The following is a 144,179-nucleotide window of genomic DNA, read 5'->3' as shown; positions in this document are numbered from 1 at the left end:
CCAAATCAAACTCAAAATGCCGGGAATGGATCCAACTTCAGTCGTCAAAATTCAACGAAAACGGATCCAAACGAACAATGTATCAATACTGATGTCAATTTCCGTCGCGCAAGTATAATTACGTCAGACAGTGCGACACCAATAATTATAAATTCTAACGATGGACTTCCGGAAACACAGATAATAGAACCACAAAGTCGAAAACGGACTAGGTCATTATTTCATTCTTTAGGTGATTACCAACCGACTGTTGCTGATGACAAGCATAATCGAAGGTATTCAACGGGAGAGAGCTTCGATAAAAGGAACGCAGCATCTGTTCCTCTCTCTGAAAATCCATATAACAGAAGAAATATGGAACCGCCATTCACGGATAGGAATGGATATTACCCTATTCATGAAGATGAGGAATTCCATCCTCCACAGAGAAATACATATCGTCCTGCATTCTTAGATGACAATTATAATACGAACAGTAATGATGAAAACCGAAACAATCAAATAGTAGATTTACCAAGTCAAATCAGCAAAAGGACATATCCAGTTGCTTTAGATATTATCTAAGCGTCACTATTACTGAATAATGCCTCAATGGCATCTAAGACGCGATTCTGGAACAAATATTACAAAACTAAATCTAATATCAGACATAATGAACATTGTATATTTAGATTTATATTGAGATAAACATGACTCGAATTGTATCTCTGCCTGTCGTCTCGCTAGATACAAAATTGAGAGGATGGAACAGGAATGTACATGGGCTAAGCTTGTCTAGTTTCTTTTTGTCTCATTCACATTTTATAAATATCATTTATCAGGAATTTCTATAATAAAATATACGAAAAAGCTTGTAATCTGGTACGAATTTATTTTTTAAATGAATTTATTGCCATTTTGTTGCAATCCATTGAAAATAATAGAAAGATTGATTGATTGATTGGTGTTTAGCGCCACTTTCAGCACTATTGTGCTATTTTGTGCGGTCAGTTTTATTTGGTGGAGGAAGGCGGAGTGCCCGGAGAGAACCATCGACCTTAAAAAGCATAATTATGATTTGTTTTGTGTGTGCAAACATAATCTTAAGCTTATCACTTGCATTGCACGGATTGGGTTGATTGGCTCTCACTTATTGTTGTGGGGAAATAAACAGATTTTTACGAAAACTGGATCTTAGAAATGTGGGAAATATCAAGCTTGAAGTTATAATTGCAAAATGTCAACTTTGGCGGGTGTCACATGTGGAGCAGGATCTGTTAACCCTTCCAGGTCACCTGATATCACCCTCGTTTTTGTGGTTGGTCTATCTTTATATTAGTTTTCTAGAGTGTTCTTGTCTTTTGGTCGTTTTTTCGGGTGTGTGTGTGTTTTTTTTATTTTTTGCCATATGGCGTTGCCACTTTGTATTCGACTAATGAGTTTGAATATCCCTTTGATATCTTCCGCCTCTCTTTTGGACCTGAGAAATATCAATTTGGAACTGAGAAATGTCAACTTTGAACTGAGAATTGTCAATTCGGAAATAAGAAATTACAATTTTCAAGTGATAAATTTTAAGAATAGAATGTCTTCCATAGTATTTCTTATCAAACGGTTTTTATCGAGGTTGTAAGATAAAAGGAAATGGCCATCACCTTTTTAAAAATACTTTTTAAATGATTACAAATATCCAAAGTGTAGTTGTTTTTCGGTTTATAATTATTATTATTGAAGTTAATTGCTGCAGAAAGGTCTAACTGGAAAGAGTTTTTGCCAACCGAGAGTAGTTCATTTTTACAAATTTCATTGAAGTTAATTAAGAAATTTTATATTTTTATTCATTTAAATAAATATCAGTCTGAGATTTTTGTAATTATAATATAAATGCAAGACAACGGTTGTTTTGTTGAAACATAGTTAAAGAACATTCATACATGTAGCAAATTACACTGAAAATAATATGTAGACTAAAATTCGGAAACAATCCGTCGCCCATAAGTTACTTTGTATAAACTAATAAATGCAATTGCCACAACAAAGTATAGTAAATATTAAGTGAAAAACATTTTTTTCTTTTTTTTAGATTTATAGCTGATTTACATTAGGTCGATAGTAGTAGGTTCATCCTTAATGTAAAGAATTAGGAGACATCAGTTTTGGGATAAATGGTTTTAAAAAAAACGTCTGTGTCATGTTGTAAGTCAAAATATCTGCATCATCCAAAAAACAATTCGGTCCTAATTTTCTCGTTTTTAAACTTATCATCGGATTCTTACTTGCAATGATCAACACCACTGGTCAGTCTTAGTGTTTAAATGATCAACACCACTGGTCAGTCTTAGTGTTTAAATGATCAACACCACTGGTCAGTCTTAGTGTTTAAATGTATCCATGTTGATGCATTGTTCTGCATATTTTGTATGGTCTGTTGTTTACAGATGTGTGGGCCTAGTAAATGCTTTTAAATAGAATATGTATAAAATAAAACGTAAACAAAGGAGGAGGGGAGATACAAAGAGGAGTCATCAGAAGAAGTTGAAGCATGACTGTATATTTCAATTTTGGATGTGACACGTCTTCTGATTGACTGAAAATTTTTGTCTATCAGCTCATATACATAATTTTGTCATGTGACCGTGACGTCATCAACGTTTTTCATGATTTACTCCTTAAAAATGGAATTTAGAATTAAATTATAAGGAATGACTGTAATATTTTTTTTCTGTCTAATAGTATGAAGAAATAACATAAAAAAATGTGGTACACACTGAATAACCCTTGTAGCCATATATATCAAATATACCATAGCCGAAAACGAGCAGGTAGTTTCTTGGTATTCCTAATAGCTACTACCCTTTCTGAAACCATTTCTTTTCTAGAAGATTGTTGAAGTGTGGAGTCTGGTTGATATTATTTATTATCTTTATACGTTTTTGCGCAGATCAGTGTGTGTCTATCTTAAACAATAACCACACGTTACAAGTATGTATGATCTATTAAACACTTTTTAATGTACGAACAAATAATTACAAAGTTGCTTGCCAATCGCACAAAAAAGGAGATTAAAAGGATAGTCGACGAAATGCTATATCATAACCAAATACGAACAAGTTGGGTTTTTTATATATCTACATGTATGATAAAAACGCGTAATTTCACTTTATTCTATTCTTTCTGAATTCAGCCATTATTTTAAATCAATAGCCACAGATCTTATCTACATATATGGGTCAGAAGAAGAATTTCCATAAAAGAACTTTAAGTGTCAAAGAAACATAAATCTTATTTCCTATTTTCCCCTCACTTCTGTTACATGTAATGGCCATTTAATTACATAACATTATATGATACTCGTTTAATTGTGGAGTCTGGTTTGTATTATAATAGATAATATCATGTACGTTTTTGCGCAGTGAAATTTGGAATTTTAATTTATCTTCAAACAATAACAAAGTGAATCATTTATTAATTTAATTATTTAAATATTTGTTAATATGATATGTACAAGAAAGGGGTCAAAGCAAATTGTCGACGAAATACTTTACCATAGCCAAGGATTAAACAGAGAGGTTTTTTTATATACCCAGAAATATAAGCTACTTTAACTTTTCACACCCTCTTTTGCGACGGCAAAGTGTATTATCTGGACTGGACTGGATTGGACTGGGCTAGACTGAACTGGAATGTGGACTTGACTGGGCTGGACTCTTTAGTTTTAACTGATTGATCTTCATTAATATTTAAAATGAATCAATATAACTGAGTATTTAGGTTGAGTGTGGGCACATGTTTATCATTTTGATATAAATTTAATAAATAAAATCTTTGATAACACAGCTAAAATATTTGAAGTTTAGTTAGTGCTGTTTTAAAAGCAATTAAATGTCCAGTCCAGTCCAGATAATACAGTTTGCCTTTATTTTAGAAAGTTACATATTTCAAATGTCAAAGAAACATGCATTCGGTTTCTCTTTCCGCACTCTTATCGGTTACATTTCATTACATTATATTGTTGCGCAGTAAACATTGTATTAGATTAAAACCTTTAAATAATGACCACATAAAACATATATTTATCGGATTATTTTCGAAATCAGGGGAATAGATTTTATTTTAAGGTGGTACAGGAGTATAAACAAATGATAGAATTTGTTCATACTTTGTAAAAATGTAGTATTTATTGTGATATGTTCAAAAATATATAAAAAATGATAGGTCACCGATCTTGTTTTCAAGCTACTGTAACAGATGGTGAACAAATGACACATTTTGTATAGATTATACAGAGAAAAGGCATCATAATGTGAATACAAGGATAACTAAATGATAGAATTCTGAAAAAGAAATATAAATAAAGTTAGTTCTAATAAAATGCTTTCGGAATATTAAAAGAAAACAGGGGTCACCGTACGTTTTCCTGCTGTAACATAAAAATGGATGTTTCTTGTAGATACTTTATAAATTGTACTATTTCTGAGTTACTTCCCCTTAATACGCAAAATTATAACAAAAAATCGAATTGAAGCAAACCTGGGACTATTATACTAACGTATAACGTCCCAGTGCAAACGTATTCTACTTTTGTAATATATGATTAGTTATAACTTAAAATCACATAAATTTGTCCATTCAATTAAAAATTATTATTACTAAAAAAGTTATAACAAAAATACAGAACTCCAAGGTATATACAATCAAAGTACTGAAGTACTGAACATCGGATGACCGCAAGTTTGTGGATGGTCAAAAGCACTTGTCACAGAAAAAATCACATCTCAATACCTGAAACTGAGGTTAATGTACAGAGTTATTTTTTTTCTGAGACAAGTTCGTGCGTGGATGATGAATAAATGACAAGAAATTCAACCTCACCGTAATAACTATTATATTGTATACGTAGTATACACTGGTTTGTTGTTATATATTATATTAATATAACAGTTACATGTATATATAATTTTCATCCATTTATGTATCATTCTATTCTACTATTGTAATAAAAGTGCTGTGCAAGTGCATGGTGACACTCTTCTGTAAAACTTCGATTTTAGTAAAAGATTGGATATGAGTAGGCATTCATATTTTCCCGCAAAAACAATCTTCCATGCAGAGTTACCGGTCCTTGCCGGGATTGTCGCAAAACGTTATTGTCGATATTCTTCCGCATGCTTTAACACAATATTTCGGTACGTGTGCATAGATATTATCAATGATTTTTTACTTATATATATATATCTAACGACAAAACATTTTCATATTATCAATTAATGTTCTAAACAAAAATATTTTTATCAGTATTCATTGAAGAGATGTATTTATAACAAACGATAAGGAATGATATTTTGCACTCGTTAATATCAGCGTATTTATCATGTTTATAGATCGGTTACAAACCCAAAACGAAAGTTACGTAACGGAAATCTAGGCGATAGCAATACATCGGAATGCCTTCACGGTCATCGCGATGTAAAAAGGGGAGACCCATATACACTGACAAAATCAAACATTATAAATCAACGGAACGCGAAAACCAACCGTCATATTCCTGACAGGGTATAGGCATTTTCCGAAAAAATGGTGGGTTAAACCAGGTTTCATTGATAGTCAAACCTCCCACTTGTGTGACATTTGTTTATGGTTCCGTTCTTTTGACAAAATTTAGAAAGCAACCTAAAAAGACATAATAGGTTAATGTGATAATAATTGGGATCCAGCAGCTAAAGTTATGTAAACATGAATCACAACCGACTAGAAAATTCAAACAAACATACACATACATCTAACAAAGAGGCCAACAAAAGGTGTTGTAGTAGATAGAAAATTTGATTAACAAAAAAGGTTTTGTAGTTAATAGTATATTGACGAAGACGGTACACTTTCTCGATATAATAAGTACAAATTAAGTAAAATATAAATACAAGGGTAAACAAATATGAAAAAAAAAACACTGTATACTAATAACAAAAAACTCTTGTGTCCGAATCGCTCCTCAGGACCCACCTGCACCAGGAATGTCGAATGTCAAAAACCCGATAGCGGGATGTATGAATACCATGTCACGTCAAAAGCCATAAGACCAAAAGAAACATATTAACTTGAAGACGACAAATACAGAGAAAACTGTAAAGTAATAAAAAGATACACAACTGTAGCTCCTAGAATCTATAATTCAATATCATTTTGTATTATTAGGGGCCTCAGTGGCCGAGTGGTCTAAGTAGTTACTACTGTAATCAATAGCCAGTCAACACTGAGGTTGTGAGTTCGAACCCCGCTCGTGTGGGTGCACTCGACTCCAATCTTAATTGACTAGGATTGTCAGTTTTCCTATCGAAGGTCGGTGGTTTTCTCCGGGCGCTCCGGCTTCCTCCACCAATAAAAACTGGCCGCCACGAAATAGCCCAAAAGCGGTGCTTAAAAGTGGCGTTAAAACACAAAAAAATCAAATCAAATCAAATCATTTTGTATTATTTGTGTAGTAGACACTAAATTTCAGTCCTGCATCGAAATTTGCTGACTGAATTAAAAAATCAAGACCAATTGAGTTCTGTTATTTTTCAATCCAAGATGGCGGAAGACATTCATACCACCTTAAAAAGTTTGCTTTCTTCAATTTTCGATTTAAAAGGTGAAGTTTATATAACTTACACCAGAAATTAAGTACCACTTCACATAAAATATACATGTCCAACCTGTATATGTTACATTTTATTTTGTAAAATTCCTTAGATATTTAGAGATTTTGTAAAATCCCTAACAGTTTCAGTTATTTTATAAAATTACTGAAAATATTGCTAGGGATTTTACAAAATACCTTAATACAACTTTAGACCTAATATCAGACTTAATATACCCCTAACGGGAGGGATTGTGCTTGATTTTCATATGTTGAAGACATAATCTTTCAATCAGTTTAATTTAGGTCTGGAGCTGGCATGTCAGTAACTGCTAGAAGTCCTTTGTTAATTTATGTATCATTGTCATTTTCCTTAGTTTCTTTTGTTACCTATTCTGACATCGGAGTCGGACTTCTTTTAAACTGAGTTTTACTGTGCGTATTGCTGTGTGTTTGTTTATTCTACATTGGCTAGAGGTATAGGGGTAAGGTTGAGATCTCACAAAACATGTTTAACCCCGGCTCATTGGTGCACCTGTCCCAAGTCAGGAACCTCTAACCTTTGTTAGTCTTGTATGTTTTTAAATTTTAGTTCATTTATATGTTTTGGAGTTTAGTGTGACGTCCATTTTCATTGAACTAGTACACATTTTTGTTTGGGGTCCAGCTGAAGCCCGCCTCAGGGTGCGGGATTTTCTCGCTGTGTTGAAGACCCATTGGTGGCCTTCGGCTGTTTTCTGCTCATTGGTCGGGTTGTTGTCTCTTTGACACATTCCCCATTTCCATTCTCAATTTTATTGTATTTTTCTTAATAAAGATAGACCATTAATTGTTTTAATATATTTATTGAATAGACTTTACTGATTTGGACTATTTTAAAGTGACTATGAATAAGAGACATACATGTACATGTATGTGCAGATAGATACAAGGACTGCAATTTAATTATTTTTTTCATAAGTTTGGGTATATAATTTCTCTGCTATTCAATAGGCACACCTTTTTTCACATCTCCACATCACAGAACTTCATACCTACCTTATTAATAACTTATTAAACACGAAGTAATTTGATTCTGATCTCAAGATCGGAGAAAATATAAAAAAAAATATGTATTCCTATGTGATTACATAGTTTCAAAGATATAACCAATGCAAGTGAAACATGAAAAAGTGGTTAAGGTTACCAATCAAATGAATTGATTGGTTGATTGTTCGTTGCTTAACTTTCAGTTGCAAATATTCCATGCAACTTTTTCAGGACGAGAATAAATTAACAATAAATACAATAGTTAAGTCCTGTAATAGAGGACGTCTGGGATAAAGGTCGGGGAGATTTGGGCTGCCACTGGAAAATGAGAGTATATTGGATAGGGAGAGAAATTTTGCATTGAACAGGCCACCTACGGGGCCCTCAGAGTTGTTGCAAGTGCTCTTTACGTGAGGAGAGCGTGGCAGACTCTCTACATGAGGCATCAGATTTAGCGTCCCCATTCGGACCGGACGTGGCTGCGTACTTGTATATCCCTCACAACCAAACGCACGCCCCCTTTGACAAGGTTTTTACTGTCGGTCGGAAGAAGATCAGAGTAACTATATTTCTATTCCTCAGTCACCCTTTAGGAATAGCTCTCCTTACAGTTCATGTAGAACTGATCCCAACTATAGGAACACTTATAGTCCATTATTGAACTGATGATAAACCCGAAACGCTTATAGTCCTTTATTGAACTGATGATAAACCCGAAACACTTATAGTCCATTATTGAACTGATGATAAACCCGAAACACTTATAGTTCATTATTGAACTGAAGATTAACCCGAAACACTTATAGTCCATTATTGAACTAATGATAAACCCGAAGCACTTTTCATAATAGTCGAACGGTGAAAAGATGATCGTTGAGCTCGGAGCATTAATTATCCTGGACAAGTGATATCATCGGAGCACTAATATTACGGAACGTATGATAACCTAATGGCACCTATAATACTAAACGGATGATACGGTCGGAGTACTAATTGTACTGAAAAGAAGATTAATTTACCTCGGAGAATTAATAGTCCATCAGCACTGATATCGACCAAATTGTAGTATATCAAAGTAAGAGGTGATGCTAACAAATTAAGACATAAGCTATCTCGTGTTGTTAATATAGATGCTTTGAAACAACCCTAAGTTTTGAATAACTGACCTTTCGTATTTATGTGTTGTATTGTACCTGTGTTTTGTTGCGTGCAAAGCCGATGTTTTAAAGTTATCAAATTTTATTTAGCTGATTTCGACACTACGTTCATCTGTCTACTTTTTCCCTACAGATCATCATAAACAGCAGGAGTATTTGGTACTAAAAATACATAATGATATCTCGTCAGTTGATGTTTTTGTTATATATCAGTGTTTCGGCCTTTCAAAGTGTTTTATGTATATAGATGATAAATCTTTGGTTGTCTGTTAAATCTTTTCAGCACTTGTTTAGAATCGGGTCGATATATAATTTGACATACGTTTGAGACACGTGTCTATGGTTGAATATCTATGCTGGCATTTAGAATAACAACATGTATTTAGTAATTGAAATGTGACAAATTACACTCCATTTCATGCGCCAATACAGATCTCCCTCCGTATATTTTTATTTTCGTATTACTGAATTCAGAATGATATTTTCAGAATTTTCATTGTTCTGTATTAACGGCTATTTATATATATATAATTGCATGATCTTCCATGGCTTCATTCGTCGGGTTTCATAAGAATTACTGAGACGGGTTTAATTTTTATTACAGTTAATCAGATGTTTATTAGAATCAATCAAAAATAGAAAAAACATTATATATCTCGAATGATACAATGCATCGTTCTACATGATTGTACATCAGTAAAGAAACCTTTTGTATGTCTTAAATTCATGAGTCCAAAGAGCACATCAAAAAATGCTAATACCAGTGATCGCAAAAAAAGATCGCGATGACGCTATAAGGTCTTCTTCTTTTAATTGTTTTAGGGGTTAAGAGGGGGTTGAAGTAACAATATTTTGATATTTTCGTTGTATCGTTTGTTATTGCAAAAAAGATAGTGATGACGCTGTAAGGTTTTTTTCTTTTAATTGTTTTTAGGGGGTTAAGAGGGGGTTGAAGTAACAATATTTTGATATTTTCGTTGTATCGTTTGTTATTGCTAGTAGCTTAATCTGAGTTTTTCAAACTTACACGGCCTAATTTGATTGATATTAACATAGTTTGTTTGAAAGAAGAAATAAGTATCTTCCCTTCTAAAGTTCATCATCAGAAATACTCGGAACAAATATCGTTTTCCTGAATGCAATGTGTTTGTGCTTATTATCATTTTTGAAGTACGTTTAAAAAATCCTGAAAAGAATTTACAGACTGAATCGACAATAATACATGCCCTTATTTAAAAATATTCTTAATTCAAATATCAATACATGTTTTGTCAATTAAAACATTATACTTAATTATTATATATTCGAAATAGAGTAATCTATAATTTAAAACTGTAATAATACTTTATATATATATATATGTTTTGTATAGATCACTAGACTAAGGAATTCATAGTCAAGGGTTATGTTTTAAAAATTTAAATCTAAACCTTTAATCTTGAGTTATTAACCTACAATATATGTTTACTTAGTTATAATCTACAAGTACAATATGGTTAGGCTAAATCTAGACAAGTATGATAGCTGTGACTATAAAATTTGAATGTATGACCAATTTCCACTGTATTTGTTTCATTTACAGAGATCATATTCGGAGAGGTGAATATTTAAAAGCCTAAATACAAATGTAACATGATATAATTTTTTACACATAAACATAAAAGCTAAATTTTGTAAACAGCTTTATATTGCTTTAAAGAAAAAAACAGGTGCATAATTTTGACGTGTTATTTTTTTAATTGTCTGTGATTCGTGTTGTGTGGACTGTTGTTTGTCTGTTCATCTTTTTATTCGACTATCGAGTTATCTATCTTGGACGTATGGTTTTTTACATCGCGATGACCGTGAGGGCATTCCGATGTATTGCTATCGCCTAGATTTCCATTACGTAACTTTCGTTTTGGGTTTGTAACCGATCTATAAACATGATAAATACGCGGATATTAACGAGTGCAAAATAACATTCCTTATCGTTTGTTATAAATACATCTCTGCAATGGATACTGATAACAATATTTTTGTTTAGAACATAAATTAATAATATGAAAATGTTTTATCGTTATATATATATACATTAGTAAAAAATCATTGATATGGTAAATCATGCGGAAGAATATACCAAGAACATTTTGCGACAATCGCGGTAAGGACCGGCAACTCTGCATTGATTGTTTTTGCGGGAAAATATAAATGCCTACTCATATCCAATCTTTTAGAAAAATCGAATTTTTACAGAAGAGTGTCCACCATGCACTTGCACTGCACTCTTATTAGAATAGAATGATATACAAATGGATGAAAATTATATATACATGTAACTGTTATATTAATATAATATACATGTACAACAACAAACCAGTGTATACTGATTTGTATCACTACAATATAATAGTTATTAAGGTGAGGTTGAATTTCCTGTCATTTATTCATCATCCACGCACGAACTTGTCTCAGAAAAAAATATATCTGTACATTAACCTCAGTTTCAGGTATACAGATGTGATTTTTTTCTGTAACAAGTGCTTTTGACAATCCACAAGAACTTGCGGTCATCCGATGTTCAGTACTTCAGTACTTTGATTATTACCGCCTTAGTGTCCTCTTCCTATTTCTGCCATACATTATGCCATCTTTTGAAAACGATGATTGACTTTATCTTAGTCAGAATAAAAAAAAAACTTCACATTAACATACATGCAATTAGAATTATACCTGTTTTTACAAGATTTTTTTGTAAAGTATTATAGTACATTATTTGTACTGAGTTTAATATTACAAACCTCAGGATAAAATGCATTTGCTGTTGATGATGATACATAGTAGACACCAAATTTTGGAAATTTCTTTGGGAGACGGATTAATTTAGATGAAATAAATGTAATAAAGATTAAAAAGTTCCCATCAGTCCACGTATACAGTTTTTATTTACATCAATATGTATGTTCGCAAAATCATACGTTTATTTAGCATCCTTTAGATATAATTTTGATTTGTATCTTTTGAGTGTATATTTCTTGAAGACAATATAAAGGTATTGTTATCAATAAAACACGATGAAACTGAAATATGTGTTTCATCGGATAATTTTAGGCTTGAATCATGTTTGTCCTTATTTTCAATATTGTTTGACGTATCTGAAATAGTAGAACCATGCCCAGTAAGATAATGTTTCTGGGCTGCGAAATCATCGCTTTCTGAACATATCTTATTGGAAAAAGTATTAGAGCGAACACGATATTCTAAATCGGACCGAGATCCAGTTAGCAAAAAGGGAACACTGTTTGACTTGTATGAAGTAACAAGATTAATGTTCTGGTTTATCCAGTTCTCTGTGTAGATTTCACTGCTCCGTTTAGAGTTTTTGTTAATTCGAGATTTTTTTATCTGTTTCATTTTATGATGATGTACACAACACATAATTATGATTGACAGACACGAAAAAAGTACTATGAAACTTGCAACGCCTATCAGGCATTTTACAAAAACTGGTAACACAAATTTATCGCTGGTAGTTGTATCTGTTTTGAGTTGCCTGTCTTCTGTTTCTACAAAACAAAGTGTTACATAAAAATGACTAAGATATTTCTACACGTACTATAAGTAAATTGACTTTTTGGCAATGTCAACGTTATTTTGTATTTAAACTAATTCTTGACAAGCTTATCTACTTTATGCATTGCTATATTAATATAATAAATACATTTTGAAAGTTAACTTAATCTATATCAGTCACCATTTTATATTACAAATATTTCATGCAGAAAAAAATCTTGGACACACGTGTTCTTCTTGCACTGTTTACATTATGACGTTTCTGTATAAAATATATTTTAATAACAGATTAGCTGTTGGTATTTGGTTATTGGAAGGCTTGAAGGCATTGACAATATATTAAACTTGAATTTTGTTATTCCTTGATTCATATTTTATAAAGGTCTAGTATTGTAATTTATTATATTTTACTGGCCATCTGGCCAGAGGATGTTTGTCGTACATAGGGGAGTTTGTCTAATGACTAAGTCTAATTCAACAACATTGCTTCTAACTTGCATTTTGGTGGGTTCTTAATGTTCTTGGGATCGGGCATTGATTTTGACTCTTCGGTTGCCTGTTACAGCTTGTCCACGATGCCTAGAAATGGAAAGAACGTGTCATTTAGACGAGCGTTTTTCAAGTGTTGAAGTCAGTATAGTGTCTTCTGGATGTCTACTTTAATGACCTTGAATCGTTTAACTTTGGTTTTTGGTTCATGGATGTTATCATGCTATTTATACTGATGAAATAAAATGACTTTATTATAACTTTATTTCCTTATGCTAATTGTTTGTCTTCTTTCTCTATACTTATGTAGTTTGTATAAACAGTCAATAAATAACTTGTTTGAAGTATAGGAAATGGACATGTAACATGACAAGTATCCACCAAAGAGTAAACACCAAAAAACAATGAGCAAAACCCATACCATATAGTTATATTAACGGTACCAGTTTTACTGACCGGATGCACATTTCGATAATTAATTTCTCTCAAGTGATGCTCGAGGCCAAAATATTTTAAAATGAAAACCTTTTACAAACGTTGAAAAACCAAAAAGCACATTTGCATAAGGGAGATAAAGTCCTTAATTTAAAAAGATTTCCAAAATTTTATAATAGCATATTCATCAAACAATATCTGTGCCTTCTAACCATTACTGGCTACTAGGCTGGCGACACCCTCGAAGACTAACAGCTTATATATGTGAAAAAATTTAAAAGAGAAAACCAACGACCGACAAGTATTTCATAAAGATAAGTAAGAATAAAACCTATTGGTACATTTGCGAATATCGGAGAGAACTTCATGTGTGGTATTTTATCCAAATATGTAAGATAAAAAAAAACACTAAGCCTGACATGATCGTGAAAGATAGAGGTAATAGTACCCAACAAAGAGTTTTCTACGAATGTTACAGTCATCGATTGTTCATTATTATAGATAAAGAATCTATTTATAAGCGCTTTAACTTTTTCATACAATCTCTTTTTTTCTTCTCTGTTGACTAACGCTTTAAACAAAAACTTTTACTTCTACTTAAACATTCAATTTGAATTAAAACAATGCAAACTGATATGAAACTGCCTTGACCCAATTGAATTTCTCTGGAAAAACCTGAATTTTCTTCCTTTTATTACTTTTCATTTCCGTCTCTTTATATGGCAATGATCTAAATTGTGTAGATTAGAGAAGAATCACACCCTCCAGGAAATATCAATCAGTAAAATCTTCTATAAACCAGATAGTTATCTATACCTACTTAGCATCTAGCGCGGTATTGTTATTTAATTAACATACACAATATGCCCGATAATATATGTAAGTTATGTAAATGGAAAGTGACAAGTCACCAAGGTGGTTTAAAAGTCCATGAAATTAGCCAAGCCTATATAATAAAAAAAAATAATCACATTATGCTGGGAACCAAAGATCACCAAATCGAACTCAACGATAATCAGGTGTTGATCTAGATGGTAATAAAGTTTGACTCACAACAGACAACAGTATTTGTTTGTTTACTATAACAAAAAAATTTTCTCTCCGATATCTCGAGAGAACCTGTTTCACCACAGTGTGCTTATATCTACCTGTTATATCAAAAGAATCTGTTTTTATATATCTAACATCTCTGGAGAATCATTTTCTACCAAACTGTACTTATATTTACCTTTTATCTCGAGAGAATCTGTTTCCACGAAAATGTGATATCTACTTGATATCTCGTGAGAATCTGTTTACACCACACAGTGCCTATATCTACCTGATATCTCTGGAGAATCTGTTTTCACCACATTGTGCTTATTTACTTGGTATCTCGAGTGAATCTGTTTTAATATCACTATGATATCTACTTTATATCTCGGAAAAATGTGTTTTCTCCCCACTGTGATTATAACTACCCAATATCTCGAGTTGATCTGTTTCATTAATTTGTGCTTAATCTATCTTGCATTATGCTGTGTTTTATATTGACCTATACTATCTTGAGGTTATTTGTTTTCATTCATCAGGAAGGTTTATACCTGATCTTTTCAGTATATATACTGTGCTTATATTATCTACCTGATATCTCGAGTTAATATGTTTCATCTTACTTAATTTATATCTTGCTGAAATATCTAAATAACCTGTCTCAGATTATGTATACCTGATATCTAAGATTATCTTTTTTTTTCTTTCTTAATTTAATGGTCTTATATCTACCTGATATCTATAAATATTAAAATCTGTTTCATTACTTTGCTTAAACGTATATTTATCTGATATCTTAGTTTTCATTTTACTGGGCGTACATGTAAATCTACATAACATCTACCTGATATCTCTTGATAATCGGTTTCATTATATAGTAAAGGAGGAAAGACCACAGGTAAACAAACTCTGTCGCTGCCTTTACTTTTTCTTACACATTCTGAAACTTCGACTGTATAGTCAGGAAAATCTCTATAACATTCGGAACATCTCCCACAATTCAATGTTGCCGCCAGTCGAAAATATCCTGAAAAAAAGCATATAGCATTTCAAATTTTTACGTGACTCTTTTCTGCATTTAAAATGATGCTTTTGTAAAAAGCAGTACATAGCCTCTACACAACCAAGACTCCATTGGTGCGTTAGTGGTGAAAACCACTGGGTAGTGTTATGCGTCTAGTACATTTATGCCGCTGAATAGCATTATATGTAAAAAGAGAGCCGAGTGTGTCAGTCTCTCCTGTCAGTACATAGTCTTTACACTACCAAGACTCCATTGGTGCCTCATCGCGGTAACGCACGGATACTGGTCTCACTCGATGCCAAGCCAAACTGATGGGAGATCGGGGAGCAACTAGGGCACATAGATACAGTGTGTAGGCCCACCGGTGTGTGTATATGCCCTAGCACTCATCAACCTTGTCCCAGCTATAGGAAAATAGTCGATCAGATGGGTTGGATAGCCCAGTAAGGCAATCCATTTAGGATAGACAACTCAGATCCAATCCGGGTAGGTCTTGGCTCGTAAGCCTTGGCTGGCAACCGATCTAGGGGAATGGAACCTCAACTACAAATCCGCTGGTCCTCCAGGTTAGGGGTTGAGTACAAGACTAACTATCTCGTCTCGTAAAAAACTCTACAGTTACGGAAACCAGAACAGTAATAATAAACAATTGCAACAGCATACCAGTGGATGTAAGTTGTCAAGGCAACAGCATGAATGTTAGTGAAAGCTTTCTAGAAGCTAACAAAGGACAACCAACCGTCTGGGGCCGAAAGAACACCTAAAGATAGGAGCATGAAACGTACGAACCATGTATGAATGTGGGAAGACTGCCCATGTAGTAAAGGAGATGCAATCGTACAACAATTAATATTGATATTCTTGGAGTAAGGGAATGCAGGTGGACTGACTGCGAATCTGTTACTACATCTACTGGTGAAACGATTATATATTCAGGTAGAAAGGATAATAAATATCAGCAAGGGGTTGCTATCATCGTGAACAAAAAGGCTTAAGGTGCGCTCATTCAATGGTTACCAGTAGATGAGAGAAGAATTGTTGAAAGAATCCATTCCAAATATGCCAAGATGACAATGATACAATGCTATGCACCAACAAATGATGCGGATGATGAAACAAAAAAAGCTTTTATGAGAAACTTCAAAGCATTACTGGCAAAACACCACGGCAAGACATCCTTATTGTCTTAGGTGACATGAATGTTAAAGTTGTTGATTTTTGTGGAGCTAACGACCTTGTTATTCGAGTTACACTTTTTCCACACAAAAACATCCATAAAATCACTTGGAACTACCCAATTGGTCGTGATAAAAACCAAATAGATTATTTTATGATAAACGGACGATGGAAAAACTCACTGTGTGACGTAAGAGCTATGAGGGGAGCAGACTGTGATAGTGATATCACTTGATCATTTGCAAAATTAGGCTTAAACTAAGAAAGGCAGTAAAGAATAGAATCAACAAGAGGGAAATATTTGACAGTCAAACTAAAACAACCTGAAATTCTGATGAAATTTAAGATCGATCTCAGGAACAGATTTCAAGTGTTAGAAGGCCTACAATACAAGAATGAGCCAAGCACAGTAGGAAGCTTAGAACAGGGATGGAATTAAATCGAAACTGCGTTTAAAGAAAAATCAAGAAACACCCTAGGACTCAGAAATCGTGAAAGAAAAACATGGATAATTGATGACACCTTGAGTAGTATTCAGCAGACATATAAACAAAAATAAGCAGTACAAAATCAAAACGAATCCAAACTTCTCTAAGAAATGAATATTTACTCAAAGACAAAGAAGTAAAACGCAAAGCCAAAGCAGATAAGACAATATACTTCGAGTCACTTGCCAAAGAAGCAGACACAGTAGCTTCTAAGGGAGAACTTATCACTGATTATAAATTCACAAAAGAACTAAGTGGTAAACACACAAACTCCAGTGTACCATGTAAGTCCAAGGATGGTCAAGTCTTTGCCTCAGAAAGTCAACAACTGGAAAGGTGAACTGAACACTTTAAAGAAACATTGAATATTGAACACCAGGGAGATGTTCCAATTATAGAACAGTTCGGAGTGGAACTAAATATATTTATTGGGGAGGTATCAAGGGATTAGATCAGGAAGACAATACTCAGACTGAAGAATGGAAAATTATCTGGCTTGTATGCAATAACAGCTAAAATGCTTAAAACAGATATGGAAACCAGCACAATCGTGTTTCGTGAACTGTTTATACATATCTGGAGATATGACACTATCCAAAATGACTGGGCAAAGGGTCTCATGATAAAACTACCCAAGAAAGGAGATCGAAGTGATTGCAACAACTGGCGTGGTATAACTTTGCTATCAGTACAAAGCAAGATACTACTGAGAGTACTTTTCAACAGAATAAGTGATGCTATAGATGATATTCTGAGAAAAGAGCAGGCAGGGTTTAGATCAGATAGAGGTTGCACCGACCATAATTTCACCATCAGAAATATAATAGAGCAAAGTATAGTGTTGCAAACAAATTAGTTCTAAATTTCATCGACTTTCGTAAAGCCTTTGACGGCATTAAAAGAAGTTGCTTATGGGCCATCCTTAGAGTATATGGTGTACCATTAAAATTAATCACCTTAACACAAGCTTTCTACAACAACTATGGATGCTGTGTATTACATAACGGTAAGCAGTCAAAATGGTTCATAGTAACATCTGGAGTACGACAAGGGTCTATAATATCTCTTATCTTATTCATGACAGCAATAGAATGGTGTATGATTACAACATTAGGAAATGAAGTCACAGGCATCAGATGTACCATGAATTCCTTTCTAGAGGATTTAGACTTTGATGATGATATCTGTCTTCTTTCCATTAACAGGAACAACTTGCAGAACAAAACCATCAGACTTATAAAAAAGTACAAAGTATATGCCTGACTATAAATGAGAAGAAGACCAAGGTCATGAATATCCCCAGTAACACAATACAACCAGTGTACTTGAGAAATAACATCTTATAAGAGGTTGAGTATTTGGAAGCATGCTAAGTAACACCAATGGAACAGCAAAGCCAGATATGCATTCTGCCAATTACGGCCCATATGAAACAGAAGGTCAATCAGCCTAAAAACAAAGATCAGAATATACACCAGCAATGTGAAGTCAATCCTTCTATATGGGACAGAATGCTGGAGAATTATCCAATCCGACATTAATAGGTTTTCCTCATTTCATAACACCAGCTTGAGGAAAATCTATTAGGTCTTCTGGCCCAATAAAATAACCAACAAAAACCTGTACCATAAAACCAATCAGTGCTGTAAAGAGACGGGGATTAAAAGGAAGAGATGGCGTTGGATTGGTCATGTATTTAGGAAAGGAAATGAGGATATCACCAAGATTGCTTTCCGATGGACATCTGATAGTAGACGAAAAAAGAAGGAGACCAAAAGAAACCTGGCGTAGAATAGTAGAAACTGATATGAAAGACCTTGGGAAGACCTTGAAGGCAATTGAGAAGAAGTCACAAGACAGGCAACTGTGGCGGGGACTGTTTGAGGCATCATGTGCTGACAGGCACGAAGAGGATGAGTGAGAGTGAATTTCAAATTTTTACGTGACCCTTTTGTGCATTTAAAATGATGGGTTTGTAAAAAGCTAGTTATCAAAAAAAACTATATCTGACCAAAATAAAATGAAACTATATTTAAAGCCAACTTGTTTGTTATCCTACCATGCCTATAGACATTAATATGAATATTTTAATCAAACGACTGAAAGCAAGTATTTAAAAGTAAGTACATGTTTAATTAAGTCGAAAATAGTTTGTCTTTTGTAGTTCATAGTGCGTTTAGGCAAATATTTTGGAACTCAACTTGATTGTGATATAAATGGGCGATTTACACAAAAGTGTACACTGTTCTATATTTTTAAACAAGATTAAGCCTTGTTACTCGATCAGGAGTCTGCCAAAAAATACAATAAATGTCTTGAAATAGTTTATTGAAATGATCCAAAGGTTGTATATATAGATATAAGAAGATGTGGTATGAGTTCCAATGAGACAACTATCCATCCAAGTCACAATTTATAAAAGTAAACCATTATAGGTCAAAGTACGGTCTTCAACACGGACCCTTGGCTCACATCGCACAGCAAGCTATAAAGGGCACCAAAAATTACTAGTGTAAAACCATTCAAACGGGAAAACCAACGGTCTAATCTATATAAAAAACGAGAAACACTTATGAACCACATCGACAAACGACAACTACTGAACCTCAGATTCCTGACTCAGGACAGGTGCAAACAATTGCAGCGGGTTTAAACGTTTTAATGGTACCAAACCTTCACCCTTGTCTGAAACAATAGTGTAACATCACAACCTAGAAAGATACACTATAAAATATCAATTGAAATGGCTTAACTCAATCAAAAGACATATTAACACAAGTCAACATACACTGAACGAATAAATTTGATCTATGATACAATGCAAATACAAAATCAATAAAATAAGGGATGAATAATTAAAGTAACAGTATTATACCGCTGTGAAATGTTAGACAATTTCAGAAAAACAAAAATCCGTCATTTACAATATTATTATACACAGGTAAATGAAAATATTTTTGTTGTTAGGTATACAATTTAAATGGAGAAAGGAAATGTTTTTACAAAATAAATAATTTATATATTATATATAGTTCTTTTTTTTTCTAAAAAAGGGTCCAATGTGTTTCAACAAATGGTTGTGTTTTCAGTTATATATAAAATGTCAATTTGTATACGGTTTCGAGACTGACAATTATACTTTGACACAGAAATAATGCAGAAAAAACTATAAAAAATTAATATGCACCCTTGATTTATTATAATTACATTTAGACCTCAGATTTTCTCAACCGAATATTTGATTTCCTTAGTCAAAAAATCTATTTCCTCAAGATATAAGTATTATATATTAATCAGAAATATTCAATCAAAAAGAATTAAACAATACAAATTGTAATAAAGAACCGTAATCTTGTACATTTCCGTCTTCTGCATGTGTGAAAAAACCAATTGTCGTAACAAGAATCACGTCTTCTTTTCCCAAATCTGTAATATTAGACTTATCACCGAATTTGTACTAACGTGAACAACACGATGGATGTTATATGTTGAACAGGAATGTCTGGATCTCATTACCCTTCCAGAACAACTGTTTTGTAGACTGGTTTTCCTCTTTTGGTCGTTTTGTTTTAGACGTATGAGTATAAATATCTGTTTGGTATCTGTAGACTGGTTTTCCTCTTTTGGTCGTTTTGTCTTAGACGTATGAGTATAAATATCTCTTTGGTATCTGTAGACTGGTTTTCCTCTTTTGGTCGTTTTGTTTTAGACGTATGAGTATAAATATCTCTTTGGTATCTGTAGACTGGTTTTCCTCTTTTGGTCGTTTTGTCTTAGACGTATGAGTATAAATATCTCTTTGGTATCTGTAGACTGGTTTTCCTCTTTTGGTCGTTTTGTTTTAGACGTATGAGTATAAATATCTCTTTGGTATCTGTAGACTGGTTTTCCTCTTTTGGTCGTTTTGTTTTAGACGTATGAGTATAAATATCTCTTTGGTATCTTCCGATTCTCTTTTAAACAACAATACAGGTAAATTGAACTAAGCATACCCAAGTGCGTGACATGTAAAGAAATGGCTTTATGTGTGATAGTTAGAGTTCCAGAACTCTGGAAACGCATAAGTTTTTTCTTTAAATAGAAGTATAACTTACTACTTTATTCTTAACATTGTGTGACGTTTCAAGAAAATTTATCAGAGCATACTGCAGATAGTGAACGACCTATGAAATATTGACTTCAATGTGACGGTTTGAGTTTCAAAACTGGAAAAACAAACCAGGAAATTTCCAAAATCAAAAGCGTGCTTACTTTACCAATCAGAACAATACACTAAGGTTTCAAATACCGATCCATTCAAGATCGAATTAGTGAGCGATGTGAGAAAATTGCATTAAATTCGACAGGTAAAGTACTTTAACTCTGGATCGACATATCAAACATTTGTTTTTCAAAATCAAAATAGGAATTTCTTATATCGTTTCATGTTTGATTAAAGAATTTTGTTCCTTTTGTACGAAAGATGGACTGAGGGACAGACGGACAAGACAGACATGACAAACGGACAAGACAGACATGACAGACGGACAAGACAGACGAACAGTGGTAAACCACACTTGACCTGTCTACGATGTGCAATGTAATAAATTAGTGAATAACTTTATATCAGTGGACACATAGTTTGTATTGTCAAAGAAATATCTTATTCACATCGGCATAAAACCTCGTTAAACATCTTTGGAGTTAATATGTCATTGTGTCTATTTTAATAAAAGTCTTCGATTGGCGACATAATTAATAAAAGTCGTTGGAAATTAAGAATGACCTTAGAGAAAAATGAGAAGCGCTAGTATTTTTTCACATTTTATCAGCTTTTAACTCACCTTGTTTACAGTTTCCACAGATATTATCGTTTTTATGCGAACATGGTTTTATAATATCCTCGTAATACTGACAAGCCTTACAAGGCATACATCTCATGTTCATTCCATAACTGTCAGTAAATGTTCCATAAGGACAACGTTTACATTGAGTATTTAAAGTTTTCGAACATTTCGCCTTGACGTAATATCCCGGTTTACATCCATGACACTTCATACATTTCATTTTATATTTCGAGTAATATTTACCTTCCTTGCATTGTTTGCATTTGGTATTTCTGATAGCGGTACAATGCTTTACCACGTGGTAATCACGTGGACAACTTTTACATTTTTTACAGTATTTAGATCCTTTCCGTGAATAATATCCATTATCACATGGTTCGCAAACTGTGTCATTAGAAACGTTACATTTATATTTCACTCCAAATGCTTTCAGACGTACTGAGTATTGCTTGCTTCCAATTGTCATTTTATTATGTCTGTATCCAACAATACTGTTTTCGTCAGACTGAAATAAAATCAAACTGAATTATTTTACAAACAAACATTTTGTTTGACACCGTCTAATAGTTCAGCACCTTTGATTGAGTGTATTGATACAAAAGGGGGAAGAAGATGCCAATGGAGCAATCAATACCATTCGTCGAAAACAGACGGACAACACCATGGTTATGACAGGAAGATAAGGTATACCTGAGCCGACCAGTCTTTGCTCTTAGTGTTTAATTTGCGCCCTAAACGGCCGAAATGCAGCAAATGACATTTTTTAAATCTTGTTTTCAAGACCCGGACGAAATGAATCCTCCACTTTCCCCTCTTGGACAATCACGCTTCCACGGGATCACTTAAGCAATTCCAGCTGAAATACCATTGACTATTATATATTAAAACAAAATCTTTATTTGTTAAAAGTATCCAGATTATCAGAAAAATGGCCAAGTAAAATATCTTGGCTTAGGTTGTCGCTCTTATATTGAAGCAGAAGCTAAATTAAACATCTTTCAATCTTGAGAACAAAACAAGATTATATTAAATAATCTTCAACAAAGACTTGTTGGTGCAGAACAAGCACATTCATTGTTTAAAACTAAATTTTAGACTATTCTATCCAAGTGTAGTGAATGACCTTGAATTATTAGAATGTCATGGTTCGTGTACAGCTCATAGATCACATTCTGACGAAGAGAACAGATACTAGTATTATGGGAATGATTATGAAAACAATTATTTCATCGCTGACGAAAACATTCATTGATCATTATGTAAGAATAGGAACAAATGCAAATAACGTCAAGGTACTTTAGAATACGTTTAAAGTTCCTTTTCTATTGTCCCGTTGTGATATCGGATACGAAAATGAGAAATCGTGTATTTCGACTTGTATGTATACAGGCTACTTCTGAGAAAAAAATCTTTTTCAAATGATGAATGTTTGACAAAATGGCGGTAAAGTTTCATTGTTTAAACTAAGCCCAGGTGTTTTGTTTAATTGCAAAAAGGAGCAGATACCTAGGAGATAGTCCGAACACCACAATCGCAGAAAAAAAAAAACATCACGACAAAACGAAAATACACTAAAAATGAAAATATGAAAAACAAATCCGGAAATGAACTCAATGCTCAGGAAGCGGTTCCTGCTACACTAGTGGCGCCCGTCGCGTGGCTACGTCATATGTAATGTCAAAGCAATAAAAAGATGTCGGCATTCCGAAAAAATGTCATATTTTTTTGGTCATCTGTGACACAGATATAACATAACGGTTAACCAAGTAAGATGTGGCAAAGAAACGTCATTGATTTGACCGTGGTGGATGCATATATAGAAAATTAAATTAAGTAGTGGAAAAATATGTTTATCCTAAAAATAAGGCGACATATTCAACATATCCAGTAATAGTTATCCCATGAGGACGCGGTGTGTCAGTGTAAGATCACCCCGATGGCCGAAGGCCAGAGGGTGATCTTACAATGACACACCAAGTCCGAATGGGATAACTATTTTACATCCCAGCTGTTTTAGATTAGACGAAAAACCATTTACTATTCATAAAATCTAGTTTAGAACGCCACACAACCATTATAATATACTTTATATATTACTATATAATATATACCCTTTTTGACCCCCGAACACGATGTTTAAATATGAAACCATGTCAACTCGCCCCACTGACCAATCGGTCCACACTAAATCGCCACTTTCTAAAAAATCGCCCCACTCTTGTTAACCAACTCGCCCCACTTATGAAAAAGGGAAAATCCTATTGAACAATCAGTCTGACAACTCGCCTTATTTATAAAAAGGGTTAAAATCCCACTGAATAAAGGTCTGCCAACTCGACCCACTTATGAAAATATCTTGCTTCCTTTAAATATGTTAAATTACTGAGAGAATCCCAGCATAGACAATGGATTTTTTCTACATAAAGTTTGAAAGTGTGTCTTTTCTCAATAAATAATGCAAAGTTAGGATCAGGCATTCCCGCCAAAATGTTTCAAAACAAAGGAAAGCATGCAAAACAAAGAAACTCAAGCTGGGTGATCTGGTAGGGATGATCCGGCTCAGATCACCCCTGGTAGAACAAAGAAGCTGGGATGTAACAATGGTTCCTGTATATGCATGGAATATTTGCCACTGGGCAGTATTGCCATTAAGGAAACAACAATCAACAGTTGTTCTATACAAATATTATTTGTACCACGTAGGCCGTTTCGACACTTTCCTAACAAAATTTTTACCGCAACTAAATATAGAAAGATTCTCGTCGATTATTGTTGTTGAACAAACACATTGTGTCCGTTAAGTTGTCAACAGCCTTAAGCAAAAATCTTTAAAAGCAATTTTTCGTAATTTTACACTTTATGTCGATAGATTTTCGTTCGGCCCGGGAATCCAGAAAGCCTACAAGTACATACAAATATAAAGTTGTTTATGGGAAACTGTCAGTATAATGTCCTTGTTGATTTACTTTATTTTTTCTTGTTTATTTGTTACATTTGGAAAGTGCTATCACTTTCAACTTCGGAAAATTGACGTCAAGTTTCTTATGAATCCTATATATTTTAATTGGCTTAGGCAGTAGATGCAATGATAAATAAGTAAATGTTAGGATATTTTGATATGTTTACAGTGTTCTTGTTCGAGTTGAATACACTATGAAACATATATAGCTAATAGATATAGGAAGATGTGGTATGAGTGCCAATGAGACAACTCTCCATCCAAGTTACAATTTATAAAAGTAAACCATTATAGGTCAAGGTACGGCCTTCAACACGGAGCATTGGCTCACACCGAACAGCAAGCTATAAAGGGTCCCAAAAAATTACTAGTGTAAAACCATTCAAACGGACAAACCAACGGTCTAATCTATATAAAAACGAGAAACGAGAAACATTATCAATAAAGTTCATTATCAATAAAGGTGACTAAATGCCTATGATTAAGACAAACAGCAGACCACAATATACAAAAAAAGAACACAGAAAAAAGTTGAACGACACCATTATAAACTACAATTGAACCGTAGATGATTAAGGTACACCGGAAGGGTAAGCGACAGCGCAGAACGCACCGTCGACTGCTACATGCTAGTTTTTTTAATATAAATGAGAAAAGAAAGGACTATGATGAAGAAAATACTACCATACATTTGACAGAGATAAGCCCTACAGGTCTAACAAGTTCAAAACAATATCTTAGTAATACGCTTGTTATTATTATTTACTTTAAGATGAAATTATTCTCCTAAACTGTCTCATTGATGACCTTCTGTATAACATTAAGGTGTATGTGCCAAGTTTTGGCGAAGTGAATAGATTACTATACAAATATAAAACAGACAATAAACTGATATTCTAAATAAAAGAATGCCAAAACAATCTGTTTACAAAATAGACAGCATGGTCAATTTGACACGAAAAAGCAACAAAATTTTATAAAACTTTCTAATACTAACACCAGCCTATAGTTTTTTCAAGTTAAATCTATTCAGATTGGTTTACTTCATCTTTAGTGAAAGTATGAAAAAAAGTGTAAGTGTGAAACTGTTTTTTTCATGATAATAGCCCAAAAATGGGTAAAAATTGATGAAAAATGGGAAAATCATTAAAAATGGGTACTTTCAAATGGCTGTAGCAAAAAAAGAAGTGCACCACCATATGATTTTTTTCTTCATCAGTTACTTTCTTACAGTCATATAAACCCAAAAATTCGGTTAATTCTAGAATTTTTTGACTCCTCAGAGGTGTACATCCTTAAGATTCCTCAGTTGGATTAGCAAGCATGAGATTAACTATTCAGATATGCCTTTAGTTCTCTAGCTACAAATAGTGTTATTTTTTGCCGCCTCAAACAGAAATTGTTTGCCACCTCAAACAGAAATAAATGTATGTTATGATAACCCAGATTACTAATTTTGGAAAGTTTGTAAATATGAAACTTAAAATAACTTAACAAATGAGGAAGTTTATGTGATTAGTTTACAATATTGGTATCCTGCCAGTTTATTTTCGGAGGATTATTATGCACATTTATTTTTCTATATATATATAGGCCTACCGATTTTGATTTTCATATTTAGTTATTTTTCGATTCATCATTGTCATTTGGATTTGTTTTATTGCACAGAAATGCTTTTCATCCTACCTTAATAAATACGTGTATATGAATCCATCATTAGAAATATATGCATTTATTTCCGAAAATAAAGATAAGTTATGTATATATTCAACGGTAGAATGTAACTTAAGTCTTACTGCATCATAGTTCTATTTTTAAGCTCTATGTAAGAATATAAAATAGTAATATTATAAGCTAATGCATACCTATGCAAAAACATGAAGGTTGTTACATTGTATGATTTCAAGCTGATTGTGTTTAACTACATGCTTTAATTACTTTAACTTTCTTTGGTTGCAAGAAAGCGTTACTCAGTAAAATGTTATCTTTGCAAAGAATTTACATGCAATAATAACACTATATTCGTTTTATCAACCGGTAACCAAGGCTGTATACAAAACTGAAAGTAAAAGAGGTAGTGTGGGTGCGCAATTTTCCACAAGAGAAACAAAATGTTATACTTACTGTTTTAGATAATTTGCGTTTCCCTAAAACCAGACAGTTAAGGCCCATTATTGCAAATAATCCATAGTGGGTAAGATCCATGTTAAATGCGCGGCCATATATCTAGGAAGTTATTTAAATTGAAACTAAATTTTCCAGTATTACTTTATTCTATAAATAGGTTAGCTTACCTGAAATCATTTACATTGTATATATGTGTATAGACAACAGACAAAGCTTATATATAATGGATTGATTTGCCAGTCTTTTTTAGCATTTTTTGGGAATCCCTAATTTAGTTATCCTTTAATAAGTGTCAATGATACTTTATTTTGTACAGTCCACCAGCAACAGCAGTGGTATCGACCAAGTGCGTAAAAATAAAAAAATAAAAAATTATTTATTTATTTTACTGCGTCCAAAGCGCTTTTCTGGATTTACCTTCATCAGAAAGGCTCAAACCCAAGCATTTGGAAGCAAAGGATGTATGAATAGTCAGGATTCTACTTCGTCAAAAGTATCTCCCCATTACGCCACCTGAATTTTACGATCGTAAAAATGGAAGCCATTGTAGGGATGAAGCGCTGTTAGTTGAATTTTAAAAGACAAATGTATCTACTAGCTATTGAGCATCATGTATGTACTTTTATGCCATTAGTCAACTTTAAACTATTGTCTGGTCGGTTGTCACGGAGAATTTTCGAAAGTTCAAAAACATTTAATAAAATTCTAATTAAATATTTCGTGGAAGGGCAGACTAAAAATTTTCAGAGGTTACAGACTAATAACACTAGATAACACGCACAAAAAAAATGAAGTTTTTTTTTGTATTTGTAAGATCCACTTGTAAAGTCTGTCGTCGAGTACTTTCAGTAAAAATTTGTTATTCAAACACACCTATTCTGTTCTTATGACTCATTAGAAAGGTATTTTATTTGACCCATAAATTTCATTGTTTTAGTACTGTGAAATTTAATGTTATATCAACCTGTAGGCTAAATACATAAAATTAATAGTATCTGAAGCGAGATGATGTATCAAGCATTTTTGCTTTATACGTTTTCAGGTCAAAATAGTCTACTCAAACACGCCTGAACATAAAAAGGTGTACTCGACTTTCTCTATTCGATGAAATTATTGCCCATTTTTAGGATTTTTTCCCAAAAAAACTGTCGCCGGTGGCAGAGATGCATATTTATGCTTTAAAAAGAACTTTTTATCTCTCTGTTGAATTTTTTTCGGCGGAATTTATGCTTATTTAGCACAAAAAAGTCCACATGTATTTGCATCTACCACAATCGACTGTTTTGTGAAAATTTGTCTTTAATTTAAAAGTTTACAAATATCTCGAGGCTCCATACAATAAATTAAGTAAAAACGGGTATATATAAGATGCGTAAAATCCTAAATTATGCACCTCCATTACACTTTTAAAGCCCATAGAAACAGATGTAAACAATTCAAATAAACCAATTTGGCCTTTTTTACCTTCTCTAATAAAGAGTTCCATTTTTTTGGTTCAATTTCAACTGGGTATCCGCATATGAAGGCTCAACACATAACTAGTTATACGAACAAAAAGGGAACTAAAACATGGCCAAATTTATCTAAGGTCAACTTTGCCTTTTGGTTGAAATCTTAAGATTCTCAAAAATTTCTTAACTTATTAGCAAAGAATTTAAGAAAAATGTTTGTAACAATTCATGTCAGTACTGAACCACAGACAAATCATTTGAAAGAAACTGATATATAAGACATAAACACATAAAGAGCTGTACTAAATAGCAAAATTCATCTATGGTCTTCCTTTACTTAGGATTGGAACTTAAGTTTATAAATGATTTCTTAATTCATCAACCAATTTGCTAAAAATCATGTCAGTACCAAAGGACTGACTACTGAGTTAATGTCAACTTCGAGGACTAATAATCCATCTGCAGTGGTATCGACCCAATGCAAGTAAATGAGAATAACAATTTATTGATTTCGTGCGTTCGAAGAGCTTTTATGGATTTACCGTCATCAAGAATGCCCTAACCCAAACATTTGAAAGCCAAGTATTTATAAGACATAAACACATGAACAGCTATATGACCAAAAGGGGGCTACAAAATACCCATATTCATATGAGGTCAAATTTGCATGAGGGAGTTGTATAAAACTGAGTTTCTTAATAATTTCATAATTCATCACTGGATAATTTAAGCACTGACTACTGGTATGGTGATAAATTCGTTCGAAAAGCTTTTTCTAGGTTTACAGATATCAAGAACTGTCAAACCCAATTATTTGAAAGCCAATGCTGTATTAGACATGTGAAGAGCTATACGACCAAAAGGGACAAACATATAGCCCAAATTCATCTTAGGTTAACTTAATCTGAGGGTGTTGAAACCTAAATTTCTTCATAATTTTTCACTTAATCAACAGAGAATTTAAGAAATGTTTTTTTGAAAATCATGTCAGTACCAAAGCACTAATTACTGTTACCCTCGTGGACTAACAGTTCTCCACCATCAGTTGTATCGACCCAGTGCTAGTAAATGAAAATACTAGTATTGACGTCGTCCGTCCGAAGCGCTTTTCTGGTTTTACCTTTATCAGGAACGCTGAATCCCAATCAATTTAAAGTCAAGGATGTATATGACATAAACACGCGAAAAGATTAAGGACCTAACGAAACCTAAAAAATAGCTAAGATCTACTAAGTATTCTAAATTCTCAAATTTCTTGATAATTCCTCATTTGATCATAACAAATTTTTAAAATCATATCTGTACCGAAGCACTGACTTCTGAGTTGATGATAGCCTTGGGAACTCACTGTCAATAATCAATAAACTATGGATCACTCACATGTTTGCAAACCTTTGAATTGTTCGCACTATAAAGGATTGTCTATCCCTGGGCCCTCGGTCATAAAACTTTACTCGGTACTCGGAGTACAAAATTTGTGCTCGAAACACCAAATCCAGTATTTTAATTGGTTGATTTCTGAGTCTGAGTAGGATAATCGTGCTCGAAAGTTTTATGACCGCAAGGCCAGGAATATATTACATTAGTTCTGTTAGATAAACCTTTTGTAATGTTGGGTTCTCAATGCTGTTCAATTTATCTGGCCTTTGATTTTTATTTTATTCAAGCGTCGATCACTGATGAGTCTTTTTGTACATTGTAGATTAAGGATGTTCGCTCCTCTTGTTTTTGAATTTTTGCCAGATATTCGGAATCCTCTGATTTTATCCATGTAGTGTCATTAAAAAAATTTGCCCGCTAACCCCTACTTTTCTTTTCATTTTTTTTATTACATATAGTTTTAAAAGCCATATTTGAAAATCCTATAAAATCCTTGTTATTTTTTCACATTTTTTAAAAGAAAAGGGTGCCAATGTTAAATGTATGAAAAGTCTAAAGAGAATTATTTCCCGCCATATTTTCAATGGCTTGTATCTCAAAAACAAGCACACGGACCCCTAATTTTTTTTTTCTGCTTTTTTAGTTCCTTTATTTATATACTATCAATATATAACAGTATTTTAAAAAGCTTGTTATTTTGAAACCTCTGTATTGTAGTTAACTTTTGGTTCTACCATTTTGTTAAACACACAACATGCTACTTTAACATTACATCCCAACACCTTTGTTCTAACTTGACTTTCTTTGTTCTGCATGCTTTCTTTTGTTCTGTAACATTTTGGTGGGAATGTTGAACACACAATAAAACTTAGAAATAGTTATTATTCGGAATAAAGACTAACTTTTCAAAATTCATGTAGAAAAAATCCACTAAATTTCCAGTATCTATGCGGGGAATCGAACTCAAGACCTTTAGCATGTGAAGCCACGATTCCTACCCCTACACTAGGACGACTGGATCCAAACACACTGTTAATTTAACATATTTAAACATTGTATCCGGGGGTCATAAAGGCTATATACTATATAGTAATATATAAAGTGTATTATAATTATTGTATGGCATTCTGAACTAGATGTTATGAAGCGTAAATGTTTTTTTCGTATATTCTAGAAGAGCTGGGATGTAAAATAGTTATCCAACTCGTACTTGGTGTGTCAATGTAAGATCACCCTCTGGACTCCGGCCATCGGGAAGATTTTACACTGACACACCGCGTCCTCATGGGATAACTATTACAGAGCCAGTATAGGACTAAAAATAAACATTGCTGTTGTGGCCTTTTCTACAGGTTAATCAGACCTATGATTAAGATTACCATTACATTTAGAATACATAAAAATGGATTAGAGTATTCGTTAACTCTTATCAAAATATACGAAAACATACATTGGATGTTCGATCCTATATTTAGAAATATTTATCAGTGCTTTTTTTTTTGGTAATTAACATAAGATTATTCTAATTTTGTAAAATCATAGTTTTATACCGAATAAGACTTAACACAGGATTTGTACTTACATGAGCAACACGATGGATGCCATATGTGAAGCAGAATCTGCTTATCCTTCCGGAGTACATGAGACCACCCCACCACCGGCTTTTTGTGGGGTTCGTGTTGCTCAGTCTTTAATTTTCTACGTTGTGATTTATGTAATTTAGTTTGTATTTTGGTCGTTTATCGTTTTTGCCGCGCGTGGCATTGTCAGTTTGTTTTCGAAAAACGGGTTGGAATATCCCTTTGGTATATTTTGCCTCTCTTGAATTTTGTTGACATTTAATTTAAGTTACCATTTATCACAATAGTCTTCCCAATTATTTAAGCTATTTTGTAATCCTGATAGTATAAGTGTTAAAGTCATCTGCTACATAAAGGCAATTAACCTCAGAAGAAACTAATTTGAAAGGATAGTTATCAATTTTTGAGATTTTGCTATCAATACCATTTATAAAAGTAAACAAAGAGGCTCAAGGATCTCTCTGTTTCACCCTTCTTGATATTCAAAATAATTCTGAGCACTGATTTTGCAGTTTGATGGCCTATTGAGTTTTAATATATTGTTGTTTAATTAGGTTTTAAAAAATACCAGTGCCTACATGTAGGTTGTATAGTTTATATAGGAGAGCTTTTCTATAGCAATATACACTTTTATAATATAACATATGCTCATTTATATTAAAATTTAAAAAATATATTATTATCATATCCTGTTATTCAAAAGGTAAGATGACTTGTGTCAATCCATTATAGATTGACGTGTTAATAATGGAGTCTTTCTAAAAGTAGAAACTTTTGACCTGGTATTACATTATAAAATTATAAATAGTTAGTAATTAATTGAAGGTTGATTAGAAAATTCAGCCAATCAGAAAACGCAAATTTACTGTTTTTATCTTCATCTTTCTGGATCTGTTTATATACCATTTTAAATATATTACAAATGTAGCACCAACGAGTGCCTGGGGAGGTAGCCTTATATTCAACATCACAGCTGGAAAAACAATAGAAATGAACAAAAACAAAGTATACGTTGATCATTATTAAGCGGTTAGTCACAGCTATTGAATATTATGATACTAGTATTAGAATAAAACTAATTGTAGCCTGTTCATACACGTATAAGTGAATTCATGTTTTATCGGTCTTAAGTATACTAATCTCGGACTGCGACTTCAAGTCAATATACTCTTAACAGGGTGATAAAAACACGTACTTGCCTCATTAGTTTGGTCACAGTAACTTTAAAAATTTGGTCCATGACATTGGTGAAGGTTAAATTAAACCCATCATGACAAAAGATTCCAGATTTCAAGTCTGCATGCAACAAGAAGGGAACTATGAGATTTACAGGAATAGCTGGTTATGACCGAAAATTGTATCAAAACTTTTCTCACATTCCTGAATTACTTGTTAAAAATGTGAAATTTACATGGACTGATCAATGTAACGTGCATTGTAGAAAATCAAATTTATTTTAACGGCTGCACTTGTTCTAGTTGCACCTGTCTTTAATAAACCATTAAAACATTGGATGTTGGATGTGTACGGATTGATAATTTAGTCTTAGATGCATGATTTTTTTTATTAGTTGTTAGTGGCTTTGAACTAGCTGTCAGTAACTGCGAGTACTCTCAGATCTGTACTTAGTGTCTTTTTTGTTGTTTGGATCTACAAGTACCCGACCAAGTCCACTTGTATTTGTATTTGTAGTATTTTTTTTTATCCATCTGATGAGTTAAGCCTCTTTCAACTGATTTTTATAGTTCGTTCTTATGTTGTACTGTTACACCAGTGTCCCAGGTTAGGGGGAGGGTTTGGATCCCGCTAAGATGTTTAACCCCGCCACATTCTGTATGTATGTGCCTGTCCCAAGTCAGGAGCCTGTAATTTAGTGGTTGTCGTTTGTTTATGTGTTACACATTTGTTATTCGTTCATTTTTTGTACATAAATTAGGCCGTTAGTTTTCTCGTTTGAATTGTTTTACATTGTCATTTCGGGGCCTTTTATAGCTGACTGTGCGGTATGGGCTTTGCTCATTTTTGAAGGCCGTACGGTGACCTACAGTTGTTAATTTCTGTGTCATTTGGTCTCTTGTTGAGAGTTGTCTCATTGGCAATCATACCACATCTTCTTTTTTATATGAACTTGATGCAAGTGAATTGGCTGTTGAATCAATACTTTTAAAGAATGATCACGATGGTGTTTTACATTCTCTTTAAGTATTTTTCTAGCAAGTTTGATAAGCATAAGAGAAATATCTGCCCTGTTAAGAAAGAATTTTTAGCATTATCACTGTCGTTGAAATAGATGGATGTTTATTTCAGTGTAACACATTTTCCTTTCGTTGTAATTACATATCACAAACGTATTACTATCATCATAAAATGAAGAACAAAACAATAGAGTTTTGTTGGAGCTTGATTTTACAAGAACTTAGTGTAGGAGTAAGAAATATTCCAAGCAAGGATGATGTCATTTCTGATTCTCTTTCAAAAGTATATTAAAAAGCTCATCAAAGATGTTTAATTTAGAATTTTGTAGGCCAGAAGCGCGTTTCGTCTATAAAACGCTCGAATAAAAACAATCAACAGGCCAAATCAATTTAAAGAGCACTGAAGACTCAAATTCCGAAAGGTTTTAACAAATAAAGTTTAGCAGATATATTCTTTAGGTAGACAGTTCTTAGTATTTCCAACAATTCAATTAACTGAATACTGTAGTTTAAAAATAAACTGATTTTATTTGGTTCAAATTGTTTTGAGGAAGGGTGTGTTATTTGCCCACTTATATATAAATGACATTTAAATGCTATAACATTACTGATATTGATATTGACGAGTAATTTAATTGTGTCGCAAACCTTTTGTAATTTTTTGAAATAAATAAAAGATGAATGTGCACCAATTTTGAATTCTACGACCAGGGAAAATAAAAGTTTAAACATTTCCCAAAAAGAAAAAGTCACGATTTAGTCTGCAGGTAGGGTGGTCCATTCAAGTTTAAAATATGTTGTGTTTGTCACTCCACTACAACTTTATTCTGTTGAAATGTTGGGTTTGCTCTTTTATTTGACGCCTAATTGAGTTAAAACAATGTTAACTTTGTAGTTTCTTAATAACCAACAGTTTCATTAATAGTGGAATTGACAACATATTTGTAATTTGTTTTCTGTTATTTTTTTTTTGTCCTCTTTTAATCCATACATCCACGGAGCATTATAACAAGCAATACATGGCTTTTGTTCTGTATGGTATACCAAAAAGGCATCTTTTCAAGTGACACATATCAACTTTTGCATTCCAGACGTGGCTGTCCATTATTTCTATTGGGAGGAGCTAGCCTACCTTTTGCAATTTTTACTGTTTTCGTTTTAAAGCATCTTCAACTGAATGACGACCTCTACCTGCATGAACTGTTCCAACGGTGATTTCTTGACAATTCCGATTTTGAACTATACACGTTTGGTTTTATAAAATAATTAATCATTGCAATGACAACAGCCAATGCGACGTATCCTCTCCATAAAGACGTACCTCTTCCACTTATCACAAATACGGTACGACGAGGTAATGAAGCCGCCATAGATATAACATTGAACATTTCACTGTTAAATATGTTATAATAGCTGAATGAAAATCAACATTATTCTTGCCATTAGCAAGGAATTTATTTCTTTGTAAATTTAATTCAGTTGTTTGAATTTTTTCGACATTTTGTCGGAATTTGTATCAAAACAGCTTTTACTTTGGAACATTTTTCTAATTCCATCCAATTGTAACGGCTTTGCCTTCAGTGAGATTAGACCATTCAGACAAATGTTTTGTTGAGAATACGAATGTATTTAGCTTTTTCTCATTCGATGTATTGTCATTCTTGCGAACGGTCCCACTTTCTTTGATAGTATTTAAATTATTTAAAAAACGCAAAGATGTTTGCGATGAATTATTTTGCGATGGCGTTGTATTAAAGCCAGTGTTGGTATCCACAATGTACTCATACAGATACAGAATAACATCATTCTTCTACAAAAGCATTGTTGTGATTATAAGATCATTTTGTAAAAACGTTGATGACTTTTTAGATCATGTTTACACGTCGTTGATAAATGCATATTTTCATATTTATAAATTTACTACGGGGTATTTTGTTAACGTGTTTCTTGTTTCTTTTCGTCACAAAATTAATATCAGCACGCATGTAACAATATAATCAAAGAAGCAAATGCAAAATCCATAGATAAACAGAACATGTAGGTAATGTATGTTATAGTTCTAAACACAATGCTGACTGAAAAAAAAACATAAGATATTGTAAGCCAACCATTGACTGAAATAATGGCTATTGACGTACCTTCAAATTCGAATTAGACTTATCCCAGGCTTTGTACTTACATGAGCAATAGGACGAGTGCCAAATGTGCCACCTTCCGGACCATCTAAGATCGACCCCGGTTTTTGGTGGAGTTCGTATTACTCAGTCTTTAGTTTTTTAAGTTTTGTTTTGTGTACTGTTGTTTGTCTTTTCGTCGTTTTTCGGTTTTTTGCATTGACATTGTCAGTTTTTTATCGAGTTTGAATATTCCCTTTGGTATCTTTTGCCACTCTTTATCTTTTCAACCATCCATACCTTCAATCAAAGTGAAGATGCCAAAATCACATATCAAGATCTTAATTCTATAAGCAACTTATCATAAAACTCGTTCAATGATCATATGAATTAAAATCAGAAACGTAACAAGGGTATATGTGGTGAATACAACCCATGTATTTTATCTAATTTATTTGTTTTACCAATTACGTCATACAGACGGTTATTGTAACAGAAATAAAAGGTTGCTTTTTTTTTTAAACAATTGCAAAAATCCAAAATGATTAATTTGAACAAGTTCTAGTTTCTGTTGGGTTTTTATGAATCTCAATACCCTATTAAGTATGATTCCTATTATAAATATAATAAGTTACAATGTTCCTGTTAGGTATTGGAGAACTTCATCTTTGAACCATAAAAAAAACAGTCTACTGACAAAACGTAACTTTGTGACTTTGTACAATTGCTGGTGTGTTGTTATTATATGTTTTTTTTAAAGTATTCATCCAAATAATGAATAAGTTGGTAGCACAGCAATTCTATTAGCTATGATGTCCTATAACTGTTTTTGGGCAGCTATATATAAAATGTGGTGTGGTATGTTTGCCAATAATACTACCATCCAACAGTCCAAAATGAAGCGGTTTTAAGCAAGTATGGTTCACCGTACGGCCTTCAACAATGAGAAAAACCCATACTGTATAGTCAGCTTTAAAAGGCACCGAAATGACATATTGTTGAAAACGAAAAACACAACGGCCTGATTTAGGACAAAACAATAGACGACAAACAATTAAAGACCTCAACCAACGACAACCACTGAATAGCAGGCTTATTACTTGGGACAGTCACATATAGAATGTGGTGGATTTGACATGTTTGTAAGAGCTCAATCTAGTTAACATGCAACATTTCTGGGCTTTGAACAGCTTGATATACAGACATTAAAACTTTTGTATTATAATTTTCTATAGGAATTGTCGCAGTTGATTGCGCTGTTTCGGTTGACGTCTCATTGACGTATATCTACATGTACTTTCATTAATTTAGATTCAAATATTTCTTTACTAATAGAAGACAATAAATACAAGCTGCTATTTTCCTGAAATGGAAGGTGAACGAATTATACATGATATGATTAACTCAGACAGTGACAAAAGTCAAATCAAAATAATCTTTATTAATACATGTAATTACTCAATTTAAAATCATGATAACATGTCAGAGAGATATTACAATGTATATACAGACTATAACACTGCACACTGTTAAGCATTTGAGATTTTTTCTGCGTATAGCTATGACAAAATCAAAATTCTGCACTGGGAACAGCACAAATTCGACAAAAGCACCAATTAGGATGCAATTAAAGTATTAGTCAAACATTTGTGATGCCTACTGTAGTTTTCAGTTCAAAAAGGTATACTTAACGTACAGTTTTTTATTAGAAAATTGCCACGAACATCACCAATTCTTGATCTTTGTTAAATCTTAATATAATTTTTGTCATTTAAGGAAATAAGTGTTCATGTAAATCTTAATAGTTTCTGTTATACTTTTCAAACCACTTAACTGTCATATGAGTCATATATGTCATTCTAGGACAATTCCCTCGAATTTTTGTTTATTTTGTTCCCAACGTATATATATATATATCTTTGACACTTGAAAAATTTGATACTAAAATTCCTGTTGAAAGTTGATCAAGAAACGATTTTAAGAACTTGCCGATTATTTAGACAGTCTGTTTTTGAAAAAAAAACACCTTTGCGTCTTTGTCCTTGTGTGCGACCTAAAAAGAGGTAAAAATTAAGAATAAACCGTGGGTATGTGTTTTTTGAGTTTCCCCACATTGTTTTATTATTTTACCAAATTTATCAAATGTTTAGTAATCGTCGCAAAAACGAATCAGAAGGTAAATCTTACCCTACAGAAAAACATTTGTTGAAAGCAAGGCAAGTATGTCTTGTCTTTCAGATACAAATCAATTGATGTTGGTCAAAGATGTACTTCAATGTAAACTTGTGTATACTTGACAGTTGAAATATCGGATCTAGTTTAAATCTTAATAAAATCCTATCTGTATATGTCGGGTTTGTTATTTATAAAATTCAAAGATAAACAACATTTTAATGTTAAGAGTATTTCAAATACATCTACTAGATAAGTATTTTTAAAATTGATAGGTTGTGAACATAGCCTTATCATGAATTTTCTCGCAGCATTCAGCGTTTGTGAGATATTGACAAAAATATGATTTTGATTATCCCTTTCAATTATTTACACCATGTTTACTTATACAAAGTACTGCTGATCATTGTCATTGCTTAAAGTCATAGATACAAAGGCCATTTATCTCTAAACAAATCTGCACGTGTTTTTTATATCTTTTTGAAAAAGAGAGAAGGAAGATAACAAAAGAATATTTAAACTTATACGTCAATAAAAATTGACAAAAGCCATGGCAAAACACGAAAAACTGCCAAAAGACAAACATCAGTCTAAAACACACAACATAAAAAAGTTAAACCTAGTCAACATAAATCCCACCAAAATCAAAGGATGACTAGGTGCTCCGGAAGGATTAGCAGATCCAACACCACATGTGACACCCGTCGTGTTACTCCAATAACATACGGTATACGAAACGTACTCAAATGCGAAAAATGTGTTATAGGTTCAAAACGTTTTAGCTTTCGAAATTACTCTGTACAGTTCGATTGACAGAGTCAGTTAAATCAGATAGACAAACATATTTATTTGTTCTTTGAGGTTATTACCAGCCCAGTTATCAGCATTTCATGATATATCATTGATACAATATAATTGCTACAATTATTTTCTCTAAATTCACTGTATTATACAGTATATTTTCGATTCATTAAAAAAATAGAAGATGTGGTATGAATTCCAATGTGACAACTATCCAATAGAGACACAATGATGGAAATTTAAACAACAAAGAGAAAAATAACACTTTCGCCTTAATACAAAAACTGTCACACACAGAACATTTTAAATTGCACTGTTACAACAAGAAGTTGTAAAATTTACATATCAATACTTGCCTTTCGTTTTAACACAAACAATGTCTAGGGGGTTTTTTACAACATTAAAGGTAATATTCAAAACAATATATATTTACTATAACAAATAACCATTAACTGTGAACACTTCTAGTTCTTCTAATCAAAAGTATTTACAACTTGTACAATACTGCATCAATGCCGACCTAAATGAAGTAACCATGTTTGGAGTCAACAAACAAAAAATGTAAATGATAAGAGTTTACAAATGTCATATAAACAATCCTTTGATGTTCTGAAACACTGTGCTCACAGTATTCACAAGGCTTACAGCATCAATGAGGACTACCACCAATCCGGTAGTTGTCAAACAAGCCACTCCAACGTATCCAATTGCTTTTGCCGAGAATCTATTGTCGGGGGCACTTGTTATCTTTCGCCTATATTTCGAGACGCTCTTTTTGTCTATAAGGTTCTCTCTTCGTATTTTGTCCTTCATTTCTTGAATGTCTTCCTCTGTCAAATCAGGCAACTTGCATGGACATTTACAATCTTAACGAAAGCACTTTTAAAATGTAAAATCTGTTTTACGTAAATCTTGTTTATAAAATTACAAATCAATCAATCCCTTAAGATACAACAAAATGCCCCAGAATCATAGCAAAAAAGGGAGAAGCTTGAATATTTAAAAAAAAATAGTTGTAATTATTCATATTTCATTATTGTGATAATTATCTTTGCATATATATCTAAATGTGTTTTACCGCTTGGGTGTTTTATAGTCCTCTTGGACTATATCTATACATTTTATCTAGACTCGAGGTGATTTAAAATGCTTCAAATATAGTACACACTTGCTTCCAATTACAATCAGTGGTGTACGCTAGTTGTGTAGTTATTCATGCTTGATAATATTGTTGGTTTAGTTAGTATAGCTATGATACAGTTGAGGTAGGTAAAGATTGCATTTTCAGTGTCGCATATCTTAACAAGAATTTCGTATACTCTTTAAAAATATAGAAATATGTAATACGTTTTTCGCTGGATACATCATATAGTAAGTATAAATGTGGTACTTTCTGGGACCCATAATAAAATTTGGATACTTGGCTTTATATTTCTTGGACAATTCTTAAGTTTCTTTCCTTAAACGATGTTATTTTTACCTGAACAAGTGAAAGAAGGCTCTGACCACTGACCGTTTCGTAAACATGTGATTGTGCTATTTCCGGTCATGGCATATCCGGTCATACATTCATACCGATAGGCGTCTCCATGGCGATATTCGGCATCTTGATCAGAGGTAGTATAATGGGTATTTAGTTTCCTTGGTGGTTGAGGGCAAACTGAAATTTAATAATTACTGATTAAGATAAATTTGCCTATATTAAAACATTGTGTATTTTCAAATGTTTTGCTTGTTCTAACAAGGTTGTGTTTCATTTGAAATAGTTTTTGCCTTCTTTTCTTTAAGGAACAGTTGAAGTAACACGTTCACTCTGCACAGACATCGTCCTTATCTTAAGTATATTGAAGAACACGAATTATTTTTATTTTTTACTTTTGTAATGTAATGTTTTCTATATTTTTCCTCAAAGCGACAGAATCTTGTATGTGTTATCATGCAGAAAACAAATTGTGTTTGAGTTTTCCAACCTCGTGATTTTAACGGACCATTTAATGACTTTTGTTTCATTTTACTTCGTCACTATTAACGTATCATCTGTATTCGACAGTGCTATCATTAAAGAATGTCCATACACGGTTTAAGGAGATACAACTGGTAGCCTTCGACGTTCGGTCATAAACAGATATACTACTTTCTTCTTGACATACGTTTCACACTTTTTAAGAGTTTACTCACTGCATTCAAACAGAGGACCACTCCATTCGCCATTATCCTGACAGACAATCGTACCATTGCCTTTCATGGCAGAGCCCGTAACACAGTCATAATTATACGTTGACCATGTTGAATACTTCCTATTATTATGATGCATCGATCCCGTATTCAGCAACTGTGGTGGTTCTTTGCAGTCTACAAATGGTAATCAAACATTATAGTTTTATATCGTGCTCAAAGGGCAAATCATTTTAAATAACGATTTTAATATCAAAAGTTCTAGATTGAAACAAGTGAAGAAATGCAAGTTATTTATATATTATATACACAATACAAGTGTGGCTTATATTGGTTTCAATAGTTATATGTTTTTTGGTCTTTTGGAAAATGTTGTTTGTGCTGTATTTATACCCCTCTACCAAGAAATTTGCTTTACATGCACACGTATAAAAATTGTGGTTTTTATCCAACGCTATCATAGGTTTGAACGTTGTTTTCAATTTAGACTTGTTTATATATATATATATATATTTGACGGCACATACTATCATCAGAAAAAAGGAACAGCTATGGGTACTAAAATGGCGCCTTCATACGCCACTTTAGTACTTGGATATTTGGAACAATTATTATACGAAAAAATGGACCATAAATACGGAAATGACTTTGCCATTTACCTACGACAAAACTGGAAACGATTTCTTGACGATTGTTTTATAATTTGGAATTCGGATATATCTGTCTCAGATTTTCATTCTGATTTAAATTTTTAAACCCACATATTCGTTTCACAATTAACAGAAATGTAAAAAAAAATCCCGTTTTGGATATTTTAGTACTTATAACGGAAGACAATGAAATTGTCACAGATATCTTTTCTAAAGACACCGATACTCATATGTATTTAAATTTTTACTCAAATCATCCAAAACATGTAAAATTAAATATACCTTTTAATCTAGCGTCAAGAATAGTTACCATTACAAGTACAGAACTATTACGCAATAAAGGATTGGAAGAATTAAAAGTGTATTTAAAAAAGCAGCAATATCCGGAACAAGTGATAGATTACGGAATTCAAAAGGCACTGATAAAAGGACCAATCATTACAGAATCACGGCGATTCAAAACAACCGAAGAATCATCAAACAGTTTAGACAAAATTATCCCGTTTGTCACAACATATAACCCACGAGATTATGATATATTTAGTTTCATGCGACAAATTGAAAATAATTTACACAAAAGTGAAAAAATGGACAAAGTATTACAAAAAAAGAAGACTATCAACAGTAAAAGACAGTCAAAAAGTCTAAAACGATATTTAACATCTTCAAAATTCGACTTTAATGAAACTTTGCCTATTGTTAGAAAATGTACCGATAAACGATGTATGACATGTCCAGATTTAATAGAAGAAAGTTCAATTTATTTCAAAAATGGAAAGCATTTCACAGTCAAACAAAATATGTCTTGTAAAGTTCAAACGTCATTTATTCTCTCATATGTTCAAATTGTGAGGAATTTTATATTGGAGAGACAAAAACAGAACTGCGGACTAGAATGACTGTACATAGACAGCAAACCAACCATGAAGATTTAACAATCATCAGGGCTAACGACCATTTCCATCGTTGTTCTAATGGACGATTTAAAATATTTCCGTTGTATATGGTCAATCGTCAAAATGATTTTCTCCGGAAGAAGAAAGAAGAATTATTCATAAACATTCTCAACCCGGGATTAAATGATAAATAATATTTTAATATTTACGAAACATTTTAAAGACTTTACTCCAATTTTAAAATGACATTAGTAGTCTCCCTTGTATTTGTTAACGTCATACTATTGTTAACGTCAATCAATTGTTTTATAACATTTATGTATACAAGTCACATTACCTGAAGATCTGTGAAAGCAGTGAAAGCGCTAGTAAAAGTGATGAATTGAAACCGTCATTATCTTATATTAATTTTCTTATATGTTACCAGCATACGGATTATATTTGACTTTTTTCTATATATATATATATATATAAACGCCTTAAAAGTGTACACAACAACACCAATAACAAAAAAAGGAACTATAAATGTAATTATTTATAAATATTTCGGATAACAAATATCCTTCATCAGTAAATATGATTGTGATGTTGAATGAATCAGTCTACTTAGATTAAACTATACAAATCTTGAAATTTATACAATAAAAATGTCAAACCGAACATCAGGTAAGACGCTTGCACAATTCTAAATATGTGTTAAACACGACATAGGTTATATGACTAATTACAACAGAGAGTTCAAATATATGCTTTAAATAAAAATAATAATGTGCGATATGAACTAGCACAATTCTAAAGCTTTAAAGGTGACGACAGTTATGATGTTACAAGAACGATTACGTCAATAAGAATTCCAAATAAACAGCACTGAACGATCTAAATTTGTAAATATTTCAAATTTGACAACGGTAGAGTAGTTGCAACAGAGTCTGTGTATTTAAACATCGCAAACAAACGGCCGTTAAAATATAATAATAAATTTTGACTAAGGTTAACTAGTTGAACGTGGCTTGGTACTTTTACATCCCTCAAAAAATTAAGCAATTTAAATTGTATATTCAACAGATTTATTTTAGAGATGAGTAAGGTAAAGAAATAGAAACAGAGACTGTAATAAAAAGTAATACAACCCAAATGTGAAGCACTGCAGGGCAGACGTTTTATATATATATATATATAAACAAAACGCATTTGACTAGCAGGTCGAACAACGGATGTTCTTAAACCCTGCTGACTGCCATTGGCGATTGCCTAATAAACGGATCACCAGATGAAACAAAATGGATCTTAACTATTAATGTAATACCAAACAGAAAACAATAAACTTGCGGAAAAGATGGAATACCGCAAACAAAACGTGCAAAAATTAGTACACCATATCCGGATTTCGACAATTAATGTCTCTTCAGTGATGTTAGGAATCGAAACGGTATTTGGAAGGCCATATGATTTACCTCAATTTAGGATAGACTCTTGAATTTTGAAGAGTCGAAATAGGATGAACGGATCATATAAACCCGAAGGCAAATATAATACAAGCCCAAACGAAAAATTATAAACAAGTCTAAATTGAAAACAACGTTCAAACTTATGGTTGCGTTTGATAAAAACCGCAATTTTTATACGTGTGCATGCAAAACAAATTTCTTGGTAGAGGGGTCTAAATACAGCACAAACAACATTTTCTAAAAGATCAAAAAAGTGAAAAAGTATATTTTAACAAAACGCATTTGACTAGCAGGTCGAACAACAAATGTTCTTAAACCCTGCTGACTGCCATTTGCGATTGTCAAATAAACGGATCACCCGATGAAACAAAATGAATCTCAACTATTAATGTAATACCAAACAGAAAACAATAAACTTGCGGAAAAGATGGTATAGCGCAAACAAAACGTGCAAAAATTAGTACACCATATCCGAATTGCGACAATTTGTGTCTCTTCAGTGATGTTAGGAATCGAAACGGTATTTGGAAGGCCATATGATTTACCTCAATTTAGGATAGACTTTTGAATTTTGAAGAGTCGAAATAGGATGAACGGATCATATAAACCCGAAGGCAAATATAATACAAGCCCAAACGAAAAATTATAAACAAGTCTAAATTGAAAACAACGTTCAAACCTACGATTGCGTTTGATAAAAACCGCAATTTTTATACGTGTGCATGCAAAACAAATTTCTTGGTAGAGATGTCTAAATACAGCACAAGCAACATTTCCAAAAGACCAAAAAAGTGAAAAAGAATATTTTAACAAAACGCATTTGACTAGCAGGTCGAACAACGGATGTTCTTAAACCCTGCTGACTGCCATTTGCATTGCCAAATAAATCGATTTCTAGTTTTAACGAAATGGACCTGAACATTAATTTAATACCAAACAGAAAACAATAAACTTGCAGAAAAGATTGTATACCACAAACATGAGGTCTAAAAATTTGTACACCATATCCGGATTTGTATATGTGTGAGTGATAATGTTAAAGACGATATGTGTATATGAAATTACATATCATTTTAAGTAACTGAACATTTTGAACACTAAATATTCAAATGACTTTGTTTTGACTATCTCAATTATTGAAATACATATTATCTTTGGCATATTCAATCTGTTTAATGTTTATCTATTGTAACCATTGCAGGGTGGCTAGTGATGATATTTTTATCTGACAAAAATATTATGAAAATACATAATAATCAATAGATATACTTGGTAAACACTGGAATTCTTTCGACCACTTTCCTGTCGGCAGACATCGAGTGACAAAACTTCCGGAATGTGTAAAGTTTTCAGAACATACTACAGTATGTACTCTTCCATACTTGTTATCGGTTATCAATCGATATGGAATGTGTACATATGCATTATCAAAATCAGGAACTCCACAATCTGCAACAATAGAAAAAAGCGTTTCAACTTAATAAAAAATTCTGATTTATAAATAACGCTTATATAAAAACAATTGGCATGCTCTTTCTTTGATGTGTGATCTAAACGATTTTCCAAAATTTTATATATATGATGGTTTTATCGTAAACATCAACCCTATATGTATAGCGGATTAAAAAATTCTCCTGTGCAGTTCATCCGCTTTTATTTCTAATATTTTGATATTTGGTGATTACACTGTCATTACTAACCAGTTCACTAAATTACTAATGGGGACTTTCAAACAAATGTTAAAGCGGTCTTCTTTCGGTGTATACGTATGTATAATCTAGTGTTCTGTGGTGGAGTAATCTCTTGAACAACTTAGATTCGTGCCTTCTCTTTAGCTCACATGGCCTGAAAAGCCAAGAGTGCTTTTGTTATCACTTCGCGTCGTCCAATTTTACGTGCCGGTCGTAAGGATTTTTCAAAGATCATCCAGTTGATGATACAGAACCAATTTCAACCACATTAGGCCTAAATTATTGTTACGGAATCTAGTATAAAGTTAGAGTTTTTCATACCGGTTTGTCAACAAACTTGGCCGCAATGTCTCTAAATCAGAGATAACGTAAAATGCATTAACTTTCTTATAATCAGAATGTCAAGATCTACCTACCTTTTTTTTCACCAAAATGTATAGATGACATTGCGGCCATGTTTGTTGACAAACCGGTATGAAAAACTCTAACTGGATGATCTTTGAAAAATCTTTACGACCGGCACGAAAGGTTCTGCCAATTTAGGACATCTGCATTTATCGAGTTCATTTTTCATATTTAGCTACATGTAGTTGATTGATTGATTGATTGATTGGTTATTCTTATTTCCCCAAATGTATAACATTACGGTTAACCACACATTATGACAAGTAAATTGATTTTTGATTTCGCATCACTATTTTTTTTATTCAAAACAGGAACAGTTACTGATCTTTTAGAGCAAGGATTATTCACCATTTTGAGAAGAATCTGATAGTTAACTTAGTTCAATCTAGCTTTTTTCGATTTCGTGTTGTCTGCATGGTAGTGTTTAATGTATTTTGTTTGTCTTCGCTACTCTGTTCTTTGTGCCATGATTTTGTTTCTCGTTCTTTGACTTATTACTTTTGATTGGTAGCTATTTTGTATGTTCTTAATTTGTTCCAATTGAATCTCTTATAATTATTCACCATATATTCTCATGGAACAATCTTCATCATAATCACCATCTAGATCAAAATCCATGACGTATTTGTTTCTCTCTCCAACATAGGAAGGGATCTCTATAAGGAAATTGTAAAAGAATGAAAAAGACGGTTTCGGAGACGCACGCAATGTGTGCATTGCACACAAGTTGTTTGTAACTGTAATAAAATTTATGCTACTAACGAAACGGCTCATTGTTATTTGTTTGTCATCTTTTTTATAATATACTATTTTATTCCTTTATTTGAAAATGTAGATCCTGTCGATTGTATTATAATATAATATTAAAAATAAAAAACTCCTTAGAATGAAATGATGCTGATCAAATAATATAATGAAAGATTTTCAAACTTCGCCGTGAATCAATATTTTCCAGTAATGCGTTTTTTGCATCATGACTAATGTTTCAGGTCATCACATACATGTATATGAAACAAATTAAGTTTAATTGAAATAAATTACACGAGTACATCATCAGATGATTGCCAATGAGACAATTAATTATCAACCAGAGACTAATAAAAAGAACCCAACGTGAAAAAATGTTACAACATCTAAAGAACATAATGTTACAATCTTACGACAAAACAAACGCCCTAATTTTTATGCTAAAAAAAACAGTTAAACAAAAACAAATATGACAGTAAGTAATTGCAACCAACAAAAACCACAGGAATACATACTCATTACTTGGCAGCTGTACATAATGAATGTGGCGGGGTTGTTCTAGACCACTCAACCCTCCCTAACCTTGGGACAGTAATTTAACAGCACATCACATTAAGAACAACATTTAAAACTCGATTGGAAAGGGCTTGAATTTTCATATTGACACAAACAAACAAAATCAGAAATACAAAAGTCATAAAGTACCGATCTATGAGTACCCGCAGTTACGGAAAGCTAGTTAAACTAATAGATGAATTATGCTTCCTCAGATTGGAAAATCAATCAGTACACATTCAACAGAGTTAGCGTAAAAACTTTATAAATAGTCTGAGAATAATAGCATGACCTAACTATAAGTAACGACAGAATACATATATATATATATAGCACAAGTGTGCTTATTGCTAGCATTACATCCAGTTAAGTTTTAATTTCTTAGAAACGAGATTAATATATCAAATACCGATGAAGACAATATTCAACGATCTTATTACAGTGTTGAACTGATTACCTCAAAGAAGACTTTTATTCAAAGGATCAGTACATTTACGTGAATCTTGTATAAATGTACGGGCTCTACAAACAACATCACCGTTAAATTAGGGTGCAATATCCTGTTTGTAAAACGGTCTCTACATGTACAATCAATTCCGATCATATTTTTGTATCTTGAAATATTTTAATACAAGTTTTAATTAAGAGTGATAACAAAATGCCTGTCTTAAAATTCCACTAGTTATTCATAGATAACGGTTATTGAACTCAAACATCACCACACCGTATGAGTTATATCCAAAACAATGGTTGCTGTTCATATTAGATTAAGTTGAAGGTAGTTTCTCTTGGTAAAATTAGATATGCGTTGTTTATCCAAAGCAAACATAGCATCAAGGTAACGGTAACTGTTATCAATTCAACAAACCTCAAAACTAAAAAGACATCTGGAGGTCAATTTAGCTTCTTCAACAATAGTCACGTATCAATACAATTTGACAAAAACATTCTTACCTTTTCTGTTAATAATCCACAATCGACTGTCATGTGTAAGGGAAGCTACATATATATCTTGAATCATTTTTGAATAGCCCATGGGAATATCTATAAACTGACTGACACCTACATTGAGACCGGTTCCAAATGTTAATATATTCTGCATCCAGCTTATCCAAAATGATCCATATGAATTATTCATAAAACAATTCGAGACATCAAGTGTCTTGTTCATCAAAATATATTTATTTTCGTTTTCCCATTTGCTCACTTTAACTTGGAAATCAATCAGTTGAATTTCATACAAGACTGTTCCTGCTAGCCGTGTTGGTATATCAGGCGTGCTTGTAGATAGATATAGTCTAACATCACGACATGATCTAACACTGAATGAAATGGACTTTTCGTGGTCCATATTGAAGCCATACATTTCTAACGGCAATGATCTTTTAAGAATGTCTTTAGTGGTATTTAGAAATTTTTCATTAACAACAGGTGCTTCTATTTTTATCTGGTTTATTTCATCTGCAAACAAGTGCACACAAATTACATTTCATAGTCAAGATTAGTGCGAAAACAGTTTTTTAACAAATCTTGTATTGATTTAAATGAAGTATTTTTTATATTATTAATATTGAATAAGGTTTCATTTTTAAAACAGTTTATTTGTTTAAGCATTCCAACTGTTGGGTTTTTTTTTCGAGTGTCACTAATAAGTCTTAGGTTGAACAGTGGCAGTTCCAAAAAATATCATGCTTCTGATTAAAATCGTCCAAAACAGTTTCTACTGTACGAGTGTTCATCACATGATCATAATCTCGTCGAAAAATAGTTGGTACCTCAGGGGAACCACAAACTTACTTTTCTCCTCATAGCCAGTAAATAAGTATTTCATTGTACAAAAAGTACAGGAAAATGTTTGATTCCAGTAAATAGTTCCTACCTAGTAAATAGTGTTTGGAATTATCAATCGGTAAATAGTCTTTTTCAGACAATTGCGTGAAATTGTCTTTAATTTTAAATGGAAAATACATACACAGTTAATATTCTATGAAAGTGTCACAAAATTCAAAGTATTTTAATTATTAAGGTCTTTTTACAATGTTTTAAGACTTTTTTCATTGCAAGGTATCAGTGTGTAAAGCATGTATATACTATAACAGAACTGAGAATGGAAAGGGGAATGTATCAAAGAGACAACAACCTGACCAAAGAGCAGAAAACAGGCCAGGGCCACCAATGGGTCTTTAAGGCAGAGAGAAAATTCCGCACCCTGAGGCGGGATTCAGCTGGACTCTAAACAATAATTGCGTTACGCACGGTATTGGGTCTGATTTTCATTTGATCCTTCCTTGATGCATAATTAAGGTAGAAACAAATCAATTCTACGTATAATTAAATAGATAACTGTCTTGATTCATCGTTTGAATCGAAATAAAATAAAAACTGATTTTAATAAATTTAGTGTTATGTTTTAATATGATTCCATGTTTATAATGCCGTTTTTGACGTGTAAGACGTAACAACAAAAACCAACCATCCAAATCAAAACGATGAAAAAAGTACAAACTGCTGAATGGATTTCGATAAAATTTGTACAAGTGGGAAATAATAAGATCATGTCCATGATGTTTAACGGTAACGATAAATATCATATGTCAGTTCGAAGTCTAGTGGCCATTTTCAAAATTCAGTAGAGCTTTTTGATTTTAAAATTCGAGTACACAAAAATGACAGCAATCAGTTCGATATTGTAATATTTTCACATAAATCATAGAAAAGGTCTGTCGCCTCAACGTTAAAATGTGATTTTATTTGATTTTACAGTAAAATATTTATATTGAACACATATCATTTCAATATTTTTCAACATTTTCCGTGTCTCCCTTAAATGTTACTAAAGATCCATTGTTCAAGTTTTTCCAGATTGTCGGATAAATTCTAATAGTATCATGCAAAAGGTTACTTAATATATTTTATGCAAAAAAATTTGTTTTGGGGCGCGAAGTCTGGTTGAAAAATTGCCAAGGCACGATTCTCTTAATATAATCATGCGATTTTCATGTGCTAATTTACGTAAAATTATTTTGTAAATTACCGGGAATTTTCGGATAATTGTATGTATAAAAAAAAAGATGTGGTATGATTACCAATGAGACAACTCTCCACAAGAGACCAAATTACACAGAAATTAACAGCTATAGGTCACCGTACGGCCCTCCATTATGAGCAAAGCCCATACTGCATAGTCAGCTATAAAAGGCCCCGAAATCACAAATGTAAAACATCAGTATTCATTGAAGAGACGTATTCAGTTTATGACAAACAATAAGGAATGTTATTTTGCACTCGTTAATGTTCGCGTATTTATCATGTATATAGATCGGTTACAAAACCAAAACGAAAGTTACATAATGGAAATCTAGGCGATAGCAATACATCGGAATGCCCTCACGGTCATCGCGATGTAAAAATCATACATCTAAGACTAAATTATCAATCAGTACACATCCAACATTCAATGGATTTAGTGTAAAGACGTCATAAACAGTCAGAGAAAAACATGACCTTGTGCAATGCCAAGATACAGGAGTCGACAGATTGTAGATCCATGAATAAAAGTGCATATGTATATAACAATAATATTTAGTTTGCAGCATATTCCTTAATAACACCGAAGCTTTTGTTTTCGGAACCTAGTTATACAGATAAACACTTGTCATTGCTAGTATGAGCCGTGTGTGTTTTATACACATACAGTCATTTCCACGCTTCCGACATACAAACGCATGTGAAGGACTGTAAATCATTTTATAGTTTAAAATAAACAACTCCAATTTAAATTTTTCATTCCAAAATCTAAAGAAGAAATTGAAATTAAAGATCTAGTTGCTGTTGTTGATCGGAACGAGGATTATTTTTCATTAAAAGCTTCTCGAAAGACACATATTTTAGATGTCGTAGAACAGAAAAACGGTCGCTCATTTTCTAAAAGTCACTGAAATTATTCGCGAACTAAAGTATGAAAAATTAACAATCGAAGGCGGTATAAATTTTAAACTCTTGAGCACAAAACAGCTTTGGTACCGGCTGTTTCCACGCGACATTTATGCTTACTTAGATACTTGTGATGACGGAATCATGACCATGCTAGAGGATACGCATTTTGTAATAATTGACAGTCTTGGGCAGTGACAAATATGTGACATCTACGCTTTAAATAAGATAAGATTATGAAGTTTTATAGGCGAAAAATATTTAAAAAGAAAATGTTTTCTGTGTAAAAAGTGAAAATTTCTGACGATTGGTACAGCAGTCGGTCAAAATTAAAGAAAAACGATGTTGCGTAACGTTACCATTACTAAACTAAATACCGTGCATAACGTCATCAAGGGCATACGATACAGTTACAGGGGAGGTAATGACGTTGCTACGTAAATTGTTATTTTCGCGACGTCAAACTGTGACTTATCGGGAAAAGATGCAGTTTTCGACTGATTTTTATCATTCAAACTGATTTAACTTGAAAACGAGTTCATGGACTCCTCTTTTTTAAAATGACATTTGTTTTGATTACGTATGAAGATTATGTTTACCAATTTTCATGAAAAAGTCAATAGTGCAATTTTTTTAAATTTGATAAATATACAGCAAAAAATGACGTTTTTTTTCTACAATCATAATCATTTGATTAATATGAGTTATTTGTAAAAATGAAATGTACAAATTTATAGAACATTTATATAAAACAGAAATTACAAATGATTTAACAAAAAACAGCTTGCATTTATCTTTTAAAACAAAATAAAATATGTATTTCTATCGAAAAGAAAAAAAAACGTCCACAAATCCGAAATTTGAGGAAACATCTGAAATTTCAACCTCAATTTACTCATAAAGTAGCACATGATGGTATATTTTTTATTTCATATTTGATTTAATCAGGTAAAAATTAGCCTACATGCAAATTTTCATCAAAATTTCATTATGGGATCAAAACTGTATCGTATGCCCTTAAATATACATAGTAGTACACTGAAATTGTCGCCAGACTAAACTCCGAAACATATAAATGAACCAAAATTCAAACACACACATGTCAAGACTTACAAAGGCTAGATGTTTTTGACTTGGAACAGACGAATAAATGCGGCGGGGTTAAACATGTTTTGTGAGATCTCAACCCTCTATACAGTACTATTAATATAGTAATAAATCAAATATATAACTAACCATGTTGTTGCAGTAATCATTAATTCATTAATTTTTTGCAATTTATATCATTTAGAAGGCTTCATGGTGACCTATAATTGCTTATATCTTCGTCATTTGAACTCGGGTAGATAGTTGTCTCAATGGCAATCATACCGCATCTCTTTTTATATTGATATTTTAAAGTAAAACATTGTCATACAGTGATATTATATGAACAAGACCTTTTATTTTTTCATATCAGATATATCATCAGCCATCTAAACTTTGACTTTAGAGTTGATATCATGACCTAGGTCTTATAATACATGTACATCTAATATGAATACTGTCATGGTATAACCCTTTTTGGTATCTTCCGCCACTCTTTTAGAATCTTATATCATTACCTGTTAAATGAATTATCCATTCAACATCAAGATCGCTCAATGATTTTATTCCCACGTTATAAATTCTAAACGGCATCTCGGAGTCCAAATGTTTTTGCCATTCCACCAGTTCCATTTCACCAACATGTTCTCCTTCGCCGATTCTTATTTCACCGTAATCATTCCACTGAATCCAGAAACTCGTAAACTCATTACAATTCATTGTTGAAATTTCTTTACTTTTCTGACTTCCTGGACCGCCCGACGACCATTTTCTCCATGTGATCCTTGTTCCATTTTCATCACCAAACATAATTTCATACATAAACCAGGTATTTATGTCATAATCATTAAAGTCAAATCCATTACTTGATGACAGGTAAACAAATGCACTGTGGCATGTCCTTACGTGAAATTTGAACGAATCAGTAAAACGTGCATCGTATTCAAGTTCACCTAAAGGTTGTATTGAAAAATAAACATCGCTAGGGTTTAACCAATCTATCTCAGTGCTATTGGATGTATATATACGTAGTGTCCTTCTTTGTCCTGCCAAACAAATTAAAACAAAATGAGAAGACAAATGTTCAGTTCATTAAACGGACAATACAAGTATTTGAGGTGTTTAATATTGGATTTAAACGATAGTTTTTCTTACGCATTTAAATTTATCATAACATTAAACAACTATAACACAACATAGCATAGCACATAATACTAACATTCCAGCAGCATGAACCCTTTCAAAAACCAGGGTTCAACTCATGTGCTCCGGAAGAGTAAGTATATTCTACTCTAAATATTGATTAACAACCATGTACATATACTACATGTCGTTATCATTTGAATTATCTAAAATGAACTTTTTGACGATGAAAAAGCTTTCACTTGACATTATAAATTCATTTCAAATTCAAACAAACTGTGATACATTTTAAATTTAGAGGTCACTACAAATAAAAGTAAGTATTACATGTAAAAATAAAGGATTTACCGAAACCAGATTTAATTGTAGGTTCTTCAGTTAGAAAAATTATCAAAAAATTGGACCAAGAAATTTAAAATACATCTACAATAATTAAAAGTAGGATAAAAACTAATAGAGCTCACGAATTAATACCATAGTACCCCTTATTTGTTTAGACATGGTAAAGGTGATATTTTGTAATAAAAAAAGAACGAATTGAAAAAAGAAAAAACAGAAGATTCTGCTCCATTACTCATTTAATTGAAGATACATTCTCAGTTTGACATTGCATGTTACAATGTAGTCAATCAATCATAAAAATCTTAGCCTTAGAAATACTCTAGACTTCGGACTTTCTTTTTTTCTGATTTACTATTGGATTTAAACTAGATATATGTTTTTGGGATGATTTTAAAACATTTTGATAGTTTGATGATGGCCAACAGAATTAAATTAGATCAATGTCTTGACGTTGCATCTACAATTAAATTGATTTTAGTCGTTTAAACTACTGAATTGCGATATTAATCATATTAGTGAAATCTCATTACCATCATTATAAGAATATAGTGCACACAGCTCTTCCTTGTCCAACCCGTCACAGTCCCTATCAGGTTCTAAACCATACAAACATATCTAATGAAAAAAAAGAATGCACATTCTATGACAAATCATTAGCATAACAAATGGATAATTCCCCTTGTTTAATCATTTTTCTGTAGTTTCAAAAACCCTGTCCGACCATTATAACCCCTATATTAGATCACACTGTTGATCAATGTAACAAAAATACGATGATTAGTCGACTTTGGCAGTGTTATAAAAATTCAAAGAAGAGAAGACGGGATTGGGATTACTCCAAATGGAACGTATCTGTGGTCATCTCGGACTTAAATATTCAATAACTAGCAACCACATTACGATTGCGTTAGTGAAAAGCTCGTATGAATGATTTCAATTTTACCATTTGGAAATTATGATGCCGGGGAACAGCAAGCCCTAGAATGTCGTCTCATCTGGAAAATATGTACAGGAGCTGTTGGAATGATGCTACAGAGGGAAGGAAATTTCACAATGGGAAATTAAATCATCTTTTTTGTTTTTAAATTTAGGACACATCCGACTTTCATTGTCAATTTCTAGATGAAAGTCATGAAATGAAGAAAATTTCATTGTATTTGTTGTATATCTTATTTCAACTTCAGTAAGATATATTAAGTCTACGTATTCACTAAACTTTGAATTATTTCGAGAAGGGACATACATTTCAGAATTGAATAACAATTGCTTAACTGAAAGTCAAGCAGAAATTTATATAGAAAAATATAAAAGCAGATAACACTGATAACACTACCATAACTTAAGTCACGTCATAAGGGGCATGTTTAACTTTAGAGTGTTTTTTAGAACACGATTGTATCATTTTTCTCAATTCATCTTTTTGTTACTGCTTGTTCACTATTTGAAATGAACAAAATAGTGCATAATGGTGACTTATTAAAAAGTCAATATTTAACAGGAAACTAACAAAAACAATAGAAAAACACAAAAACCAAGTTTATGTTGTATAATCGTTTAATTGTTCTATTCGTTCCGAATGAAAATCGTAAGTCGAAGAAGGCCAAACAAGGAAACCAATAACGTACAAAACAAATCTAATGAAAACATCCAAGACTTGAAAATACCACTTTATGACTCTCGTTCGTCCGATACGCTCTTCTTTTTAGCTTCATCAGAAACGCCCTAACCTAAACATTTGAAAGCCATGGATGTAAAAATACATAGCAACGTTAGAAGATGATGATGATGATGATGATGATGATGATGATGATGATGATGGATGGCTGCTAAACGTCCAGCGGCAAATTAATATGCATATTCAGGACGAGAACATGATAATGCAATATTAAATTTAGCCCTGCTTTGTACTAGACCGACACGCTGAGCCGGATTTTTAACGTGCTCATTCACAATTCACAAGGTAACAGTCCGCAGGAAGACATGTCACCTTACCCGGACACATTATTCTGACTCCGATCTGACCAGTCTTTGCTCTTACTCCTTAATGCCGCGTGCTTAGCGGAGAAGCACCAAATACCAATTTTACAGTCTTTGGTTTGACCCGGCCGGGGTTCGAACCCACAACCTCCCGCACTCGAGGCGAACACGCTACCACGAGACCACCGAGACGGTATGCAACGTTAGAAGGTATTAAAAATTAAAAGGAGCCTTAAAAGAAAAGCCAAATTCATCTAAGTTTAACTTTACCTGAGAAGTTGAACCTAACTAATGAGCAAATTATACCTTCGTGGACTTACAGTCCACCAGCAGTGGTATCGACACCGTGCGAGTGCATAAAAATGACACTGTGTATGTTCAAACAGGAACGCTAAAATTCACACAACTGAAAGTCGGGGATATTTTAATACATAGCAACGTTAGAAGCGCTTTCCTCGATTCACGTTCATAAGGCTGCCTCTGAACTATGGCAAAAATATTACAACAACTTATTAAATTTCACAGTATGCAATCACAGAAACACAATCAGAATCTCTCAGTTACTGCGAGCGAGGGTATCTGTGATCACTAAATTACCTCTCTAGTTCTAATAGTAGCAGTAATCGAAATTATATTTTACATCCTCTGTTATCTATAAACGTTTCCCCGAAATAGTTAACAGTACTCTTTCAAAGCAACAATGAACATACAGATTCTTTAGTTTAGATAATGTTAATATGTATAGAGCTTGAAACTTGACATAGTTTTATTTATTAGTGATGTGTTTTATTTTGTTAATATAATTTTGCTGAATTTGTATTTGTAAAATATGTATCCTTCATGTACTCCGCTACTACTTACCTTGTTTGGTTCCAAGTAAAGACCAGCTGTACTGCCAAACAGTCCGTTTGTATGCATTATATATCCTGCCTCGTTTTCATCTAACGAAACAATGTATGATGAGTCTTCATTTATATATAGCGTACTTTCCGCTTCACCAGTTATCATATTTGTAAAATTAAACTTTGTGTTTTCGTTTCCACTGACAAACACTTCATTAGTTGTGTAAAGAGCAACTGAATTAAAACTATTAAACGACGAAATAAAATATGTATTTTTTGTTTGTTGTTTTGGCGTTACCACAATTAAACTTCTGTCCTTTTCACTGGCAAATTCTAGTAAAACTAAAACCTCCTTCGATGTAGCAATTTGCAAATTTTCTGTCAGTTGTCGTCCTGTGACATTTCCTGGATAGTTAAGAAATTCTGTAAATGATGTATTGTTTGTGGATAAAATGGAAACTGCTGTCCAATGCTGTACGGCAATAACCTTAACGGATGATATAACAAAGCCGTTAGTACCATAATCGTCTAATGAAAGGTAGTCGGTCCTAATGTTAAAATCAAAACCGAACGTGTTAACTGGAGGGAACTGTCCAATAGTAGAAAAGGTTCCCTCAATATTGTTAGTTATAGAGTGGTAGCCACAGAATACCGCCACTGCTTTATCAGTTTTGATCATGGTGCCAGTTAAGTCATCAGTGGAGGTAAATACCAATGAAGTATATCTAAGCAAAATTTTACTTATTTTCATATTGTTAGTGTACACAAATTTTTCGTTGCCAACAACACTAACCGTTAATGGTTGTTCAAGGTCAGGTAACATGACGTCAACCGTTGTATCACTATGTATGGCGGAAACTGAACATGTTGACAAACTGCTGTTATGCCAAAATAACCCAACAACATACTCATTACCAAGCACATTAACTGGGTAATTCAACATTACTGCAGCATTGTTTCTTCCACTCAATACCTTTGTACGTAGACTAATATCAATTAGTGATGTGACAAGTAAGACTTGGTTATATGGTTCATTGATGGTAAGTATCTTCTCTACCGCATATGGGTTATTTATATTGTTATTGACTTCCATTTCCATTGTTGACTCGACCATTCCATTTTTGATCACTTGGATTTCAATGTTTTTTATGGAGATTTCTGATCCATCGTCTGCCATGGCAACAAGGTGTACTTTAGTTTCAATTATATTGTTATGGTCAAATGGATGCACTGCTACGAGGAATTCTTTTCCGCCATTATCCATATCGGCAAGTATTTTTCCTAAAAGAATTTTATCAGTAAGAATATAAATCAAGAGATGTGGAATGATTTCTAATAAGACAACTATTATATCTCCACCAGATACTAAATGGCATATGTTAGCAAATATAGGTTACCGCAAGACCTTCAACAATAAGCAAATATCATACCGCATTACAAGCTTTAAAAGGCTCCGACAAAACAAAATATAAAACACTTTAAACGAGAAAACCAACGGTCTGATTTACGTACAAAACAATAGACGAAACTAATGTACGACAACAAAGATAACCACTGAATTGCAGGCTCCTGACTAAGGGCATAGAAAAGACAAAACAATGGCGGTTTTAATCATGTTTGTGGGTGCCAAGCCCTCCCTCTAAACTGAAGTAGTGGTGAAAACGCCTACCTCATCTAATTTACATTTCGTGGACATTCTTTATTTTTTTGTATATTTTCGCAAACCTTATTCTTTAATTTCTCATTTTATTTTAATGGATATATGTCTAAATTGATTATGTTGCTGATATGCGCCTTGACTTCACTCTATTCTATCCATATAACTGTTTTCATTAAATGCATGCGTTTTTGTTGTCAAACAACTGTAAGGTTGTTAAAAAAACTAATTTAAATGATTAAAGCTGAAGGTATTTATCAGCTAATGAGATATTAGTTTCATAGATAATCTAACAATTTTCAAAGTCATGGCCCATGAAATACAATTTGATTGATGTTTCAACAATTATTTAATTATGCCTTCACATGTTTAGACAACTTTTCCATGAGAAGATACAGGATTTCTAAAAAGGGACTCAAAAACTTATCAACCTCAAGTCACTCTTATCGATAGTAATCTTTTCTCTTATACTATATTAACACTGTCTGATGAGTCAGACCAAATGTGCGTTTGACATACACCATCATAAGCCTGGTTTCTTTGAATAGACCTTACTATTAGAGTTTCCCAAAGGAATCTTTCTATGAAAACATATGCCAATCGGGATGACTTTTACCTTTCTTTTGTTAATTTCTAGGTGGTTATGTATAATTGGTTCCTTCTTTATACATCGTAAAGATTTCAGTGAGGTCGATTGGTGATTGTTTTCCATGAAGTTGCGGTTTTCAATGCATGTTATATATTTTCATGACTGAAAAACTGGCATGAATATGTCATTCTTTTTTTCACAATTTTTAATAAAATATTATTTCAATTGCAGGAATTTAGACGTTAAAAAAGAAGCATTTCACGCCCAGCTGTTTGAGGTTATAACTTTCATAAAGCTAACCACTTATAGCAATTGTCATTTATTGTTTGTCTTTTTTTTTGTTTTTTTTTGTTTGTTTTGTTTTTTACTAAATGGACTAATTGAAAACGTTTTTAATTAAACCATGTTGTTCATTCAATGTCTCTGATATATTTGTGGATGTATTTTTGTGGATTTACATCTATTCGCTAAAGAATAGTTTTAAATATTCTTTTATCTATGCATCAAAATTCATAAAATTTTATGTTGGGCATTGTAAAAGACATGTAAATCATACGTCTTTTTAATGGAATCTTTTCCTTTTCGGAAGAACTTCCATTGTAATTAAGATTAAAAATTCATGATTCCATATCAGTAGGTTAAGCATTTTGAGCTCGCACTCAATAAGTGCATTAATAAACCTTGCTCTTTCTTAAAGGAACATATCTCCTCCCGTGAACATACTGAATGTTGTTGATGCTGGTGCGAGACTCTTCGACAATAATAGAGCATCTAGATGAGCGTTCCTTCATTTCTGTATTCTGTAATTTTTTTAGGCTATTTTTCTTTATTCTTTATACTTTTTGCCCATTATTCTCTATTTTTTATATGTTAGCACCTCATTATTCTCTATTCTTTATTATTTTGGTCCATTGTTCTCTATTCTTTATTATTTTGGTCCATTATTCTCTATTCTTTATATTTTAGCACCTCATTATTCTCTATTCTTTATTATTTTGGTCCATTTTTCTCTATTCTTTATTATTTTGGTCCATTTTTCTCTATTCTTTATTATTTTGGTCCATTATTCTCTATTCTTTATATTTTAGCACCTCATTATTCTCTATTCTTTATTATTTTGGTCCATTATTCTCTATTCTTTATAATTTAGCACCTCATAATTCTCTATTCTATATTATTTTGGTCCCTTATTTTGTATTTATATTTTGGTTCATTTTTTTTCTATGCTTTATATTTTTGCTCATTATTCTCTATTCTTTATATTTTAGCACCTCATTATTCTCTATTCTTTATATTTTTGCCCATTATTCTGTATTCCCTATTATTTTGGTCCATTTTTCTCTATTCTTTATATTTTGGTCCATTTTTCTCTATTCTTTATTTTTTTGCCCATTATTCTCTATTCTTTATCATTTTGGTCCATTTTTCTCTATTCTTTATATTTTGGTCTATTTTTCTTTATTCTTTATATTTTTGCTCATTATTTTCTATTCTTTATTATTTTGGTCCATTTTTCTCTATTCTTTATATTTTTGCTCATTATTCTCTATTCTTTATCATTTTGGTCTATTATTCAGTTTTCTATATATTTTCGTCTATTTTTCTTTATTCTTTATATTTTTGCTCATTATTCTCTATTCTTTATTATTTTGGTCCATTTTTCTGTTTTCTTTATATTTTGGTCTATTTTTCTTTATTCTTTATATTTTTGCTCATTATTCTCTATTCTTGATTATTTTGGTCCATTATTCTGTTTTCTTTATATTTTGGTCCATTTTTCTCTATTCTTTATATTTTTGCTCATTATTCTCTATTCTTTTTATTTTGGTCCATTTTTCTCTATTCTTTATATTTTTGCCCATTATTCTCTATTCTGTAAACCACCATCCACATCCTCATAATATCCTGTTCTTCAAGTTATGATAGTTTTTTTTTTTAACCAGAAAAAGAAGTAGACAAATTAACGGGGTATTACAATTCATTACAAACCGGGTAAGAAAGATATCAAACGACGTATTCTAAAATCAAAGGACATTAAAATCCACCTTACACTTGATATGATATTCAAATGCATTAGAAAATTTAACAGTTGTCAATGATATGAGCATGCAAAAGTGTTCCCGATATCATTTAATTTCTCAGTATCAAAGCACAGCAAATTATGTGGACTAACATTGAAACGTTATGAATATCTGACCTGATATTTTTCGTGTTTATTTATACATCCATCATACCCGGATGACTCACTCATATGTTTATATCATTAAAACGGACATATTTACAGCAATATATTATATAAATATATATTTGACATATCTTTAAACAAACCTCTGTGGACGAATTCTCGAGAATTACCGTAGAGTGAAATATATATATATATTTCTCTAATTCTTCGTCAATTTGTCCCTTTCTGCACCCATTGTATAAAAAAATTTAATCAACGAGTGATTCGTTTGATCTCAGTTCTTCATTGGTTAAAATCCGATTATGACGTAGAATTTTCTTGCTTTCCTCTGAATTTCCTACTGTGACGGCATGAAAAAAGGCGACCATGCCTGATGACGTCATAAAGAAAGAACACATCTTTTTGCAGATCATTCAAAAAGAAGGAATAAGTTTGCCTGCATATTGTTTGAAAATCATTAGAGAAACAGATTCCACCACCAAATCTCGTGTAATACGATATTTATCCACACTCGACAGTTAAATTTTAAATATTTAAAACGCTCGGCGAGCCTCGCGTTTTAAATTTGAAAATTTAACTGTCTCGAGTGGATAAATATCGTATCACACTCGATGCAGTGGTAGAATCTATATATATATAAATATATGTTGTTACCGCTTTTTGGTACATTCTATCTATTAATAGGCCTTTTTCACAAATGTTTAATTGAATGTATCTACAGAAGTATAAATGCTACATACATCATTTTTCCAAAATCAGATGCATTTCAAAAAGTTCTAAAAGCATCAAAAATTTCATCAAAATCCGAAATACCGCCCAATTACGAATACTTTGCCTGAAATAATTAAAGTTAAATAAAATTCTAACATATCTTACCGTAAAGATTCTCGCCAGGCATATAATCCTCAAATATAGAGGGATTTCCATAAGCTGCGGTAGTGTCCTTCAACAAAAAGCAAGAAAAAACCTTTCAATATTGGTGATTTATATCTGTTAGGATGTCAAAAATGTCATAATGTTTCCGAAAATTTATAGAATATAGCCTTTCAATATTTTTAAAAACATATATACAAGCGTCACGTTCGATTGATCATTATGATTAAATATTAATGTCTAAATCTTAAAATACTCGAATTGGATACTAGGGAAAGATGATTAAAGACTTAAACATTGTTATATTTTCTAAACGTTTATTTCATCATATGTTAAAATGTTACTTTCAACAGATGTCGAACCTACCTCAAAGTCAACATAACGTGTGCTATCTAGATTATATAAAACAATTTCTTTATCTATGAGTTGTTCTTGAATGCTGAAACATTGCTCCTCGATGTTGTTGTCAGTCGTAGTAAACATAACAGTATCTGTACCAGGTATCCTGGTCGTGGCTATTTTTTGATAGGATAGGCGATCAGAATTGGTCTGCATTAAGTCATCCACTACTTTGTAGATATAAATGGCAAACTGTAAACATGGTGGATATAAAGTTTTCCTAAATGGGGGCACGATAGAATAGATAGGTTCTGCATTTCTGTTCCACGAAAACTGAGTGACTACTATCTTTTTATCTGCTATGATATGTAGCTGGTGTCCTCGACTGAGTTTTTTTCTCATAATGTCACGAGCTTCTTCAAATTTGATGTCTTTCCCTAGTATCCTGACCGTAGTATCTGACTCTGTCGTCATGATCTTGACGAAGTCCCAGAACAAGGAAAAGTTACTACCTATTACAACATATTCCTTACCAAGTTTCGCCAGAGGAGCATTAACACCCATGAACGTTTGTCGTTTTCCTTCTCCCACTATTGTATTCAGACCTCCACTAATAACAGTCAGTTCTTTAGTACTGTAAATGACAGTACCGCTCATGTCGCAATCTGTCTGTAGCTGGAGTGCAGTGAATCTTGATAATGTGACTTGAAACACGTCATCTGTTGTGTAAACTCTGTTGTTAAAATGCAGTGAACATCCGACGAAGGTCATATTAAGATCAATGGTTATTTCAGTCTCATACAAGCCTGCTGAAGATACTGCTATCTGACACAATCCTAGAACATCACACACAGTTGTAACATAATATGAATACTCAGTGTTTCCCTCTCTTGATGTTTCAGAACTACAGGCAGTAATGGGGATTCCAATGTTATTAAATGATACCTTGATGGCAACGTTTATATCTGTATCAATTTTTGATGAATATATGATGTATAATGATTTCTTTGCTGTTTCTGATCCATTCAAAATCCACGTCTGGTTTATCGGTAGATGTATTGTATGGATGCCACTAGAGCCAAAAGATATATTTTCAAAATACAAGTTTTTGACTTCGTTGCAAACCAGAATGCTTATAATGGTGTATTCGTCAGACGTCCCATAGTTCTCTGTGTGCTTTAAATCGATGGTTACATAAAGGGAGTCATTACCAGGATCAAATATTGGTACCGAGTATACTACAATAAATATATTTTTTGACATAAATGAAATTTATTTTTACTGAAGTGATTGTAGTATTAAACTAAAAAAGCTATGCAAGGTGTAAAAATACGACTTGACAGTAGAAACAAAATACAAGTAGCAAAATAATTAATTACTTTTATTATTATGTACAAAATTAATATAGTAAGAGTTCTATAAAAATACACAAATGAATTATTTTTTTTTATTTCATATTACACCTTGGACTTTTTGCACAACGAAATACAAGATTCCGAATGAAAATTGGAATTTTTTATTCGCGTGATAATAAAAGTAAAATAACAAAATTACCAAACTCCAAGGAAAATTCAAAACGGAAAGTCCCTTATCAAATGGCAAAATTAAAAGCTCAAAAACATCAAACGAATGGAAAACAACTGTCATATTCCTGACTTGGTACAGGCATTTTCTTTTGTAGAAAATGGCGGACTAAACCCGGTTTATAGCTAGCCAAACCTCTCACTTGTATGACAGTCGCATAAAATTCCATTGTATTGTAAACAATGTGTGGACAAAACAAACAGACACAATAGGTAAAAATGTTGATAAATAGGGGTATAGCAGTCAACATTGTGTCATAATCTTAATCACTATTTAAAACAAAAAAGTATGTAAGTGGTACATTACTTTTTGAACTATGAGTGTTCGTTGGTAAGGTACAATGGTCACTTCCCTGTGCGCTTACGCATCTCCAAAGTATAATCACCAACACGCTGATCATGGCTACTGACTCACACATTCTGAAAACATTTGAACATAAATATATATATTATCACAAGCATCTTCACCATGCTTCCCAGCGAAACCAAAACAATTGAGATGGACTTTTCCTGTAGGAGTTGGAACGTAAGTTTAAGGTCCAGGAACAGTAAATGGACTTTGTCACAGATTTTGGGGAAATTTTGCATACAACTTTGGCTCGTTGAACTGCATCTGAAAATCGAAAAAAATAATGTATTTATCTTTTTTTTTCTCTAAAATATTATTGATTGGATTTTTTTCAAAAAAGGAGAACATTTGTATAAAATGTACATGAAATCGGCAAAATACGTTCTTAAATTTGTCTCAAAATCATCAAATCTCCAATTTCAAATCCGTAGATTTTTATTAAAAACAAAACTATATGTTGCTGATGCATACATTTCTCTTTAAATGATAAAATATTATCAAATTATCATATGGTCACCGACTTCGTTTTTCGTGTATCAACCAACCTGTTGCCTAGTTGGTTGCAAAAAACGTAAAGAAAATCAACGTTTTACGATTTACAACGCAATGCCATAACATTACGCTTATTACTACGTTTTGTGATATGTTTTCACTTAGAACCCCCTTTAAATAAACTATACCGTTGAAACGAAGTCAGTGACCCTTTTATTATTTTACATCATTCAAACGGAAATGTATGTATCAGCACTTGTCATTATTAAAGAAATAGTTAATGGTTTGACGCTTGATTACAAAGGGCATTCCTATCCTCTTACATGTATATCAGCTTTGAATCACAATATAAAGCTTCCCTGTCAAACGACTTCATCGAACGAGTTCTAAAGAATCTTATTTTATGTAGTGGCCGCAAATTTCATATCTACCTGACCAATATCTAGCACCTATTCCAACTTCTTTTTAAAGGGCTTTATATTTCTATTAAAAAAAGCACCATTTGCTTCTTATCCGTATACGTCTTACCTTTTCAGTGCTTTATATTTTTCTTACATCCGTCATCTTTTAATTCGAATTGTAATATAACAATGCCAAAAGTATCAAACTATTAAAATATTCATTTAACAAGTTGAAATAAATTTTCAAATCGATATAAAATTTGTAGAGATCAGTTTATCATATGAATTTGGTGATTTAATATTAAAAAAACGCACAGTAAAAAAATCATATTGTCAAAATATTTTAATAAGTTATAACTTCTGGCTTGAATTTCAAACTGATATTGATTTAAAAAAAAAATAAAGTTAATGTTACATTTTCGAAAGATCTTTTTTAAAACAAACGAAGCCATATCAAATAAACAATATTCCATTGTGTTTTCATTACCAACAATTTAGTATACTACATACAGCTATAAACTGAAGAAATTAGTCTGCAAAAATATGTCATATGGTAGAGGTTGAGCAGGGGCATAATTTGGCCTTAATATTAGTGAAAATTGTAAAGTTACCATACATGATCTTAAATTTGTCCTAACTACACAGGGGTACACTGTGTTCAGAAAAACAATATCACATTTAACGATTCACCGTGGCAACAAACCATGACGAAATTGGTATATTTTGTAAAAAAATTTGATTTTCTTTTTTTTCTTTACACGATCCACTTTTTAGTATATATTAGATTTGAAAAGTATGTGCGCATCGAAGAAATAACTTTATTTTTGGTGAGATTATGTCAATAGTTATAACAAAGCTTTTCTAAAATTATTTTGTTGTTTCTTAGCTGCGCACAATGTTTCCACAATGGAAATAACAATGGAAAACTCCATAAATTCTGCATTTGTCTTTGTTTTCATGAAAATAGTGCATATAATGACGCATTTATTACGTCATAACATAAATAATCTTAAATGTTCATCAATTATATTTCTTAATTAACGCATTTCCAAACATTATGTGCGGATTTGAAATAGTTCACAAAAACATTTCTTGAGCCAACACTTGGCCTTAATGCCCTTACTCCATTATGTATATGAAATAAAATCTCTTTATTCCTAAAATCGTGCTGTCTGGTTTACAAGATAACTACTCAAAATTTTGAATTTTCAAATCATGATATTAGATATAAAGGTTTACAGAAATTTTAAAAAAATACTGTATAGTACAACAGACCACATCAACCACCGTTATTTTATTTGGCGGCATTTTGTCAAAGGTTATGGTTGTCTTTCTGATATTGTTTTACATCTACCCCCCCCCCCCCCCCCCCCTTTTATTAAATTTGTATTTACATGGTGTCATAGATCAAATTTATTCGTTCAGTGTATGTTTTTGTTAATATGTCTTTTGATTGAGTTAAGCCATTTCAATTGATATTTTATAGTGTGTCTTGCTATGTTGTGATGTTACACTATTGTTTCAGGTTAGGGTGAAGGTTGGTGCCTATTAAAAAGTTTAAACCCGCTGCATCTGTTTGCACCTGTCCTAAGTCAGGAACCTGATGTTCAGTGGTTGTCGTTTGTTGATGTGGTTCATAAGTGTTTCTCGTTTCTCGTTTTTTATATAGATTAGACCGTTGGTTTTCTTGTTTGATTGGTTTTACACTAGTCATTTTTGAGGCCCTTCATAGCTTGCTGTTCGGAGTGAGCCAAGGCTCCGTATTGAAGGCCGTACTTTGACCTATAATGGTTTACTTTTACAAATTGTAACTTGGGTGGAGAGTTGTCTCATTGGCTCTCAAACCACATCTTCTTATATCTAATCAATGCAAGATTATATCAATGGCTGTGTTGTTCTGATATTTGGCTAATGGTACATGTTTATCGCACAAACTCGCCAGCAAGAATACCAAAGATTTTCAAGAGTGTTTCGATTTGTGTCATATAAACTTCATAAATGTATTGAATGCCTAACTGCAAGTGGATAAAATGAGTATTCATTCAAGTAAAAGTGGTATCTACTATAAGCTCGACAATTTTTTTCGATGTGCAATTCGCAATTACAGAAATTGTAAGATTATCAGGTGCAATACAAAAATAAGATGTGGTATGATTGAAATAAAACAACTATCCACCAGAGACCAAATGACGTAGATGTTAGCTACTATTTGTCACCCAACAGCCTTAAACAATGAGCAAACCGCATAGCAAGCTATAAAAGGCCCTGACATAACAAAATGTAAAACAATTAAAACGAGAAACCAACGGCCTAATTTACGTAGAAAACAATAAAACACGTCTGATATACAGCATCGACAGCCACTAATTAACTGGCCCATGGGTTAAACATGTTTGCGGACATCCAACCCTACCCCTAACATTGGACAGCGGGGCAACAGAACATTACAAGAACAAACGGTTATAAACAGTTGAAAAAAAGCTTTGACTTATCAGATTGATACAAAGCACAAAAAACAACTAACATCAGACTAAAGACATACAGTTCCAATCTGAGAGTACTTGCAGTAACAATGAGTTACTGAAAGCTAGTTCAACACCAATAACAACCAATAAAAAATCATGTACTCAAGACAAAATATCAATCAGTACACATCCAATGGATTTAGTTTAAAGATGTTAAAATAGGTTGAGAAAAACATCCCATTGTGCAATGCCAAAATATGAGTATCGCCAGGATGTAAGCGGTAATAACTGTAAAACTATACATACTGTGGATTCATTTTTATTCGTGGTATACCAATTTTCGTGGGTTTCGTGGGTCACAGCGAACCACGAATTTAAGTTTTCAAAGAATACGGGCAATATTGTTTATGACAGGAACATTTATTTTCACAACTTTTACTTATATGACTGTTTGTTATATCGTGATTAGGGAAATGAGCTTTCAATCATAGAGTTTTGAATACCTTATAAAATTCCAACAAGAATTTATAAATTGTAAATCAAACAAATAATTAGTTGTCTCTGTCCATTATTGTAATATAAGTTTTCAATGAACACTTTAACATAGAATGACCAAGCGAGGATTTTGACCATTCAAAACTTTTTCAATGAAATCCTTCTTTTTTGTTTGTTTTATTATTGATCAAACTAAGGAGGTTATATGATCTCCTAAATCAAAAAGAAATCCACGAATTACGAATCTGAATTAATTTTTTTTTGTGATCAGCGATCCACGAATTTACGTATACCACGAAACGTCTTTTTTTCTCTATCCACGAAAATTGATACCCACGAAAATAAATGAATCCACAGTAAGCTAGAAAAATAATTATTTTTACCATCTAAAAAAAATATTTGTGGCGGATGCATAACAATTTTGCGCGAAATCACTACGCTCTTTCAGAACAAATTGAAGAAATTTGCATGGTTTTTTTTCTCTTACATACTGGTATCATTTCAAGCTAAATATACAAAATCAATTACGATCGTCTACTATAAAGAAGCAAAGACCCATTATTACCAGCAGTTGTAGAATAATCATTTACAAAACAAATAAGCTACTTGGGATCTTTTGGTAGGTCAATACCGTTGCTGTGCTTGGTGTATAAATACGCAGTAGTAAACATTCTGCCTAATCGGGAATAAACCAAGAAGCACTGAGTAAGAATGCCCAAATCCATCTCGTTGAATAATTCCATTAAAAAAACTTTAGAAAACTGATGGTGTTGACTTATTTACGTCTGGGATCACATCATTTTGCTGGGCCTAATTTGTTTTGTAAATGATTCATTTACTTTCGAGGGTTACAAATAGTAGATTGAGGAATAATTTGATTTTCGTTTGTACCAATTTGTGGACTGAAGATTTTTTATTGATGCAGAAATGCATTTGTTGCTTTATCTTAAGCATACAGTAATAATAACATTAGAAGATGTGGTATGATTGCCAATGAGACAACTCTACACAAGAGACCAAATTACACAGACATTAACAACTATATGTCTGCGTACAGCCTTCAACAAAGAGCAAAGCCCATACCGCATAGTCAGCTATAAAAGGCCCCGAAATGACAAATGTAAAACAATTCAAACGAGAAAAATAACGGCCTAATTTATGTACAAAATAATGAACGGAAAACAAATATCTTACACAGTAACAAACGACAACCACTGAATTACAGGCTCCTGACTTTGGACAGGCACATACAGAATGTGGCGGGGTTAAACTAGTTTATTGGCGCCAACACACCCCCTCCCCCTAACCTGGGACAGTGGTGAAACAGTACAACATAAGAACAAACTATAAAAATGTGTAAGGGTTCCGCGGAACCCAGTGTCTCGCCTACTTTTGCTGTTAATCGCAGGCTCAACAAAAATGAGGAAAAAAAATAATAACAATATTCCTTTCGATACAATCTTTTGATTGTAAGAAGCTTCTGTACAAGTTTGGTAAAAATCCAGGATAGTTTATGAACTTATAAATGTTTTAAATCTTTAACTGCAGACTGTATGTAATGTTAACTGGAAGAAAAACTAAGTCCATTTATAAGTAAAATACGGATAAACAGGTACAAAATTTTAACAAAATTTCCTTCTAGATACTAGCTTTTGATCATAAACAAGCTTCTGACCAAGTTTGGTACAAATCCAGGATAGTTTAAGAAAGTTATTAAAATTTTAAAAACTTTAACCACAGATTGAATGTAATGTTTCCTGGCAGAAAAACTAAGTCCATCTACGACGACGACGACGCCGACGGAATGTTGGATCGCTATGTCTGGCTTTTTCGACAAAAGTCGAAGGCTCGACAAAAATCAGTTGAAAAAGGCTCAACTCATCAGATGGATACAAATAGAAATACATCTAACAAAAATACAGAGTGAACGTGGACGGGTACTTATACATCCACACAACAGAAAGACACTAAGTACAGATCTGAGAGTACTCGCAGTAATGCAAATTAACTGCTTTTGTTTTTTTCTTGTCAACTTCAGTATTATTATAGTCATTGAAATCATTGTTTAATCTAGGGAGAAAATATTCTTTTAATATAATCAATGCAAAATCTTAGTTGTTATTTTGTAGAGACTAAAGCCTTAGCAAATCTATCTTTTGGAATTCAATAATATCATTTCTGATAAATTAGTTTTCATTTCATACATGTACGTAGCTTCCTTTTATAAACGCAACTTTAGATATAAAAGTAGAACATGTAACGCATGATAACAAGTTTATAAATTTGAAAAGTCCTGTTTTATAATTAGAGTCGTCTCTTGTCTCTAATACAATGCTACACTTATAACTAACTTAAGTTAGTAATGCTACATGTTCGACAAAAAAATCTTCTGTTTTATTAGATAAACCTACAAATACATCACAACATTCATCTTTTAGAAAAGCTTTATTACCGTAACAATATATTTTTTACATATTAACATTTAAATGTAACAGATACAATACACAATTTCATAGGTGAAAGATGTCCATCATATCATTTTTTTTTTGTATCTACAAATGTAAAATGAAATTGTTTCATTGATTTTAACGTACTATTTCAAAGACATATAAGCAAATACTTTCTCTTCTTTTAAAAACTGTATCTGATAACTAATCAAGTCTCTCGGACATAAAATACTCGACAAAACTCGTATCAACATAAAATAACAATAGCATGTAATTTGAGTGTCATTTTGACTTATTTCCATATTTTTTACAAGGGCATCTTTTTTTGTTTATTCACTTTACAAATAGCGATCACGTAATGTGCTAATGTGTCAAAGTACGTGCATTTAGTCTGTTAGGTGAATAGTTCAGGTCTAGTTCGTGGACTTGTTCCAGTCATTTGACGCGGACTCGATCCGAATGTTTGTTTCTCCAGCTGGTCGGTGACATCACTTATTTCGTCGGTTTCTGGTAGACGTGAGGTGGACACTGTACTGAGGGTCTTCTTCATACTTCTCGTTAGTGGTGGGATGTATTGACGTGGAATTAGGAATGTCGATAAATTAAACAGATCAACAAAGACCTTGTATCGATCACTAAAAACAAAAAGAAAGGTAATGCATATAATGATACTGTTGTTGAAACACAGTATTACTTCTGAGAAGTAAATTAATAAAATCATGCCAAAACATAAGCGATTCTGTTCTTTTATTGTATCTCGTGTCTTAAAACGGTTTTTTTTACTGATAGTCAGTTCATATATATATATTGATATAAGAAGATGTGGTATGAGTGCCAATGAGAAAACTCTCCATCCAAATCAAAATTTATAAAAGTAAACCATTATAGGTCAATATACACATATTATGTATAACCATATAAAGTTAAAACACTTAAACTTGAATCTTTTTACAGATATTGTTATACTAAATACATGCAACGCTGTCTTAAACAATTGCTTTTTACCTTATCTGTCGGTAGTCGAAAATTTTTTGTTCAAGAAAATTACATTTTGTTATATTGTAATTTATTTCTTGACTCCAACATAGGTACTATATTATATAGAGACCGCCATGGATAGTAAACTTGGAATTGATAGTAAATAGCAAATACAAGTTATTTATAGTATACTTATGTTCATAGTATACAAAATAACACGAAAATAATTGAAATGAATAGAAAATAAAAAAGTCACAGATTTTGGAAAAAAGGGGGAGGGTTAAAAAAAATTGTCCTGTCCCCAAGTACCCATATGGGCTCCAATGATGACAATAAATATACAAAATATATTGTTTTATATTCTAATGACTTTGACTACGATTTGATAAATATATTTGGTCATCGAGATTGTACTTTTTCTCAATTTACTACCAAAAACCAAATAAAACGTTCAAACTCAATTCTTGTCAACTTGTCAATAATTTTGAATTTTTCTTGAATCATTCAAGCAATTGTTACTGATAGAAATCAATATTGTTCAGGTGTAAAACGAACAAAAGTTACCTCAATCTTAGATTAACCGGATATATGAATATAGTTTACTAGTAATTACTCTTCTGATCTTATTTTGCAGGTAGTTCATTTATGAAAATGCTAAAGGGGGAAAAGGCCTAGAACTTCTCTTGGCAGACGACAATCTCTGATGTGAAACGAAAAAACTCAGGTGTGCGTTAGTAGTAAAGCTATGGTTATACAGCTATTCACGTATTCAAGTATTTCAAAGCTTTAAAAATTTTGGGCGTGAGCATTCTTGGTGAAGAATATCCAGAAATGCAATTCGGAAACACCGAATTTATAAAGTATTATTTTCACTTTTTAATACAAATTCATACAATTGAATTGTTTATACTAGTATTGAACCAAATCACACAGTAGTGTTGACATTATAGCAAAATAAAGATATTTAAATTGAGAACAAACTGCAAGAAGATCTCATAATTTCAAGAATTTGTAAATCCGGGATCTTAAAGAGAAATTGTCTGCATGAGATCTCCATATATACAAAAAAGTTCATTTGAACATCTATTTCGTGTTCTTCATACCTGATGGTTGACCGTAAGTAATGGTAACCAGAAGATCCACCTGTCCCTATTTTACTTCCAATCATGCGTTGAACCATCATAACGTGATTATCTATAACAAAAAATAACATCCTGTGATTTCAAACACTTCGTAAGTAAAAATATTCAAAGCTTAAATAAAACATTTAAGGGGGATAATTGTAAGCAATTATTAATGGATATTCATAGAAATTCTATAATAATTGCGATTTAACAAGTCAACAAAACAATTCAACTGCTTACTTTTCATGGCCATCAATTAATTTCAACATTAAACTAAAAGTAAGAAATATTGGTATATTTAAACAATTTTCAATGTGTGCAGTTCACTGTAAATAATTGCAATTTTTCTCATATAAATTATTTGTTTTTGTTGAGAAAAACTTTGATCGTGGACTTATTTTGTTAATAATAATAAATATCAAACTTACAGCGCCACTTAGTAATCAAGGAATCTATATCCATTAACATTAAACTTACAGCGCCACTTAGTGATCAAGGAATCTATATTAAACTTACAGCGCCACTTAGTGATCAAGGAATCTATATCCATCAACATTAAACTTACAGCGCCACTTAGTGATCAAGTAATCTATATCCATCAATATTAAACTTACAGCGCCACTGAGTGATCAAGGAATCTATATCCATCAACATTAAACTTACAGCGCAACTTAGTGATCAAGGAATCTATATCCATCAATAGTAAACTTCCAGCGCCACTTAGTGATCAAGGAATCTATATCCATCAACATTAAACTTACAGCGCCACTTAGTGATCAAGGAATCTATATCAATCAATATAAAACTTACAACACCACTTAGTGAACAAGGAATCTATATCTATCAATATTCAACTTACAGCACCACTTAGTGATCAAGGAATCTATATTAAACTTACAGCGCCACTTAGTGATCAAGGAATCTATATCCATCAACAGAGTAAGCATCTGGAATGGTTGATTGAATCTCGGCTCGTCTCGGTATAATGATATCATCAGTGCACCCTGAAATGCTTTATGGTTTATTCTTCTTTCGCCTGGTAAGCAGAAAGCATATTTGCACATCTGCTACAGAGTTAACAGATGAAAACATATACATAACAAACATCCATATGTAATAAATAACTTTCAATTTAAGTTAAATTAAATCTTTAAGTTCTTCAATGAAATTTATCCAAAAAATCGTTTTTTATAGGTTTATGATTTGGCAGCCAGTATTTAGTTATGAGGGATTACAGACGCTTCATTTTAATCGTACTCTGACATAAAATCTATGTCACGGCTTGTTCACTGCAAGGTTAAAGAGTGTTTCATAAACGAAACACGATTCTATAACCTTTATCAAGATGACTGAAATTGCAGAGCTGTTTTTCTTTATTTATGTATTTGTTGTTGTTGAGGACGATAATAATTGTATAACATTTTTTATGTTGTCTAATGAACATTTACTCTACGTTTGTTCTTGTGTAAAAAAATATTCTATAGTAACCAAGTTCTGATGATCGAATAGACTTTTTAAGAAATAAAAGAGGCAAAAATAGTCTACAATGCATTTTATTTTAAAACAAGTACATTTAGAACCGTGAGTTTCAATCTGCTCACAAATATTCATGCCGCTTTAAGTATTTAGTAAACAGGAGGTTGATAGACAATGGATGTTAAAAGGCATCACGCTTCAAGCTTGATTCCAAATTTCAGAAAGCTCCGATTTGTAAATTTTGGAGAAAATGCGATTAAAGTTCCATGGGACGGACGGAATGACAGACGCAAACCAGTATATCTTTAGGAGGGGGCATGAAAAATCAATACAAGTGAGAAAGTATTTACCTCTCTCTACATAGACGTTGTATTTTTCAGCTGTAAAAACAGATTCAAAAGAGTCCTACAAGAAAAAATATTCAATGTCTCAACAACCTTGATAACTGTAAGTAAATCAACATGCAAAAACCTGAAGCTAATCAGATTAAACTAAATATATTTAAAAAAAAATATGATTGAGAAGTTAATTTAAGGGTTAAAGAATTTTATTCTGACAAACTATTTAAATGTGCCTTAAAATGCTAGAAAATGTTACATACTAAAAAAAGGTTTCAAATATACTCATAAAAGGTAAGTATCAAATGGCAAAAAGAGGAACATGCAATTTTCAACTTCTAATTGAAATTGCCTCACCTTTTGTTTGTTGTATTCAGCAAGCAAGATTTCCTTTTGTTTCGGATCTGTCTCTTCCTTAAAAAAGTTTAATACTTTATATTAACCACGGTAATTGTTTTGGTTCAATTGTATTATGGTTCTTATATTAAAAAAACATATATATATCAGTAATACCCAAGGATTAAATTTGTAAATAGTTCATTGGTTTATTTTGTATAAATTGCTTGTCAATGTTTGATACTTTTGGTTTTTCAGTAGCTTTGTTCGCAATTTGTTTTCTGACGAAAAACGATATTTTGAAATGTTTATATGATGCATCAATTAGCATCACTACTTTTAAAATGGTATCAAATCTTAAGAAAATTTATACGGAATTCACTACAAATATATGCTTTAATTGCATCATTTATGCTTTACGCCATAATGAGTTAATACTATTGATATCAGATAGAAAAATAAGCTGTGTTGTACATCAACGAAAACACAAATAGCACTAGGAAAGAAGGAGAATATCTGCACATATTTGTTAATTTGTTAATGCTATTTTTATATCTTAAATTTGTATGAGGTTCAAGATTAAAAAAAAACGGCCTACTCGACACATATGTAAACAATCATAACATTACATTTACGCTTTATATATTTATGCGTTCAAAGCATTTTTCTGAATAAACCTTCATCAGGAGCGCTCAAATCAAATCATTTGCAAGTCTGACGTATTAATACTATGAATTCCTAGTGTAACCGAAGAAGTATGGCAGAATTCATCTCAAGTCAATTTGCGAGTTCCAAACTAATTTCTTAGTAATTTCTTACATTTATCAATGGAGAATTTAAGAAAGGTATTCTTAATCGTGTCAGTACCAAAGTACTGCCTAGCCTACGCTGATAGTGCCATCGGGACCAGCATTTCAAAAGCAGAGGTGTCGACCTTGTGTTATAGAAAAAGTAAATAACGATTATAACATATTGAAAGAAGTACAGAAGTAATCGTAGAAAAATGCTCTGTCTCTTAGAAGTATAGAACTGGCGGTAAGTCCTTGTGCTTATCTAATTTTACCATGTTTGGTGTATGCTAGTCGTTTTCAATCCATTGGTAAACAGCTCTTTTGTATCTTTCCCAGAAGTTGAAGTCAGCCCTTTCGTGATCAGTTAATCCTGGAGTCCTTTCCAGCCATTTCTTAAATATGAAAAAGAACACAAAGCTTGGTCAAACTGTTTCGACGGTAGATGGTTTTATAATATACGACCGCTTACTGGACAAGACGGTAACAACAATAAAGATTGCGCATTTTCTATCTGTGTCACAATACCCTAAGCTGCAAATATCATTGTGATAAAAAGCAAAAGGTACAATATGCAAACCAGTGTTGGGTTCTATTTTATTTTATCATTTTTCATTGTCAAGTCCTCAATCGGGATTATTCGAGTTCAAATCACGATCGAATACTTGTATGTAGTGTCGTTTGTTTCTGTCTTATGGTGAGATGTATACCTTATTTATCTCTATTTATTCATACATACAGTCAATGATAAACTTTATACATAGAAATATCTATGGCATCACTATACACTTTGTTCTGTTTGATAGATTAGTTTCTAAGTGTATGTTTTTTTGAAATATTGCCATATTCTAAAACATACAGCTTTTATCTTTATTTAGAAATAATTTTTTCTCTGACAATAATGACAGCTATCACTATTACATTTTAACTTATTTTACATCTCATTTGAATAAGAATTGTTATATTGTTGGAGCATAAAATAGAAATGAATAAATAAATTAGTCCGACGATTCTTACCTCAAGTAAAGTAAGTAACGGAGGCGATGTAATTGAATGTGCTAACATTTGTTTTGATTCTTCATCATTAAAAACTCTCATGTAGTGCTGCTGGTTATACTTTACTCGATTTTCCTGAACTATAATTAGCATGTACATGCACTTGCATGCATATATTTTCGTTTTCAGTACTTTGCGAAATAAAGTTGTTTTAATATATTTTTCTTTTGCTTTAAATTTAAATTTCATATGATTAAGAGTATATGTGCGTAAAACGACATTTCCATTTCAGTGAACTACGAAATATGGGTCAAAATCCTAATTAGCATATATTTTTTTAAGTTTACATCATAATGAACATGTGCATCAATTTCAAGTCGATATGCCACAACTTCATGATCAACCACCTTAAACCAAAACTTTAAATTACCTTAGACCAAAACTTTAAATTACCTTAAATCAAAATTTTACATTACCTCAAACAAAAACTATAACCTGATACGTCCTAGAGATACGGACGACTACAAAGGCCTGAAATCATAGTGCCACCCTACTTTCGTAAGCGAGCCATAGAAATCAAATTAAATATCAAGAATTCACGAGTGTCAAAAGGTATGGATTAGACCTATGACTAATATATTGTAATAGTCCCTGCAGGTTATACCAGCATTTCTGTACCCGTCATTCTTTTACTTCCAGACATATAGCACAAACATAGTCCCTACATATGCCAGTCATTGAATATACCGTGGATGGACTATGGCTAACATCATAAAAGCTTATACTAGTAAGTTGTATATGAAACAAAGGGAAAATATCGCTGACTCTATAACTGCAACATCCAATAATGAAAGGAACTATTCTTAATTAATCTAATTCAATACTATTTTGACTTCTTAAAGACGTTCTTCTTCTATTGTTATTAATACTACTACTAATAATAATAATAATAACGGGGGTAAGACTGTTCAACCTAATCCTCCCCGAGACACTTATGAAATACAACGAAATATATAACAAACGAAAAAACTCAAAATAACCAATAAGCAAAGCTATCAGATGATACCAATACAAGATGTAACTTTACCTCCTTCACTCCAAGTTTATTTTCCATCAATCTAAACTGTAAACTTTGAAATCCGGAGGCTGAAGACAAATACTGTCTGTAAAAAGATATTTAAGCATTTACTTGTAATTGATAGAATCGAAATGTAATGTTCAATAACTTTTATTTGGTCATCTTGCACGTTCTTTATTCTCAGAAAGATATGATAATTGAACGGCAAATATAAAATATATTGACGATGATTTCAATAAATGTGGCATACCAGGATATACTTACCCTTCCGTAGCACCTGGAATGGTTGGGTCTGTTTTGTTCAGTCTTTGGGGTTTTTTCATTTGGGTGTTGTTTTGTGGTCTGTTGCCTATCTTTTCATCGTTTTTTTTTTGTTTTTGCCATGGTGTTGTGTGTTTTTTCTACGATTAATGATTTTCGATTGTCCTTTTGTATATCCTACCTCTCTTTTTTAGCTTAATTTATTTACCTAGATATTAACTGAACCATTTTCAAGTTCAAGTCATTCCTTTTTTATTCAGTATAAAATCAACTCTTTAGCAACGGTGGCCATCTATAAGAAATCTTTTGGTTTTTGATTATCGGAACATTAAAAATTATATGAGCAGGAGCCCAACTGTTCACAAAAATTGGAAAACGTTACTTTCTGAATACCCAACATAATGATAGTCTGGAAACTATCGTATTTAAAATCTGTTTTGATTCCAGAATATTGTCTGATTTTAAAAGAGGTATGCAGAAACTGGAAACGTTAAATTTACAAAATGATGGTAAACTGTTGCTAATTGTTATACATTTACGGAATAGCCCATATAGTCATGCAAATGAGTGTATGTACACAATAAGAAACAACAATATTTTACCAATGGTCAGAACTCATAAAAGCATTAGGAATATACAACTAGAAAAAACCTGAGGAAACACATATGATTGATTGATTGCTATATGCCTAACATCCTGTGACAAATATTTCATGCATGTTCAGGGATGAGTACAAATGTACAATTAATATTATATATATGTAAGTCCTGAAACATAGATCGACAGGAATGAAAGGCGGGAAATCTGGACTGCCGCTGTTAAATGATATATTGGATTGCATGCACAAAAATTTAGCCTGCAACAGGTTACTTAAGGACCCCTCAAACAGTTGTTGCAAGGGTTCTTAACGTGGCGTTTAAACGTCCCTATTCTGACCGGACGTGGCAGCGTATTTATACATCCCGCACAACCAAACGGACGCCCCACTTTGGCAAGGATTTTACTGCCGGTCGGAAGAAGACTAAACTTGTCCAAACGGAGCGAAAGCTGTTCCGTTGACTGTACGTCATTTTCTTTCTGTCATTCGTATCTTACAATTATAAACAAGAAATATATATGTCTCGGATATTTTGAAATTAAAATTATTTCATCACATTTACCTGAACTCCAAAAAATCAAGTGGCGTCATTGATTCTAAAATCATAAACTGGTCAACCATAAGTTGGAATTAAGAAGAAGAAGAAATGGTGTTATCAGCAATTAGAGTCTGGCCTTATATCATTATTATTATTTACTTATTTATTTGTTGTAGACTTTGATGACATTTGAACTGAATAATTTATTTGTTGTAGACTTTGATTACATTTAAACTGAATATATTAACTTATTTTAGTCTTCATTAAACCATTATGATGTGATAGAAAACAAAGTGAACTTATTAGATGAAATACAAACGAACTAAAATGGAACGTTAAGCACTGAAACTGTTATTTTTATAAAGTTCTACAAGTGAGATTTGACTTCGTGGGCACTGCTTACATGTGTGAAAGGACATTACATCTCCATCTGAGAGTGTCAACCAGACTGAGTGTTCACATTCATATATCACAAAAAAACATGTATTTCGTCATGAATCGTACCCTATAAACGGGCTATCGGGACGACAGATGCAATATAATCTGCATGTGTTCCAGATTGCTATTTAAACAATTATCGTGTACAGAATATTGTTGCAGCGTTTCCGATTTCCATTGCAAAACAATAGATTTTGCTATCGTGTAGAGCAAATTTCGATCTGTGTTTTGTGTCTGTCGTATCGATAGCCGGAAATAGGTGTTTGAATGTGATAGAAAAATTATTTGGTTAAGGTTAACAACCATTGTTTTTGGGTGTAATTATACAGTTATAGCTACCTTTAAGATGAGTAAAACTCTACTCAGTCTGTTGACAATTTTCAACATCTGGTTTTCATCCAATACCTATAAAAAAAATAATTCTTATTTTGTTCTCGTCTATTACACAGTGTGGGAATGGAACTGTACGTGTTTTAATTTATTTTTTTTTGTCATTCGGGAGACTGTCAAGCGGGGCTCCGACATTCGAAAAAATAACAAGTTGCTAGATGGGAAGTTTGATGAACTCAAATGTTTATATATGAATTTTCTGCTTCAAGATTTGATAACGAAAAACATTATACATGTAAATATGAACCAATCAAATCATAAAAACGATATATGCATCCAAACGTTTTCCTAAAAATAGTGAAATTTCGAGTAAATCGATCAAAACAGGCACACAACAGCGACAAAAAATGCAAAAAAACATAGAAAAACAAATTGTTGCTACCAGCATTTTCACATGTACCTTTTCTGATATATGGTCTAACCTGTCTGAAAGTTTAAAAGCCATTTTCCTAGTAAAATTCAAAGAAATTCATTATCTCAATGTCGGATATTTTATTGACGTACAATCGGTTGCACGTTCACTGTACAATAACTTGGGCCTTTCCTGTACAATCGCATGGCCACATTTAAAAAACCGTACAGTTCCGTTCCCACACTGTATATTAGTGTCTTTAGATGTTTAGTTTGGTAAAAATATTGTTGAATTTTAACATACATATCATTTTATTCATCTGTGTAGGCTCCTTTGTCTAAATTTTATGAATTGTATGATAATACAGCTAGAATAAGTATATTAACTGTAAAATTTTAGATTCAGATGATATTTTTCATATAAATCTAAGCTAAGGTAGTTATGGTATACCAAAACGGAATCGGTCGCTTACAGAAAATCCCATCACCTTAACCTACTTGGGTTTATCCAGATTCAAACAAATTTAAAATAAATACAACACTCTATATTAATGTGGTGCATCAGATGTGCTTTTCTTCACTTTGATCAGAAACGCTCAAACCTGACTTGAAGAGCTATTTGACCGAAAGGGACCTGAACAGTATAGCAGTACAGTATGATTTCAATTTTCCCACTGTCAACTTTTGATTTATTAGTAACTTTCTATTTGTTATTTAGCAACCTTCCAGCACAACCTACATTTGGGATAATTATCTCACAATAGATACAATATTATATGACTGCGTTGTTCAGCCGTTATGGTTTTCTGTGTAGTGTTTGGTACATACTGTTGTTAGTATGTTTGTGTTTTTCTTTTTGCCATCGAGTGTCACGTTAACATCGATTTTTATTTTTGATTCCCCTTTTTATTTTTATCTTTTTAATTTCCATTGCTTCACTATTTTGATCATTATTTTATTGTATTTGAATTCATCCTATATACCAAGATTAAAATTTCGTATGTGTTCTTTACTTAATAATGATTGTAGAAACTAAGATATATGAAATGGCTCCATCAACTGATATGCATATTGTATTTGTGATTGATGTAACTTAGCAATATGTTAAGGTTTCTTTTCTGGTACAATCTGAAAATAATAAGCGGTGGTGGGGTTGTAAACGGAACAAATAAGTTCGATGACAAGAACATGGGCATCTATAAAAGGATAAAACAGCAATACTGTATGATAAGATGCACTGAATTATAACAGTATGTAATTTTGTGTGAAACGGAATAATGACACAAATTATAATATCAAGCAACACGGAGTACCGAGCTGAGAGAACGTAATGTTACTGACAACTCTGTAAAAATTCAAGTTCAGCTGATATTACACTTAGACCATCAATTGGTACACAATCATATAATGGACTTACAGGCATCATAAAACTTTCTCGGACAGAATCTACCTCGAATAAAATCTGTTTAAACCATAGTTCATATGCTGAAATAAAATTAAAATTGAAATATACTTATAATTTCGAAATCTATTACGAAAACGTCATTCTTTCGTTTATTAGATATCTCAAGTTAAACCCAATCTTTTTTGAAAAACTTATCTAAATTTATTTTTGTTGCAGTTTTAGAAACTCTACACCATCTGATCCATACATTCTTTCATTGATTTTAAAATAATTGTCTTATCAATATTTAAGATTATTTACAAACCAATGCAGAAAAAAATAGAATCATGTTTCGAGACTTCGAATGATAAATTCGTGAAAAACATATAACAATGTGAATTCCGCAATATTTGCTTAGCATGGTGTATAGTAGATGTTGATGGTTTTGTTTCTAAATTTCTCCAAAATACCAAAATACACTTCATTTAAACATAGGTGTTTGCAATTTAATGTCAATTGTATATATATATATACAGTAAAATCGCAAAAATGCACAAAGATATGGATTGAAATACCAACGCATGTGAAAAAAATATACAGTGCAACTATTGCCTGATAGGACGTACATTCACACAGGAAGTATATTGTGTGAATCATCGAATATCCAGCAATTTTTTTCTTTACAATATGTCCTTGGAAATTCTTCGACAAATCAAAGCAGATCTTACCTATGGCGTCAGCTACTTTTTTATTTTTCATTATTGTCATGATTTTTTATTGTTGAATCCATATTGCCCCCAAAGACCAAAAATTTACCTTTTCTTTGTTACTATACAATATACCAAAATATTGTTTGTGGTGAACCAAATAGGTAGGAAAATACCCCGATTTTTTCCAAGAGTATGGAGAGATGGTTAAATGATATTAATACACGGAACCCCAATACAATCCTTTGTTGGCTAAAATGTTACATTTTTTACTGAGTTTTTTTTTTTTTTTGAAAAGCGTCCCATTTTTGTACAATTTCCATTTAAAAGTTTTGAGAAAAATATCATTCTGTTTTCAACATATATATAATTAAAAGACTGTACCGTATAATTTTTACATGTAGTTTGTGACGTCTCCCAAAATAAATCAAAATTTCATGTAAAATTATTGACCTGTTGTGTAATGAAATATACCATAGGTTTCGAATTGTCCCAAAATAACCTTTTATACATACTGCTTTCTGCAATATTATATTTACCTTGGTGGGTGATGATAAACAAGTGTTCGTCATGAACCGGCTTTCCAGCTATAGAACTAGACATTGTTTGACATTTTAACAACTTCTCTAGCTGAAATACATATAATAGATATGATAGAGAATGGAAACGGGGAATGTGCCAAAGAGACAACAACCCGACCAATGAACAGAAAACAGCCCAAGGCCTCCAATAGGTCTTTGTAGCAGCGAGAAAATCCCGCACCCGGAGGCGGGCTTCAGCTGACCCCATAACAATAACGTATACAGCGAGATGGACGCCAAACTAAACTCCGAAACATAAAAATGAACCAAAATACAATATAAACATTGAAGTTTATTCATAAATATTATAAGAATAACTGTGCCTTAGATGTTCATTTGTCGTGTTCACGATCCCGTTCTCGTTTCCTTGTTCAAGACTTGCCACCAGTCTTTTTACATGTCGACGGCGGATGTCACAAGAATTGTTTACCCTGCCATCCTCAATTATTTGTGGGCTCCATGGTGCTCAATCTTTTAACTTTTCTGTCCATTTTTTTTATTATTATTGGTCGTATTTCATCTGCTTTTGCTTTTCTTTCCGTCTTTTATATCTTTCTTGGCTGTTGTGCGTCCACCTTTTTTAAATTGCTTTTTGATTGCCTCTTTTGAACTGTCTCGTCATCTTTTTTCCATTACTTTTTTTTTTATAATTTATCACTTTAGATAAAACTATTTTATTTTAAATTCCTATCTATCAAAGTTTTTATGACATACAAAAATAGCATATGAAGCATGAAGAATTCACCGACTTATTTCAGTGACATTCCATAAACATAATATACTTATATTACTATTATAGTATGCATGTTAAAAGTGTTGTACTTTGTACCGAAAAAATTGTTATATTTTTTGTTATTTGATTTTATCTATTTGGGGGATAAAATAATGTCTGTTGCATATCATTTTATGTAGCTTGTGACCCCATTTAATGGAAAAATATATATAGTATCACAGTTCTTATGGAATAGTGTATGCGTATATTACTGCTGTCGTTTTCATATACCATTGGGAAAAATAGTCTTAAATTAATGCATCTGTTAAAATCTTGAGCATAAACTTAAGAATGTTGCTCAATTATGACACAAGTGTGCGCACAGTTGTGAGAAAAGTTTAAAAAAAACTATTCGTAGCGATATATTAAAGGTTTTTGGAAATATAAAAAATCTTTAGAAAAATAAATTGAAAATGCAAAAAAAAAATAATACCTGTGTTTACGCTAACATGTTGAAAAAATAAGGATCCGTCGTAGGTAGACAAATACATTTTTGTTAATAAAGTTTTAAATTCATATCAACATGGTAAACAGTCAGGCTTTGATAGTACTTGTTCAAAAATGACAAAAAAAATCCTTCGGATAGGTACTAAAAATAAGGGTCTATCGGGTTAGCGTAAACATGTTTTGTTTTTGTTTTTTTTAATTTTTTATGCCTACCTGTAAGAATTTGCTGTATGAATCAGACATTCCATTCATTTTACGTTCTTGTCCGTTTTGTCCCATTGGACAGCCTCCCATTGAGTCCTCGTCCGAAGAATCATTGCCATTGGTAGCTATTGGACATTTTTTGTCTAGCTCTTTCTCCTTCCGTTCCATTTTCTTAAATAAAGTGTGCAATTTTTTGCTGCTTTTTCATTTGAAGTTACAAACTATACTGTCATTAGTGAAAAGGCTGTCACAGATTTGAAGGATGGTGACATGATAATTATAAACCTTCTCTCTTATTTGGAACATGTATTTGAATAAGCTATATACCGAGTGATTAATTATAGTTAAGAGCAAAGGTCACATGCTTTTGGACATATTTTTTGTCAGTACGCATACCAGGTCATTTATCTATTGTAAGAAACAAATCAGTGTTTTGGGAAAAAATGAGTTGTGAATACTAAATATTTCATGACTTTTATACAACAGAATGTACGTAGTGTGTTTCATAGAATATAACTTAAAACTTATGTATTTGATAAAAAGATCAACAACTCTAATTATTAAAGGTCATCTCCTTTTGTCCCCCGCCGAAACATAGAAATACCGGGCGTACGTCCGTGAGTTCGTGCATCTGTGTTTCAATCCTTTTGGTCTTGAAACCGCTCTCATGTGTACAATTCTTGAAGGATTTTTATGAAATTCACGTCTTATATTAATATCATGCAGCAATATCTCAGACGAATTTGCAAATTGGCTTTAGTCCATAATTTTTACACGAATTATGTCCCTTGAAAATGTATATTCTCTCGTAAATTGCGTTGTAAGCGCTCCAAACCCTACATTTCTTGTCAAATTTTTTGCAATTCATATCAAACGTTTATATCAGCAATATTTTAGACGAGTTTGAAAATCAGTGCTGATCAACTATTTGCACAGGAATTGTGTCCTTTTTAAATGTAAAATACATTATCGTAAGCATCTTTACGCCTAACTATTATAAAAATTTTATTTAAGGTTTATATAAGCAAGGTCTTTGGCGAGTTAAATAAGTTATTACGATCAACTATTTGTGCAGAAGTTATGCCCTATGGAAATAGAAAAATTGAAAATTGCATCATACTTAATTTCATTCCTACAGTTCTAATAAGATATTTATGAAAATAATTATAGGTATATTGGAGTTATTGTTCTAGAACAGATAATATATGTGCATCGGTGGCGTGGCTTTTGGACACTGTCCTTTTGTCTTTACAAACTTTTATATACATGTTTCGCACAGGCCCATGGAAGGAAATTTCAAAAAAACATAAAAACCACATGAAATTATATATGTGAACATATTAATGCATTACTATTCTAAGAGAACAAACAAGTTGTCAAAGTTAAATGATGTCAACTATAACATAAACCAAAAATATACTTTAACAATTAAGAATTTAACAGAGAGAGAGACAGATACCATTTTCCAGTTTAATTTAATTCTTTATTTATTTAAAGAGGATTACCAACAGCCAGAGGCTACGTGTGGGTCTCCTCAACATAGATATATATACAGATTCACAATTAACAAAGATTTTTTTTAGTTTACAAACATGTTTAACACAAGACAAGACAATATATACAGGACACACCCATCCAATCACTCGCTCATTCTTACTCACATGCACACGACTTTACAAACATGTTGGATTCAGTAATATCGTATAATATTTATGGAAAGACAATTTTGAGTACAATCAGGTCAAATGAAACACGGGTAGTAACCTCGTCATATCGAGAAGCGTTTAGTACAGTGATTTTGTCATAGTTTGGTTAAGATGAACATGGTTGTGTTAAGTGTTTTTGATGACAAACAGTGTCAAAATATAAACATTCGAATAGTTTGTTAAAGGAAATAATGACAACAAATTCAAGCTGGTAAGTATCTTTGTTTATAGCTAAGATGTTAGTACATCAAAATTTGTATCATATAGTTATTAATTTGACACAGAATAATGCTTGCGTATGTCAAAATTTAAAAGTTGTGATTCGTTTCAAATGCATAAAGAAAAGTGGTTTGCCTACTGCCTGCTACATCAAATAGTTTGTTATGATATAAAACTGCCGTCAATTTTCCCGAAAAACAGCCCCTAGTGGACACAATTTGAGATTACAGAATATTCGGTGTCATGGTTTGGTTCATTCGTGTCATGGTTTATTTCATGTTGAACATGGTTCAGTTATGTGATTCTATTCGTGAATGAAGGAAGAGTAAACAGACATTATATATATTGAAATACTCTTTTTTAAATCGTTTTATTTGGAATACAAAAGGACATATATACGCACATTCAATGTAGTATTATATATATAAAGTGCATGCGGTCGGATTGCCAATGAGATAACTATCCACCCGAGACCAAAATGACTTAGATGTAAGCAACTATATGTCGTCGTACGGCCTTCAACAATGAACAAAATCCATACCTTTTATCAAGCTATAAAAGGCTCCGACAAAATTAAAAAATTTAAATGAGAAAACCAATGTATTAGTCAATATTACAAAAACATAATCATTTTTTATTCGTTCGTAATAATAATTGATTAAAGTGGACATTAAATCGGCTTCATTCTAATTCGGAATTGTGATTTTTCATATTTTTAAATTCTGAACTTGTGTGTATTTCTTTTCTTTTTTTAATCTTAATATTGCTAATAGTTTATAAAACAAATAAGTTTTAACTGTTGTCCATGTCACGCGTTAACTATTTGTTTCGTGGATGGTTGAAGACTTATTGTGTCCTCTTGATATCGTTTGGTTACTTAGTAGTTTTGTAGTTGGGATACTATAGCATGGGCGTATAACCCCATATCTCCTTTTATTCATCATAGACTGGTTCAAAGTAAAACAACAGATATATATAGTTTAGTAGAAAATAAAGTAGAACAAAAAATACTTTTTGACTAGCTGATAAGTTTGCAACTTGAAGTAGATGTTTTTACAAATTTTACAAGTGATGCCGCTCACGATATCATCGACAGAGTCAATCATGGACATACGGAGAAAATAATCTATTTGAAACAGAAGCAGCGCTTTCTGTTTTTATAATTATTATCTCAAAAGTAAGTTTAAAAGAGCAGTCATTTTGACTATTTAAATTATAAAAGCAAAATAACAATAATACGGGACTTCGATGAAAATTATAAACGGAAAGTCCCTAATCAAATGGCAAAATCAAAAATTGAAACACATCAAACGAATGGATAACATCTGTCATATTCCTGACTTGGTACAGACATTTTGTTCTGTAGAAAATGGTGGGTTAAACCTGGTTTTATAGCCAGCTTAACCTCTCACATGTATGACAGTCGCATAAAATTCCATTATTTGACGACGATGTGTGAACAAAACAAACAGACATAATAGGATTAAATGTCAAAAAATAAGGGTACTACAGCAGGCAATATTGTGTTATAATCTTAAGTCACTATAAAAACAAAACAAATATTTCAACAAACAAAAACAAAAAGGCATATAGACAAAGCACATAAGCAAAAACGAAAGACAAAAATACAAAAATTTACCATAGCACAATAACACAATGACGGGATGTATAAGTACCGAGCCACGTCAAATGGATTGGGCCAAAAATAGACTAAACAGTTAAAGTAATAATTTACAAAGACAAATAAAAGAGTACCATAACACGCCACTAAGGTGACAAACAACGTCAGTACTTAGAATCTTTACTTAAAGACCATCGTTTTTATTTATGAAGTTGAAAAGAAATATTTACCCACAAGGTCTTCCGATGAACTTTTTAGGAAAAAGGACGAGACGTTCTTTGACATACCACTGGTTCATCAACTTTCTACTCAGACACTGGTGACGGTTTACAAAGTCTGAGTAGCATCTGCAAGCTCTTGAATATCAAATGAGTTGGGAAATGTATATCCCATGTGCAGGAGAAGTTGGTATATTGCTACTAAGGTTGGAGAAACTGATAATTTTAAAATTAAAATCGTCTCGTTTGTCATAGATTCTGGTACTAAGATGACCGCTCATGTCAAATTCGAAGTTAAGTCTAAAAATGAGGCAGAGGAATCCGTGTCTGTTTTTTCCATTAATTTCTAGTTCTTGGGGATATATTAATGGAATTCAATCAGAAAAGTCTGGATTGTTAATGGAAAGAACAATATATATGAATGTGAAATTAAATTATCTGGCTTCATTGATCTTCTTGTTTTTTACAAATGTCTGAAGGAACTTCGACTAATATGAAGATAAGAAGAGGTCGCTGCCGCACAGTTCGCTCCCATAGCAATACCGACAATTTGGTGACAAAGTCTACCTCCAAATTCAACAAATATTTTGTCAATAAGAAACTCCAGCATACTGGTCACTTGTTCCTCTGTGTATCATGTTTTATTTTTTTGTTCACTATTAACAAAATATGCCGTATGGTATCCAAAAGTAATAAATGTATAGCATGCGATACCATTTTTATGTTGAAAAGCAATGTAGATTTAAATTATTTCTTTTAGACGATTTTTCAATTACACATAGGGAATGGTGGTACACAGGGTTGAACAGATAGAACTAATTTCAGAGAAACATCGAGCTTTACATTTATTTAGAGATTCTTTAAGAGTCTTTTTTTAAATCCATACATGGTTAATACCACTACGCGAGTAAACAGTTTCACGGTATTTCTGAAAACCCTCTTTCATTGCGGAAAGAATCTTTGTCAATCAAATGGATAATTTTTTCGTCGAACATGTAGATGAGCTGGCAATGTATGACTGTTTGTATGGAATTTTGTGAAGCTTAGGTATCCAATACAAACAAGGTAAGTCCTCCTATTTGCTGCTCAAAGTAATGTTCATTGAAGCTATTAAGAATTTATGAATCACCAAAATCTCATCCTTGTCAAATGATGTTTTTGTATGTGGGATTACATGAGTGCTCATTTATATTCCTAATTCTTTTACAAGACACTCGTAGTAGTACGATTTGCATACAAAGACAAGTCACGAACAGTTAAATTGTTTAATGTACGCTTTCCTAATTAACGTATCTAATTTTGGTTTAAAAGGCTTTTTTTCTTCTTAGTCAGTTGTAAATTGTGTAACTTCGTTTAATTACAAGCGTTTTTAAACAAACTATCAATATTGAGCTGAAACACATGTATATTAATTTGGATCTAAACCATGACAAACTTGATCAAAACCATGACGAATTTCTAGACTCTTAACCGAACCATGTCATAACTTAACCAAACCATAGCAATTTCGATAGTTTGCTTATTCTGTGTTAGTTTCTTGAAAACAACAATTCCAATGTAGATCGTTTGACTAACAATGCAAATTAAAACATCTTATTTGCTTTTTATTTGCTCGTTTGAATAGAACTGAGGCAATTGTTCGGGGAAGTAACTTAACACAACCATGTTCATCTTAACCAAACTATGACAACATCACTGTACTAAACGCTTCTCGATATGACGAGGTTACTACCCGTGTGAAAGATAGTTCGGACATAGATCCCGAAACATTGCTATATTTATATACATTTTCTAGTTAAACAGAATGTTTAGGTTTTCTGACTTGATGCATAACAAATTGTCATTGAATGACCATCTTAAATTCTGACTCGCCTGAGGAATAATAACTGGGATCTGCAGAATGAAAAAATTATAACAAATGTAAACGCATCAAATAGATATAGTATAATAAAAAAAGGATATGGGGTATCCATTACCGACACAAAATCAGTACATGCACAGCAAAAACACACATTATGGTGTGTGGTTTATAGGTTTTATTGAGACCCTGGTGTGAATAATTTGACTAAGGGTTAATCATCCACGATTCTATTTGACACCAATGTACGATGTACGATAAACTAATATTTTGAATTGAACGAAAAGACTTGTATCCCACTTTTTTTCGTCAGGATCACATACAAAATTTCTGCTAAAACTAACTTTGTAACTCTCTCATGTAAAGTTTACTTTCGACAAATTTTGTCTGTTCTAGAGTTAGGCTCTTTTGATTTTGATGCCATCAATTTTTTCTTTTTTTTTTTTATTTGGCGTTTCAGCAATCTTTTGGTTACAAGCGTATCCGATGAAGTTTATTCCCGAAACAATGCAAAACGACAAGAAAGAAATTTGAAGTATAAATTCAGAAGATCTTTAATCCAAAGAAGGATGGATAATACTAAAAAACGTCAAGAAAAATAACAGCGCACAATACACTTCGCAGAAAACTATAGATTGAGCAGTACTGAACACGAAATCCGCCCTCTTTTTTTAATTCAAAATTCACAAGGTAAAGGCTTGAAAACAAATGCCAAAGTAGTTTTAATGTATAAAGAACATCAACCTCAAAATACCCCGAACAGAACAGCCAACAGTCAAAGGTCAACATTTCTTGAGATAGTTGTAAACCGTAGTCAAGTCTCAATATACATTTATATGGACTGATTGTTGGTTGCTTAACGTCCAGTGGCAAATATTTCATGCTTGTTCAGAACGAGAACAAATTAACAATAAATGCAATAGGTAACTGAAAAATGAGGGTATATTGGATAGAGACAGAAATTTTGCCTCGCAACAGGCTACCTCTGGACCCCTCAAAGATTTGTTGTAAGGGTTCTTAACGTGCAAAGAGTGTGGTAGTCTCTTTAAATGCACGAGGCATCGGTTTTAATGTCCCCATTCTGACCGCACGTGGCTGCGTACTTGTACAGCCAAGCGGGCAACTTTGGTAGGGTTGAGAGTTGTCTCATTGGCACTCATACCACATCTTCCTATATCTTTTTACTGCCGGTCAGAAGAAGACCAAAGTGACCATATTTCTATTCCCCAGTCATCCTTATACATTTATAAACTAAAATTTTAAATAAAAATGTATTATATAAACCATGCCATTATGAAGCATTGGTCGCTGAGCCGATTGTGGTCTTAGGGACTAACAGTTGAAGTAGCAGAGGTACCGACCCATTCATCCTATATTTATTTCTACCCATACTATCTCACAATTTGTTTTAATTCTATGATTTCAGGGCTAATGGACTCTTTAGTAGTTGCTATAAAAACTCCACCATGGCTTTTGTTTATGTTGTCTAGGTCTATCATTACGATATACGTTTTATAGGTTACTTGGAGAAAAGTCTGTTGATGAAATTGACTTGTCTAGCCAGGTTTCTGTATCTATGGTAATGTCTGGTTTTCATGAATTAATCATTTTTAATCGTTATGGTGTTTTATTACCGATTGATTGGAAATTTTAATTACTACTTGTATTAGTATTTTTACTTTTGATTTGTGCTTTTTATTATGTGTACCCATGTAAAAATAAGGTGATTTAGTATGATTTCCATTTAGACCAGTCTTCAACAGAGTTCAAATGATGTAGAAGGTTAACAACTATAGGTCACCGCGTGGCCTTCCACAATGAGCAAAACCAATATCGCATAGCTAAAAGGTCCCGAAATGACAACTGTAAAAGCAATTCAAACGAGAAAAACTAACGAGTTATGTAAAAATAAAATAAACGAAAAACAAATATGACAAGCAGCGACAATCGAAAACCACTGAATTACAGGTTCCTAAATCGGGATACGCGCATACAGAATGTGGCGGAATTGTTTTTTGTATTAGTTGATTTGTTGGTGATGATTTTGCATTATGAACACTTGCATGTATATACTTGAATATATTTGATTGGATACCTTGACAGTTGATGTCGACCTTGTCTAACAGCTGTCATAACATGTAGCTTTATGTTGGCATGTTACTGATTTGTTATAGGTACCATATGACCACCTAAGAATCTAGGCCCAGGGTTTGTTTATGTATCAAAATCATTTGCCAGTTGTATAATAAATACATATTAACACATTGGTGTCCATTAAGTTTTATGTTCAGTAAGCATCTTATTGAGCTGTGTTTTTTCTTTTCATTTGTGTGTTGATACTCCTGATTCTCTCTGATGGTTTTGAGGTTTGCATGATGGCAGGTAAGCAAAATTATTCAGGTGCCCAGAAATGTATAGTAAAGGTTTATGATTTTTAATCTGGTGCAAAATGGTATTGTGGTTATTCTTTATACTTATGTCCACATAATCTTCGTCTCAATGGCTACCAAGAAGCAAAGGAAATTGAAGTAGCCATGTTAGTATAAAGGACAGGCAGCAAGTTGTGAACAATAATTTTTTATGTGTGATCTGATTATGTGACCTTCCTCATCATGCACTAATTTTGGCAGCCTTGGGAACACAACAGATTTTTGTATAACATCGATAAATACAATGTACATTTAATTTATACAATTATTCACAAGTAATTTACTAAAATGGAACCAAAAACTATGGTTTCTGACAAAACTAGAAAATCTAAAATTTGGATAAATTTGGAAACTATCAGAAACGAACGGCTTTCCTTTATACATGTGTGCCCTTTCGAACACAATTTGCAATTCAGATATTATGATGTATAACAACACTTCTTGCATTTCTTTGGACACGAGCTAACCATCCTTTTGCTACTTTTACTATGTCAAATGTTTATTTTGAATTCAGTAGTCAGTTTGTTATCGAAGTATAAGTTCAAATATCACTTTTGTATCTTTCGCCTCTCTTTTAAATAAAGATGCCAAAATCGCATATCGAGATCTTAATTTCATAAGCAACTTATCATAAAAGTCTGGGTTTGTTATCATGAGAACTCTGACAATAACCATAAGAATTAAAATCAAAAACGTTACCAGGGTAACTTTGGTGAATACAACCCATGGATTATATATGATTTATTTGTTTTACCTATTTCGCCATACAGACTGTTATTGTAACAGAATTAAAGGTTTAAACAAACAGATTCAAAATCCGAAATGATTAATTTGAGCAAGTTCTAGTTTGTGTCGGGTTTTAATGAATCTCAATACTCTATTAAGTATGATTCCTACTATAAATAAAATGATATACAACGTTCGTGTTAGGTATTGGAGAACGTCATCTTTGATCCATAAAAACAATCCATTGACAAAACTGAACTTTGTTACTTTATAAAATTGCAGGTGTGTTGTTATCTTATGTTTTTTAATGTATTCATCCCAATAATGAATAAGTTGGTAGTACAGCAATACTATGAGCTATCATGTTCTATAATTTTTTTGGGTAGCTATATAAAATATGGTGTGGAATATTTGCCAATTATACAACCATTCAACAGTCCAAAATTAAGCTGATTTAGGCAAGTATGGTTCACCGTACGGCCTTCAACAATTAGCAAAACCCATACTGTATAGTCAGCTTTAAAAGGCACCGACATGAAATATTGTTGAAAACGAAAATCACAACGGCCTGATTTATGACAAAACAATAAACGACAAACAATTACAGACCTCAACCAACGACAACCACTGAATAGCAGGCTTCTTACTTGGGACAGTCACATATTAAATGTGGTGGATTTGACATGTTTGTGAGAGCTCAATCTAGTTTACATGCAACATTTCTGGGCTTTGAACAGATTGATATACAGACATTCAAACTTTTGTATTGTTATTTTCTATAGGAATTATCGCAGTTGATTGTGCTGTTTCGGTTGACGTCTCACTAACGTATATCTACATGTACTTTCATTAATTTATTTTTAGATTCAACTATTTTTTTACTAACAGAAGACAATGAATACAAGCTGCTATTATCCTGAAATTGAAGGTGAACGAGAATTATACATGATATGATTAACTCAGACAGTGACAAAAGTAAAATCAAATAAACTTGATTAATAATTACTCAATTTGAAATCATGATAACATGTCAGACAGATATTACAGTATTAATGTATATACAAACTATAACACTGCACACTGTTAAGATTTTAGCTATTTTCTGTGTATACCTATGACAAAATCAAAATTCCGCACTGGGAACAGCACAAATTCGACAAAGGCGCCGATTAGGTTGTAATTAAAGTATCAGTCTAACATGTGTGATGCCTACTATAGTTTTCAGTTCAAAAAGTTATACTTAACGTACAGTTGTATATTAGAAAATTGTCAGAAACATCACAAATGCTTGTCCTTTGTTAAATCTTAATATTTTTGTCATTTAAGGAAATATGTTTTCATGTAAATCATTCTTTTCAAACCACTTTACTGTTGTATGAGTGACATATATTTCCTTTTTAGGACAATTCCCTACATATTTTTGTTTGTTTTGCTCCCAACATATATATACATCTTTGACACTGGAAAAATTTAATACTAAAATTCCTGGTGAAAGTTGATCAAGAAACGATTTTAAGAACTTGCCGATTATTTAGACAGTCTGTTTTTGAAAACAAAACACCTTTGCGTCTTTGTCCTTGTGTGCGACCTAAAAAGAGGTAAAAATTAAGAATAAAACGTGGGTATGTGCTTTTTGAGTTTCCCCACATTGTTTTATTATTTTACCAAATTTATCAAATGTTTAGTAATCGTCGCAAAAACGAATCAGAAGGTAAATCTTACCCTACAGAAAAACATTTGTTGAAAGCAAGGCAAGTATGTCTTGTCTTTCAGATACAAATCAATTGATGTTGGTCAAAGATGTACTTCAATGTAAACTTGTGTATACTTGACAGTTGAAATATCGGATCTAGTTTAAATCTTAATAAAATCCTATCTGTATATGTCGGGTTTGTTATTTATCAAATTCAAAGATAAACAGCATTTTAATGTTAAGAGTATTTCAAATACATCTACTAAATAAGTATTTTTAAAAGTGATAGGTTGTGAACATAGCCTTATCACGAATTTTCTCGCAGCATTCAGCGTTTGTGAGATATTGACAAAAATATGATTTTGATTATCCCTTTCAATTATTTACACCATGTTTACTTATAAAAGTACTGCTGATCATTGTCATTGCTTAAAGTCATAGATACAAAGGCCATTTATCTCTAAACAAATCTGCACGTATTTTTTATATCTTTTTGAAAAAGAGAGAAGGAAGATAACAAAAGAATATTTAAACTTATACGTCAATAAAAATTGACAAAAGCCATGGCAAAACACGAAAAAAACTGCCAAAAGACAAACATCAGTCTAAAATACACAACATAAAAAAATAAAACCTAGTCCACATAAACCCCACCAAAATCAAAGGATGACCAGGTGCTCCGAAGGATTAGCAGATCCAACACCACATGTGACACCCGTCGTGTTACTCCAATAACATACGGTATACGAAACGTACTCAAATGCGAAAAATGTGTTATAGGTGCAAAACGTCTTAGCTTTCGAAATTACTCTGTACAGTTCGATTGACAGAGTCAGAATAATCAGATAGACAAACATATTTATTTGTTCTTTGAGGTTATTACCAGCCCAGTTATCAGCATTTCTTGATATATCATTGATACAATATAATTGCTACAATTATTTTCTCTAAATTTACTGTATTATACAGTATATATTTTCGATTCTTTAAAAAAATAGAAGATGTGGTATGAATTCCAATGTGACAACTATCCAATAGAGACACAATGATGTAAATTTAAGCAACAAAGAGAAAAATAACACTTTTGCCTTAATACAAAAACTATCACACACAGAACATTTTAAATTGCACTGCTACAACAAGAAGTTGTAAAATTTACATGTCAATACTTGCCTTTCGTTTTAACACAAACAATGTCTATGGGGTTCATTACAACATTAAAGGTAATATCCAAAACAATATATATTTACTATAACAAATAACCATTAACTGTGAACACTTCTAGTTCTTCTAATCAAAAGTAATTACAACTTGTACAATACCGCATCAATGCCCACCTAAATGAAGTAACCATGTTTGGAGTCAACAAACAAAAAATGTAAATGATAAGAGTTTACAAATGTCATATAAACAATCCTTTGATGTTCTGAAACACTGTGCTCACAGTATTCACAAGGCTTACAGCATCAATGAGGACTACCACCAATCCTGTAGTTGTCAAACAAGCCACTCCAACGTATCCAATTGCTTTTGCCGAGAATCTATTGTCGGGGGCACTTGTTATCTTTCGCCTATATTTCGAGACGCTCTTTTTGTCTATAAGGTTCTCTCTTCGTATTTTGTCCTTCATTTCTTGAATGTCTTCCTCTGTCAAATCAGGCGACTTGCATGGACATTTACAATCTTAACGAAAGCACATTTAAAATGTAAAATCTGTTTTACGTAAATCTCGTTTATAAAATTACAAATCAATCAATCCCTCAAGATACAACAAAATGCCCCCAGAATCATAGCAAATAAGGGAGAAGCTTGAATATTAAAAAACAATAGTTGTAATTATTCATATTTCATTACTGTGATAATTATCTTTGCATATATATCTAAATGTGTTTTACCGCTTGGGTGTTTAATAGTCCTCTTGGACTATATCTATACATTTTATCTAGACTCGAGGTGATTTAAAATGCTTCAAATATAGTACACACTTGCTTCCAATTACAATCAGTGGTGTACACTAGTTGTGTAGTTATTCATGCTTGATAATATTGTTGGTTTAGTTAGTATAGCTATGTTTCAGTTGAGGTAGGTAAAGATTGCATTTTCAGTGTCGCATATCTTTACAAGAATTTCGTATACTCTTTAAAAATATAGAAATATGTAATACGTTTTTCGCTGGATACATCATATTGTAAGTATAAATGTGGTACTTTCGGGACCAATAATAAAATTTGGATACTTGGCTTTATATTCCTTACACAATTCTTAAGTTTCTTTCCTTAAACGATGTTATTTTTACCTGAACAAGTGAATGAAGGGTCTGACCACTGACCGTTTCGTAAACATGTGATTGTGCTATTTCCGGTCATTGAATATCCTGTCATACATTCATACCGATAGGCGTCTCCATGGCGATATTCGGCATCTTGATCAGAGGTAGTATAATGGGTATTTAGTTTCCTTGGTGGTTGAGGGCAAACTGGAATTTAATAATTACTGATTAAGAAAAATTTGCCTATATTAAAACATTGTGTATTTGCAAATGTTTTGCTTGTTCTAACAAGGTTGTGTTTCATTTGAAATTGTTTTTGCTTTCTTTTCTTTAAGGAACGGTTAAAGTTGCACTTTCACCCTGTACAGCCATCGTCCTTATCTTAAGTATACTGAAGAACACGAATTATTTTTATTTTTTACTTTTCTATATTTTTCCTGTTTTTGACTGATTCTTGTATGTGTTATCATGCAGAAAACAAATTGAGTATGAGTTTTCCAACCTCGTGATTTCAAAGGACCATGGAATGACTTTTGTTTCATTTTACTTCGTCACTAGTAACGCCTCATCTGTATTCGACAGTGCTATCATTAAAGAATGTCCATACAGGGTTTAAGGAGATACAACTGGTAGCCTTCGACGTTCGGTCATAAACAGATATACTACTTTCTTCTTGACATACGTTTCACACTTTTTAAGAGTTTACTCACTGCATTCAAACAGAGGATCACTCCATTCGCCATTATCCTGACAGACAATCGTACCATTGCCTTTCATAGCAGAGCCCGTAACACAGTCATAATTATACGTTGACCATGTTGAATAATTCCTATTTTTATCATGCATCGATCCCGTATTCCGCAACTGTGGTGGTTCTTTGCAGTCTACAAATGGTAATAAAACATTATAGTTTTATATCTTGCTCAAAGGGCAAATCATTTTAAATGACGATTTTAATATCAAAAGTTCTAGATTGAAACAAGTGAAGAAATGCATATTTTTAAAATTTGCAAGTTATTTATGTATTATATGTACACAATACAAGTGTGACTTACAATAGTTTCAATAGTTATATTTGAAGAAAAAAACAATATCTATATAATTAAATAAATTATGAAAATATATATATATATAAACAAGTCTAAATTGAAAACAACGTTCAAACCTATGATTGCGTTGGATAAAAACCGCAATTTTATACGTGTGCATGCAAAAACAAATTTCTTGTTAGAGGGGTCTAAATACAGCACAAACAACATTTTCCAAAAGACCAAAAAAGTGAAAAAGTATATTTTAACAAAACGCATTTGACTAACAGGTCAAACAACAAATGTTCTTAAACCCTGCTGACTGCCATTGGCGATTGCCAAATAAACGGATCACAAGGTGTAATAAATGGATCTTAATTAAAAAGTTAATACCAAACAGAAAAACAATAAACATGCGGCAAAGATTCTATACCGCAAACAAAGGTGCAAAGATTTTTGTACACCATATCCGGATTTCGACAATTAATGTCTCTTCAGTGATGTTAGGAATCGAAACAGTATTTGGAAGGCCATGTAATTTACCTCAATTTAGGATAGACTCTCGAATTTTGAGGAGTCAAATTAGGATGAACGGATCATATACACCCGAAGGCAAATATAATACAAGCCCAAACGAAAAAATTTAAACAAGTCTAAATTGAAAACAACGTTCAAACCTATGATTGCATTGGATAAAACCGCAATTTTTATACGTGTGCATGCAAAAACAAATTTCTTGTTAGAGGGGTCTGAATACAGCACAAACAACATTTTCCCAAAGACCAAAAAAGTGAAAAAGTAAATTTTAACAAAACGCATTTGACTAACAGGTCGAACAACAAATGTTCTTAAACCCTGCTGACTGCCATTGGCGATTGCCAAATAAACGGATCACAAGGTGTAATAAATGGATCTTAATTAAAAAGTTAATACCAAACAGAAAACAATAAACTTGCGGCAAAGATGGTATACCGCAAACAAAGGTGCAAAGATTTTTGTACACCATATCCGGATTTCGACAATTCATGTCTCTTCAGTGATGTTAGGAATCGAAAGAGTATTTGGAAGGCCATGTAATTTACATCAATTTAGGATAGACTCTCGAATTTTGAGGAGTCAAATTAGGATGAACGGATCATATACACCCGAAGGCAAATATAATACAAGCCCAAACGAAAAAATTTAAACAAGTCTAAATTGAAAACAACGTTCAAACCTATGATTGCATTGGATAAAACCGCAATTTTTATACGTGTGCATGCAAAAACAAATTTCTTGTTAGAGGGGTCTAAATACAGCACAAACAACATTTTCCAAAAGACCAAAAAAGTGAAAAAATATATTTTAACAAAACGCATTTGACTAACAGGTCGAACAACAAATGTTCTTAAACCCTGCTGACTGCTATTGGCGATTGCAAAATAAACGGATCACAAGGTGTAATAAATGGATCTTAATTAAAAAGTTAATACCAAACAGAAAACAATAAACTTGCGGGAAAGATGGTATACCGCAAACAAAGGTGCAAAGATTTTTGTACACCATATCCGGATTTCGACAATTAATGTCTCTTCAGTGATGTTAGGAATCGAAACAGTATTTGGAAGGCCATGTAATTTACCTCAATTTAGGATAGACTCTCGAATTTTGAGGAGTCAAATTAGGATGAACGGATCATATAAACCCGAAGGCAAATATAATACAAGCCCAAACGAAAAAATATAAACAAGTCTAAATTGAAAACAACGTTCAAACCTATGATTGCGTTGAATAAAAACCGCAATTTTATACGTGTGCATGCAAAAACAAATTTCTTGTTAGAGGGGTCTGAATACAGCACAAACAACATTTTCCAAAAGACCAAAACAGTGAAAAAGTATATTTTAACAAAACGCATTTGACTAACAGGTCGAACAACAAATGTTCTTAAACCCTACTGACTGCCATTGGCGATTGCCAAATAAACGGATCACAAGGTGTAATAAATGGATCTTAATTAAAAAGTTAATACCAAACAGAAAACAATAAACTTGCGGCAAAGATGGTATACCGCAAACAAAGGTGCAAAGATTTTTGTACACCATATCCGGATTTCGACAATTCATGTCTCTTCAGTGATGTTAGGAATCGAAAGAGTATTTGGAAGGCCATGTAATTTACCTCAATTTAGGATAGACTCTCGAATTTTGAGGAGTCAAATTAGGATGAACGGATCATATACACCCGAAGGCAAATATAATACAAGCCCAAACGAAAAAATTTAAACAAGTCTAAATTGAAAACAACGTTCAAACCTATGATTGCATTGGATAAAACCGCAATTTTTATACGTGTGCATGCAAAAACAAATTTCTTGTTAGAGGGGTCTAAATACAGCACAAACAACATTTTCCAAAAGACCAAAAAAGTGAAAAAATATATTTTAACAAAACGCATTTGACTAACAGGTCGAACAACAAATGTTCTTAAACCCTGCTGACTGCTATTGGCGATTGCCAAATAAACGGATCACAAGGTGTAATAAATGGATCTTAATTAAAAAGTTAATACCAAACAGAAAACAATAAACTTGCGGGAAAGATGGTATACCGCAAACAAAGGTGCAAAGATTTTTGTACACCATATCCGGATTTCGACAATTAATGTCTCTTCAGTGATGTTAGGAATCGAAACAGTATTTGGAAGGCCATGTAATTTACCTCAATTTAGGATAGACTCTCGAATTTTGAGGAGTCAAATTAGGATGAACGGATCATATAAACCCGAAGGCAAATATAATACAAGCCCAAACGAAAAAATATAAACAAGTCTAAATTGAAAACAACGTTCAAACCTATGATTGCGTTGAATAAAAACCGCAATTTTATACGTGTGCATGCAAAAACAAATTTCTTGTTAGAGGGGTCTAAATACAGCACAAACAACATTTTCCAAAAGACCAAAACAGTGAAAAAGTATATTTTAACAAAACGCATTTGACTAACAGGTCGAACAACAAATGTTCTTAAACCCTACTGACTGCCATTGGCGATTGCCAAATAAACGGATCACAAGGTGTAATAAATGGATCTTAATTAAAAAGTTAATACCAAACAGAAAACAATAAACTTGTGGCAAAGATTGTATACCGCAAACAAAGGTGCAAAGATTTTTGTACACCATATCCGGATTTCGACAATTAATGTCTCTTCAGTGATGTTAGGAATCGAGAGAGTATTTGGAAGGCCATGTAATTTACCTCAATTTAGGATAGACTCTCGAATTTTGAGGAGTCAAATTAGGATGAACGGATCATATACACCCGAAGGCAAATATAATACAAGCCCAAACGAAAAAATATAAACAAGTCTAAATTGAAAACAACGTTCAAACCTATGATTGCGTTGGATAAAAACCGCAATTTTTATACGTGTGCATGCAAAAACAAATTTCTTGTTAGAGGGGTCTAAATACAGCACAAACAACATTTTCCAAAAGACCAAAAAAGTGAAAAAGTATATTTTAACAAAACGCATTTGACTAACAGGTCGAACAACAAATGTTCTTAAACCCTGCTGACTGCCATTGGCGATTGCCAAATAAACGGATCACAAGGTGTAATAAATGGATCTTAATTAAAAAGTTAATACCAAACAGAAAACAATAAACTTGCGGCAACGATGGTATACCGCAAACAAAGGTGCAAAGATTTTTGTACACCATATCCGGATTTCGACAATTAATGTCTCTACAGTGATGTTAGGAATCGAAACAGTATTTGGAAGGCCATGTAATTTACCTCAATTTAGGATAGACTCTCGAATTTTGAGGAGTCAAATTAGGATGAACGGATCATATAAACCCAAAGGCAAATATAATACAAGCCCAAACGAAAAAATATAAAGAAGTCTAAATTGAAAACAACGTTCAAACCTATGATTGCGTTGGATAAAAACCGCAATTTTTATACGTGTGCATGCAAAAACAAATTTCTTGTCAGAGGGGTCTAAATACAGCACAAACAACATTTTCCAAAAGACCGAAAAAGTAAAAAAGTATATTTTAAGAAAACGCATTTGACTAACAGGTCGAACAACAAATGTTCTTAAACCCTGCTGACTGCAATTGGCGATTGCCAAATAAACGGATCACAAGGTGTAATAAATGGATCTTAATTAAAAAGTTAATACCAAACAGAAAACAATAAACTTGCGGGAAAGATGGTATACCGCAAACAAAGGTGCAAAGATTTTTGTACACCATATCCGGATTTCGACAATTAATGTCTCTTCAGTGATGTTAGGAATCGAAAGAGTATTTGGAAGGCCATGTAATTTACCTCAATTTAGGATAGACTCTCGAATTTTGAGGAGTCAAATTAGGATGAACGGATCATATAAACCCGAAGGCAAATATAATACAAGCCCAAACGAAAAATATAAACAAGTCTAAATTGAAAACAACGTTCAAACCTATGATTGCGTTGGATAAAAACCGCAATTTTATACGTGTGCATGCAAAAACAAATTTCTTGTTCGAGGGGTCTAAATACAGCACAAACAACATTTTCCAAAAGACCAAAAAAGTGAAAAAGTATATTTTAACAAAACGCATTTGACTAAGGGGTCGAACAACAAATGTTCTTAAACCCTGCTGACTGCCATTGGCGATTGCCAAATAAACGGATCACAAGGTGTATTAAATGCATCTTAATTAAAAAGTTAATACCAAACAGAAAACAATAAACTTGCGGCAAAGATGGTATACCGCAAACAAAGGTGCAAAGATTTTTGTACACCATATCCGGATTTCGACAATTAATGTCTCTTCAGTGATGTTAGGAATCGAAACAGTATTTGGAAGGCCATGTAATTTACCTCAATTTAGGATAGACTCTCGAATTTTGAGGAGTCAAATTAGGATGAACGGATCATATACACCCGAAGGCAAATATAATACAAGCCCAAACGAAAAAATATAAACAAGTCTAAATTGAAAACAACGTTCAAACCTATGATTGCGTTGAATAAAAACCGCAATTTTATACGTGTGCATGCAAAAACAAATTTCTTGTTAGAGGGGTCTAAATACAGCACAAACAACATTTTCCAAAAGACCAAAAAAGTGAAAAAGTATATTTTAACAAAACGCATTTGACTAACAGGTCGAACAACATATGTTCTTAAACCCTGCTGACTGCCATTGGCGATTGCCAAATAAACGGATCACAAGGTGTAATAAATGGATCTTAATTAAAAAGTTAATACCAAACAGAAAACAATAAACTTGCGGCAAAGATGGTATACCGCTAACAAAGGTGCAAAGATTTTTGTACACCATATCCGGATTTCGACAAATAATGTCTCTTCAGTGATGTTAGGAATCGAAACAGTATTTGGAAGGCCATGTAATTTACCTCAATTTAGGATAGACTCTCGAATTTTGAGGAGTCAAATTAGGATGAACGGATCATATAAACCCAAAGGCAAATATAATACAAGCCCAAACGAAAAAATATAAACAAGTCTAAATTGAAAACAACTTTCAAACCTATGATTGCGTTGGATAAAAACCGCAATTTTTATACATGTGCATGCAAAAAAAAATTTCTTGTTAGAGGGGTCTAAATACAGCACAAACAACATTTTCCAAAAGACCAAAACAGTGAAAAAGTATATTTTAACAAAACGCATTTGACTAACAGGTCGAACAACAAATGTTCTTAAACCCTACTGACTGCCATTGGCGATTGCCAAATAAACGGATCACAAGGTGTAATAAATGGATCTTAATTAAAAAGTTAATACCAAACAGAAAACAATAAACTTGTGGCAAAGATTGTATACCGCAAACAAAGGTGCAAAGATTTTTGTACACCATATCCGGATTTCGACAATTAATGTCTCTTCAGTGATGTTAGGAATCGAGAGAGTATTTGGAAGGCCATGTAATTTACCTCAATTTAGGATAGACTCTCGAATTTTGAGGAGTCAAATTAGGATGAACGGATCATATACACCCGAAGGCAAATATAATACAAGCCCAAACGAAAAAATATAAACAAGTCTAAATTGAAAACAACGTTCAAACCTATGATTGCGTTGGATAAAAACCGCAATTTTTATACGTGTGCATGCAAAAACAAATTTCTTGTTAGAGGGGTCTAAATACAGCACAAACAACATTTTCCAAAAGACCAAAAAAGTGAAAAAGTATATTTTAACAAAACGCATTTGACTAACAGGTCGAACAACAAATGTTCTTAAACCCTGCTGACTGCCATTGGCGATTGCCAAATAAACGGATCACAAGGTGTAATAAATGGATCTTAATTAAAAAGTTAATACCAAACAGAAAACAATAAACTTGCGGCAAAGATGGTATACCGCAAACAAAGGTGCAAAGATTTTTGTACACCATATCCGGATTTCGACAATTAATGTCTCTACAGTGATGTTAGGAATCGAAACAGTATTTGGAAGGCCATGTAATTTACCTCAATTTAGGATAGACTCTCGAATTTTGAGGAGTCAAATTAGGATGAACGGATCATATAAACCCAAAGGCAAATATAATACAAGCCCAAACGAAAAAATATAAAGAAGTCTAAATTGAAAACAACGTTCAAACCTATGATTGTGTTGGATAAAAACCGCAATTTTTATACGTGTGCATGCAAAAACAAATTTCTTGTCAGAGGGGTCTAAATACAGCACAAACAACATTTTCCAAAAGACCGAAAAAGTAAAAAAGTATATTTTAACAAAACGCATTTGACTAACAGGTCGAACAACAAATGTTCTTAAACCCTGCTGACTGCAATTGGCGATTGCCAAATAAACGGATCACAAGGTGTAATAAATGGATCTTAATTAAAAAGTTAATACCAAACAGAAAACAATAAACTTGCGGGAAAGATGGTATACCGCAAACAAAGGTGCAAAGATTTTTGTACACCATATCCGGATTTCGACAATTAATGTCTCTTCAGTGATGTTAGGAATCGAAAGAGTATTTGGAAGGCCATGTAATTTACCTCAATTTAGGATAGACTCTCGAATTTTGAGGAGTCAAATTAGGATGAACGGATCATATAAACCCGAAGGCAAATATAATACAAGCCCAAACGAAAAAATATAAACAAGTCTAAATTGAAAACAACGTTCAAACCTATGATTGCGTTGGATAAAAACCGCAATTTTATACGTGTGCATGCAAAAACAAATTTCTTGTTCGAGGGGTCTAAATACAGCACAAACAACATTTTCCAAAAGACCAAAAAAGTGAAAAAGTATATTTTAACAAAACGCATTTGACTAAGGGGTCGAACAACAAATGTTCTTAAACCCTGCTGACTGCCATTGGCGATTGCCAAATAAACGGATCACAAGGTGTATTAAATGGATCTTAATTAAAAAGTTAATACCAAACAGAAAACAATAAACTTGCGGCAAAGATGGTATACCGCAAACAAAGGTGCAAAGATTTTTGTACACCATATCCGGATTTCGACAATTAATGTCTCTTCAGTGATGTTAGGAATCGAAACAGTATTTGGAAGGCCATGTAATTTACCTCAATTTAGGATAGACTCTCGAATTTTGAGGAGTCAAATTAGGATGAACGGATCATATAAACCCAAAGGCAAATATAATACAAGCCCAAACGAAAAAATATAAACAAGTCTAAATTGAAAACAACTTTCAAACCTGTGATTGCGTTGGATAAAAACCGCAATTTTTATACATGTGCATGCAAAAACAAATTTCTTGTTAGAGGGGTCTAAATACAGCACAAACAACATTTTCCAAAAGACCAAAACAGTGAAAAAGTATATTTTAACAAAACGCATTTGACTAACAGGTCGAACAACAAATGTTCTTAAACCCTACTGACTGCCATTGGCGATTGCCAAATAAACGGATCACAAGGTGTAATAAATGGATCTTAATTAAAAAGTTAATACCAAACAGAAAACAATAAACTTGTGGCAAAGATTGTATACCGCAAACAAAGGTGCAAAGATTTTTGTACACCATATCCGGATTTCGACAATTAATGTCTCTTCAGTGATGTTAGGAATCGAAACAGTATTTGGAAGGCCATGTAATTTACCTCAATTTAGGATAGACTCTCGAATTTTGAGGAGTCAAATTAGGATGAACGGATCATATAAACCCAAAGGCAAATATAATACAAGCCCAAACGAAAAAATATAAACAAGTCTAAATTGAAAACAACGTTCAAACCTATGATTGCGTTGGATAAAAACCGCAATTTTTATACGTGTGCATGCAAAAACAAATTTCTTGTTAGAGGGGTCTTAATACAGCACAAACAACATTTTCCAAAAGACCAAAAAAGTGAAAAAGTATATTTTAACAAAACGCATTTGACTAACAGGTCGAACAACAAATGTTCTTAAACCCTGCTGACTGCCATTGGCGATTGCCAAATAAACGGATCACAAGGTGTATTAAATGGATCTAAATTAAAAAATTAATACCAAACAGAAAACAATAAACTTGCGGCAAAGATGGTATACCGCAAACAAAGGTGCAAAGATTTTTGTACACCATATCCGGATTTCGACAATTAATGTCTCTACAGTGATGTTAGGAATCGAAAGAGTATTTGGAAGGCCATGTAATTTACCTCAATTTAGGATAGACTCTCGAATTTTGAGGAGTCAAATTAGGATGAACGGATCATATAAACCCAAAGGCAAATATAATACAAGCCCAAACGAAAAAATATAAAGAAGTCTAAATTGAAAACAACGTTCAAACCTATGATTGCGTTGGATAAAAACCGCAATTTTTATACGTGTGCATGCAAAAACAAATTTCTTGTCAGAGGGGTCTAAATACAGCACAAACAACATTTCCAAAAGACCAAAAAAGTGAAAAAGTATATTTTAACAAAACGCATTTGACTTACAGGTCGAACAACAAATGTTCTTAAACCCTGCTGACTGCAATTGGCGATTGCCAAATAAACGGATCACAAGGTGTAATAAATGGATCTTAATTAAAAAGTTAATACCAAACAGAAAACAATAAACTTGCGGCAAAGATGGTATACCGCAAACAAAGGTGCAAAGATTTTTGTACACAATATCCGGATTTCGACAATTAATGTCTCTTCAGTGATGTTAGGAATCGAAACAGTATTTGGAAGGCCATGTAATTTACCTCAATTTAGGATAGACTCTCGAATTTTGAGGAGTCAAATTAGGATGAACGGATCATATAAACCCGAAGGCAAATATAATACAAGCCCAAACGAAAAAATATAAACAAGTCTAAATTGAAAACAACGTTCAAACCTATGATTGCGTTGGATAAAAACCGCAATTTTATACGTGTGCATGCAAAAACAAATTTCTTGTTCGAGGGGTCTAAATACAGCACAAACAACATTTTCCAAAAGACCAAAAAAGTGAAAAAGTATATTTCAACAAAACGCATTTGACTAAGGGGTCGAACAACAAATGTTCTTAAACCCTGCTGACTGCCATTGGCGATTGCCAAATAAACGGATCACAAGGTGTATTAAATGGATCTTAATTAAAAAGTTAATACCAAACAGAAAACAATAAACTTGCGGCAAAGATGGTATACCGCAAACAAAGGTGCAAAGATTTTTGTACACCATATCCGGATTTCGACAATTAATGTCTCTTCAGTGATGTTAGGAATCGAAAGAGTATTTGGAAGGCCATGTAATTTACCTCAATTTAGGATAGACTCTCGAATTTTGAGGAGTCAAATTAGGATGAACGGATCATATAAACCCAAAGGCAAATATAATACAAGCCCAAACGAAAAAATATAAACAAGTCTAAATTGAAAACAACGTTCAAACCTATGATTGCGTTGGATAAAAACCGCAATTTTTATACGTGTGCATGCAAAAACAAATTTCTTGTTAGAGGGGTCTTAATACAGCACAAACAACATTTTCCAAAAGACCAAAAAAGTGAAAAAGTATATTTTAACAAAACGCATTTGACTAACAGGTCGAACAACAAATGTTCTTAAACCCTGCTGACTGCCATTGGCGATTGCCAAATAAACGGATCACAAGGTGTATTAAATGGATCTAAATTAAAAAATTAATACCAAACAGAAAACAATAAACTTGCGGCAAAGATGGTATACCGCAAACAAAGGTGCAAAGATTTTTGTACACCATATCCGGATTTCGACAATTAATGTCTCTACAGTGATGTTAGGAATCGAAAGAGTATTTGGAAGGCCATGTAATTTACCTCAATTTAGGATAGACTCTCGAATTTTGAGGAGTCAAATTAGGATGAACGGATCATATAAACCCAAAGGCAAATATAATACAAGCCCAAACGAAAAAATATAAAGAGGTCTAAATTGAAAACAACGTTCAAACCTATGATTGCGTTGGATAAAAACCGCAATTTTTATACGTGTGCATGCAAAAACAAATTTCTTGTCAGAGGGGTCTAAATACAGCACAAACAACATTTCCAAAAGACCAAAAAAGTGAAAAAGTATATTTTAACAAAACGCATTTGACTTACAGGTCGAACAACAAATGTTCTTAAACCCTGCTGACTGCAATTGGCGATTGCCAAATAAACGGATCACAAGGTGTAATAAATGGATCTTAATTAAAAAGTTAATACCAAACAGAAAACAATAAACTTGCGGCAAAGATGGTATACCGCAAACAAAGGTGCAAAGATTTTTGTACACAATATCCGGATTTCGACAATTAATGTCTCTTCAGTGATGTTAGGAATCGAAACAGTATTTGGAAGGCCATGTAATTTACCTCAATTTAGGATAGACTCTCGAATTTTGAGGAGTCAAATTAGGATGAACGGATCATATACACCCGAAGGCAAATATAATACAAGCCCAAACGAAAAAATATAAACAAGTCTAAATTGAAAACAACGTTCAAACCTATGATTGCGTTGGATAAAAACCGCAATTTTATACGTGTGCATGCAAAAACAAATTTCTTGTTCGAGGGGTCTAAATACAGCACAAACAACATTTTCCAAAAGACCAAAAAAGTGAAAAAGTATATTTCAACAAAACGCATTTGACTAAGGGGTCGAACAACAAATGTTCTTAAACCCTGCTGACTGCCATTGGCGATTGCCAAATAAACGGATCACAAGGTGTATTAAATGGATCTTAATTAAAAAGTTAATACCAAACAGAAAACAATAAACTTGCGGCAAAGATGGTATACCGCAAACAAAGGTGCAAAGATTTTTGTACACCATATCCGGATTTCGACAATTATTGTCTCTTCAGTGATGTTAGGAATCGAAAGAGTATTTGGAAGGCCATGTAATTTACCTCAATTTAGGATAGACTCTCGAATTTTGAGGAGTCAAATTAGGATGAACGGATCATATAAACCCAAAGGCAAATATAATACAAGCCCAAACGAAAAAATATAAACAAGTCTAAATTGAAAACAACTTTCAAACCTATGATTGCGTTGGATAAAAACCGCAATTTTTATACATGTGCATGCAAAAACAAATTTCTTGTTAGAGGGGTCTAAATACAGCACAAACAACATTTTCCAAAAGACCAAAACAGTGAAAAAGTATATTTTAACAAAACGCATGTGACTAACAGGTCGAACAACAAATGTTCTTAAACCCTGCTGACTGCCATTGGCGATTGCCAAATAAACGGATCACAAGGTGTATTAAATGGATCTAAATTAAAAAATTAATACCAAACAGAAAACAATAAACTTGCGGCAAAGATGGTATACCGCAAACAAAGGTGCAAAGATTTTTGTACACCATATCCGGATTTCGATAATTGATGTCTCTTCAGTGATGTTAGGAATCGAAACAGTATTTGGAAGGCCATGTAATTTACCTCAATTTAGGATAGACTCTCGAATTTGGAGGAGTCAAATTAGGATGAACGGATCATATAAACCCAAAGGCAAATATAATACAAGCCCAAACGAAAATATATAAACAAGTCTAAATTGAATACAACGTTCAAACCTATGATTGCGTTGGATAAAAACCGCAATTTTTATACGTGTGCATGCAAAAACAAATTTCTTGTTAGAGGGGTCTTAATACAGCACAAACAACATTTTCCAAAAGACCAAAAAAGTGAAAAAGTATATTTTAACAAAACGCATTTGACTAACAGGTCGAACAACAAATGTTCTTAAACCCTGCTGACTGCCATTGGCGATTGTCAAATAAACGGATCACAAGGTGTATTAAATGGATCTAAATTAAAAAATTAATACCAAACAGAAAACAATAAACTTGCGGCAAAGATGGTATACCGCAAACAAAGGTGCAAAGATTTTTGTACACCATATCCGGATTTCGATAATTGATGTCTCTTCAGTGATGTTAGGAATCGAAAAAGTATTTGGAAGGCCATGTAATTTACCTCAATTTAGGATAGACTCTCGAATTTTGAGGAGTCAAATTAGAATGAACGGATCATATACACCCGAAGGCAAATATAATACAAGCCCAAACGAAAAAATATAAACAAGTCTAAATTGAAAACAACGTTCAAACCTATGATTGCGTTGGATAAAACCGCAATTTTTATACGTGTGCATGCAAAAACAAATTTCTTGTCAGAGGGGTCTAAATACAGCACAAACAACATTTTCCAAAAGACCAAAAAATGAAAAAGTATATTTTAACAAAACGCATTTGACTAACAGGTCGAACAACAAATGCTCTTAAACCCTGCTGACTGCCATTGGCGATTGCCAAATGAACGGATCACAAGGTGTAATAAATGGATCTTAATTAAAAAGCTAATACCAAACAGAAAACAATAAACTTGCGGCAAAGATGGTATACCGCAAACAAAGGTGCAAAGATTTTTGTACACCATATCCGGATTTCGACAAATAATGTCTCTTCAGTGATGTTAGGAATCGAAACAGTACTTGGGAGGCCATGTAATTTACCTCAATTTAGGATAGACTCTCGAATTTTGAGGAGTCAAATTAGGATGAACGGATCATATAAACCCGAAGGCAAATATAATACAGGCCCAAACGAAAAAATATAAACAAGTCTAAATTGAAAACAACGTTCAAACCTATGATTGCGTTGGATAAAAACCGCAATTTTTATACGTGTGCATGCAAAAACAAATTTCTTGTTAGAGGGGTCTAAATACAGCACAAACAACATTTTCCAAAAGACCAAAAAAGTGAAAAAGTATATTTTAACAAAACGCATTTGACTAACATGTCGAACAACAAATGTTCTTAAACCCTGCTGACTGCCATTGGCGATTGCCAAATAAACGGATCAAAAGGTGTAATAAATGGATCTTAATTAAAAAGTTAATACCAAACAGAAAACAATAAACTTGCGGCAAAGATTGTATACCGCAAACAAAGGTGCAAAGATTTTTGTACACCATATCCGGATTTCGACAATTAATGTCTCTTCAGTGATGTTAGGAATCGAAACAGTATTTGGAAGGCCATGTAATTTACCTCAATTTAGGATAGACTCTCGAATTTTGAGGAGTCAAATTAGGATGAACGGATCATATAAACCCAAAGGCAAATATAATACAAGCCCAAACGAAAAAATATAAACAAGTCTAAATTGAAAACAACGTTCAAACCTATGATTGCGTTGGATAAAAACCGCAACTTTTATACGTGTGCATGCAAAAACAAATTTCTTGTTAAAGGGGTCTAAATACAGCACAAACAACATTTTCCAAAAGACCAAAAAAGTGAAAAAGTATATTTTAACAAAACGCATTTGACTAACAGGTCGAACAACGAATGTTCTTAAACCCTGCTGACTGCCATTGGCGATTGCCAAATAAACGGATCACAAGGTGTAATAAATGGATCTTAATTTAAAAGTTAATACCAAACAGAAAACAATAAACTTGCGGCAAAGATGGTATTCCGCAAACAAAGGTGCAACGATTTTTGTACACCATATCCGGATTTCAACAATTAATGTCTCTTCAGTGATGTCTGGAATCGAAAAAGTATTTGGAAGGCCATGTAATTTACCTCAATTTAGGATAGACTCTCGAATTTTGAGGAGTCAAATTAGGATGAACGGATCATATAAACCCGAAGGCAAATATAATACAAGACCAAACGAAAAAATATAAACAAGTCTAAATTGAAAACAACGTTCAAACCTATGATTGCGTTGGATAAAAACCGCCAATTTTATACGTGTGCATGCAAATCAAATTTCATGGTAGAGGGGTCTAAATACAGCACAAACAACATTTTCCAAAAGACCAAATGAGTGAAAAAGTATATTTTAACAAAACGCATTTGACTAGCAGGTCGAACAACGGATGTTCTTAAACCCTGCTGACTGCTATTGGCGATTGCCTAATAAACTTGCGGAAAAGATGGTATACCGCAAACAAAAGGTGCACAAATTAGTACACCATATCCGGATTTCGACAATTAATGTCTCTTCAGTGATGTTAGGAATCGAAACGGTATTTGGAAGGCCATATAATTTACCTCAATTTAGGATAGACTCTTGAATTTTAAAGAGTCGCAATATGATGAACGGATCATATAAACCCGAAGGCACATATAATACAAGCCCAAACGAAAAAAAATAAACAAATCTAAATAGAAAACAACGTTCAAACCTATGATTGCGTTGGATAAAAACCGCAATTTTTATACGTGTGCATGCAAAACAAATTTCTTGGTAGAGGTGTCTAAATACAGCACAAGCAACATTTTCCAAAAGACCAAAAAAGTGAAAAAGTATATATTAACAAAACGCATTTGTCTAGCAGGTCGAACAACGGATGTTCTTAAACCCTGCTGACTGCCATTGGCGATTGCCAAATAAATTAATTTCTAGTTTTAACGAAATGGATCTTAATATTAATTTAATACCAAACAGAAAACAATAAATTTGCGGAAAAGATTGTATACCACAAACATGAGGTGCAAAAATGTGTACACCATATCCGGGTTTGTATATGTGTGAGTGATAATGTTAAAGACGATATGTGTCTATGAAATTACATATCATTTTAAGTAACTGAACATTTTGAACACTAAATATTCAAATGACTTTGTTTTGACTATCTCAATTATTAAAATACATATTATCTTTGGCCATTCAATTTTTTAATATTTATCTATTGTAACCATTGCAGGGTGGCTAGTGATGATATTCTTATCTGACAAAAATATTATGAAAATATATAATAATCAATAGATATACTTGGTAAACACTGGAATTCTTTCGACCACTTTCCTGTCGGCAGACATCGAGTGACAAAACTTCCTGAATGTGTAAAGTTTTCAGAACATACTACAGTATGTACTCTTCCATACTTGTTATCGGTTATCAATCGATATGGAATGTGTACATATGCATTATCAAAATCAGGAACTCCACAATCTGCAACAATAGAAAAAAGCGTTTCAACTTAATAAAAAATTCTGATTTATAAAAAACGCTTATATAAAAACAATTGGCATGCTCTTTCTTTGATGTGTGATCTAAAAGATTTCCCAAAATGTTTATAAGATGGTTTTATTGTAAACATCAACCCTATAGGTATAGCTGATTAAAAAATTCTCATATGCAGTTCATCCGCTTTTATTTCTAACATTTTGATATTTGGTGATTACACAGTCATTACTAACCAGTTCACTAAATTACTAATGGGATCTTTCAAACAAATGTCAAAGCGGTCTTCTTTCGGTGTATACGTATGTATAATCTAGTGTTCTGTGGTGGTGTAATCCCTTAAACAACTTAATTTGGTCCCTTCTCTTTAGCTCACATGGACTGAAAAGCCATGAGTACTTTTGTTATCACTTCGCGTCGTCCGATTTTACGTGCCGGTCGTTAAGGTTTTTCAAAGATCATCCACTCTGATGACACAGAACCAATCACATTAGGCCTAAATGATTGTTGCGGTATTTAGTATAAAGTTCGAGTTTTTCATACCGGTTTGTCAACAAACATGGTCGCAATGTCTTTAAATCACAGATAACGTAAAATGCGTTAACTTTCTTATAATCAGAATGTCAAGATCTTCCTACTTTTTATTTTCACCAAAATGTATTGATGACTCCTTAAAAACTTGTTTCCCTTAAATGACGATTTTTACTAATTATCTTTAAAAAATATTCAACAATACAAGATCTTCAAAATTAGTTATTGTCCTTAAATTGTTCATGAATAAAATGCTAATTAATAATGTTGAAGAGTGGCCATTGTTGAATATTCACAAAGAATCAGAAGAGTGACACATGCTTTTAAGAGCCCCTTGTTTAGTTTATAGTTTGATAGGTGTGTGATTAATGTAAAAGAGGCAATAAACCAATAACAAAGTCACAATAGGGAACAATATACAAATCAACATGAAGAATGTTGTGTCGTTAAATTGCTGATCGTTTACCCAAAATGATAAATACATGTACACTGTTTTTGATAAAGATCAACACAGTTTTTTTATATCATATGTTTAAAACTGTCAAAAGGTTCTGACAATTTAGGAGATCTGCATTTATCGTGTTCATTTTTCATATTTAGCAACATGTAGTTGAATGATTGATTGATTAGCTATCCTCATTTCCCCCAAATGTATAACATTACGGTTAACCACACAGAATGACAAGTAAATTGATTTTTGATTTCGCATCACTATTTTTTTTTATTCAAAAAGGAACTGTTACTGATCTTTTGGAGCAAGGATTATTCACCATTTTGGGAAGAATCTGATAGTTAACTTAGTTCAATCTAGCTTTTTTTCGATTTTGTTTTTTCTGCATGGTAGTGTTTAATGTATTTTGTTTGTCTTCGCTTCTCTGTTCTTTATGCCATGATTTTGTTTCTCGTTCTTTGACTTATTACTTTTGATTGGTAGCTATTTTGTATGTTCTTAATTTGTTCCAATTGAATCTCTTATAATTATTCACCATATATTCTCATGGAACAATCTTCATCATAATCACCATCTAGATCAAAATCCATGACGTATTTGTTTCTTTCTCCAACATAGGAAGGGATCTCTATAAGGAAATTGTAAAAGAATGAAAAAGACGGTTTCGGAGACGCACGCAATGTGTGCTTTGTACACAAGTTGTTTGTAACTGTAATAAAATTTATGCTACTAACGAAACGGCTCATTGTTATTTGTTTGTCATCTTTTTTATAATATACTATTTTATTCCTTTATTTGAAAATGTAGATCCTGTCGAATGTATTTATATTATAATATTAAAAATAAAAAACCCATTAGAATGAAATGATGCTGATCAAATAATATAATGAAAGATTTTCACACTTCGCCGTGAAACAATATTTTCCAGTAATGCGTTTTTTGCATCATGATTAATGTTTCAGGTCATCACATACATATATATGAAACGAATTAAGTTTAATTGAAATGAATTACACGAGTACATCATCAGATGATTGCCAATGAGACAATAAATTATCAACCAGAGACTAATAAAAAGAACCCAACGTGAAAAAATGTTACAACATCCAAAGAACATAATGTTACAATCTTACGACAAATCAAACGCCCTGATTTTTATGCTAAAAACAGTTAAACAAAAACAAATATGACAGTAAGTAATTGCAACCAACAAAAACCACAGGAATACATACTCATTACTTGGCAGCTGCACATAATGAATGTGGCGGGGTTGTTTTAGAGCACTCAACCCTCCCTAACCTTGGGACAGTAATTTAACAGCACATCACATTAAGAACAACATGTAAAACTCGGTTGGAAAGGACTTGAATTTTCATATTGACACAAACAAACAAAATCAGAAATACAAAAGTCATAAATTACCGATCTATGAGCACCCGCAGTTACAGATAGCTAGTTAAATTAATAGATGAATAAGGCTTCCTCAGATTGAAAAAAAATCAATCAGTACACATTCAACAGAGTTAGCGTAAAAACTTTATAAATAGTCTGCAAATAATAGCATGACCTAACTATAAGTAACGACAGAATATATATATATATATATATATATATATATATAGCACAAGTGTGCCTAATTGCTAGCAATACATCCAGTTAAGTTTTAATTTCTTAGAAACGAGATTAATATATTAAATACAGATAAAGACAATATTCAACGATCTTAGTAAAGTGTTGAATTGATTACCTCAAAGAAGACTTTTATTCAAAGGATCAGTACATTTACGTGAATCTTGTATTAATGTACGGGCTCTACAAACAACATCACCGTTCAATTAGGGTGTGATATCCTGTTTGTAAAACGGTCTCTACATGTACAATCAATTCCGATCATATTTTTGCATCTTGAAATATTTTAATACAAGTTTTAATTAAGAGTGATAACAAAATGCCTGTCTTAAAATTTCACTAGTTATTCATAGATAACGGTTATTGAACTCAAACATCACCACACCGTATGAGTTATATCCAAAACAATGATTGCTGTTCATATAAGATTAAGTTGAAGGTAGTTTCTCTTGGTAAAATTAGACATGAGTTGTTTATCCAAAGCAAACATAGCATCAAGGTAACGGTAACTGTTATCAATTCAACAAACCTCAAAACTGAAAAGACATCTAGAAGTCAATTTAGCTTCTTCAACAATAGTCACGTATCAATACAATTTGACAAAAACCTTCTTACCTTTTCTGTTAATAATCCACAATCGACTGTCATGTGTAAGGGAAGCTACATATATATCTTGAATCATGTTTGAATAGCCCATGGGAATTTCTATAAACTGATTGACACCTACATTGAGACCGGTTCCAAATGTTAATATATTCTGCATCCAGCTTATCCAAAATGATCCATATGAATTATTCATAAAACAATTCGAGACATCAAGTGTCTTGTTCATCAAAATATATTTATTTTCGTATTCCCATTTGCTCACTTTAACTTGGAAATCAATCAGTTGAATTTCATACAAGACTGTTCCTGCTAGCCGTGTTGGTATATCAGGCGTGCTGGTAGATAGATATAGTCTAACATCACGACATGATCTAACACTGAATGAAATGGACTTTTCTTGGTCCATATTGAAGCCATACATTTCTAACGGCAATGATCTTTTAAGAATGTCTTTAGTGGTATTTAGAAATTTTTCCATAACAATAGGTGCTTCTATTTTTATCTGGTTTATTTCATCTGCAAACAAGTGCACACAAATTACATTTCATAGTCAAGATTAGTGCGAAAACAGTTTTTTAACAAATCTTGTATTGATTTAAATGAAGTATTTTTTATATTATTAATATTGAATAAGGTTGCATTTTTAAAACAGTTTATTTGTTTAAGCATTCCAACTGTTGGGTTTTTTTTCGAGTGCCACCAATAAGTCTTAGGTTGAACAGTGGCAGTTCCAAAAAAATATCATGCTTCTGATTAAAATCGTCCAAAACAGTTTCTACTGTACGGGTGTTCATCACAGAATCATAATCTCGTCGAAAAATAGTTGGTACCTCGGGGGAACCACAAACTTGCTTTTCTCCTCATAGCCAGTAAATAAGTATATCATTGTACAAAAAGTACGGGAAAATGTTTGATTCCAGTAAATAGTTCCTACCTAGTAAATAGTGTTTGGAATTATCAATCGGGAAATAGTCTTTTCCAGACAGTTGCGTGAAATTGTCTTTAATATTAAATGGAAAATACATACACAGTTAATATTCTATGAAAGTGTCACAAAATTCAAAGTATTTCAATTATTAAGGTCTTTTTACAATGTTTTAGACTTTTTTCATTGCAAGGTATCAGTGTGTAAAGCCTGTATATACTATAACAGAACTGAGAATGGAAAGGGGAATGTATCAAAGAGACAACAACCCGACCAAAGAGCAGAAAACAGGCCAGGGCCACCAATGGGTCTTTAAGGCAGAGAGAAAATTCCGCACCCTGAGGCGGGATTCAGCTGGACTCTAAACAATAATTGCGTTACGCACGGTATTGGGTCTAAATTTCATTTGATCCTTCCTTGATGCATAATTAAGATAGAAACAAATCAATTCTACGTATAATTAAATAGATAACTGTCTTGATTCATCGTTTGAATCGAAATAAAATAAAAACTGATTTTAATAAATTTAGTGTTATGTTTTAATATGATTCCATGTTTATAATGTCGTTTTTTGACGTGTAAGACGTAACAACAAAAACCAACCATCCAAATCAAAACGATGAAAAAAGTACAAACTGCTGAATGGATTTCGATAAAATTTGTACAAGTGGGAAATAATAAGATCATGTCCATGATGTTTAACGGTAACGATAAATATCATATGTCAGTTCGAAGTCTAGTGGCCATTTTCAAAATTCAGTAGAGCTGTATGATTTTAAAATTCGAGTACACAAAAATGACAGCAACCAGTTCGATATTGTAATATTTTCACATAAATCATAGAAAAGGTCTGTCTCCTCAACGTTAAAATGTGATTTTATTTGATTTTACAGTAAAATATTCATATTGAACACATATCATTTCAATATTTTTCAACATTGTCCGTGTCTCCGTTAAATGTTACCAAAGATCCATTGTTCAAGTTTTTCCAGATTGTCAGATAAATTCTAATAGTATCATGCAAAAGGTTACTTAATATATTTTATGCAAAAAAATGTGTTTTGGGCGCGAAGTCTGGTTGAAAAATTGCCAAGCACGATTCTCTTAATATAATCATGCGATTTTCATGTGCTAATTTACGTAAAATTATTGTGTAAATTACCGGGAATTTTCGGATAATTGTATGTATAAAAAAAAAGATGTAGTATGATTACCAATGAGACAACTCTCCACAAGAGACCAAATGACACAGAAATTAACAACTATAGGTCACCGTACGGCCCTCCACTATGAGCAAAGCCCATACTGCATAGTCAGCTATAAAAGGCCCCGAAATAACAAATGTAAAACAATTCAAACGAGAAAACTAACGGCCTAATTAATGTACAAAAAAATGAACGAAAAACAAATATATAACACAGCAACAAACGACAACCACCGAATTACAGGCTCCTGGCTTGGGACAGGCACATAATACAGAATGTGGCGGGGTTAAACATGATAGTGGGATCCCAACCCTCCCCCTAACCTGGTACAGTGTTGTAACAGTACAACATAAGAGCGAACTATAAAATTCAGTTGAAAAAGGCTTAACTAATCAGATGGATACAAATAGAAATACATATAACAAAAAAACGTGGACGTGACCGGGTACTTGTACATCCCAACAATAAAAAGACACTAAGTACAGATCTGAGAGAACTCGCAGACACTGACAGCTACTTCAAAGCCAATAACAACTAATATAAATCAAAGTACTGAAGTACTGAACATCGGATGACCGCAAGTTTTTGTGGATGGTCAAAAACACTTGTCTCAGAAAAAAATCACATCTCTAAACCTGAAACTGAGATTAAAGTACAGAGATATATTTTTTTCTGAGACAAGTTCGTGCGTGGATGACGAATAAATGACAGGAAATTCAACCTCACCGTAATAACTATTATATTGTAGTGATACAAATCAGTATACACTGGTTTGTTGTTATATACTAGTATTATATTAATATAACAGTTACATGTATATATATTGTCCCGCAAAAACAATCTTTCGTGCAGAGTTACCGATCCTTGCGGGGATTGCCGAGATATTCTTCCGCATGCGTTAACACAATTTTTCGGTACGTGTGCATAGATATTATCAATGAGTTTTTACTTATATATATATATATCTAGCGACAAAACACTTTCCTATTATTGATTGATGTTCTAAACAAAATATATTTATCAGTATTCATTGAAGAGACGTATTCAGTTTATGACAAACAATAAGGAATGTTATTTTGCACTCGTAAATGTGCGCGTATTTATCATGTATATAGATCGGTTACAAAACCAAAACGAAAGTTACATAATAGAAATCTAGGCGATAGCAATACATCGGAATGCCCTCACGGTCATCGCGATGTAAAAATCATACATCTAAGACTAAATTATCAATCAGTACACATCCAACATCCAATGGATTTAGTGTAAAGACGTCATAAACAGTCAGAGAAAAACATGACCTTGTGCAATGCCAAGATACAGGAGTCGACAGATTGTAGATCCATGAATGAAAGTGCATATGTATATAACAATAATATTTAGTTTGCAGCATATTCCTTAATAACACCGAAGCTTTTGTTTTCGGAACCTAGTTATACAGATACACACTTGTCATTGCTAGTATGAGCCGTGTTTGTTTTATACACATACAGTCATTTCCACGCTTCCGACAAACAAACGCATGTGAAGGACTGTAAATCATTTTATAGTTTAAAATAAACAATTCCAATTTAAATTTTTCATTCCAAAATCTAAAGAAGAAATTGAAATTAAAGATCTAGTTAAAATAGCATATATAGTTGTTGTTGCTGTTGTTGATCGGAACGAGGATTATTTTTCATTAAAAGCTTCTTGAAAGACACATATTTTAGATGTCGTAGAACAGAAAAACGGTCGCTCATTTGCTAAAAGTCACTGAAATTATTCGCGAACTATAGTATGACAAATTAACAATCGAAGGCGGTATAAATTTTAAACTCTTGAGCACAAAACAGCTTTGGTACCGGCTGTTTCCACGCGACATTTATGCTTACTTAGATACTTGTGATGACGGAATCATGACCATGCTAGAGGATACGCATTTTGTAATAATTGACAGTCTTGGGCAGTGACAAATATGTGACATCTACGCTTTAAATAAGAAAAGATTATGAAGTTTTATAGGCGAAAAATATTTAAAAAGAAAATGTTTTCTGTGTAAAAAGTGAAAATTTCTGACGATTGGTACAGCAGTCGGTCAAAATTAAAGAAAAACGATGTTGCGTAACGTTACCATTACTAAACTAAATACCGTGCATAACGTCATTAAATATACATAGTAGTTCACTGAAATTGTCGCCAGACACACACATGTCAAGACTAACAAAGGCTAGAGGTTCTTGACTTGGAACAGACGAATAAATGCGGCGGGGTTAAACATGTTTTGTGAGATCTCAACCCTCTATACAGTACTTTTAATATGGTACTGTGGATTCATTTATTTTCGTGGGTACCAATTTTCGTGGTTTGAGGAAAACTTGCATATTCGTGGATATTTAATTTCGTTGTTTTGGCAAAGTCTGCATACATTCCTTTAGGAAATTTGTAATTCGTTGAACGTTTAAATTCGTGGTTCCTCTGTTCCCACGAAATCCACGAAAATTGGTATCCACCGAATATTAATGAATCCACAGTAATAAATCAAATATATAACTACCCATGTTGTTGCAGTAATCATTAATTCATTAATTTTTTGCAATTTATATCATTTAGAAGGCTGCATGGTGACCTATAATTGCTTATATCTTCGTCATTTTAACTCGGGTAGATAGTTGTCTCAATGGCAATCATACCGCATCTCTTTTTATATTGATATTCTAAAGTAAAACATTGTCATACAGTGATATTATATGAACAAGACCTTTTATTTTTTCATATCAGATATATCATCAGCCATCTAAACTTTGACTTTAGAGTTGATATCATGACCTAGGTCTTATAATACATGTACATCTAATATGAATACTGTCATGGTATAATCCTTTTTAGTATCTTCCGCCACTCTTTTAGAATCTTATATCATTACCTGTTAAATGAATTATCCATTCAACATCAAGATCGCTCAATGATTTTATTCCCACGTTATAAATTCTAAACGGCATCTCGGTGTCCAAATGTTTTTGCCATTCCACCAGTTCCATTTCACCAACATGTTCTCCTTCGCCGATTCTTATTTCACCGTAATCATTCCACTGAATCCAGAAACTCGTAAACTCATTACAATTCATTGTTGAAATTTCTCTACTTTTCTGACTTCCTGGTCCGCCCGACGACCATTTTCTCCATGTGATCCTTGTTCCATTTTTATCACCAAACATAATTTCATACATAAACCAGGTATTTATGTCATAATCATTAAAGTCAAATCCATTACTTGATGACAGGTAAACAAATGCACTGTGGCATGTCCTTACGTGAAATTTGAACGAATCAGTAAAGCGTGCATCGTATTCAAGTTCACCTAAAGGTTGTATTGAAAAATAAACATCGCTAGGGTTAAACCAATCTATCTCAGTGCTATTGGATGTATATATACGTAGTGTCCTTCTTTGTCCTGCCAAACAAATTAAAACAAAATGAGAAGACAAATGTTCAGTTCATTAAACGGACAATACAAGTATTTGAGGAGTTTAATATTGGATTCAAACGATAGTTTTTCTAACGCATTTAAATTTATCATAACATTAAACAACTATAACACAACACAGCACATCACATAATACTAACATTCCAGCAGCATGAACCCTTTCAAAAACCAGGGTTCAACACATGTGCTCCGGAGGAGTAAGTAGATTCTACTCTAAATATTGATTAACAACCATGTACATATACTACATGTCGTTATCATTTGAATTTTCTAAAATGAACTTTTTGACGATGAAAAAGCTTTCACTTGACATTATAAATTATAAATTCATTTCATATTCAAACAAACTGTGATACATTTTGAATTTAGAGGTCATTACAAACAAAAGTAAGTATTACATGTAAAAATAAAGGATTTACCGCAACAAGATTTAATTGTAGGTTCTTCAGTTAGAAAAATTATCAAACAATTGGACCAAGAAATTTAAAATACATCTACAATAATTAAAAGTAGGATAAAAACTAACAGAGCTCACGAATTAATACCATATTACCCCTTATTTGTTAAGACATGGTAAAGGTGATATTTTGTAATAAAAAAAGAACGAATTGAAAAAAGAAAAAACAGAAGATTCTGCTCCATTAGTAGCACCCGTCGTGTTACTCATTTAATTTAAGATACATTCTCATTTTGTCATTGCATGTTTGTCAATCAATCATAAAATCTTAGCCTTAATTTACTGTTGGATTTAAACTAGATATAATTTTTTTGGGATGATTTTAAAATATTTGGATTGGTTGATGATGGCCAACAGAATTAAATTAGATCAATGTCTTGACGTTGCATCCACAATTAAATTGATTTTATTCGTTTAAACTCCTGAATTGCGATATTAATCAAATTAGTGAAATCTCATTACCAGCATTATAAGAATATAGTGCACACAGCTCTTCCTTGTCTAACCCGTCACAGTCCCTATCAGGTTCTAAACCATACAAACATATCTAAATAAAAAAGAAGAATGCACATCCTATGACAAATCATTAGCATAATACAAATGGATAATTCACCTCGTTTAGCCTTTCTGTAGTTCCAAAAACCCTGTCCTACCATTAGAACCCCTATATATGATTACATTGTGTTGATCAATGTAACAAAAAAACGATGATTAGTCGACTTTGGTAGTGTTATGAAAAATCAAAGAAAAGAAGACGGAATTGCGATTACACCAGATTGAACGTATCTGTGGTCATCTCGGACTTATATATTCAATAACTAGCAACCACATAACGATTGCGCTAGTGAAAAGTTCGTAGGAATGATTTCAACTTTACCATTTGGAAATTATGATGGGAATAGCAAGCCTTAGAATGTCGTCTCATCTGGAAAATATGTACTGGAGGTGATCGAATGATGCTACAGAGGAAAGGAAATTTCACAATGGGAAATTAAATCATCTTTTTTGTTTTTAAATTTAGGACACATCCAACTTACATTGTCAATTTCTAGATGTAAGTCAAGAAATGAAGAAAATTTCATTGTATTTGTTGTATATCTTATTTAAAGTTCAGTAAGATATATGTAGTCTACGTAGCCACTAAACTTTGAATTATTTAGAGAAGTGACATACATTTTACCATTGAATAACAATTGCTTAATTGAAAGTCAAGTAGAAAATTCTTTTAGACAATATACAAAAGGCTGATGAGAGCCTGATATCGCTCACCTGTAATTTCAGTTTCAGGCATTTAACTTATTTGTAGATCTTACTTTGCTGAACAATTTTGTCATTTACACTTTCTTTCTTTCTATAATAATATTAAATATAATACATAACCCAAAACTGTAAAATGTCCTTAAAAATTAAATATTTCTGGACAGTAACCCAACAATAAGTTGTCCTATTGGTCTGAAGATTACTTGTCAGGTAGATCTAACCTGTTTAACACTTTCGCCTATGTCATTTTTGCTCTTACTGCTTTAGTTTTTGAGATGAAAGCCAAAAACTTCATTTGACCCCTATGTCCTATTTTTAAAAACTGCCGTCATGTTTTTGAATGGACCAAATCCGCGAGTACAATCAATAAACGAGATGCCCTAAGGAAAATTCAATTACAGTTTTTAAGTATTTGGCCAAGTAGTTTCAGAGAAGAAGAATTTTGAAAAAGTAATTAGACTGTCACAAAAAATGTAAAAAGAAAAACGTTTTAAGGGCAATAACTCCTCAAAGGGTCAATTGACTATTTTGATCATATTGACTTATTTGTAGATCTTACTTAACTAAACATTTATTGCCATTTATACTTTCTCTCTATCTATTATAATATTAAATAAAATAACCAAAAACAGTAAAAGTTTTTGAGATAAAAGCCAAAGACTGCATTTGACCTCTATGTTATATTTTTAGCCATGGCGGCCATGTTTGTTAATGGATCAAAACTTCGGATACAATTTATAAACCAGTTACCCTAAGGAACATTCAGTTAAAGTTTAGAAGTATTAGGCCTAGTAGTTTCAGAGGAGAAGATTTTTAAATGTTAGCAAACATGATGAACAAATTGTGTAAAATTATCCTTAAAGGGCAATAACTCCTTAAGGGGTCAATTGACAATTTTGGTCATATTTTACTTTTTTGTAGATCTTACTTTGCTGAACATTTTTGCTGTTTACAGTTTATCTTTATCTTCAATAATATTCAAGATAATAACCAAAAACTGCAAAAATTCCTTAAAATTACCAATTTAGTGGCAGCAACCCAACAATGGGTTGTTCGGTTCGTCTGAAAATTTCAGGGCTGATAGATCTTGACCTATTGAATATTTTAACTCCGTCAGATTTGCTCTAAATGCTTTAGTTTTTGATATATGATCCTTTTGACCCCTATGTTCTATTTTTAGCCATGGCGGCCTTGTTTGTTGATGGACCAAAACTTCGAATACAATTTATAAACTAGATACCATAAGGAACATTCAGTTAAAGTTTGAAGGTATTTGGCCCAGTAGTTTCAGAGGAGAAGATTCTTGAAATAGTTTACGACGACGATAGACGACGGACGCCAAGTTATGGCCCGGTAAGCTAAAAAGCAGATAACACTGATAACACTACCATAACTTAAGTTACGTCATTAGGGGCATATTTAACTTAAGATAGCTTTTAAAAACTAAGAATGTGCACACGATTGTATCTTTTTTCTCAATTCATCTTTTTGTTACTGCTTGATTACAATTTGAAATGAACAAAATTGTGCATAATGGTGACTTATTAAAAAGTCAATATTTAACAGAAAATTAACAAAAAGAATAGAAAAACACAAAAACCAAGTTTATGTTGTATAATCATTTAATTGTTTCATTCGTTTCGAATGAAAATCGTAAGTCGAAGAATGCCAAACATAAACATGTGCAAAAGAAACAAGGAAACCAATAACATACAAAACAAAACTCATGAAAACATCCAAGACTTAAAAATACCACTTTATGACTCTCGTTCGTCCGATGCGCTTTTCTTTTTAGCTTCATCAGAAAAGCTCAAACCTAAACATTTGAAAGCCAGTGATGCAAGAATACATAGCAACGTTAGAAGATGATGATGATGATGATGATGATGGATGGCTGCTTAACGTCCAACAGCAAATTAATATGCATATTCAGGACGAGAACATTAATGTAATATGAAATTTAGCCCTGCTTTGTACTAGATCGACTCACTGAGCCGGATTCTAACGGGCTAGTTCACAAGGTTACAGTCCGCAGGAAGACATGTCACCTTACCCGGACACATTATTCTGACTCCGATCTGACCAGTCTTTGCTTTTACTCCTTAATGCAGCGTGCTTAGTGGAGAAGCACCAAATACCAATTTTAAAGCCTTTGGTTTGACCCGGCCGGGGTTCGAACTCACGACCTCCCACACTCGAGGCGAACACGCTACCACGAGACCACCGAGGCGGTATGCAACGTTAGAAGGTAAATAACCAAATTAAAAGGGGTCTTAAAAGAACAGACAAATTCATCTAAGGTCAACTTTACCTGAGAAGTTGAACCTAACTAATGAGCTAATTATACCTTCGTGGACTAACAGTCCACCAGCAGTGGTATCGACACGGCGCGAGTGCATGAAATTGATACTGTGTATGTCCAAACAGGAACGCTAAAATTCACACAATTGAAAGTCGGGGATATTTTAATATATAGCAACGTTAGAAGCGCTTTCCTCGATGAACGCTAAATTTTAAATATTTGAAAGCCAGTGATACGACCGTCAAGAACTGGAAGTGAACTAGTCTAAGATGCTAACGTTTAAACTGTTCGTGTTTCTTTTGTTTTATTTATGTTTTTGCAATATTCGTGTCTAGAGGTAACAGTCTGTCTATTCATCAAAATTACGTGCGGTCTGATGTTAAGGGTAGACTACTCATACTGTGATGGTGAATGGAATTGGTGATGGTGTATGCCTAACCAAGAATTTTTTATTAATCCGTTATTGTATGATCCGTAGTAAATAATTGATATGAGTTACCAATGTATTTTACCAGGATCAACATAGCGGATGTCACTAGTGGAGATCAGGATATCGTGACACTTCCACAATACCGGAGTATAACCCATTGTTTGCTGAGGTTCGTGTTGCTCAATCTAGTTTCCTGTGTAATTTTTGATTGAGTGTTGATCCTTTTTTCATGTTTTCTTTAGATTTGGTTAGTTTGCCATTCTATTGCTGTCTCAATGACACTAGAAAGCGTCGGCGGCATATAGGAATCCACATGTCCATCCGTCTGGTACTTGTTTGTTAGATTTTTTTTTCTCCAGAGGATAAAAAGAGAACCCTTTTCAAATTAATCGAAATTTTAATGTAATTAAATGTTTTCGACCACTGAAGACAGATTTAGTTCGATTTTAGTGTCGTTTTCTCTTTTAACGTTCCAAAGTTGTGGTACTTGATTGTTGGAAAAAAATTAAATTGTAGTTTCCGGATAATAAAAGGAGAACCCTTTATAAAATTTATTGAATTATTAATGTTTAAATCCACTACACACAGATAAATTTCGATTTTCGTCGTTTTTGCTTTTACCGTTCCAGAGTTTGAAGAAAATGATTGTTAGAAATATTTTGCGGTTGCTGGATAATCTATGGACTCCTTTATGAAATTGTTGAAATTTTAATGGGATGTTTGGGCAACTAAATATTCCTTTTAAAATTAAATACATGCGGTTTGTTTTGTTTGTTTGTCTTCACATCGACTGTCAGGTGAGCACCTGACTCGAATCGAAATAAAGAAAAGATAACATTCAGGTAAGGTATGTTTCTATTGTCATCATTGAACTCCACTGTTTGTATATATACTGCCTTTGAACTATGGCAAAATATAACAACATCATATTAAATTTCATAGTATGAAGTTACAAAAACACAATCAGAATCTCTCTGCGAGTCAGGGTATCTGTGATCACTAAATTACTTCTCCAGTTCTAATAGTAGCAGTAATCGAAATTAATTGACTGAACATATTTTACATATACACTTTTCCCCGAAATAATTAACAGCACGCTTTCAAAGCACCAATGAAAATCCCGTTTCTTTAGTTTAGATAATGAAAATATGTATAGAACTTGAAACTTGACATAGTTTTATTTTTTAGTGATGTGTTTGATGTTGTTTATATAATTTTGCTGAATTTGTATTTGTAAAATATGTATCCTTCATGTACTCCGCTACTACTTACCTTGTTTGGTTCCAAGTAAAGACCAGCTGTACTGCCAAACAGTCCGTTTGTATGCATTATATATCCTGCCTCGTTTTCATCTAACGAAACAATGTATGATGAGTCTTCATTTATATATAGCGTAATTTCCTCATTACCAGTTATCATATTTGTAAAATTAAACTTTGTGTTTTCGTTTCCACTGACAAACACTTCATTAGCTGTGTAAAAAGCAACTGAATCAAAACTGTTAAACGACGAAATAAAATATGTATCTTTTGTGTGTTGTTTTGACGTTACCACAATTAAACTTATGTCCTTTCCACTGGCAAATTCTAGTAAAACTAAAACCTCCTTCGATGTAGCAATTTGCAAATTTTCTATCAGTTGTCCTCCTGTGAAATTTCCTGGATAGTTAAGAAATTCTGTAAATGATGTATTGTTTGTGGATAAAATGGAAACTGCTGTCCAATGCTGTACGGCAATAATCTTAACGGATGATGTAACAAAGCCGTTAGTACCATAATCGTCTAATGAAAGGTAGTCGGTCCTAATGTTAAAATCAAAACCGAACGTGTTAACTGGAGGGAACTGTTCAATAGTAGAAAAGGTTCCCTCAATATTGTCAGTTAATGAGTGGTAGCCACAGAATACCGCCACTGCTTTATCAGTTTTGATCATGGTACCAGTTAAGTCATCAGTCGAAGTAAATACCAATGAAGTATATCTAACCAAAATTTTACTTATTTTCATATTGTTAGTGTACACAGAATTTTTGTTGCCAACAACACTAACCGTTATTGGTTGTTCAAGGTCAGGTAACATGACGTCAACCGTTGTATCACTATGTATGGCGGAAACTGAACATGTTGACAAACTGCTGTTATGCCAAAATAACCCAACAACATACTCAGTACCAAGCACATTAACTGGGTAATTCAACATAACTGCAGCATTGTTTCTTCCACTCAATACCTTTGTACGGAGACTAATATCAATAGGTGATGTGACAAGTAAGACTTGATTATATGGTTCATTGATGGTAATTATCTTCTCTACAGCATATGGGTTATTTAGATTGTTATTGACTTCCATTTCCATTGTTGACTCGACCATTCCATTTTTGATCACTTGAATTTCAATGTTTATTTTGGCGAGTGCTGAACCATCGTCTGCCATGGCAACAAGGTGTACTTTAGTTTCAATTGTATTGTTATGCACTGCTACGAGGAATTTTTTTCCGCCATTATCCATATCGGCAAGTCTTTTTCCTAAAAGAATTTTTATCAGTAAGAATATAAATCAAGAGATGTGGTATGATTTCTAATAAGACAACTATATCTCCACCAGAGGCTAAATGACATATGTTAGCAACTATAAGTTACTGCACGACTTTCAACAATAAGCAAATATCATACAGCATTACAAGCTTTAAAATGCTTCGACATAACAAAATATAAGCGAGAAAACCAACGGTCTGATTTACGTACAAAACAATAGACGAAACTAATGTACGGCAATAAAGACAACCACTGAATTAAAGGCTCCTGACTAAGGGCATATAAAAGACAAAACAATGGCGGGGTCAATCATGTTTGCGGTGCCAAGTCCTCCCTCTAAACCGAAGTAGTGGTGAAAATGCCTGCTTTATTTAATTTTCATTTCGTGGACATTGTTTTTTTTTTTGTATTTTCGCAAACCTTATTCTTTAATTTCTCAGTTTATTTTAATGGATATGTCTTAATTGATTATGTCGTTGATATGCGCCTCGACTTCACTCAATTCTATCCATATAACTGTTTTCATTAAATGCGTATTAGTTTTCAAACAACTGAAAGATTGATAAAAAAAACTAATTTAAACGATTAAAGCTGAAGATATTTATCAGCTAATGAGATATTAGTTTCATAGATAATCTAACATTTTTCAAAGTCATAGCCCATGAAATACAACTTCATTTATGTTTCAACAATTATTTAATCATTCCTTCACATGTTTAGACAATTTTTCCATGAGAAGATACAGGATTTCTAAAAAGGGACTCAAAAACTTATCAACCTCAAGTCACTCTTATCGATAATAATCTTTTCTCTTATACTATATTAACACTGTCTGATGAGTCGTAAGTAGACCAAATGCGCGTTTGACATACACCATCATAAGACTGGTTTCTTTGAATAGACCTTACTATTAGAGTTTCCCAAAGGAATCTTTCTATGAAAACATATGCCAATCGGGATGACCTTTACCTTTCTTTTGTTAATTTCTAGGTAGTTATGTATAATTGGTTCCTTCTTTATACATCGTAAAGATTTCGGTGAGTTCGATTGGTGCGTGTTTCCAATGAAATTGCGGATTTCAATGCATGTTATATATTTTTATAACTGAAAAACTGGCATGAATATGTCATTCTTTTTTTCACAATTTTTAATAAAATATTATTTCAATTGCAGGAATTTAGACGTTAAAAAAGAAGCATTTCACGCCCAGCTGTTCGAGGTTATAACTTTCTCATAAAGCTAACCACTTATAGCAATTGTCATTTATTTTATTTTTTTTTTTTTTTTACTAAATGAACTAATTGAAAACATTTTAAATTAACAATGTTGTTCATTCAATGTCTCTGATATATTTGTGGATGTATTTTTGTGGATTTACATCTATTCGCTAAAGAATAGTTTAAAATATTCTTTTATCTATGCATCAAAATTCAAAAAAATTTTATGTTGGGCATTGTAAAAGATTGTGTCATCATGTATATCATACGTCTTTTTAATGGAATCTTTTCCTATTCGGAAGAACTCCAATTGTAATTAAGATTTAAAATTCATGATTCCATATCAGTAGGTTAAGTATTTTGAGCTCGCATTCAATAAGTGCATTTATAAACCTTGCTCTTTCTTAAAGGAACATATCTCCTCCCGTGAACATACTGAAGGTTGTTTATGCTGGTGCGAGACTCTTCGACAATAAAAGAGCGTCTAGATTGGGGATCCTTCATTTCTGTAATCTGTAATTGTTTTAGGCCATTTTTCTCTATTCTTTATACTTTTTGCCCATTATTCTCTATTCTTTATATTTTAGCACCTCATTATTCTCTATTCGTTATTATTTTGGTCGATTATTCTCTATTCTTTATATTTTAGCACCTCATTATTCTCTATTCTTTATTGTTTTGGTCCATTTTTCTCTATTCTTTATTATTTTGGTCCATTTTTCTCTATTCTTTATTATTTTGGTCCATTATTCTCTATTCCTTATATTTTAGCACCTCATTATTCTCTATTCTTTATTATTTTGGTCCATTTTTCTCTATTCTTTATATTTTTGCCCATTATTACATTTTTACATTTAACACGTCATTTTTCTCTATTCTTTATATTTTAGCACCTCATTATTCTCTATTCTTTATATTTTAGCACGTCATTTTTCTCTATTCTTTATATTTTTGCTCATTATTCTCTATTCTTTATATTTTAGCACCTCATTATTCTCTATTCTTTATTATTTTGGTCAATTTTTCTCTATTCTTTATTATTTTGGTCCATTATTCTCTATTCTTTATATTTTAGCACCTCATTATTCTCAATTCTTTATTATTTTGGTCCATTTTTCTCTATTCTTTATATTTTTGTATTTTTGCACCTCATTATTCTCAATTCTTTATTATTTTGGTCCATTTTTCTCTATTCTTTATATTTTTGTATTTTAGAACCTCATTATTCTCTATTCTTTATATTTTAGCACCTCATTTTTCTTTATAATATATTATTTTGGTCCATTTTTCTCTATTCTTTATATTTTTGTATTTTAGCACCTCATTATTCTCCATTCTTTATATTCTAGCACCTCATTATTCTTTATAATATATTATTTTGGTCCATTTTTCTCTATTCTTTATATTTATTGCCCATTATTCTCTATTCTTTATATTTTAGCACCTCTTTATTCTCTATTTTTTATATTTTAGCACCCCATTATTCTCTATTCTTTATATTTTTGCCCATTATTTCTATTCTTTAAATTTTAGCACCTCATTATTCTCTATTGTTTATTATTTTGGTCCATTTTTCTCTATTCTTTATGTTTTTGCCCGTCATTCTCTATTCTTTATTATTTTGGTCCATTTTTCTCTATTCTTTATATTTTAGCACCTCATTATTCTCTATTCTTTATATTTTAGCACCTCATTATTCTCTATTCTTTATATTTTAGCACGTCATTTTTCTCTATTCTTAATATTTTTGCTCATTATTCTCTATTCCTTATATTTTAGCACCTCATTATTCTCTATTCTTTATTATTTTGGTCTTTCATTCTCTATTCTTTATATTTTAGCACCTCATTATTCTCTATTCTTTATTATTTTGGTCAATTTTTCTCTATTCGTTATAATTTTGGTCCATTATTCTCTATTCTTTATATTTAAGCACCTCATTATTCTCAATTCTTTATTATTTTGGTCCATTTTTCTCTATTCTTTATATTTTTGTATTTTAACACCTCATTATTCCCCATTCTTTTTATTTTAGCACCTCATTATTCTTTATAATATATTATTTTGGTCCATTTTTCTCTATTCTTTATATTTTTGTATTTTTGCACCTCATTATTCTCAATTCTTTATTATTTTGGTCCATTTTTCTCTATTCTTTATATTTTTGTATTTTAGAACCTCATTATTCTCCATTCTTTATATTTTAGCACCTCATTTTTCTTTATAATATATTATTTTGGTCCATTTTTCTCTATTCTTTATATTTTTGTATTTTAGCACCTCATTATTCTCCATTCTTTATATTTTAGCACCTCATTATTCTTTATAATATATTATTTTGGTCCATTTTTCTCTATTCTTTATATTTATTGCCCATTATTCTCTATTCTTTATATTTTAGCACCTCTTTATTCTCTATTTTTTTATATTTTAGCACCCCATTATTCTCTATTCTTTATATTTTTGCCCATTATTTCTATTCTTTAAATTTTAGCACCTCATTATCCTCTATTGTTTATTATATTGGTCCATTTTTCTCTATTCTTTATGTTTTTGCCCGTCATTCTCTATTCTTTATTATTTTGGTCCATTTTTTTCTATTCTTTATATTTTAGCACCTCATTATTCTCTATTCTTTATATTTTAGCACCTCATTATTCTCTATTCTTTATATTTTAGCACGTCATTTTTCTCTATTCTTTATATTTTTGCTCATTTTTCTCTATTCTTTATATTTTAGCACCTAATTATTCTCTATTCTTTATTATTTTGGTCTTTCATTCTCTATTCTTTATATTTTAGCACCTCATTATTCTCTATTCTTTATTATTTTGGTCAATTTTTCTCTATTCTTTATTATTTTGGTCCATTATTCTCTATTCTTTATATTTTAGCACCTCATTATTCTCAATTCTTTATTATTTTGGTCCATTTTTCTCTATTCTTTATATTTTTGTATTTTAGCACCTCATTATTCTCCATTCTTTATATTTTAGCACCTCATTATTCTCTATTCTTTATATTTTAGCACCTCGTTATTCTTTATAATATATTATTTTGGTCCATTTTTCTCTATTCTTTATATTTATTGCCCATTATTCTCTTTTCTTTATATTTTAGCACCTCTTTATTCTCTTTTTTTTATATTTTAGCACCCCATTATTCTCCATTCTTTATTGTTTTGGTTCATTTTTTTCTATTCTTTATATTTTTGCCCATTATTCTCTATTCTTTAAATTTTAGCACCTCATTATTCTCTATTGTTTATTATTTTGGTCCATTTTTCTCTATTCTTTATGTTTTTGCCCATCATTCTCTATTCTTTATTATTTTGGTCCACTTTTCTCTATTCTTTATATTTTAGCACCTCATTATTCTCTATTCTTTATATTTTAGCACGTCATTATTCTCCATTCTTTATATTTTAGCACCTCATTTTTCTTTATAATATATTATTTTGGTCCATTTTTCTCTATTCTTTATATTTTTGTATTTTAGCACCTCATTATTCTCCATTCTTTATATTTTAGCACCTCATTATTCTTTATAATATATTATTTTGGTCCATTTTTCTCTATTCTTTATATTTATTGCCCATTATTCTCTATTCTTTATATTTTAGCACCTCTTTATTCTCTATTTTTTTATATTTTAGCACCCCATTATTCTCTATTCTTTATATTTTTGCCCATTATTTCTATTCTTTAAATTTTAGCACCTCATTATCCTCTATTGTTTATTATATTGGTCCATTTTTCTCTATTCTTTATGTTTTTGCCCGTCATTCTCTATTCTTTATTATTTTGGTCCATTTTTTTCTATTCTTTATATTTTAGCACCTCATTATTCTCTATTCTTTATATTTTAGCACCTCATTATTCTCTATTCTTTATATTTTAGCACGTCATTTTTCTCTATTCTTTATATTTTTGCTCATTTTTCTCTATTCTTTATATTTTAGCACCTAATTATTCTCTATTCTTTATTATTTTGGTCTTTCATTCTCTATTCTTTATATTTTAGCACCTCATTATTCTCTATTCTTTATTATTTTGGTCAATTTTTCTCTATTCTTTATTATTTTGGTCCATTATTCTCTATTCTTTATATTTTAGCACCTCATTATTCTCAATTCTTTATTATTTTGGTCCATTTTTCTCTATTCTTTATATTTTTGTATTTTAGCACCTCATTATTCTCCATTCTTTATATTTTAGCACCTCATTATTCTCTATTCTTTATATTTTAGCACCTCGTTATTCTTTATAATATATTATTTTGGTCCATTTTTCTCTATTCTTTATATTTATTGCCCATTATTCTCTTTTCTTTATATTTTAGCACCTCTTTATTCTCTTTTTTTTATATTTTAGCACCCCATTATTCTCCATTCTTTATTGTTTTGGTTCATTTTTTTCTATTCTTTATATTTTTGCCCATTATTCTCTATTCTTTAAATTTTAGCACCTCATTATTCTCTATTGTTTATTATTTTGGTCCATTTTTCTCTATTCTTTATGTTTTTGCCCATCATTCTCTATTCTTTATTATTTTGGTCCACTTTTCTCTATTCTTTATATTTTAGCACCTCATTATTCTCTATTCTTTATATTTTAGCACGTCATTATTCTCTATTCTTTATTATTTTGGTCCATTATTCTGTATTCTTTATATTTTTGTCCATTTTTTTTCTATTCTTATATTTTTGGTCATTATTCTCCATTCTTTATTATTTTGGTCCATTTTTCTCTATTCTTTATATTTTTGTCCATTTTTCACTATTCTTTATATTTTTTGCCCATTATTCTGTATTCTTTATTATTTTGGTTCATTTTTCCCTATTCTTTATATTTTGGTCAATTTTTCTCTATTCTTTATGTTTTTGCCCATCATTCTCTATTCTTTATTATTTTGGTCCATTTTTCTCTATTCTTTATATTTTAGAACCTCATTATTCTCTATTCTTTATATTTTAGCACGTCATTATTCTCTATTCTTTATTATTTTGGTCCATTATTCTCTATTCTTTATTATTTTGGTCCATTATTCTGTATTCTTTATATTTTTGTCCATTTTTTTCTATTCTTATATTTTTGGTAATTATTCTCCATTCTTTATTATTTTGGTCCATTTTTCACTATTCTTTATATTTTTGCCCATTATTCTGTATTCTTTATTATTTTGGTCCATTTTCCCCTATTCTTTATATTTTGGTCAATTTTTCTCTATTCTCTATCATTTTGGTCCATTATTCTGTATTCTTTATATTTTGGTCCATTTTTCTTTATTCTTTATATTTTGCTCATTATTCTCTATTCTTTATTAATTTGGTCCATTTTTCTCTATTCTTTATATTTTTGCTCATTATTCTCTATTCTTTATTATTTTGTTCCATTTTTCTCTTCTTTTTATTTTGGTCCATTTTTCTCTATTCTTTATTTTTTTGTCCATTATTCTCTATTCTGTAAACCCCCATCCACACCCTCATAATATCCTGTAAATTTTTCTTCTTCAAGTTATGATAGTTTTTTTTTAACCAGAAAAAGAAGTAGACAAATTAACGGGGTATTACAATTCATTACAAAACGGGTTAGAAGATATCAAACGACATATTCTAAAATTAAAGGACATTAAAATCCACCTTACCCTTGATATGATATTCAAATGCATTAGAAAATTTAACAGTTGTCAATGATATGAGCATGCAAAAGTGTTCCCGATATCATTTAATTTCTCAGTATCAAAGCACAGCAAATTATGTGGACTAATATTGAAACGTTGTGAATATCTGACCTGATATTTTTCGTGTTTATTTATACATCCCTCATACCTAGCAAAATCCAATCCGATGACTTACTCATATGTTTATATCATTAAAACGGACATATTTACTTTGGATAAAAACCGCAATTTTTATACGTGTGCATGTAAAACAAATTTCTTGGTAGAGGGGTCTAAATACAGCACAAACAACATTTTCCAAAAGACCAAAAAAGTGAAAAGTATATTTTAACAAATCGCATTTGACTAACAGGTCGAACAACTGATGTTCTTAAACACTGCTGACTGCCATTGACGATTGCCAAATAAATTGATCACGAAATGTAACATGGATCTTAAGTATAAATTTAATACCAAACAGAAAACAATAAACTTGCGGAGGAGATGGTATACCGCAAACATGAGGTGCAAAAATTTGTACACCATATCCGGATTTCGACAATTAATGTCTCTTCAGTGATGTTAGGAATCGAAACGGTATTTAGAAGGCCATATAATTTACCTCAATTTAGGATAGACTCTTGAATTTTAAAGAGTCGAAATAGGATGAACGGATCATATTAACCCGAAGGAAAATATATTACAAGCCAAAACGAAAAAATATAAACAAGTCTAAATTGAAAACAACGTTCAAACCTATGATTGCGTTGGATAAAAACCGCAATTTTTATACATGTGCATGTAAAACAAATTTCTTGGTCGAGGGGTCTAGATACAGCACAAACAACATTTTCCAAAAGACCAAAAAAGTGTAAAGTATATTTTAACAAATCGCATTTAACTTACAGGTCGAACAACTGATGTTCTTAAACCCTGCTGCCTGCCATTGACGATTGCCAAATAAATTGATCACGAAATGTAACATGGATCTTAAGTATTAATTTAATACCAAACAGAAAACAATAAACTTGCGGAGGAGATGGTATACCGCAAATATGAGGTGCAAAAATTTGTACACCATATCCGGATTTCGACAATTAATGTCTCTTCAGTGATGTTAGGAATCGAAACGGTATTTAGAAGGCCATATAATTTACCTCAATTTAGGATAGACTCTTGATTTTAAAGAGTCGAAATAGGATGAACGGATCATATAAAACCGAAGGAAAATATAATACAAGCCCAAACGAAAAAATATAAACAAGTCTAAATTGATAACAACGTTCAAGCCTATGATTGCGCTGGATAAAAATCGCAATTTTTATACGTGTGCATGTAAAACAAATTTCTTGGTAGAGGGGTCTAAATACAGCACAAACCCAAGACCAAAAAAGTGAAAATAGATATAAGAAGATGTGGTATGAGTGGCAATGAGACAACTCTCCATCCAAGTCAAAATTTATAAAAGTAAACCATTAAAGGTCACAGTACGGTCTTCAACACGGAGCCTTGGCTCACACCGAACAGTAAGCTATTAAGGGCCCAAAAAAATTACTAGTGTAAAAAGTATATTTTAACAGATCGCATTTGACTTACAGGTCGAACAACTGATGTTCTTAAACCCTGCTGACTGCCATTGACGATTGCCAATTAAATTGATCACGAAATGTAACATGGATATAAATAAACCTTTTTGACATATCTTTAAACAAACCTCTGTGGACGAATTCTCGAGAATCACCGGAGTGAAATAGATATATATATGTTGTTACCGCTTTTTGGTACATTTTATCCATTAATAGGCCTTTTTTACAAATGTTTAGTTGAATGTATCTACAAAAGTATAAATGCTACATACATCATTTTTCCAAAATCAGATGCATTTCAAAAAGTTCTAAAAGCATCAGAAATACCGCCCAATTAGGAATACTTTGCCTGAAATAATTAAAGTTAAACAAAATTCTAATATATCTTACCGTAAAGATTCTCGCCAGGCATATAATTCTCAGATATAGAGGGATTTCCATAAGCTGTGGTAGTGTCCTTCAACAAAAAACAAGAAAAAACCTTTCAATATTGGTGATTTGTATCTGTTAGGATGTCAAAAATGTCATAATGTTTCCGAAAATTTATAGAATATACATGTAGCATTTCAATATTTTTAAAAAACATAGATATTGACTACAAGCGTCACGTTTGATTGATCATTATGATTACATATTATGCCTAATTTTAAAATACTTTTAAAAAATTTCTCGAATTGGATACTAGGAAAAGATGATTAAAGACTTAAACTTTGTTATATTTTCTAAACGTTTATTTAATCATATGTTAAAATGTTACTTTTTCAAACAGATGTCGAACCTACCTCAAAGTCAACATAACGTGTGCTATCTAGATTATATAAAACAATTTCTTTGTCTTTGAGTTGTTCTTGAATGCTGAAACATTGCTCTTCGATGTTGTTGTCAGTCGTAGTAAACGTAACAGTATCTGTACCAGGTATCCTGGTCGTGGCTATATAGGTTGGCATTAAGTCATCCACTACTTTGTAGATATAAATGGCAAACTGTAAACATGGTGGATATAAAATTTTCCTAAATGGGGGCACGATAGAATAGATAGGTTCTGCATTTCTGTCCCACGAAAACTGAGTGACTACTATCTTTTTATCTGCTTTGATATGTAGCTGATGTCCTCGACTGAGTTTTTTTCTCATAATGGCACGAGCTTCTTCAAATTTGATGTCTTTCCCTAGTATCCTGACCGTAGTATCTGACTCTGTCGTCATGATCTTGATGAAGTCCCAGAACAAGGAAAACTTACTACCTATTACAACATATTCCTTACCAAGTTTCGCCAGAGGAGCATTAGCACCCATGAACGTTTGTCGTTTTCCTTCTCCCATTATTGTATTCAGACCTCCACTAATAACAGTCAGTTCTTTAGTACTTTGAATGACAGTACCGCTCATGTCACAATCTGTCTGTAGCTGGAGTGCAGTGTATCTTAATAACGTGACTTGAATCACGTCATCTGTTGTATAAACTCTGTTGTTAAAATGCAGTGAACAGCCGACGAAGGTCATATTAAGATCAATGATTATTTCAGTCTCATACAAGCCTGCTGAAGATACTGCTATCTGACACAGTCCTAGAACATCACAAACAGTTGTAACATAATATGAATACTCAGTGTTTCTTGATGTTTCAAAACTACATGCATATATGGGGATTCCAATGTTATTAAATGATATATTGGTTGCAACGTTTATATCTGTATCAATTTCTGATGAATATATGATGTATAATGATTTCTTTGCTGTTTCTGATCCATTCAAAATCCACGTCTGGTTTATCGGTAGATGTATTGTATGGATACCACTAGAGTCAAAAGATATATTTTCAGAATACAAGTTTTTGACTTCATTGCAAACCAGAATGCTTATGGTGGTGTATTCGTCAGACGTCCCATAGTTCTCTGTGTGCTTTAAATCGAGGGTTACATAAAGGGAGTCATTACCAGGATCAAATATTGGTACCGAGTATACTACAATAAATAATTTTTTTGACATAAATGGAATAATTTGTTTACATAATTGTAGTATCTAACTAAAATAAAACTATGCAAGGTGTAAAAATACGACTTGACAGTTGAAATAAAATTCAAGTTGCAAAATAATGAATTACTTTTATTATTATGTACAAAATCAATATAGAGTTCTATAAAAATACACAAATGAATTATGTTTTTTTTTTTATTTGATATTACACCTTGGACTTTTTGCACAACGAAATACAAGATTCCGAATGAAAATTGGAACTTGTAATTTTTTTTACTCGCGTAATAAAGAGTAAAATAACAAAATTACCAAACTCCAAGGAAAATTCAAAACGGAATGTCCCTTATCAAATGGCAAAATTAAAAGTTCAAAAACATCAAACGAATGGAAAACAACTGTCATATTCCTGACTTGGTACAGGCATTTTATTTTGTAGAAAATGGCGGATTAAACCGGTTTTATAGCTAGCCAAACCTCTCACTTGTATGACAGTCGCATAAAATTCCATTGTATTGACAACATTGTGTAAACAAAACAAACAGACATAATAGGTAAAAATGTCGATAAATAGGGGTATAGCAGTCAACATTGTGTCATAATCTTAATCACTATTTAAAACAAAAAAGTATGTAAGTGGTGCATTACTTTTTGAACTATGTGTGTTCGTTGGTAAGGTACAATGGTCACTTCCCTGTGCGCTTACGCATCTCCATAGTATAATCACCAACACACTAATCATGGCTACTGACTCACACATTCTAAAAAGGTTTGAACATAAATATATATAATATATCAAAAGCATCTCCACCATGCTTCACAGCGAAACTAAAACAATTGAGATGGACTTTTCCTGTAGGAGTTGGAACTTAAGTTTAAGGTCCAGGAACAGTAAATGGACTTTGTCATAGATTTTGGGGAAATTTTGCATATGACTTTGGGTCGTTGAACTGCATCTGAAAATTGGAAAAAAATAATGCATTTATCTTTTTTCTCTGAAATATTAATGATTGAATTTTTTTGAAAAGGGGAGAACATTTGTATAAAATGTACATGAAATCGGCGAAATACGTTCTTAAATTTGTCTTAAAATCATCAAATCTAGATTTTTATTAAAACAAACTATATGTTGCTGATGCATAAATTTCCGTTTAAATGATAAAAAATATCATATGGTCACTGACTTCGTTTTTGGTGTATCAACCAACCTGTTGCCTAACGTGAGGGTACCCAAATTGCGCCTATTTTGACAGTTTTTTCACCTACGTTTATTTATGATCCAGACAAAAGTTTGCATTCTGTGTTTATTTTGTAGATGTATCATTATTAACTATATAGTTCCACAAATTTAATTTTGAATTCATATTGAATCATAGAAAAGTTGGCTTGAACCGACCTCCAAACGATCCATGATTCTGTAATAAAGGGTATACCCAAATTGCATCCATGCTTAAATTCACATGCCTAAAAGTCAAATAAAAGGTGTTCGGTTTTATTTCTTCAAGTATTTAGAACAATTTGACATTATTTCATGTTCACTATTCATTTCGTAAGAAATGGATGCTCGTAACATATTTTATTTGCTAATTTTTAAAAGATTACTTTTGTGGACGTCGCACGGCGACGTTTCCGTAGATTTTACTTTTTCCGGTGAACAGTTCATCTGTTGATATTTATTGTGAACATTTTGTGAATATTTAAATATATTTACCTATTTGAAAGACGTGCATATTGTCAAATAATACAAATATACAAATTGTTATTATAAGTCCCTAAGAAAACTTATTGAATGGTTTTACACAAGTAATTTTCGGGGCCCTTTATAGCTTGCTGTTCGGTGTGAGCCAAGGTTCTGCGTTGAAGACCGTACTTTGACCTTTATTGGTTTACTTTTATAAATTTTGACTTGGATGGAGAGTTGTCTCATTGGCACTCATACCACATCTTCTTATATCTATTGTAAGATTTTCGCTGCTATGTTTGCTAAATAGGTGCAATTTTAGTACTCGGTGCAATTTGGGTACTGTGACGTTAGTTGGTTATGAAAAACGTAAAGAAAATCAACGTTTTACGACTTACAACGCGATGTCACAACGTTACGCTTATTACTACGTTTTGTGATATTTTTCATCTAGAACCCCCTTTGAATAAACTATACCGTTAAAGCGAAGTCAGTGACCCTATTATTATTTTACATCATTAAAACGGAAATGTATGTATCAACATTATAAAAAATAGGTAATGGTAGGTGCCAATTATATGAGGGTAGGAATGGGGTACACCACCAAATGACGAATGACGGTAAAATTTTACTCCATTTGACGCTAACGGTAGATACAAAATGAAATTTGACGAATGACGGTGAAAAATTAAGACTCATTTGACGCTAACGCTAGCGTAAAAAAGACGATTGACGCTTGATTACAAAGGGCATTCATATCCTCTTACATGTATATCATCTTCGAGTCAGAATATAAAGCTTTCCTGTCAAACGACTTCATCGAACGAGTTCATTTATAGAATCTTATTCTATGTAGTGGCTGCAAATTTCATTTCTACTTGACCAATATCTAGCACCTATTCCCCCTTCTTTTTAAAGTGCTTTATATTTCTATTAAAAAAAGCACCAATTGCCTCTTATCCGAAAACGTCTTACCTTTTCAGTGCATTATGTTTTTCTTACATCCGTCATCTTTATATTCGAATTGTAATATAACAATGCCAAAAATATCAACTACTATTAAAATATTCATTTAACAAGTTAAAATAAATTTTCAAATCGATATAAGAATTTGTAGAGATCAATTTATCATATGGATTTGATGATCTAATATTGAAAAAACGCACAGTAAAAAATATCATATTTGCAAAATATTTTAATAAGTTATAACTTCTGGCTTAAATTTCAGATTGATATTGATTTAAAGAAAATTAAAGTTGATGTCACATTTTCGAAAGAAATTTTTTTTAATTCAAACGAAGCCTTTACAAATAAACACTATTCCATTTTGTTTACATTACCTACAATTCAGTATTCTACATACAGCTATAAACTGGAGAAATTAGTCTGCGACAATATGTCATATGGTAGAAGTTGAGCAGGGGCAATGAGGCTCTTATTTGGTTCAAATATCAGTGAAAATTGTAAAGTAACCATACATATTCTTAAATTTGTCCTAGCTACACAAGGGTGCCAGGTGTTCAGAAAGCAAAAACAAATTTCGTATTTAACGAGTTACTGTGGCAACAAACCATGACGAAATCGGTAAATTTTGTAAAATAATTTTAAATTTCTTTTTTTTTACATCCACTTTATAGTATATATAAGATTTGAGAAGTAAATGCGCATCCAAGAAACAACTTTATATTTGGTGAGATTATGTCAATAGTTATAACAAAGCTTCTCTTATTAATAAATTATTGTGTTGTTTCTCGGCTTTGCACGATGTTTCCACAATAGAAATAACAATGGAAAACTCCATAAATTCTGCATTTGTCTTCTTTTTTATGAAAATGGTGCATATAATGATGTATTTTAGAGCATCCTCCAAGAGATGGAGACATACACTAACGACAAAGTGAGTTATGAAGAAAATTTACCAACACAAGTACGATCATTCAGACTTGCAAGTCATAACACCTTTAATATTAGAATGACTACAGCAACATTTTATGTCATTCAAAACATCCTAAAAAAGAGAGTTAAACCTGAGAAGAAAGCATTGCTTTACCTATTTGCAATCTTGTTAGCAAATTCTTATGCCCCAGAACTAAACCCTGGTCCTAGAGCACCAAAATATCCTTGTAGAACTTGCAATAAGGCAGTCACCTGGAAAACTGAAGGTGTGTGCTGCGATTCTTGTGACAAATGGTACCACAAATGTGACATTGATAATAATTATTATTGAGACAACTAAACCAGGCAGTATTGTAGTAATGAATCATGGTTGCACAAAGATATTAATTCTACTGAGATTTTCCCACAAGGGTACATTGTATACAGAAAAGACCGTAAAACAGGCGCTCATGGCGGGGTATTTATACTTAAATATCTGACAAATATCTCAGCTCAGAACCACTTGATTTAGATTTTGATGACACTAGTGAACAACTGTGGGTCAAGGTGTAAATTATAGGGTCACCTGATTTGTGCATAGGGAGTTTTTATAAACCTCCAAATAAAACTGAGGGGGACTATTTATCACACGTGGGAAAATCTATCTCCAGAATAAGGCGTAGTGAAAATTGTCACCTTTGGATAAGTGGTGATTTTAATCTTGGTGGAATTGATTGGAATTATTACTCTATAAAACAAAAGGCATACAATTCAAAACAATATCAGCAACGTATAGACATATGCCAAGACAATAATTTAGAACAAGTTTTAACAACATCATTACATTTCTCAGAAACACCACAGTTCATACTTGACCTCTTTGTTATGAATAACAGCTCCCAAGTAAATAAATCTGAAGTTGTTCCTTAAATATCGGATCACGAAATTATATATATCGAATCCAACTTGAAACCTAGAAGGGCCAAAATGATAAATAACACAAAACAGAAACTACCATGGATTAATACAGAGATAATATCACTTATAAGAAAAAGGAATAAATTGTTCAAAAAATG

At 32.3% G+C, this 144,179-nt stretch overlaps 2 protein-coding genes and 1 long non-coding RNA gene across 3 annotated transcripts; all 3 read right to left on the bottom strand.

Annotated features, from left to right (window-relative positions):
• Positions 1-9,364: 9,364 nt before the first annotated feature.
• LOC127713930 (uncharacterized) lies at positions 9,365-27,011 on the bottom strand. The gene is made up of 4 exons (XM_052219886.1): positions 26,887-27,011; positions 21,801-22,308; positions 15,134-15,316; positions 9,365-12,326 (listed from the first exon to the last, which is right to left on the bottom strand). Exons 1-4 carry the CDS (start codon positions 26,965-26,967, stop codon positions 11,755-11,757), a joined length of 1,344 nt encoding a protein of 447 aa, XP_052075846.1. The 5' UTR covers positions 26,968-27,011; the 3' UTR covers positions 9,365-11,754.
• Positions 27,012-38,742: 11,731 nt separating this feature from the next.
• LOC127715797 (uncharacterized) lies at positions 38,743-128,931 on the bottom strand. The gene is made up of 8 exons (XM_052221936.1): positions 128,741-128,931; positions 121,570-121,916; positions 116,544-117,050; positions 114,835-114,927; positions 113,126-113,305; positions 97,582-97,755; positions 40,063-40,242; positions 38,743-39,448 (listed from the first exon to the last, which is right to left on the bottom strand). Exons 1-8 carry the CDS (start codon positions 128,929-128,931, stop codon positions 39,168-39,170), a joined length of 1,953 nt encoding a protein of 650 aa, XP_052077896.1. The 3' UTR covers positions 38,743-39,167.
• Positions 70,632-72,905, bottom strand: LOC127716692 (uncharacterized). The gene is made up of 3 exons (XR_007989081.1): positions 72,878-72,905; positions 72,429-72,519; positions 70,632-70,982 (listed from the first exon to the last, which is right to left on the bottom strand). It is a non-coding gene; the product is annotated as an uncharacterized LOC127716692 (long non-coding RNA).
• Positions 128,932-144,179: the final 15,248 nt, after the last annotated feature.

This window comes from Mytilus californianus, unplaced genomic scaffold (assembly GCF_021869535.1).
Source record: "Mytilus californianus isolate M0D057914Y unplaced genomic scaffold, xbMytCali1.0.p SCAF_9, whole genome shotgun sequence".
In the NCBI taxonomy this organism is placed as follows: domain Eukaryota; kingdom Metazoa; phylum Mollusca; class Bivalvia; order Mytilida; family Mytilidae; genus Mytilus; species Mytilus californianus.
This window is presented reverse-complemented; position numbering and strand designations above follow the sequence as displayed.

What these genes read in the sequence shown, in the direction of transcription:
- LOC127713930 (XM_052219886.1), bottom strand. Translation starts at nt 26,967, where the DNA reads ATGGATCTTACCCACTATGGATTATTTGCAATAATGGGCCTTAACTGT. An exon ending in CTGTGGAAACTGTAAACAAG is followed by an intron (nt 15,317 to 21,800) that starts GTGAGTTAAAAG and finishes GCTTTTTTTCAG; the next exon opens with GATATTTTCGACTGGCGGCA. An exon ending in CGATTATCAAGAGATATCAG is followed by an intron (nt 12,327 to 15,133) that starts GTAGATGTTATG and finishes TTTGTTTTGTAG; the next exon opens with AAACAGAAGACAGGCAACTC.
- LOC127715797 (XM_052221936.1), bottom strand. Translation starts at nt 128,931, where the DNA reads ATGGAAATGGAAGTCAATAACAATCTAAATAACCCATATGCTGTAGAG. An exon ending in GTTAATGTGCTTGGTACTGA is followed by an intron (nt 121,917 to 128,740) that starts GTATGTTGTTGG and finishes CCTGTCATCAAG; the next exon opens with TAATGGATTTGACTTTAATG. An exon ending in ATGGATAATTCATTTAACAG is followed by an intron (nt 117,051 to 121,569) that starts GTAATGATATAA and finishes ACTTGTTTGCAG; the next exon opens with ATGAAATAAACCAGATAAAA.